This window comes from Acanthochromis polyacanthus, chromosome 8, assembly GCF_021347895.1.
Source record: "Acanthochromis polyacanthus isolate Apoly-LR-REF ecotype Palm Island chromosome 8, KAUST_Apoly_ChrSc, whole genome shotgun sequence".
Classification (NCBI taxonomy): domain Eukaryota; kingdom Metazoa; phylum Chordata; class Actinopteri; family Pomacentridae; genus Acanthochromis; species Acanthochromis polyacanthus.
Genome location: NC_067120.1, coordinates 28256761 through 28363589, shown reverse-complemented (window position 1 = coordinate 28363589; position 106829 = coordinate 28256761). Strand labels below are relative to the sequence as shown.

The window sequence follows — 106829 nt, the reverse complement described above, 5'->3', positions numbered from 1 at the left end:
CCAGTCCCTTGCTTTTGCTTTTAATTTTGTTTTCCACCTCTTACCCCACACACATTTTCCTTGCTTTTGTTTTTGCAAATAAAACTCCTTTCTTTAATCCACTGGTATCCTCATCATCATTGTTGTCTGTGTGTAGGAAGCCTATCTACTATCTGCAAGGAGTATAAAGCATAGGTGACTGGGATTAGAGACTCATAGAAACAAGCAGACCTGTATGAAAAAAAATAGACCTCTGACAAACAGGGAACTCAAATCTGTCCTCTCTTATGCTGGAACTGAGAACTGAGAACTCATCAGATACAGATAGTGTATAGCTAAACTAAACACAGTATATGAACACTAACCATGATAAAATTTCCATTTTGACACACAGACATGCATATGAACTTAAAGATTTGAGAGAAAATTGTTGCACAGAAGGCCACAGAAAGGATATTGACATAAATGTTCAGTGGCTATTTCTGTGAGCTAATGTAAAGAAAAGCTGAGTTCAGGAAAATATGATTGTCTTTAAGGTGTTGAATGATGTTTGGTGTGGTGTGGTGTGGTGTGCTTAAAGACAAAGGATCAGTTGCCAAGAGTGAGTTCCTTTGATGAGGCTGATCAAGATTTCGACCTCTACTTCCTTCAGGTTCAAAAGCTGGTCATGGTGGTTCTGGTAACCATTTGGTCCTTTATTTTCCTGATGGTGATGTGAGCCAGTTACTTGGTCAAAGTGTGACTCAATACACATTTTTGTGTCCTCATCTGAAAAATTTGGGGAATCCTCTGGAGGTCCACCTTCTCATGGTCTCTTGAGAACACAAACTTTACACCCATCCTGACAGATCTGGAAAGTTTCATTCTTGAGTCTCACATCTGGTGCACTGCTAATTTTTGTCTTTCCTCCTTTGATCACAGTGGACCTCATCTCCAATGTGAGGATTGTCTTTAATTGCAAAATTACATAAGTGGAGTGAAAATCTGCTCCAGTCAATTATGTCCTGTACACTTCTTATGAACAATTTAAAATAAATACTCTGGAAAGACTGTGTCAGATGTAAAAGGAGCAAGAAATGTGATTTCCAGTAGACCTAATTGTGTCAACTGCAAGATGAAACTTTGCTAAAGAATATAAGAAGTCCGGTACTATTGTTATCACATTGTTTGGTCATAGAAGATCAACAGATGGGGTACAGTAAAGAAATACAAACAAGCAAATTTGCTGTGAACCTGACACAGCATCAGACATTTTTTCCTTGCAGTGTGCGCTGGGCCAGTAAGGGCAACTGACAATAACAGCACTGTGAACCGCTAATGGGAAAATTTTTAAGAGTGAAGTGATAGATTTCATTTTCTGTTGTCAGTGTTGAGTGTTTATTGAGACAGCTGTTGTAGCAGCCATCTTGAGTTGTCACAGCCAGTCGAGGCTGATAATTCTGCCATTGGTATAGAAATTTGAATGTGTTTTTTGTTGTTATTGTTTTGTTTCTGTTTTTGTTGGTGGTGGTTTTCAGTATCCACATTTAAGGCATGCATAACACTGGGCAAGATCGCAATGAGGCAATTAGGGTGGTGCTCTTCACAAATGCATGTGTTTTCTCCAAGATGAGTTCCTCCTAGGTATGGTATTGTTATGATTTTAACGGTGCTGCTATTTTTTTAACGATACTGCCAGTACTTTAATAGTTTTCTTATCAGTACATTTAGATTTTTTTTGCTTGTTTAAAAAAAACCAAAAACAAATTAAGACCAGAATAAAAATTGTTTCATTTTCTCATATGTACTGTATTTAAAATAAAATTCATATAGACAATGATGTTGTGTTGATGGCAGTCATCAGAATACTATGGACAGTGTCACAAGTTTTACTCACAAAACAAAAAATTGTGTAGTGTGTCTTATTTTATGTCCAGCATTATACAGGGTGTCTCTGAAGTCTGGACACAGGAAGTCTCATTAACTATAATTTCTTTGCCGCCGCAGATTTAATATGAGTTGTCAAAAGAAGAAGGAGTTGAACTGGTACTTCTCAGTGGATGTAAAGGATGGACATATCGAAAGATAGAAGATGAATTTAATCTTTCCACAAAGCCATATTTAATATGTGGAGGCAAAAAAAAAATCTATATTTAATGAGATTTCCTATGTGTCCAGACTTTAGGGACACCCTGCACAAGAATTTAAATTTACACCTCGAACAGATTTTAAGTAAATATCACTACATTGTATTGATAAAACCTGTTTGACTCTTCATTTTTGATCATAAAATTAATATAAGACTTTGATAGTATTTTTACTATCAGATTTTTAATAGTGAAGACAATTAAGAAAACAGTTGAAATATTTGTTCTACCACTGATACACACGTGGACAAAATTGTTGGTACCCCTCAGTTAAAGAAGGAAAAACCCACAATTCTCACTGAAATCACTTGAAACTCACAAAAGTAACAATAAATAAAAATTTATTGAAAATTAAATAATCAAAATCAGCCATCACTTTTGAATTGTTGATCAACATAATTATTTAAAAAAACAAACTAATGAAATAGGGCTGGACAAAAATGATGGTACCCATAACTTAATATTTTGTTGCACAACCTTTTGAGGCAATCACTGCAATTAAACGATTTCTGTATTTGTCAATGAGCGTTCTGCAGCTGTCAACAGGTATTTTGGCCCACTCCTCATGAGCAAACAGCTCCAGTTGTCTCAGGTTTGATGGGTGTCTTCTCCAAATGGCATGTTTCAGCTCCTTCCACATATGTTCAATGGGATTCAGATCTGGGCTCATAGAAGGCCACTTTAGAATAGTCCAACGCTTTTCTCTCAGCCATTCTTGGGTGTTTTTGGCTGTGTGTTTTGGATGGTTGTCCTGTTGGAAGACCCATGACCTGCGACTGAGACCAAGCTTTCTGACACGAGGCAGCACATTTCTCTCCAGAATGCCTTGATAGTCTTCAGATTTCATCGTACCTTGCACACTTTCAAGACACCCTGTGCCAGATGCAGCAAAGCAGCCCCAAAACATTACTGAGCCTCCTCCATGTTTCACCGTAGGGACAGTGTTCTTTTCTTCGTATGCTTGGTTTTTGAGTCTATGAACATAGAGTTGATGTGCCTTACCAAAAAGCTCCAGTTTGGTCTCATCTGTCCAAAGGACATTCTCCCAGAAGCTTTGTGGCTTGTCAACATGCATTTTTGCAAATTCCAATCTGGCTTTTTTATGAGTTTTTTTCAGCAGTGGTGTCCTCCTTGGTCGTCTCCCATGAAGTCCACTTTGGCTCAAACAACGACGAATGGTGCGATCTGACACTGATGTACCTTGGCCTTGGAGTTCACCTTTAATTTCTTTGGAGGTTGCTCTGGGCTCTTTGGATACAATTCGAACCATCCGTCTCTTCAATTTGTCATCAATTTTCCTCTTGCGGCCACGTCCAGGGAGGTTGGCTACTGTCCCGTGGGTCTTGAACTTCTGAATAATATGAGCCACTGTTGTCACAGGAACTTCAAGCTGTTTAGAGATGGTCTTATAGCCTTTACCTTTAAGATGTTTGTCTATCATTTTTTTTCGGATGTCCTGGGACAATTCTCTCCTTCGCTTTCTGTTGTCCATGTTCAGTGTGGTACACACCTTTTCACCAAACAGCAGGGTGACTACTTGTCTCCCTTTAAATAGGCAGACTGACTGATTATGAGTTTGGAAACACCTGTGATGTCAATTAAATGACACACCTGAGTTAATCATGTCACTCTGGTCAAATAGTTTTCAATCTTTTATAGAGGTACCATCATTTTTGTCCAGGCCTGTTTCATTAGTTTGTTTTTTTAACTAATTATGTTAATCAACAATTCAAAACTAATGGCTGTTTTTGATTATTTAATTTTCAATAAATTTTTATTTATTGTTACTTTTGTGAGTTTCAAGTGATTTCAGTGAGAATTGTGGGTTTTTCCTTCTTTAACTGAGGGGTACCAACAATTTTGTCCACGTGTGTATTAAGCAGTCTTAAAGGTATGTCACAAAATATGAGGACAAGACTAACTCAGTTTAAAATTATTAATAGAGTATACTGGACACCATCTAAAATGTATCATTTAAAACTTAAAGATGACCCTTCATGCTGGAAATGCACAGAGAATGGTACACTAATTCATATGTTATGGTATTGTTCCAAAGTGCAAGATTTTTGGAATACTGTACATGAATCCATGAACTCCATTATTAAGTTTAACATTCCTTTCTCTGCTCATTTGTTCATTCTGGGAGACCTGTCAATGCTAAAGGGACTCATTTCTAAAAACAGCCTTGAATTTGTTCAGACTGCATTAATGGTTGGAAGAAAGTTGCTAGTACAACAGTGAAAATCTAAATTTACACCATCAATTTCAGACTGGTACAGCTCATTATCCATGGTTGCTGCCTATGAGCATATTTCTCCCCTCTACAGTGGAGGAAAACATAAATTGAAATGGGATGCCTTCCTACAGCATATATATGGAAACTAAATATGTAACCTTATATGATTTTTTTCCTTTCTTGTCTTGTCCCTTGTTTTTATGTTTTGTCATTTAATGTTGTAATGTATTGTTGTATTGTTTGTTGTTTCTGTTGTATTTATTTATTGTTGATTTAGGTTTTTTTTGAGCATGTATAAAACAAAAATAAAAAATTACAAGTAAAAAAAGATGTGTTCTTTAGTTTCTAATAAATTCTGTTTTTTTTTCTAAATAATATAGGACCACAATGAAAAACGAGGAAAATCCAACCTTTAATTCAAGTGCATTTATTCAGTGGGGAAAAAAAAATCACACATTAAGAAATAATTCTTTTACATCAAATCATGTGCCCCACAATTATTAGCACCCCTGATGTTAATAATTTGTACAATTCCCTTTTGCCAACAAAACAGCACCTTATATTCTCCTATAATACATTTTTCTACAATTTTCATTGTGAGAGTATGCTTCTGCAATAAAAATTGAATTTATAGCTGACCTACACCTTTCATGACAATACTGAAGGATTTATTAAGATATGGCGACCCATTTTGGACTATCTGGCTAATATGGACACATCTCAGCCCGGACCCTGTTTTACTAAGTCAACAGTATTCCCGTCAATTTTAGAATAATTGACACTTTGGTGGTGCAGAGGGGTGAACTTTTAGTGTGCTTGTTTGTGCTTTTATTTATATTATCATTGTTTTGTATTCATTTAATTACTTATTTATTTTCTGTCTGATACCTGCTGTATGTTCAGTTGTTCAGTAGTTTAAAAAAATGTGAGAATAATAATGAATGGAAAAATTTTGTGTTAAAAACTTTCTCACCATAAAAATAAAATTAAAAAAGGTGAAATATTTCTACTAAATTAATAGAGAAAATAAAATTTTATATTTTCCTTTTTTATTTTAATAAAATAGAAGAAATCTAGAAGTAAGGTACAAATACATCCAAACTAGAGTGACTGATTCAGTACTAGAGTGAATGTGTTCCACCACTATGGAGTCACTATCGTTTATTATTAATTATACTTTCATCTACATCAGAACAACTTCAAATTAAATTCATCTTTGTCACTTTACAAGTTCCTGTTGACACACATAAACATGAAGTGAATCTACTGTTTGCACACAAATACAAACAGTAATAAAACATATAACAGTCAAAAAAAACTGAATTTATTTTAAGGCTTTCAACACATCTTAACCAGGGGTGCCAATAATTATGGAGGCCGCTGTATGTGTATACAGGATGGATGAACTGAAATTATTTGAATTGAACTGAATTAAATTGCTGACAAGTACGTTGTTCAGCATACTTTGACACAGTTTATGCATTTTAATGTCACATGATTGTCCATTTTTATTGCGCTTCCTGCTGATATCACTCTATTTAGCTGTAGCATCGTTTGTATTCATGCTGGGTGTAATTGAAACTGAGTACTGTGCCTCCTGTCTGCATTTAATAACTGATGATGTTTGCTGGTAGTCTTGCTGATTAGTTGTGTAATTCACTTTGTGTTGTATTTTGTTTAGGAGATTTGCTGTAGACATTCATGCTCCCCAGAAAATTAATCTTAATAAATTTGTCAACGTACTTAAGATTTCCACTAGTTCCGCTTCAATACAGTAAATAATACTGGACTGACTGTGGTCAGATGTAATTCATTCATGCTTTGCAAGTGGATGACTTTTTTCATTTTGAACACTTCAAAAGCTTTACACAGCCATCTGGACACAATGCCAATTTTGGAATTTGTGGGATGATTTGCACACACAGTTTGAAATTTAATTTGCTAATCACACTGATTAACCTAGATAAATGAAGAATTTTAATGAGATTTTCCTAATTTCTAGGCAGTCCCCATCTCTCTCTATCAAAACATAAAACTCAACAGAAACTGTCACGATCAGACCTAGTCTTTGGAGTTGGCGATGTCATTATGCAAACTACAATCACTGGTTTGTGTACACTCCGCAAACCTCTCAGGTTGAACTTTAAAGCCTGGTTGAACCAGACTCATATAATACAGCGTACACTATATACTGACAACTGTAGGTATGTAGGTAAGCATTTAGGATCAGTGAAAAAGCACAGTCAAGTTCTTCTGTTTGAGTTCACATGCATGGTCAATAACGCTGATTGTGGTATACCACAATGTTGGAGCAATGAAAAATATGTATGTTACTGAAAAGAAGCTACATATTTTAAAACATGGATGATCAGACACAACTTCAACCCTGGAATCAACACAATTTAAAGGTGGATACCTAAGATTCATGTTACCAATTCAGTATCTAACCTAATGAAAATATAGTCACAATCTCCATTTCTATTCCCGAGTAACAGTAAATAAAGGCCAGAAAAGTGTTTTCGCAGAACATTATGGTGTCACAGTACAGTTGACCTTGGAGACATAATATTATCACTCTGTCAGTAATCCTGTTAGACATTTGTGTTAAATTTTGTAATAAATAGCCTATGCATTTTTTCAGTTATGGCCAAAATTGTGTTTTATAAGGTCACAGTGACCTTGACCTTTGGGTTTCAATAACCAAACTATAGTTAGTTCATCCATGAGTTGAGGTGGATGCCTATGCCAACTTAAATGAAATTTCCACCAGGTGTTTGAGATATTGCATTTACAACAATGGGCTGAACATGTGGTCATGATGACTTTGACCTTTGGCCTCTGACCACTGTCTATTCAGTTCCTCCTTGAGTCTCATTGCACATTTGTGCCAAATTTGAAGAAATTCCCAGGCATTTGCTGAAAAATAGGTAAATGAGGCAGAAAGTTAGGATATTATTTCACTTACAAAGTAAATGAGAATCAGAGCATTTTCTATTTGGTTAGGCTAGGCTCCAGTCATCCTGAACCATCTATTAGTTAAGTTGCTATCGGCCAAGACTTTTAGGCTTGTATTACTTTTACATGTGAGACATAGTCTTATATGTTTGTACCTGAGGGCAGCTGCTATTATTCCTGTTAGCTATTGAGCGCTAATAAAGTCACAGCAGCTTGCTATTATTTTTGAACTACTAATGATTACTTAAAATAATCTGCTGATTAGTTTCTCAATGAAATTACTAATGATCACTTCGTCTCTTATAAATGACAGAAGCAATTATCTGACGAATCAAGTAAGTAATTTTTAATCAGCATGCCACGTCTATTAGAGTGTTCCCTACATAAAGTTGTAAAATAATAAAATGGAAAATTTCTTTTTACATTGGAATTGGGCCACAGTCCATTATTTGATTAAAAGTGACTTGCTTAAATTTGACTTTTTTTGACAAATGAAATTACTCTGGAGGTTGCAGTTTGTGATGATGGACATGTAATTAATCTTCTGATGGAGTGACTGGAGCTGAATTGGGCTAACTGATTTCCTTGTATATAACAAAGATTTTACAGTAACTATGGGCAAGGTGTTCACCTACCAGTTGGCGCTACTTGAGGTTCACATGGAGGAGATTGAACTCCCAACCTTACAATTAATGAACAACCCAGACTGCTATCTTAACTATTGCTGCCCAGTATGAGCACCATAAATCACAGTGAATCCAATCATTTCAGTTCTGGTTTGGGTTCCTTCTCATATGTGGTACTAATCCATGCTGAATTCTTAAATCTTCATGTTTACTTATATATGTGTGTATGATGCATGTGTTGTTGTTATTCTAATGCGCATGCATGTCAATTGAGGACTAACAACCTCACACTAGAATCTGATATTGGCCGCATCTAAAAATAAATGTGAATAGACAAACAAAACATTTATTCCGAGCACTAAATCCAAAATAAAGGGAACCTCTGCAGACAGACGCTCTTAGTTAATTGAGTTATACCTGTGAAACATAGCTGGCTTTTAATAATGATGGCTTTTTAAAATTGTATTATTTTCCAGTGAGGTTCCATTTACTGATGAGGACCTACCAAATTTAACATTGGTATCACCCACACACTATAGCTCCTCCTTTGTGGCTACAGACTGCTTCTCTTCTTCCTGTTGTTTTCGTCTGTTGAAGAAGCCAACCTGACAAAAAAGCAGGCACAAATTTGAGGGTGAAAAAAAAGTTGATTGGGAAGTAGTAGGGATGACAGAAAAATCTATCTTCTGACTGAACAGCTTGTATTTATACCTTCCAAAGAGCCAGGACCAATAAGGCCAATAGTAGCAGGCCTCCCAGTGAGCTTCCCAGTATAATCCAGATGGGGATGGACTGATCCTCCTCCTTTCTCAGATCCAGGATTATCTGCAGATACAGCACAATAAACATCACATCATCTATGAACTAAAAACTATTTATTCTACTCTGATATTTTCACAATACAAAACTTTCGATGTGCAGGAATCAATTAATAGAGAAGGAGTAAATAAGTAATTTCATACAGTTCTGAACTAAAGTTTACATACACTCGTAAAGACCATGCATTATGCCAGTGTAAGCCCAAATTGTAGCCTGATTTAATCATTTCTTTAAGCCTTTTTATGTGTGTTTGTGCTCATTGTCTTGCTGGAAAGTCCAGTTGCATCCAAGATCCAATCTTCCGAGTGACGCTTTTAGGTATTTCTGAAGAAAGCATAGGTAATCCATATTTCTCATTATTCTATTACATTTTGCACAACTGTGTAGGATCCACCAGCCATTATCAGCAGTAGGGTCTTACTGGTCTTACCAATAGTGAGTTAACCATAGTTTGGGTTTTGTTTTTGTTGTTAGTCCTCCTTACCTCTGGAGGCGCTTAGGTTCTGTTTTCCTTCGTAACTTCTGGTTTGGATCGGCGGTTCCGGTTTTGGTATATGTGTTATCTTTAAGTTTGTAAATAAAGCATTCTGAAAGCTTTTCCTTCTGCTCTCTCATTTCCTGCTATTGAGCCTCCGGCACCCGCCGTAACAGTACAGTCCGGCCATTATGAGCTCAGCGGAAGATGAAATAGGGGTGGATGGTGCTGTGGGTATTACTATCAGTTCGGCTATTGCTAACCAGAATGCTGCCTTAGGACATCACGAGGAGCTGTTATGTAGCCTTATGATCAGTAATAGCGCTTTGTATAATCACTTGTCCACCTTAACTTAGTTACTCAATTGGCCCCTGGCTCTGGTAGTGGTGCCTGCTCCTGTTGTTAATCCGGTTTTACCAGCTAAAGAGCCTCACGTGCCTACTCCTGAGTTGTACTGCAGAGATTTTGGGTCTAGTTAGGCATTCTTGACCCAGGTATCCTTGGTTTTTGATTTACAGTCTCGATCCTATGTCTCTGATAAAGCCAAAATTGCATTCTTAATTAGCTTACTATCTGTCTGGTGCCGCTAGGGACTCGGAAATGGGGTTGTGGGAGCAGCAGAGACCTGTATGCACTTCTTATGTGTTACGATCCCACTCCAGCTCCTGCCCTTCTCTCTCCTTTTTCCACCATCACTCCCCATTTTCACCTCCCTATTTGTCTTATTCCTCTGGCTCCCTCTGTCTGATGTCTTCCCCTCCTGTCTCTCTCTCCCGGTCGCCCGCCCCCTGTCTGCTGCACACTGTTGACTAATTGCTGTCAGCTGCTGTAATCAGTTCAACTTCATTCACCTGGTACCCTCCTCTGCTACTTAAGCTCTGCCCTGTCCCTCAGTCTTTGCTGGTTCATTGTTGGATATTCATGTCGGCTCGGTTTCCGCTCCCCTACTTTCCTTACCCCACTGGACTGCATCAGTTTTAGACTTCTCAGTGTTTTCCCCCCTATAGATTTACCTTTTGGACTTTGTTATTTGGATGGACCTCAGTTTGCTTTCACCTACTGTTATTAGTTCCCCACGTGTGAGTACCTTCCCTCAGTTCAGTAGTTTTTTCAATTGTTTGGTTTTTGGCTTGCCCACCACAGTCCAGGTTTCAGTTTTGTTGTAGTTTGATCCTTATTTAATAAAACCCCTTTTCTTTAACTCCTGTTGCCTGCCTGTCATGTCTGTGCTTGGGTTCTAACCCCCCCCCCCCCCCCATTTCCTAACATTATGTGGCATTCACTACTGAAATGAAGAAGATTTTTGACCATCCCGTGCATGGCAGAGATGCATTGGATCGGCTGCTGTCCATTTCCCAGGGATCTCAAAGCGTGGCTGAGTATGTGGTGGATTTCCGCACCTTGGCTTCAGAGATTAACTGGAATGATGAAGCCCTGCAAAGAGTGTTTTACAAGGGGCTTCAGGAAACCCTGACAATATAAGTGACTCTACTGCGGCACTAAAGCAGCTTTACGGGGCTATACACAAAATTCAGCTTATTTCGACTTTAAGACAAAAAATAGCAAAAGGTTTAAAATGTAAACTTCATGTCAGATGTTTCTGCTGTTTTGTCCACTTTTTTGCACATGGTTAGTGAATGGTTAAAAGAAGCTTTGTTGCTTGAATAGCAATTTTGAAGCGCAACTAATTGTGATTATAGGTTCTGACAGCAGATGGCAGGACAGTTCTATATCAAGTACAGTTTATGTACATGACTCTACTGTGTCTTTTGGGAGGACAGGTAGTACATACTTGGTAAATAAAGTAAGTTTATAAAAAAATGATTAAGAAAGAAACCCTCTTAATATCCAAATCATTTAGTCAAATTCAATTTAAATAATCTGGATAGTTTGTTTTTTGGAGAATCAATATTAGCACTGACTGCAAATTTGAGATATTAACATATCTACTCAGTTAACAGATGATTCACATTTCACAAAAGATGTCAAGTTGTTATCAATTGTTTGGTTACAGCAGGTTGTATTTAGGTCTTGTGGTGTAGTTATGGGGCAACCCTAACCAATAGGTTTATTGGCTAAAACTAATTCAGTTTAATGCAGTCTTGTCATCATAGAATAGATTAAAAAAATAGATAACTTTATTGCCTGTTCCAAGTAAAAGCAGAAATTGTTCTTTTGTCACGGCTGTAAAATAAAAAAGCACATTCAAACATTTAAAACACCTTCACACATTAAAAACACAGTACAATAAATAAAAACAACATAAAGAGAAAAGGAAATTTGTAAAGAGAAAGGGAAACTGTTTGCAAGAGATGTTGATTATATAAATATGTAAAGGATAAATATGTAGGATTTTTGGAGGCTGCAGTTCGTGGTGTTGTTAATTTGTGTCTCTGTGTCAACAGATATTATCCAGCAATGAGATACACAGCAAGACATTCACTTACCTCATTCAGTAATCTATTAATTTACTGGTCAGTTAGTTAGTTATAGTTGAAAACAGAGTTTCACCTGTCTCACAGGTCTTTCTTCTTTGAGAAATATGGGACTGGACACTTCCAAATAGATAGAGGCAGCAGTCAGCAACTCGATAGACCTAAAGTTTACCTGAAAGTCATGTGGTTGTCAGTTAATTTCCAAGACATGGTGTCTTATTTCTCTGACATTTTTCTTAATTTTTGATCATTTAAAAACATAATCATAAAAACAAATATTGGAGTAACTCACAGCAAGCAGGGCAGGAAGCTGAAGTCTTCCTTTGAGTGTCACCTTTACTTCTCTGGAGGTCAACAGGCTTAGTCTGCACTGGATTGCCATGCTGACACTATTACTGTGGTTCTGTACACACGCACGCATGCACACACGCACACACGCACACACACGCACAAGGATGAAAAGAGAGCAAGAGAAAAGGACACTTTTCTTTAACAAAGGCTGATTCCTATGGTCTCCTCAGAAAAACTCCAGCCCTACCAGCTGTGACAGGTGAGACAGGTCCTCAGATGTAACAAGATTGGCTGTGGTATGAGGCAGCATGCAGAAGGACCCAGGTACCTCCTGAAAAGAAGAGGACAGTAATGTTTAGCTGTAATATATTGTTTCTGTATCAAGATTGTGTGTAATATCTAATATTGGAATTTCTTTGCATTTAAATAATTGCTACTTAAACAAATTATCCTGTCTCTCTTGCATCATCATCCTTGCACTTCCTAATTGCTAAAACTACCAGCAGGCATAAAACTATAAATCCAAAGGATTAGTTATCTTTTGTTTTTGAGGAGACTCTTGACGTTATTATTTTTATTTTTTATCATTTCTATTTTTCTTCCAATTTCCAGTTTTGGAAAGGAAGGAACAACTATTGTTATCACAGAAATGGGAAATTCTGTAACCGCTGCTACTCTTGGAATATGTTCTCATCCATCCTTAGGATATGGCACAAAAACTTAAATTCCAGGTTCTGAAGTGGGTGGTTAAGAATAAATACATCTCTGATGAATAAGGGCTAAAACATGAAATACAGAAAATGCACACTTTGCGTCCTCAGAGAGATGTGACACACAATGACCCCAAAGAACAAGCAATAATTCCACGCCCCTGTGTTAAAGTGAACCCAGTACAAAAATCTAGACAGATGAAGGTGTAGCCTAAAAATTGTTTTTGTATGGCATGGGATGTGTTGTGAGTTGCTTCTTACATAATGTAAGATATTTTAAAAGGAAAAAACAAACTCTGGTCGTGCCCTTCTACCTTTTTGACTGTTTTCATATCGAGGCACATTATGAGTAATAACTCTCCATGTTCTATAATTTATCTCTCTCTCTCTCTCTCTCTCTCTGACTCTCTCTCTCTCTCTCTCTCTCTCTATATATATATATATATATATATATACACACACATACATATAACAAATCACATGAGCATCTGGCTTTGCATTTTTTGGGGGGGGTTTTTTTTTTTTGCTTTGTTCGTTTCCCAACATGGATTAGGATATATTTATTACTTTTTAAATTATGTATATTATAATTCGAAGGTTTCCAGTGTTACCTGCTCGATGCTATAGTCTTCAATGTTCACCAGCTGGTTTCCATTCCTAGTCACAGCACAGACATCTGCCTTGAACAGAACATCCTGAACTGAGAAGATGCCCAGGTTCTGAATCTGCATAAGAAGTAAAAAGTAAGTGAATAACTAATTATTTGTCAACCAAGTGCTATCTAACACATCTGTGCAGTCATATTGTTATAATGTAAATAATTATTGTTTCTAACATTCTCTAGAATTCTGGTCAGTGGGTTTTGAGATATCCCACAACAGAATAATACACAATGCCTGTAAAAAGTATTCACCCCTCTTGGACACTTCTCCCTTTCATTGCTTTTCAACATTGAATTGTGGTCAGTATGTTTTGGCTTTTTTGACAAAAATTTACAAATAAAAGACTATTTTATCATCATCATCATATCAAAGTTAAAACAGATTTCTTCAAAGTAATGCAAACTATTACACAAGTATTCACTCTCTATAAAGTGACTCACCTACACCTCACGCATACACGGGTGCAGGCAAACAGTGTTAGAAGTCAAACAATTAGTGAAATTGAGATAATCTGAGAGCAGGACTGTGTGTCCCTAATTTTGCAGTATAAAGACACCTGTATCTGGAAGGTGCAATCCCTAGTGAATCAGTACTATAAGTACACCATGAAGACAAAAGAACACTTCAAGTAACTCAGTGAAAAGGTTTTTCAGAAGCTTATGTAATTAGAGCCGGGTTCTGCTCTAGATTTTTTCCCTGTTAAAAGTGTGTTTTCCTAGCCTAGCCGCACTAGACAACCCACGGCAACAAATTTAATTCTCTCCCAGGGTGGGTCTAGCTACCCTCCATAAGGCTCGAGGCTGGATGCTCCTAAAACTGGCCGGACGAATCACTATGAAGTGTAGAGTCAGAAGGCGGGCGTAACGAAGTGACGACAGAGGCGCGACGATTCTGACAGAAACAACCAGCGCACAATAAACAGTTATCTTTCGACTCGGCTTTGGCCACAGCCCTTAAAGATCTGAAACTAAAATTCAACTTGAAAGATAAACAAAGGACGGCACTGAAGTGTTTCATTGAGAAGAAAGACGTATTTGGACTTATGCCGACGGGATATGGCAAATCCTTAATATACCAGTTGGCTCCGCTGGTTGGGAAGCTAATGGGACTTAGCCACAATCCACCGGTGCTTGAGGAACTACGTCAGTCTATTCGTTGCGTTGATTGGTTGTATACCTACCCAATTGCTGCAGAGGGATTTGATAGACAACCTTTTAGCCCGCCTCCCTCCCTGTCGAGCTTCTCTAGACCCTTGTGCCGTCAGAAACATGGGTATAGCGTGGCTAGGCTAGTGTTTTCCTTGCCACTGTCGCCTTTGGGCTTGCTCTGGGGGTCAGGCATATGGGTTCTGTAAAGCGTCTTGAGACAATTTGATTGTAATTGACACTATATAAATAAAATTGAACTGAATTGAATTGAATTAAATTTCCAAGTCACCTAATATCCATCGGAGTTCAGAAAAATCTGTAATTCCGAAAAGGAAGGAGTATGGCACATGCATATTTCTGCCAAGAACAGGCCAACTTCAGCATCTATCTGTACACATCATTCCTACCGTTAAGCATGGTAGTCGCAGCATCATGACATGTGGAAACTACCTGGCAGCAAGCCATGGAAGGCTTGTAAATGCAAAGGGTTAAATGAATGTAGCAATGTGTTGGGAAATGCTATAGGACAAGTCAAAAGTATGCAACAGAACTGCTATTTGGGAGAAGATTTTTTTTTTCCTGCAAGACTCAAAGCATGCAGCTTAACCTATATAGAAATTGTTTAAGACACTAAGTGGCCAAGTCAAAGCCCAGAAGAAATGTAAAATAGCTGTGTCCAAATGTGCCAGGCTGATTGAGACCCAACCACACCGGCTCAATGCATTGACTAAATATTGATCTCTAGGGGATAAATGCTTATTTTATTCTCCTTCCTTTTATATTTATTTAATTGCCCTTTTTCACCCAGTGGGCTCTCCACTCGCAGGGCCAAAAATCAGAGTCACATGCTATGTACACTGGGCAGTAGGCAAGCTGGCACCTTGGCAGACCACCACCTCGTGGCGTAGACTACAATCTGTCAGAATCTGACAGATTCTGACAGATTCTGACAGATCTGTCAAACTGGTTACCTGATAAAAAAGGACACATCATCAAATGTCAGATGATGCTCTGAAGAAGACTGCAGATGCAGTTGAAACATGTCAGCAAGGTAAAACCATCCTTTCTTTACTGATTTGTGGGGTATAAAAAGCAACGTTATCCTATTCGTCCATATCTGTTGTCGAGGTTGCAGCGATAGTTATGAAGCTCCACAGTGGCAATTCTTGAGAACCATTGACAAATTCTTGACAAAAAAAGCCAAATTATGTTGACCTTCATTCACTGTCGAAAAGCAATTAAAACAGAAAAACTTCATAGGGGGTTAAATACCTTTTCCAGGCGCTATATTAAACAGACAACCCCCTTTGTCCTTGCAATGATACACCAAACCAGCTAATACAGCTATTATGACATCACTTCCACAAATGATGCTTGTTTTGATTTCCACAAATTACATGTAATAATTCTACACTGACATATTCAGACTGCTTTCTGTATGTTGAAGTTCGCCGTGCTGATAACTGCGCTGCAATATGTGCGTACTGTTCTACTATGTGTATGACCTATTTATCAACCATACTGCATTTTCCATAAATTTGCTGGATTCGATGGAAAAATGAATCTTTTACTTTAACTTGCATGATAAGTCAGGTTGAAGATGGGAGAGCTGCTGTTTGATTGGTCCCAGGATGATGACAAGGAGTCTGCTTTGATTTCAAAATGATGAAGGCTAGGGTCTCTGTCAGAGAACAAGAAGAATTTACATCTGCAATGAAAAATACTTCCATACTTTATATGCTATTAGGGTGTTCATCACTGAACTTCAGAAAACTAGAAACTGTTTATTGCTCCCAAACTGATCAGCAACTCATTTATTAAGAAGAAACACTTTCTACTACAGCAATTTACTTACTAAATAAAACAAAACATGGTATTTAAAAACCTTGATTCGTTTAGGAAATGCAGTTTTTGAAATTTACAATTGAAAATCTTCAAATATAATAAACGTCAGCTGTGACCAAGTAATAATCTTCACATGTTGCTCCTTTGCTATCTAAAGCATGGATATAAGAGCATGTTAATTTGCATAGTGTTTAGTAACTTTCTGTGTTACCCACCTGGTGAAGAGGAGGTCAGTTTGATATTTCAGAGGGAGGAAGATATCATTGATGTTATCATCTGGGTATCCCTCGTCTCCCTCACTGATTAACACACAAATGTACACACTTGAAATTACAATGCATTATCCATGCATCCATTCTCTATACACCGCTTTATCCTCACTAGGGTCGCGGGAGGTGCTGGAGCTTATCCCAGCTGACTCGGGCGAAGGCAGGGGACACCCTGGACAGGTCGCCAGTCTGTCTCAGGGCTACATATACAGACGAACAATCACAGTCACATTCACACCTCCGGACAATTTAGAGTAACCAATTAACCTCAGCATATTTTTGGACTGTGGGAGGAAGCTGGAGTGCCCGGAGAAAACCCACGCATGCACAGGGAGAACATGCAAACTCCATGCAGAAAGATCCCAGGCCCACTCTGGGATCTGAACCAGGGATATTCTTGCTGCAAGGCGAAAGTGCTAACCACTACATCACTGTGCATCCCACAATGCATTATACTTTTTTTTAATTATTTTGAGCAAAATGCCAGGAACACTAAAATGTAATGAGTTTTGAGAGACTCATTCCATTTTCAGGTTTAGCACCATTGCATTTTGTGGACACAACCTAACTGCTGTGACAAATTCGTGAGCCTCCTTTAACAATTTCATCTCAAAATTTACACTTAATACTTAGCTCTGAACCTCAACCTAGCGCTAGCCTTATCCCCACAGGACCAAGAGTCTCCTGCCATACTACCAGCCTTATCTTAAAATTGGAGAACGTGTCTGTTTCCCAAACCTAAATTGGGAGCTGATTCCTCAACCGACATGTTGCTGGTTTAGATTGAGCAATTACTGATGTTAACCCAGAGAGATATATAGCAGGTAAGTAGTCCACATATAAGCCTGATTCCACAGACACCTCCAGGGACACTGTACCTGACAATATAGCTGTGATTTTTTTTCCGACAGTCAAAATTTTGATTGCTAAGATCATGGAGTCCTCACCACTCAGTTTTAAAGGACCAGAAGGCTCCACAGAGCTGTGACTCTTTGTCAGCCTGGCTACAGTGCTGAAAAGAAACCTGGGCCTGCTCAGTTGTAGCTGCTCGGCGCAGACAAGCGATCAAATGAGGACTGACTGAAGCATTTGGAAAACAGATGAAGTCTGATTAGAGTTGTGTCTTTGGGACAGATGGATGCAGTGGGTGTCATTTCTGGAGTGACACCGATTTCTTTGAGATCCCTCAAGGGCTGATGGATAAGAGGTTCATGGTATAAAAGAGCTTTATAAAACTTTCAGGCAGCATGGCTAAATGATGGTGTGTGTAGCTCTATGCACAAGATGCAAGAACAAACAAGTGGGAAGGGCAGAGTGGTATGTATAGACATATGACAGGGAGGGAAGTGATAGAGGTGTGGCTCTACTCCTGAATTTCAGCTCAAGATTTTATCTCCATTCAGCAGAGTGTTGATAGATTTAAATATCCATATTTAAATCTCCGAAAGCTCTTTGAAGAAAGGAGAGCCTAACAAAATGTCCCCAACTACAAAATTTGTCCTACATCCTGCACCAGGCAACAATACAAGACTTGATTTTGTAAAATGTTTTAATCTTAAAATATATTCATTTTGTCACCAGTCCTCTTCTGATATCAGTAATAAACTTGGCACAGGCTAAACATTTGCTGTACATCAGTTTATTGGTAAACAGCACATTTTACTGATGTTCCCTAAACGCCTTACATGCTGGCTACAGTAGATACTGCCTGGCAGCGGCAGTGTAGCAGTTCTGACAAGTGTACAACCAAGTATTTGTTGGAAAACAGTGAAAAGAGCATTCTACCCAGATTTACTGAGTGTTTTTTAGCAGTATGTGCTGTTTTCTATCAGCAGAGGTTTCTCTGAGCAGACTTTTCTATGAATGATTTGCATTTTAAGTGTCAATACCAGAGTCAATCATGTTTCTCTTGTTAAAACTGTGATCGTTGTTAGAATTTGAGCCATCAAGACTGAATGTGGGGCTACCTTTTCTTCTTAGCTGGCTCAGTGGAGATCTCTCAGCCTGCACCTGAACACTTCTATCAGAGGTGTGTATCAGACCTCACCCTCTCCTCCAGTCTCTTTCTGTGTCCTCACTGTGTTTTAACATTGTCGTCTGCTAATCTTTTCATCACTGAAACATGGTAACAATGAAACTGAGTGTTTTGCATGTCAGACATGGAAAGACCAAGATAAACTGGAAATGATATAGCTATTTCCAACCACAATAACTTACACAGCAGCTACTTGTGCCGAGGGAAGGGCCACCAGATCATCCTGGTGATCATCATTGACTCATACAATGCGACCATGTGAAATTTCAACAGGGCATATGTTCAAATAAAGGTTGCAAATGTGACCCTTTCGGTTGCAGTCTGGAACATGCTCAGTATCCTGCTTGCTACACTGTTTATTTGAGCCTCTTACCAACCTGTGTGTAGTCATTACTGTCTGTTGTATCTGCTGACATGATCCTGTTGTCTAGCGTAGCAGCTAGTTTTGGTTATATGAAGTAGTCTTAGTTCATGCCTTTATCTATTAGTTTGTGATTTAGTTCCCTTTAGATTTCCACCCCTCTGTGTATTATTTATTCTTCAAATTGTCTGTAATAAATTCCTTTTACTGCAACTTTTACTGTCCACTCCATGTCTGCATCTGAGTTCTCAGATTCGCCGTGACAGTTTCCATGTTATTATACTGCTTTTCAGCAATTATTTCCATAACAAATAATTTTTTTCAGTAGCTTTCTGATCTTCTAAATGTCATTTCCCTACCTCTGTGCAAAATATCACATCTATCGACCTAGTGTTGCACTGTAAGTCAAAATTAAAACTAACACAAAATAAATTATCACATATTTCAAACAATCTAATCAATCTGCGGTTGTGCACCTAGCTGATATTAGATTCTTGTACATTCACACAGATAAAATCCTGCCTCAACATTCTGTGACAATGGAACATGCATAGCATTGTATTACAAATAACATCTCACCTGGTAGTCACCATGACAACTTGTACATGATCCAGGAACATGGAATGGCTGAACTCAAATTCCAGACAGAAAGTTACCTGGACAGGAGGATGGCAGATAGTTTCAAAGAATTGAAAAAATCTACCTTTTCTTTTATCTACAGACTCTGTGAGCTGACTGAAAGTGCATTTCATGTGCTCCCATACCTGTAGGTTTTGTTAAGAGCAAGCAGGCTCTTCGGAGCCTCAGAGTGAAGAGCAGTGATCATAATCATGTTTGTAGGTATAACCATAACAGTGACAAAACAGCCTTGTTTTAGAAACATCTACACAATAGTTGTTACTCTCTGTTTTCATTAATGGTCCTGCAACCAATTCTATTTATTTGTATTTATTTAATTTTGTGATATTTTTGTCAATCTGAAAATTGAATAAATCTTTTAATGATCAAACTCAATGACATATTCCAAATCAGAAAATGCTCCATTACCATGACACCTACCTTTGCCAACGACTTCATGAACGGAGCGGTAATGTTACAGTTCCTCTGACTGGCCAGTCTTTCCTCGGCGTAGCACTCGATCTGGATATCTGATTGGTCCTGGGTGGGGAAAGGGGGCCAAGCTATAAAGTCAACATAGACTTTGACTTGGTAACTGACAGCAATAGCAGGTTTAGGTACCTTGATTAAGAGGCTGGAAAAGAGCAGGTTGGGGGAATAGGAGATGTGGATGGCAGCTCTGTATGCATTCTCTCCTTGGTTCTCCAGCTGAGCAAACACGACCATCCTTCTTCGTCCAGACTCCACTATAAACACTGGGCTGTCAAACGACTCCTTATGAATGCAGAGTGAGCATGTAGCCCATTCCCTCATGCTGCAGAACTGCCTTGAGAGAAAACAAGAAATTTATGATCTGAGTTTCTCAATACTTCAGAATGATAAATATATTTGTTGAAGATGGCCAAATTACTCACTGAACATTCATGAGGTCAGTGTGACTATGGAGGATGAGATCAGGAACACAGGTATCTTCCTGCTCGCATCCATTCCAGAAGTGAAGCTATGGCAAGAAACCAGGATTCTTACCTTTTTCTTTGTTGAAGCAACTAAACAGTTTCAAAGAAACACATCGGTACAGTCTACTCCAGTGTACAACTTACAGACTGTATTAGAAAGATGGATGTAGCAAAAAAGTGAAGCCAACCTGCAAGTGTCAGGATCTGTAATACCACGAGTGCTGTCAGGGGCTGGCTCAAAAAAGCCCCAGCTCAAAAACCCATCAATTCAAATTACCATTGTGAGAGGTCAAGTAGAAACATTATTATTAAGTTATTAGGATTTTTTTCTGTTGATTTTCCTGGAGAATATTAGAAATGTGATGGTCCATTTGAAAATAATTATATAAATAATTAAATATAAGGCACCCAAATATTGTTTGACGGCATAGCGGTTTGATTGATAATTTGGTCTGGAATGATTGACAGATCATTTAGACGAGGCAGCCATGATACTCATGAACTCAGGTCTGATCCTCTTTTCCTTGTGATAAGTGTGTTATTATAAAGGATACAGAATAAGTGTATATATATGTGTGTGTGTGTATATATATATATATATATATATATATATATATATATATATATAATAAGATTTGTCAATACATACAAAGATCTAGTGCTGGAAATACAGACAAATCACGTGTTACAGGTCAAGCAGGTCTCACAATTGGATGTCTTTCTACATGTGACTTTTGCTACACTTCTGCCATGAGTGAATGACAGAGTTGTGAGATACACATTTACCAATAGTTTGGTAACAGTAACACCCCCATATAAAACGCTGACCAGAAGATGGCCTGAGGGCAAAGAGGATCGCAAAAGATATTAGCATTCATCCTGAGGGAAACATAAATGTTTTTTTTCTAATTCCACCACAATTAATCTAGTGACTGTTGAGACATGTCACCCAAAATTACATTTGTGAACTTCATCATGGTTTTGGAGAAAAGACAGGTAATCGCCAAATATTCATACGGGGTTCTGTGCAAAATTTGAAGACAATTCATCCCTTAGACATTAGAGTGATATTCAAGTGGTAGACCCACCATCCCTTTAGTTGTGTTACAAGGATGGCTAAAAAAGAAAAGAAGTTTTTTATGCCTAATTTCACGTCTTTTAGTGTCTCAGAAGCTCATATTCCTACCAGGAAAAAATCTACAAGAAACACCTCCATAGAATCATGAATTTAGATGCTGGCTCTTTTGACGATCTTGTTGAGTATGTTAGTAAGCTAACTGGTGTTATGCAAAATCTTCCCATTCAAGATATACACATTTAAAATTCAAGAAAGAAACAATCTTAGTGATACTGCTTGGATGTAAATACTCTTATGAACTCTCACCTCAGCCCTCAGCGTAGTTGGAAAGTCTGGGTCCAATACTGGACCCTCGTCTGGGCTCTGCAACCCTGTCTCCAGGACAACCACAATGGGACGCCCGTAATCTTTTGTCTCCTGTTTATATGAGTAAAATTTTCCGATTTAGAAATTAACACAGAAATTCACTTAACTTTGTAATTGCTGGTCTACAACAATTTGTGTTTATGTGTGTGTTGTTATTTTGGAAGGGTTCTGACCTGCACTGAGAAGCCAAGGTGTTCGCATTTTTGACCTCCAGTCTGCAGAAATAGAATTCTGGGCAGCTGACGGTCTAACTCATCTAGGACTGCCCGGGGAGGAAAACGCCTCTCATCTAACACCAGACTATACCAAACAGCTGAACAGAAGAGAAGCGAGAGGAGAATGGGGGCTTAAAAGATTCAAAACTGTCCAGTCATGTCCACTGTAAATACCAAGAAAACTGACTTAAAAGTCTTTAAATGGTTGTGAAAGAAAGAGAGATTACAACTAACTGCATTACTTTTGTTTCCAAATGTTACACAAAATTCAGTGGACCTGTGTGAAGGACTTAAGCCTATGTAATAATATTTATAACACTAGTCATAATTATATTTTCATTAGTGTTTGATCACCTGTAACCATGAATCATTGTGTTTGTCTTCTACACATGATGTAAATTCTCTTCTATGGGGTCCGCTTTGTTGTACTGCTATGTATTCACAACTTGAAGCCCAGAATGAACAGGCCGTCCACTGCCACTAGAGAGGGCTTTTCACAATTTTGTGTTAAACTGAGAGTGAGCTTAAGGTCTTGTACATGTTTGGAAAGAAATAGGTATTTTGATGGTTGCAGTCAGCAACCTCACTGCCAGATGAAACTGAATCCTACACATTAGCCCTTTAAAGTTGCCAAATTTGGCATAATAAAACATGAGTCAGTAGGTGTTTCCATCCATACAGCTATTGTTATCTGTATTTAAAATGATTTTGACAAGACAAAGCTGCCACGTACAGGTAACTGATGTACCTGTGGAAAATCATCAGATCCAAAATGTAGAACCACAAGCCCATAAATAAAGCAAATTTGTTTGAATTTGTGCAACATTAATGGGCTGCTGTGACAGCAAAACAATGTCAGAAGCTGGCGGAGAGCATGCCAAGATGCATGGCCGCAGTCATCATAAACAATAGTCATGCAATCAGGTACTAACTCTTGTGCATATCATGTGACTGAAACAGACAGAAAAGAGAACATGGAATGCCTAAAAGCACTGTGTTTGGCAGTGCAATGCTACAGCTACTGATGAAAGAACTTAAGTGATTTTGGTTACTAGCAAGAAAGCCATGGAAAATGGCTAAATACCAGCTCCTAAATGAAACTCTTATGAGCTATTTTTGTTATTATTATATTTCCAAATTTTATGGTCAAATGGTGAGTTGAGCTCATGTTTTATGGCAGGTGGTGCTGATTAGTGACAGGTGAACCACACCCTGGGGCAAGTGTCCTCACTCAGCTGATTATTCAATCGGAGCGAGACACACACACACACAGACACAGACACACACACACACACACACACACACACACACACACAGACACACACACACACACACACACACACACACACACACACACACACACACACACACACACACACACACACACAACCTTCAGTCATGCCCACATGAGTGGAAAGGTAAGAGCAAATAACAGAGAAGTGGACGGCATGACATATGAAGCAAAGCTGTCCTTTTTTGAAAGATGATATGGACTTGGTTTCAGCAAACAGACAACCTTTTTTGATTTGTGATCATCTGAAGTAGTCCATACTTTTTAGACTTGAGTTTTTGGGAACTGCTGCAGTGAACTGATTCAGACTGCTGCTGCTGCTGCTGCTGCTGCTTTTCTAAAACACACATTCACATGAAGGAAAGGGGAGCGGTGGAAGAGAGAGAGCTGCCAACGAAGCAGAGGCAGAGGTGGCAGTGATGAAATTGATCCAACTGCTCTACATGTTTTGAACTGGCCTATGGAGAAATACAGTTTTTTAATTGAATTTAACTTAATTGATTTGAAGACACAATTAAAAACTGGAGGGAAGATAACCTTGCAGCAGAACCTCATGGTATGTTTTTACTCATTGTCCATATAAATTGCAGTTCATTAACAAAAACTACCAGTTTACTCGGGAAAATAAATTGTTTTTCAGGTATTATGAAACAACATACAGTATCTCACAAAATTGAGTACACCCCTCACATTTCTGGAAATATTTAATTATGTCTTTTATGGAACGACACTAAAGAAATGACACTTTGATACAACGTAAAGTAGTCAGTGTACAGCTTGTATAACAGTGTAAATTTACTGTCTCCTCAAAATAACTCAGCACACACCCATTAATGCCACAAACACTGGCAACAAAAGTGAGTACACCCCAAGTGAAAATGTCCAAATTGGGCCCAATTGCCATTTTCCCTCCCTGGTTACATGTGACTTGCTAGTGCTACAAGGTCTCAGGTGTGAATGGGGAGCAGGTGCATTCAATTTGGTGTTATCATTCTCACACTCTCTCATATTGGACACTGGAGGTTCAACATGGCCTCTAATGGCAAAGAACTCTCTGAGGATTTGAAAAAAAGAATTGCTGCTCTACATAAAGATGTCGTAGGCCATAAGAAGATTGCCAGCATCCTGAAACTGAGCTGCAGCACGGTGGCCAAGACCATACAGCGGTTTAACAGGACAGGTCTCAGAACAGGCCTCGCCATGGTCGACCAAAGAAGTAGAGTGCACATGCTCAGCGTCATATCCAAGAGGTTGTCTTTGGAAAATAGACGTATGAGTGCTGACAGCATTGCTGCAGAGGTTGAAGAGGTAGGGGGTCAGCTTGTCAGTGGTCAGACCATACACCACACACTTCATCAAACTGGTCTGCATGGCTGTCATCCCAGAAGGAAGCCTCTTCTAAAGATAATGCATAAGAAAGCCCACAAACAGTTTGCTAAGGACAAGCAGACTAAGGACATAGATTACTGGAATGATGTCCTGTGGTCTGATGAGACCAAGACAAAATTATTTGGTTCAGATAGTGTCAAGCGTGTGTAGTGGCAACCAGGTGAGGATAACAAAGACAAGTGTGTCTTGCTTACAGTCAAGCATGGTGGTGGGCATGTCATAGTTTGGGGCTGTATGAGCACTGGGGAGCTGCAGTTCACTGTGGGGAAAATGAATGCCAACATGTACTGTGACATACTCTGGTGAACTCCATGCCCAGGTTAAGGCAGTGCTGGAAAGTAATGGTGGCCACACAAAATATTGACACTTTTGACCCAATTTGGACATTTTCACTTAACGGTGTACTCACTTTTGTTGCCAGTGGTTGTGACAATAATGGCTGTGTGTTGAGTTATTTTGAGGGGACGGCAAATTTACACTGTTATACAAGCTGTACACTGACAACTTTACATTGTATCAAAGTGTCATTTCATCATTGTTGTGCTATAAAAGACATAATTAAATATTTGCAGAAATGTGAGGGGTGTACTCACTTTTGTGAGATACTGGAGGTAGACACTTGTTAAAATGTATTTAGAATTTTAATATATTATTTATTATAGAAAAATAATTTTGATATGTTTATGAAACATTTTGCTGCACCTGTCATAAAACAAATGCACTTAGACATGACCTGATGGTAGTGCTTCTTGGGATTTTTCAAGAGCCAGTAAGAGTTATATAGTTTTCTGTATGAATTTAGTGTGTTGTTACAATTCTCCATCTTTAGTAAAGTCAAGGAAATATATATCAACAAAATATGACAGGAAATATATTTGTGGTGCTCTGGCTGAATTCATGTACCTGTAGAAGCAGAACTGTATATCGTGCATATACTGCTTTCCTATGCCAAAATGCTAATACATCATTTTTTAAATATTGCAAAAATTGTTTTCTCTGTTGTGTTCCTAATTACTCTTTCAATGGGTAATAATAACTCCTTCCTCTATTCCATTCATCAATGAAGTGACTTAGTTCATGCTTCCTTCTTCTGGCATGGTATTGCATACAGTTCAAGTACAGAGCTCATTCTTATCTGTTTAACAGTTGAAGTTGGGTTTTGATTTATAAGTGCACAGAGAGCTGAGGTAGGCTGCTTCAGTCCAGCATAGTTCATGTTAGAGACGCCACGTCTACACTTTCAGAAATGAACTCATGGTACAATCTTAAATTCTTATGTCAACCCTGGCTCCAATCCTCTATTGAATCATGTTTGTAGCACATTGCTGTCTGTGTGTGTGTGTGCGTTTGTGCGTGCATGTGTGTGATGTGTGTTTCTAATCCAGTCCAGATGATCATGGACTGATGTAGAGAAACAAGAGAGGACAGTGTGAGGTATGAGGATATGGTGGGAGGAGCAGCTGGCTGGTTTTAGCATGTTAGCAATGTTTCCATGCACCCTAACTGCATGGAAACCTGCACTCAGTTATATAGAGTCACTACAATGGTGCGGAGCACTGTGGGAAGACTCTGCAATTGAACGACTGGACAGCTGTTATAATGAACAAAATTAAACTTTTCCCTTCGTGTACTCTGCATTTAATGTTTTGTTATACAAACTTTAGTTGCCAGGTTTGTGAGGGAGCGTTAGAGCCTAGTCACACAATGATGGGGCATAGGATAAAGTTTCAATATAATATCATCAGAAAATGAGCTTATAAACTCTGACGTCGATTCGGGGGCAGTGACAACCCTGTGAGCGTTGTTCCATTGACACAAATTTGGTTTACTCACTGAAGTAATTTTATAAAAGTATAGGAACTTATCTCATGGCGCAAACATGGTACAAAATGACCTGCTTTTCCTAGATATGTATCCTGCCATCCAGAGTGATAATTCTGGAATTCCAGTTGAAAAGATAAGCTTTTTTCCAGAAGCCTGCTGAGAAGACAATAACTAGTACAGTGCTTTAGAGCATCAATGCTCACCAGCCAATTTATGACAGACCATTGTCTGACATAAATCTTTTCACTCAATTTTAAGATGTAATTTTGTGATGCATGTTTTAGTTATCTCAGATACCCTCCTATACAACTTGACTGCTTGTTTTTTGTCTGATGGCTATGCTTATTAGATGCTTTTACAGAGGATTTCATGTGCTTTTTACTATAGATTTCCCTGTTAAAAGGGTGTTTTCCTTGCCACTGTCGCCGTTGGGCTTGCTCTGGGGGTCAGGCATATGGGTTCTGTTAAGCGTCTTGAGACGATTTGACTGTAATTGATGCTATATAAATAAAATTGAATTGAATTGAACCTCTTTCCATAGACACTTGCATTGTTCACTCTCCTTTCCTCCACATACCCTAGTATCCAGACCAGTATCACATTGTTGAAGCAGTATATATATATATATATATATATATATATATATATATATATATATATATATATATATATATAAATTTTAACTTGTTCTTTTTACAATACTTTCAGTGGTATTACGGTACTGTTTTTTAGCAACATGGACACAAATTTGCCAAGCATGCACTGTTATTCTACTTTTTTTTACACTGGTTTCAACTGAAAAAGGAGAAAAAGACAGAGATTTTGAGGTGAGCCTGAGCAGTATGTTCGGAGGACATGTTACAAACCTGTCCTCCTCTCCATCATTATAACAAATCCATCCCTAACTACTGGATGAGTTAGTGGAGTTAGTGGCACCAGAAGGACCGATAGTCTCTCTGGTGCCAGGTCAGCTCTGGTGCAGATCCTGCAGATCCTGATGGCATTAGTTAAGGCTTTGTTAGTCCTATATACACTGGCTGTGCAGTAGGGTGGTCCTTTCAGAGGGGTAAATTTTCAAATTAATATTTTTTCAACTCCAACCCCCTAAATTTGTTGGAATAGCTGAAAAAACTCTCCTGGTATTTTTTTCCCATTTCCAACAACATTTACCCCTCCCTCAATGAGACTGAAGTTTAGCCTAATCTCGTCACGATCGCTGACAACAGGGCAATAACATATCGAACTGTGCTGAAGACTAAAATAGCTCTGTCAGCTCAAATTGAAGGGCTGAGAGATTTCCCTTTGGGGATTCTTGGTATTATCTCTTAACCCATCAATTCACCCTTTACTGACTACCCTCTCAGGAGCAAAGAATTGCAGCACTAGTGTACTTTTGCTTTTGTCAGGCTGACTGGCTGAGTTGTAATTTCTAAGTCATGGCTGCAGCAGCTGAGCTCCGGTATTTGATTGCTTCAATTGAAAATGTTCCTGGCTCTCAATTTCCCTCTGAAGAAGTACTGGGAGGCTATGGCTCAGGTGGTAGAGCGGGTCATCCAATGATTGAAGGGTCAGCGGTTCGATTCTCACCTAGTCATGTGCTTGGGCAAGACACTTTACCCGCCTTGCCTCCAGTGCTGCTCTACACTGTTGATGTATGAATGTTGGTGGTGGTCGGAGGGGCCGTAGGGGCGGATTGGCAGCCATGCTTGCCCCAGGGCAGCTGTGGCTACAAATGTAGCTTACCACCACCAGAGTGAGAATGTGTGAGTGAATCAATGATGGATTCATTGTACGCGCTTTGAGTATGCCTGAATAGAAAAGCACTATATAAATCTAATCCATCATGTTGATCTACCGAATTGAGCTGAACAAGAAGTCTGTGCGGGAGGCAGCAAACGATGTGTTGAAAATTGTGACTGAACTCTGGTCAAAGGCCAGGATTCCCTAACTCAGAATGAGGAGCAACTGCAGTTTCTCCTCCAAGTTGTTTCTCATCATTGCACAGAATTTCCAGACTCCAAAAAGAAGACAGTAGCTGCTGGTATGGTGCTTCGAGGAAGAAGACCGAGGAGAACTAAGCTGGGTGCCAATAGACAGCCTTAGCAGCCTTAAAGGGAACACTAACAGATATTTAAGACAGAATTGGATATGGAATATAAATATTGCTTTTTATTTATGGATTTTAGAACAAACAAGAATACAAGCAGTGATATAATGGATGTTTTGAATATTTACAATTTTTTCACTACTGATATAAATTCCTTTTTCATACATGTAGAATGTAGATTAAATTCCTTAATATCAGTTCTGATGTTAAAACTTTCATTTTCATTCCAATTTTAATTGCTATATCTTGTATTTATTCCCAGACGATGAGCACCCCAAGGGGCCGGAGGGGAAAAATTTCAAGGTCACTGAGAGAGGGGTATTGTCCAATGGAGACAAAAATTCAGGAGGAGAGTTTTCTCAGCTATTCCAACAAATTTCATGGGTTGGAGCTTAGAATTTCCAACTTTCATTTTTAAGGACCACCCTACTGTGCAGAATAGTTGAGCGTCCCTAACTCTCCTTTCAACATGAGAGGGAGAGTACCACAGCTGTGGAAAACATCATGCGTGGTACCAGTGCTGAAGACTCCTCATTCCACCGCCTTCAAAGGATGTCACAATTGATGAAGACCTTGGAGAAGCTGGTCCTTGTCCATCTATGCCCCCTGGTTAGCCCATGAATGCACTTGCTACTGTTCACCATCAACCTGGCACTGGGGTGAATGACACTGTGACCTACCTCCTTAACAGATTCTTCTATCACCTTGGAAAAGCTGGAAGCACTGTGAGAATATTGTTTGTTGATTTCTCAATTACTTTTAGTACAGTACAGCCGGTGTTTCTGAGAGGAAAAGCTGGAGCACCCGAAGGTGGACCATCACCTCAGCCTGGATTATAGACTACCTTACCAACCGTCAACAGTATTTGAGATTACAGGACTGCCAATCTGACATGGTTCTCTGCATAACAGGAGCACTGCCAGATGCAGTCCTTGCTCCCTTCCAGGACATTGAGGTTTAATCTGGTTTGTAAAAGAAAAGCAAGTTGCCCTTCATCACATTATAACAGGAACCTTCCCAGCAACAGCAATTTAACATTTATAAATCTGTATTCTTATTTTTTTGAAGCGGTATCAGCAGAAACATTTTGCCTTTATCCTTCCTGTCATCCTACAGGTCAAATTGATCCATTTTAAAGTTTTAAAAATTTGAAAAAATATATATATTTTCACAGTGAAAAATTCCACATTTTCAAAAATTTTTAGGAGTTGTTTGAACATTTTTTGGTGGAAAAAAACAAAATAAAAAATGTTTAAGAACATTCAGAAAACAAATCAACCAAAATCCAGCGAATTTCACTCTCAAATTTGGGGATTTTTTATTTTAAAAAATAAAATTTTTGAGGGAAACTTTTCAGGAATTTTCTTCCTGAAGATTTTGCAAGTTTTTAAAAACTGGGGGAAATTTTTTCTGAATTTTTGGACTTTTTTCAGACAAGGCAACAACATTTTTTGGTAAGGACAACACAAGGGTTATCAGGGAGCAGCATCAACAGTCAGTGTGTTGGAGACTAAAGCTCCTGTGTATGGGTCGCCTGCAACGATTGACAGCATGTATGAGCTTCAGCCTACATCAGTGATGCAGGTTGAAGCTCATATATGCTGTCATTCGTTGCGATCCGAAGAACGTTCCTCAGACGGACACATTCAACAATACTAAGTGGCCTGCAATCTATAGCTAACTACTTCGCTTGTCTTGTTGTTAGCTTCTCTTGTTTTAGTTTATTTCTATTTCTCTCACACGCTGCATTCAACCAGTCTGCTGAAGCCTCCTTCTGCTGTTAATTTGGGTGAGACGTGATGATGCCTATCCCAAGTACTGTGACCCATGGTTTGTCTGTTTATGTATTCAGAGCCTTTGAGCAACGTACTTTCATAACAATAATAACCATAACATTAATAACAATAAAAACTGCATTAACACGTGTTAAAATAATTGTCGCTTGTTTATAGTGCGTTAACAACAAGTTAACATGCCGAGCCCTAATTGCAACATTATCTTTGGGTCTTTCTCAAATATTCCATCACAGCACTTCCACTCATCGCTATTTTGAGTCAACATCAAAGCCACATCCTTTTATTTAGCTGCACCCAAGACAACTGTGATGGGTTTAGAGAATTAAAACAAGCCAGAGCATATATTTCCCCTATAGCAACTACACTGAACATATCATTGCTTGTATTTTTTGAATCTGTAGGTAATAAGCTAATAAAATCTCAAATTAATTGAGAAACAGATATGTTTGTGTGTTTCTTCCACCTACCAATATCTGTCCTGATCTTTGTCCTCGAGTGCAGACTCAGACAGACGGTAAGAGACATGCATGTGACCTCCTTTCCTCCTTGCTGACAGTCCTTGTTGAAGATGTTGACCTTCTGAGGTTCAAAGGTCAATTTGGCTTGAATCTGTACCACACTACGTGACCTGGTGGGACAGGACAGATTATCAGGGCAGTGCATCTGTGTGTGTGTGTGTGTGTGTGTGTGTGTGTGTGTGTGTGTGTGTACTTGTTTCTGCTATACCGGTGGGGACTTTGACCTGACTCTGTGCTATATAGGTGGGGACCTAAAATGAGGTCCTCACGGGTGGCAACAGCGTTTTCTTGGCCATGTTGTTGTTACTGAAAAAAGTAAAAGTGCAAAAACGTTTCTTTAGGGTTAGCCATTGTTTTGGTGAAGGTTAACCCCTTAAGCTTCAGTGTACTGCCGGCGGTACACCTACTAATTTGCATAGGAATTTCAAGAATGTCCGACGGCTGCAAACCCGATTATACAAACACTATACGCCGATGGAAAGCTTAGATTCTCATGAATCCGCCGGTATAAACCACTTTCAGATGCGATTACCACAGCGGGTGAGAAAAACACATTTGTCCGACAAAAACGAATATTCATCCATCCGTTCTCTATACACGGCTTCAACGTACACAGCGCGACTCACATTTCCGGGTTTATTATTACACACACAAAAAAAGATTCCACAAAAAACGGCCATAATCCAACCTTTTACATCCAGATGACACAAGCCAGTAAACTATTTTATCCAAAACATGTCCTGAAGTCAGTATAAAATCCCTGAATCGGTCATTTTCAAGGAAATGCACCTCGCGATGCCCGTCCAATATTCCCTGTATTTTTCGTAATTTTTTTTATTTAAAAATAGAATATTAGCGATTTTTTGTACTGAAAACGGCTGGAATTGACTGAAGCTTAAAGGGTTAAGGTTAGGGTAAGGGTTAGGGGTTAGATATGAATGGGAGTCAACGGTAAGTCCCCACCGGTATAGATAAACAAACATGTGTGTGTGTGTGCATGTGCGTGTGTGTGTTCACTTGTAGTACTGCAAGTGTGGGGAATCAGTTTTTGTCCACAAAAACATATTAATAATTAGCACATATAATTTGCTTACTTTTGCTTTTTGTGCTACAGACCAATGCATATGTTGTGGTAGCAAGGTTACCATGATTAATTTGAGGATAATGAATGCCTGTGCTATTTTTTCCATCAATCCAGTAGTTGTTCCAAAGTTTCAGTCTGGATCAAAGTGGTGGACAAATGTTTTATTTAGAACATATCTACAAAACAAGTTTGCTTGTGTACATGTGTGAAACATTCTAACCAGATGATGACAGCAGCTCCCAGTGCTCCCACTGCGAGGTCAACAAGCCCGTCTGCATTGACATCCAGAACACCATGGAGACTTTGACCAAAATACTGCAGACCTGCAGAAAAACTGGCTGCAGACAGACGCTGAAGAAGAGAAGTAAGAGACAATTAACACTCTGTTTTAATTAAGAAAGAGTGCAAAACTTATCCTGGTGCAGATGCATACTTTGCCAATAATATGTGTAGTTCACTTAAAACTTAAAAGCTCAAATAATCAAAAATGGAATTAAAACTAAATCTGGGACTTCTAAGAAGGAACAGTGACATCAAAAGTAAGTTCCAAGTTGAGATAAAAAAACAAACAAAAACGATATGGACTACTGCAAAACATCAGCAACATGGAACAACAATGGAACAACCTGAAGGACAGAAAAGGACATCCCCATACAAGAGAGAATAGGAGAAAAGAACAAAGAGCAGGAATAAAAAATTATAAAGAAGCTTATGAGCTACTTTATGCTCAGATTACAACAAATAAACAAATAAGCTAAAGAAAGGTAGCTTACAGAAAAATGCAAACGTATCAAAGAATTGCAGAGAAAAAACAACACCAAATGCATTCAAGATGAAACAAACTCCATGCAGAAAGAGCCTGGGAAAGCCAGGATTTGAACCAGGGATCTTCTTGCTGCAAAGCGAAAGTGCTAACCATTACGCCAATGTGCAGCCCTCTGTCCTACAATCATAGATGCAAACCTGATAATAAGAAGATGGTCAGAATACATAAGAGAACTATATTAAGACAGAGAATGGGGCAGCACTTTCCATGTAAACAACAGTAATGATGGAGCACCAATACTAAAAGCAGAAGTGGAACATGCAATGAAGAACATGCAAAAGGGAGAAGCAACTGGACCAGATAACATTCCAGTGAACATATATGAGGTAATTAAGGATTTTGGAACAGAGAAATAAACAACTCTTCAAAATACGATGTACAACAGCAGTAATTTTTCAAAAGGCCTTGTGAAGTCAGTGTTCATTCCACTCCCAAAGAAACTAGGAACAACAGAATGCGGGCAGTTCAGAACAATCAGCCTCACGAGCCACCACAAAATTATTATTCAGAATCATAAAGCTCAGAATAAGAACCAAAATTATTTTTTTATTTATTTACATTGTTTTCTACATTGTATATTAATACTGAAAATAAACACTTTTTTTGTTTACAACATAATTCCATGGTATTCTTTTATAATTTTGATGTCTTCTGTATTAATCTACGATGCACAAAATAATTTAATAAAATAACCACGGAATTAGAAGGTGTGTCTGAACTTTTTACTGGTAGTGTAGATGGAAAGGCTTTACAAATGATAAAAAAATCTCTATTGGCAACAAAGTGCAGCAGTGAGATTAAACAACAAAACTGGTGAATAACCAATAAAATGAGCACTCAGACAGGGATGTGTACTGTCACCTGACCTGTTCTCCTTTTACAGTGAAAACATAATGAGGAAAATACAAGGCTTACCGGGAGTGTCCATCGGAAGTTATAACTTAAATAACATACATTATGTAGATGACACAATGCTGATAGCAAACCGTAAAGAAAACTGACAAAACAAAGTATCCATAATAAATACAGAGAGTCAAAATTTCGGTCTGTCTTTAAGTAAAAAGAAAACACAAGTAATGGTAATTTGAAAGAAAATTATCATTCCAACCTGTAAAATGTAATTAGACCAAGAAATGCTGAAGCGGGTTCATCATTTCAAATATCTCGGTGCATGGATAACATCAGATGGGAGGTGTGAAACAGATATCACATGTAGAGTAGCAATGGCAAGAACAGCATTTATGAAAATGAAAAATATAGTGGCAAGTCAGAAAATAGCAATTAGCATCTATATGAGGACTCTCAAATGTTATAGTCTACCAGTTCTGATGTACGGAAGTGAATCTCAGAACATAAATAAGAAAATGTCAAACAAAATCACTGCAGCAAAGATATGGTCTTACAGACACATGCAACGCATATCTTATACAGACAGAATAAGCAATGAAGATGTTTTAAAGATACTACAGGGTGGGGAAGCAAAAATGCCCTATTGACAAATTTGAATGTCCTGCCCTAACGGTGAGGGTAATCAAAACAATAATTAAAATCAAAGTTCCTTACCTTTAACCAGGGGTGAAAGTAGTTTTAAATTATTGCCAGTACTATTACCAAAACCCTCATCTCGCTCTAACTTCATGCATTTTAAAATAGCAAAGTTAAAACGCAAACAAATAAAAACGCATAAACCTTTTACTGTAGGCCAATGGAATAGGTAGGGATTAACACTTGAAAATACGGTAAACTTTTTGCTTTAATTGAAACACTGATAAACATCCAGAATACAAGGGTCTAAGAACAGACAAGTGGTCACGAGCAAACACTCAGAATGGAACTAAACATCAAAACACATCACCTAAAAGATTTTCCACAGAGGCCTAAAGTAGTTATAGTAGTTAGTTTCTGATTTTCTGTGGTAACCCTTCTTCAGTGTCCATGTCTTTTCTTTTAATCAAAGAGGGTGTTTTCCTCTGCATTATTACTTTGACAAAAAAATCTTGACGTTTTTGTGGTGCTTCTCTCTGTTTTTATTTAAAATATGTATCTGTCGATGATAACCGCTCTAAATCCAGTTTAAAGTTTTTCAGCCAATCACAAGAACGTGTGAAATTGGAATCACGTGGGGATACTCGGGGAAATGGCAGCACTCTAGACCCACTCCCGATCCCTGACAATTATTTAAAGCAATTAAACCATGACAACTCTCCGTAACTAATTCTAATTACCCTAAATAAGTAGTGCTTTTATTTAGCCACGCAGAAGATCTGGATGCTGAGATGAGTCAACCTAAACAAAGTGTGCAGACTCGTCTGAAAACTACGGCCCCCGCGGATGCTAGCTCCGGAGCTAACCTGAAAAACAACATGGAAGACCTCTTCTCTGAGATTATGAAGCTTGGGGCAACTTTAAACCAAGTGGCGACTGATGTGACCATAATAAGGGCCGATACCACAGAGCTCAAGAACTCAGTAAGTGCGCTCCAAACACGAATGGATGAAGCCGAAACCCGCATTTCCAATGTGGCAGATAGCCATGCTAATATGGCTAATGCTAACACGCGGCTAACAGAACGTGTGGATCAACTATGGCAGAGAATTGAGAGCTATGAGAACCAAAGCAGACGAAATAATATCAGGTCGGTTGGACTGAAAGAAGGTAAAGAAGCTGGGAGTAATATGAATGATTATGTGAGGAAGATACTACGAGATGCTTTAAAACTGGATGGAGACGAATTCGAGATCGAAAGGAGCTACAGAAACGGCTGGATGACAATCGAGTGTCACATATTGTACTGGTGAAGTTTTTACGTTATACGGCCCGAGAAAAAGTTCTTGCAGCTGCAAAGAAAGCTAAAGGGCTAAAATGGGAAGACTGCACTCTCTCAATGTTCGAGGATCTGACTAAGGAGCGCTCCAACCTGCGGAGACAGTTCTCCCCCATCATGAGGGTGTTGTGGCAACACCAGGTAAAACACACACTGGCACACCCAGCGAACCTGAGATTCACATGGAAGGGGAAGAGATGGAGCTTCACCGACCCGAAAAAGGCTGAATGCTTTGTACAGGATAACATTGTGACCGTGGAACAAGAGGATTTAGTGATATAAGCGATATAGAGAGTAGAACTTAATTCTGAACAGACATCGGGGACGTGGACCGGTAAGAGCTGCCAAAATCAGGTGGCGAGGAGGAGCATGGCGGCGCCGCCTCGAAGACACGGACCAGAATCAGCAGAGGAGATGCTTACACTGTTCTTTTTTGAGACAGTTTTTTTTGAGTTGAGGATGTTTTTCTTTTTGATTCCTGTTTTGGTTGATGTTGCAGGACTAGAAACATGGTTACGTTTTAACATTTATCACTGCAGAGGCATGGCATGGATCCACTACACTGAAATATGGAACAGTATGGTTTTACTTTCAGAGAGAGGCAATTATTTTTTTTTAAGCTTTATGGGTCGTCGGCACATTAATATTGTTTCATGGAACATAAATGGTTGCAGTACTCCTGCCAAAAGGAAAACGATACTTACATATCTTAAATCTAAAGATACAGATATTGCTTTTATACAAGAAACACATTTTAAAAATCAAGAAGAAGCTCTGAAAATGAAACATGACTGGGTAGGGAAGGTATTTCACAATTCTGTGTCTAGTAAGAGTTGCAGAGTGGTTGTTCTGATTAACAAAAGGCTCAATTTTATACTTTCAAAAGAATTTAAGGACTCGGATGGACGCATTCTGTGCGTGGAAGCTAAAATCAATGGAGTAAAAGTCGCATTATATAATATTTACGCCTCTAATAAAGAAAGTCAAATTTTTATTCATAAAGTTTTTAAGATGCTGGGGGGCATGGATGGCCCAATTATTTTAGGAGGAGATTTTAATCAAGTAATGGATGATCATTTAGATCGCAGTAAGAGCAGACATGCCTTAACCACTAAAGACAGAACTGCCATACACAGCTTACAGGAAGATCTGAGTTTAATCGATATCTGGAGACTTGTTAATCCACGGGAAAGGGAGTATTCTTTTTACTCTCATTCCCACAAAACTTATTCACGAATAGATTTTTTTCTAATTTCTTACTCTCTGGTTAACAGGGTTATAGACAGTAATATAGGGGTTATAGCAATAACGGATGCTCTGGTGGAGCTACATCTAGATTTAAATGTTGATAAAATACAAGATGGAAGATGGAGAATAAACACAAGTTTATTTACAGGATGAACAATTTGCCAAAAAAATCGGGGAAGATATCTGCAAATTTCTAGAGTTGAATATTGGTTCAACAGAGAGACTAAGTACAGTGTGGGATGCTCTTAAAGCATTTATAAGAGATTAAAAATGTATTTCTCACAGTTCATGGAAAAAAAAGGAAAGTCAGAATAAGTTACAATCACTAGAGAAGGAAATAATTGATTTAGAAAAAAATCTTGCAGAACGGTTTGATGAGGAACAGTTTAGTAAAATTTGTCAGTTGAAATTTGATTTACATGAAATTTATGACAAAAAAACTGAATGTGCATTATTTAGGCTTAAAACTAATCTTGATGAAAATGGAGAGAAGACTGGACGATTATTAGCATTAACAAGATTTTAAAAAGTTTTTATGAGGAATTATATACATCTTCAAATACAACTAAGGAAGAGGATTTGGCCACTTTTTTTGAAAAAAATCACACTACCACAGGTTCCTCAGATAGAGAAAGATAATTTGGATATCCCCATATCAATTACAGAAGTAATTGATACCCACGCTATTACAGGCTATGAAATCTGGGACGTCACCAGGTGTGGACGGCTTCCCAGCCGAATTTTATAAGAAATATTTGGATGTGCTCTGCCCAGTGCTTACAAAGGTTCCGCAGGAAGCATTTGAATATGGATCATTATCTGACAGCTTTAATGAAGTCATTATATCTGTAATACCAAAAACAGACAAAGATTTAACAGACCCTACGAACTATAGACCTATAAGTTTAATTAATGTTGATTGCAAAATACTATCAAAAGTATTAGCTTTGAGATTAGACAAAGTCTTGCCAAAAATTATACATAAAGATCAAGTAGTTTTTTTTCCTGCAGTTTTAAAAGAACTAAAAGCTCTTTCTGCAGCTGCGAAGGAGCTTAAGGTTCTCCCTGCAGTTTTGGAGGGGCTAAGAGCTCCCCCTGCAGCATCTAAGGAGCCAAGAGCTGCCTTCGCAGCGTCTCAGGAGCTAAAGGCTCTCCCCATGGCTCTGAAGGAGCTAAAGGCTCCCCCTGCGGCTCTGAAGGAGCGAAAGGCTCCCGCTGCAGCTCTGGAGAAGCACCAGGCTCCCCCTGCAGCATCTAGAGAACAAGCAGCTCTCCATGCTGCGTCTAAGGAGCTCATGGCTCCGGCTGCAGTTTTAAGACGGCTTTCCGCCTCCACTGCAGCCTTCAGGAGGCGTCCCGCCTCCCCCGTGGCCTTGATGGGGCTTTCGGCCTCCCCAGCGGCCTTGGTGGGGCTTTCCGCCTCCCCTGCGTCCTTGTCGAGGCGTCCCGCCTCCCCCGCGGCCTTGTCGAGGCGTCCCGCCTCCTCCGCGTCCTTGTCGAGGCGTCCCGCCTCCCCCGCGGCCTTGTCGAGGCGTCCCGCCTCCTCCGCGTCCTTGTCGAGGCGTCTCGCCTCCTCCGCGTCCTTGTCGAGGCGTCTCGCCTCCTCCGCGTCCTTGTCGAGGCATCCCGCCTCCTCCGCGTCCTTGTTGAGGCGTTCTGCCTCCCCGGCGCCCTCTGAGAGGCGTAAAGCCTCCCTGGCGCCCTTGGAGGAGCTTAACGCTCCCCCCGCGGTCTTAGAGAAGCCAAGAGCTTCCCCCGCGGTGCTTAAGGAGGCAAAGGCTCCGTCTGCAGCCTTTAGGAGGCATTCCGCCTCCTCTGCAGTCTTAAGGAGACGTTCCGCCTCCTCTGTAGTCTTTAGGAGGTGTTCCGCCCCCTCTGCTGCTCGAGGGAGGCAACCCGCCTCCCTGGCAGCCTTAAGGAGGTGTCTCGCCTCCTCCGCGTCCTTGTCAAGGCGTCCCACCTCCCCCACGTCCTTGTCGAGGCGTCCCACCTCCCCCGCGGCCTTGGTGAGACATCCCACCTCCCCCGCGGCCTTGGTGAGGCGTCCCGCCTCCCCCGCGGCCTTGATGAGGCGTCCCGCCTTCCCCGCGGCCTTGGTGAGCCGTTCTGCCTTCCCCGCAGCTCAAGTTAGGCGAAACGTCTCCCCTATGACCCTGAGGCAAATCATCTCCCCAGAATCCTCGAAAGGACGTGACGCCTCCTCGGCAGCCTTGAGGGAGCTTGGCTCCTCTTCGGCAGCCTTGAGGAAGCGTAACATCTCCCCCGAGTCCTGAAGAGGCATACCGCCACCCCTGAACCCTTGAAGCGGCGTAGCGCCTCCTCGGCAGCCGCATGGGAGCGTAACTCCTCTTCGGCAGCCTTGAGGAGACGCAGCGCCTCCCCCCTAACCCAGAAGAGGCTCAACGCCTCCCTACCAGCCCCGAATGGGAGTCATGCCACTTTAACACCATGCAGCTCCCCTGCAGTGGCCACCTTAACTCCCAAGGGTCCACTTGCAGCAATAGCCTCCCCTGTCCGCTCTCCAGTTCCAGATCCTATTTCGTTCCCTGAAGAGCCCCCTGCCTTTTGTTTAGTTCAGTTTGGTTCCAATCCGGTTCAATTCAAGTCCAGTCCTGTTTCGTTCAGAACCCAGTCCCGGGTTCCCCTGCAGGAGTAGTCTCCTCAGTCTTATCCCTCCAGTCCTTTTTTGTCCTTTCAGCCCTTTCAGTCCCTCCTGTCCCTCCAGTCCTGTCAGTCCTTCCTGTTCCTCCAGTCCTGTCAGTCCCTCCTGTCCAGTCCTGTTTTAGGAGGGGCCTTCAGTTTTGTCCCTACCCTGGGAGGAACTTCCGGCTCCAGTCCTGCCCCTAGAGGGGACTCCAGCTCTGCCCCCGGAGGGGCCGCTGGTTCCAGCTCCACCCCCAGAGGGGCCGCCGGTTCCAGCTCCGCCCCCAGAGGGCCCGCCGGTTCCGGCTCCGCCCCCGGAGGGCCCGCCGGTTCCGCTCCCGGAGGAGCCACCGGCTTCAGCTCCGCCCCCGGAGGGGCCTCCGGCTCCGGCTCCACCCCCGGAGGGGCCTCCCGTCCCCTGCACTCCATTCACCTCCTCCTGCACGCCGCTTCCTGGACTCAAGCTTCCTGTTGGATTATATTACCTGTTTCCCCCCCCTCGCCACACCCTGGACACTCCGTGAGTCTTCCTTCCCCGTAACTTAGTTATATTTTATGTTCAGTTTAATTCGGCTTTTGGGTCCGCCCTTAGTTTAGTGTTATTTAATTTACCTTACTCCCTTCCGCTATTTCCCTCCGGCTTCCTTTATTCAGCGTTTTTGTTCATACATATTCTTATTGTTTTATTAAATCATTATTTAACCTCACCCACCCGTCTGTGCCTGCTGCTTGGGTTCTCTCCAACCGCAAATCGTGACAGATTTTGTATCTGTAAGAAATTGAAAAGTGAGTACTTATATATCAGTGTAAATATATGAACTATATATCACACACGCTATCAAACACCCATTGTCTCGGCTCTACTGTTGGACCCTCTCAGTTTTTCTTTTGGATAGTTTGTGGTGGACATTGCCTCCTGAAAAGCCTGCTTTTTGTTTTTGTTTTGTTTCATGTCTGTCTGTTTAAAAAAAAGTTAAGAAAACTCAATAAAATGTGAATTACAAAAAAAAGGAACGTGTGAAATTTCAGGTGTCATTTATTGCTTGTCCCAGCGCAAGTGGCACTTGTTGACGTCTATTGACTAGTTGTGGAAAATGTCTCAGTGCAATAAATCAAGCGCACCTATTTGCTATTGGTTGCTACTGGCCATAACAGTCGCTGTGTTACGGAAGTAGACACGCATGCACACTCGCGTACTGCTGAGTGAACGCCGGTCAATAGCAGGCAGCCGGGTGGCGTACCCATAGATACTAGTGGAACAGCGGCGTACCACCACCGGATCTTTTCCCGGTACTGCGTTCCACCACCAGATCTTTTGCCGGAACGCAGTACCGGACCGTTCTGGTTAACTTTCATCCCTGCCTTTAACCAATCTTTTTATTAGTATTTGTCAGACCTTGCTGCATTGTGAAGTGAGCAAGCAACAAGCAAAACACAATAAGGTTTGTGATCTCCTGGATGCCAAAATCCCTCAGAAGGACATTGCCAAGATTGTTGGCATCAGTGAGAGGACCATTTGCCACATCCAGCATGCCAGACAATCCAGTTTGGGCACCAAGAGATCTCCAGATGGTCCTGGGAGTCTTGGGCTCAGATGGCAATAAGATGCCCCCCTACTTCTTCAAGCCAGATCAGAAAATTGGGGCTGATGTGTACTACAAAGTTCTGAGATACACCGTTTTGTCCTGGCTGAAGGCCACCTACCCTGACAACAACTATGTGTGGCAGCAACATGGGGATCCTGCTCACACATCAATCAAGGTCCAAAAGTTCTGTGAGTAGAATATGGCAAAATTCCGGCCCAAAGGCATTTGACCCCCGAGCTCACCTGATCTAAACCCCCTGGATTTTTTCTGATGGGGCGCCATTGAGTTGAGGACTAATGCCACCCCTCATGCCAATATGAATTTACTTAATGCTGCATTCTCCAGGGAATGGGAGGCCTACCCCAAGGAGGATATCAGGAGGGCCTGTGCCTCTTTCAGAGGCTGTATCGAGGCCTTCATCATGGCTGATGGAGGACATATTGAATAAACATGTTCTGAAAGCTTTACATTTGTGTTCTTCAAGAAATCATTTCAAAATTCCAAAGAATAAAAAAGTTATACCCATTTATAGTTGTTTTTACCTGACAGAACATTTTTGCTTCCCCTCCCTGTAAACACAAATTAAATGCTATTGGACAAAATTAGGAAATGGAAGCAACATTTTTTGGGCACATCATGAGGAAAGAGACCCTGGAACATGTTGTCACAACTGGAAAAATTAATGGGAAGAGAGGTTGAGGCAAACACAGAATGAAAATGATAGACGGACTGTCATCATGATTACACACGGAATAGGCAACAGTCACAATTCAGAAAGATCAGATTAGGTGGAGAGAAATGATCGCCTACACTGAAAGGCATGTCTCTTGACTATTTTACATAAAGCTGTCAATGTTATTTCTGTCGCTGAATATTAGAATTCATCATTCGAACAGGACACAACCCTTTGATGATGCTCATAGTACTGATCAACACATTTTTAATCATGACATTCATCATGTTTGTCTTCACTGTTGTCATTAAATCTGGAACGTCAGAGAATCAAATTTGATTAGCTTGAAGGCGATCGTTGTTTTCACCTTGTTTATGTGGTAGTGTTAAGCCTGCTAATCAATAATCAGCATCAAATTGAAGCGAATATTTTAGTTATAACTCAGTTACTATCTTTTGCTAAACTGGTTACCTGTCTGTACTGTGGTTGGGTAGTTTTGTCCTGGCAATAAAAGATGTAGACTGCCCCCTGGTGATCATCCTCCAGTGGGGCTCCCACCGCAAGTTCCCGGAAGCCGTCTCCATTCATGTCAGGAATCTGGGCAAGTGCCGAACCCAGACGAGAGTTTTGACAGCAGTCAGACAACTCCAGCACCCCTTGCAGAACAAATGATGTCTGACGAGAAATAATAGTTTAGTTTGTTTACTTTAATTTAGCTTAAATTCATCATTTCATGAAACTAAACATGTAGCAATATTGTGTAGTAACTATGTTGTATTTGCCTGAACTGTTACAATAACAGTCACAGAAATACTGGATGCTTCTTTGGCTTGTTGTAAATAGTCTGTTTCCTAGAAAACTGATGCACTTGTATCTTTTACAAATAATTTGTGATTTACATTGCCAGATAGACTGAAGCTATTTGAATATGAAGTCCCTGAGCAGCTACTCAAGCTGTGAGGATCAACCTTGTAACAAAAGATGTGTATATACCTGAGGTGTAACAGAGTAGATATAAACTTTCCCTCTCTCCCAGCCGTGACTGTAGTACATGGGTGCTGCCACTAGGAGGCAATCAGTATGTCCATCATTGTCCACATCCATGGATAGCAACTGACTGCCAAAATATGACCCAATCTGGAAAAATACAGAACAAAGCAAGAAATGGCAGAAAGGACAGTGACAAAATTAGATTAAAAACTGTATATTAGATCAGTATAAAGAAGAGACAGATTTAGGAATGGCTTTGTGACAGAATTTATTTGTTGAGAGTCTAAGCAACAGTTTGTGCTCTTTGAGAGTTGTTTGCCAAAATGTTTGTTGCTAAAGTGCTAATTAAAGTTTAAGAGCACATACCACACTACATATTGCTGTAAATCAACCACACCAACCATAAAGGTTATCTTGGGTATTATTTCTACATCAGCAACAGATTTTTAGAAAAGCATAGTTATTTACAGTTTTCATTAGAAACTTGTTTCAGTTCTACATCAATTACTGTAAACAAATATGCAACACAGTATGTCACACACACCACACTGGTACATATAGAGAACACCCCAACAGAGAGGAGAACATTTTGGATCACTGTTACAGTGAACAGTGCCTACCTTTCAGTCACCTGCCCTGCACTGGGTCACTATGACCATGTCATGGTCCATCTGATTCCCACATAAAGGCTGTAACATCAATCATCAGCTTCTGCAAGGACTGCTGTGTACTATCACAGACATGAGTGTTCAAACAATGACAAACCCTAGTTTACAGTGAAACCCAGATGGTTAAGGTTCGAGAAGCAGAAGGCATTTTAAAGTAGAGACAGAGGCACATTTATCTAAGTAAAGTTCCGGTTTACCAAAGTGAAAAGTGAGTCTAAACACCTCTGTCTGGAAAGGGCTATCACTAATTATAATAATAATGTAATGGATTAGATTTCGCTTTTCTAGGCACTCAAACCGCTTCACAATGGATCCATTATTCATTCACTCACACATTCTCACTCTGGTGGTGGTAAGCTACATTTGTAACCACAGCTGCCCTGGGGTAGACTGACAGAAGCGTGACTGGCAATCCGCGCCTATGGCCCCTCTGACCACCACCAACATTCACACGCATTCATACACCAGTGTGAGAGCAGCACTGGAGGCAAGGCGGGTGAAGTGTCTTGCCCAAGGACACAACGGCACATGATTAGGTGAGAGCAGGAATCGAAACGCCGACCCTTCGATCATTGGATGACCTGCTCTACCACCTGAGCCACAACCGCCCCTGACCTGTACCTGGTCAGCGACCTTAACCCTTTACGCTTCAGTGCGTCGTAGGTGTACCGCCGGCGGTACACCTACTAATTTGCATAGGAATTTCAAGAATGTCCGACGGCTGCAAACCCAATTATACAAACACTATACGCCGATGGAAAGCTTAGATTCTCATGAATCCGCCGGTATAAACCACTTTCAGATGTGATTACCACTGTGGGTGAGAAAAACACATTTGTCCGACAAAAACAAATATTCATCCATCCGTTCTCTGTACACGGCTTCAACGCACACAGCGCGACTCACATTTCCGGGTTCATTATTACACACAGAAAAAAAGAATCCACAAAAAACGGCCATAATCCAACCTTTTACATCCAGACAACACAAGCCAGTAACTATTTTGTCCAAAACATGTCCTGAAGTCGGTATAAAATCCACGAATCGGTCGTTTTCAAGGAAATGCACCTCGCGATGTGCGTCCAATATTCCCTGTATTTTTCGTAATTTTTTTTTATTTAAAAATAGAATATTAGCGATTTTTTTGTACTGAAAACGGCTGGAATTGACTGATGCTTAAAGGGTTAATGAGTTCTACTATCGCTACATCCAGACTGTCAGCACTGGATCCCCCCAAGGTGAGAGAGAGAGAGAGAGAGAGGGAGGGCGAGAGAGATACCTGCTCTCCCAGCAGTGCTTGCAGGATGGTCAGGTTTCCAGTGTTCTTCAGGGTGAAGACAATCACCTTGCCAGTGTGGTTGAACCTTGGAGCTCCAGAGACATATAGCTGAGAGCCGCGGGATGAAATTAGTGAACCCACTGAGTAACCTGAAACAAGTGGAAACAGTTATGAATTGATAGGAGTCACACACCCAGTCTGTTTTCAATTGTTAGATTTTTTTCCTCTTGTTTTGTCTACTAACACAGTCGAAATCAGTTTGGCAGTCTATGTGTCCCTACTACTAATCATCAACTAAAGCATTAAGCTCAAGATCTTATGGGTCCATGGCTGTTGAATTTGCAATCATAGTTATGCTTCCTTTTTCAAGTTAATGACTGCATTTTTGTGGTGCTATCTAGACCAAAACCTCAGTGTTTTTTCTGTCCAAAACTATTGAATGAAGAAAATGTGCACTAACAACTACTACTAGACAGTATTTCAGATTCTGTAAATATTAGGTACATTAAAAGCGTTAAATCCAAAACAAAAGACACAAGGTGCAAAGATAGACACAAAGATGAAGAGAAAAAACACAGGCTCCACAATATTACATTTCACACTGTCATTACCTAGATATGCTGCGTGGTTCTTCAGCACCTCTGGAAATTCATCCTGGTAGGAGGATTTTGGTGGAACAACCTTCCCATGTTTCGTTTCTTTTAGAACTGCGCCATTCCAGTCATATGCACCTACAGCTCCAAGAAGAACTCCATCCTAAATGGAAAACAACAATTTACATGGAGGACACTGCTTGCTGTAAAAATACTGATAAGTAAAAATATTTGCTTGTTAATAGTATTAACTTCAATTTATACCCCTGACCACACTAAGCGTCGCTAATGTCTGGTGGGGTGTGGTCTAAAGCTGAAAATAATAGTAAATGCAATATTACATCATCACGTCAATCTTATCTATTGCACACTGCAAACGGTTACAATTTTCAGGAGTAATGCACTTTCTTTACACACAAGTGTAACCATGACTATGTATGATTAACCGTAGAGTAATATGATGAAATGAATTGGTTGCTGAGGTTGTTTTGCAGATTTTATAGTAACTAAATAACATAAAATATGGATAAGGACATAAATGATGATACAACTAATTATTTAAAACATGTTTATCTACAAGGTTTATTATTCTTTAATCTAATTGTGTTGTGATAAGATGATGAAGCGAAAGCATTGATGGAAAGCACTAAAGGGGTTGAGTGGAAAAAGTTGCCTGAGATAAAAAGGAAGCATTTGAGTTGAAAAAGGGGATTAGATGAATTATTCTGCAAAAAGCTTGTTCTTGATCCAGTGGCTTAAGCATTTAGTACATGACCTAAGAATTTACCCAAAATACATGTTTTCAGATGTTTTCAGTCATGCACATCATGAACCTAACTACACCATTTGTTGCTTCATCCAGTCCATTTGGTAACTGCAAAAGATCTAATGGAGGGTGTCCATGTAGTCAAAATAAATGCAATATAAAACCCAAGGTTTTACTGAAGCAGGCTCTACCTATTTCTTTTTAATACCCCAAATGTATTCTATTGGATTCAAGTCACTCATATACTTGGCCTCACCCTCAATTTTGCTAATTATGCTATATTAGAATAAACAAAGATATATTGATATCATGTTGGTGATAATGGCACCAGAATGAGGAAATTAGAGATCACTGAAATTTATTTTGAGTTGATGTGTAACTTTGCAAAAACTAGATATGACTCTTTAGTTTTCTCTGGACACCTGCCAGATCTGATAAGTTATGACATACAGCTGCATGTCATAATTCAACTGCCGGATGATAAGGTGGTGTCCAGCAAACAATGTGGACTACATAGCCAACTGAAAAGCTTTCTGAAGAAAACCTGCTTTGATTAGGACAGACAGTATTCGACCCACTTCAGACAGTGCAACTCTAATTTCTATGAATAGGGCAGAGTTTATAAGCAACCTAAAACCTTGACAATCCAGGGGTCATTCCAGGAGCAGACTGCCACAACCTGCTGCACTTCAGCCTGTCATACTAACCTTATGTACAATGGCAGCTGGCTGTGACCAGCACTGTGAGGAGATAGTCTAATGATGGAAATACTTTGTGATGCTCATTGGGACAACACTGGTATTCTCACTCACTGTGCTACAGATTACATCAACTTATTATGCATTATGTGTGGATAAAGCGATGTCCACCAGGACAGTACAGTGTTTCTCCAACAGTCTTCTTCTTCTTCTTTTCCTTTCGGCTTTTCCCTTCAGGGGTCACCACAGCGAATCAATTGCCTCCATCTAACCCTGTCTGCTGCATCTTCTTCTCTCACACCAACTACCTTCATGTCCTCTTTAACCACATCCATAAACCTCCTCTTTGGTCTTCCTCTAGGCCTCCTGCCTGACAGTGGGAAACTCAGCATCCTTCTACCAATATATTCACTCTCTCTCCTCTGGACATGTCCGAACCATCTCAGTCTGGCCTCTCTGACTTTATCTCCAAAGCCTCTAACATGTGCTGTCCCTCTGATGTACTCATTCCTGATCCTATCCATCCTGGTCACTCCCAAAGAGAACCTCAGCATCTTCAGTTCTGCTACCTCCAGCTCTGCCTCCTGTCTTTTCCTCAGGGACACTGTCCCCAGACCAAACAACATGGCTGGTCTCACCACAGTTTTGTAAACCTTTCCTTTCATTTTAGCTGAAACTCTTCTATCACACATCACACCTGACACTTTTCTCCAGCCGTTCCAGCCTGCCTGTACACGCTTCTTCACCTCTTTTCCACACTCTCCATTGCTCTTTACTGTTGACCCTAAGTACTTAAAATCCTCCACCTTCTTGATCACTTCTCTCTGTAACCTCACTCTTCCACTTGGGTCCCTCTCATTCACACACAGATACTCCGTCTTGCTGCGGCTAACCTTCATTCCTCTCCTTTCCAGGGCAAACCTCCATGCCTCTAGCTTCTCCTCCACCTCGTCCCTGCTCTCACTACAGATCACAATGTCATCTGCAAACATCATAGTCCGTGGAGACTCCTGTCTAATCTCATCTGTCATCCTGTCCATCACCATAGCAAACAAGAAGGGGCTCAGAGCTGATCCCTGATGTAGTCCCACCTCCACCTTGAACTCTTCTGTCACACCTACAGCACACCTCACCACTGTCTTACAGTCCTCATACATGTCCTGCACCACTCTAACATACTTCTCTGCCACTCCAGACTTCCTCATACAAAACCACAGTTCCTCTCTGTGTACCCTGTCATAAGCTTTCTCCAGATCTACAAAGACACAATGCAGCTCCTTCTGACCTTCTCTGTACTTCTCTATCAACATCCTCAAAGCAAATATTGCATCTGAGATCTGCCAAAGGTGGGGGGTCACTTGGGACCGCTGACCGAGATGGCCGCCTGAAGCAGAACCTCCCGACAAATTCCCTAAGATTTCGCGAGTGAGACCATATTCCTACTACAAGTCAGACATCTCACGAGGTGGCTGAGCTGTTGCAACTGTTTTTTTTTTTTGAAATACAACATAATGTCAACTTCAAGGAGACACGGAGCGAGGCAGGCGGCGGCTAATGCTAACGCGGCTAACAGTGAGATGCTAGCTAGCTCAGCCACCGAGGATGAGCGGAGGCCGGATGCGGGTCATTCTAAGCCCGTGGCAATGGACGCTATTGCAGAACTACAGTCTACTTTAGAAAAGGCTATGCGTGAAATGGCCCAGGTGAGCAGTATCTTACAAGACTTACAGGCAGATGTTTCAGCAGTGAAAGCTACTCAGGCTAAAATGGGGACGGATGTCTCAACGCTTTGTGATAGATTGGAACAAGCTGATGCACGCATCATGGATCTGGAAAGAGATAATGAACGGCTTGATAAGGCAGCCAAGGAACAAACTTGTCAGTATGAGGAACTTAAGAGAAATGTGCAAGACATGGAAAATCACAACAGACGAGTGAATCTGCGCTTGGTGGGGGTTAAAGAGAAGGCAGAGAACAGTAAAACGAGGGAGCTGGTGAGAGCTATCATCTCAGAGGTACTTGGCATTGATTTGTCGGAGACGGAGCTTCAGAGAGTACACCGCATCTCGGGTCCGCTACCGAACGAGGGCCAGCCACCAAGACCTCTGGTTATGTGTTTTCATAACTATCTGGAGAAGGAGAGGGTTTTGGTGGCCGCAAGGCAACACTCTCGCAGCGGAGGTGGGATTCAGTGGAACGGCAGCCAAATCTCCTTCTTCCCTGATTTTACCAGAGATGTGGTGGAGAAGAGGAAAAGGTTTACTGAAGTCAGAAGAAAGCTTCACGAGTTGGATGTGAGATTCACGCTGGCATAACCCGCCGTTCTCTGTTTCACGTGGGACAATGAAAGGAAGAGTTTTGAGGACCCCCGCAGAGCGATGGAGTTTATTGACAATGTAAGACAGTAACTCAAGTGAGTGAAACTGCTCTTCAATGGACACATGGCTGAATCTTTTTCGTTTTTATTTTCCTGTGTGTGTTCATCATCTAATTCTGACTGTATATTAATAATGCCTGGAGTCAGATTTAGGCAACAGGTATCTTTTGTATGGGTGAGTTTATTATTTCCATTGTCATAATTTTCAGTTTATATCCTGTTTCGAACTCCAGGGCATTGTGGTGTATTGTTTGTAGGACGGTAGACAAGGGCAGATTAAGACAGTAGAAAGTTTTATTTCAATTGTGGGGATTTGGGAGGGATTTGTGGAGGTGACCCGTGGTTGCGCCTCACGGACCATAAAGAGTGGGAGTGGATGAGATGGTTGTTGGTTCTTATATTTTATGTGTTGGGGGCTATGGGTGGGGGTTTTGACCATCTCAGTTTATCCACACAGTTTTATTTTTATTTTTCTATGTTCTTAAGGTGTTCACGGCTTAGGGTTTGGGTGGTTTGCACAGACTTAAGATCTAATACAGCATTCTATACTTTCGGGACTCTTAAAGATTATATTGTAACTCTCGTACTTGTTAACATTCAGGTGATAAAGAATATGTGGTATGATGGCTAAAAACATCAGAGTAATCACCTGAAATGTAAATGGATTGTCAAGCCCTGTCAAAAGAAAGAAATGTCTCACTTATCTCAACTCTCAAAAGACAGATATAGCCTATCTTCAGGAAGTGCATTTGACAGATAAAGAAATAGCTAAACTTAAAGTCATGTGGGTGGGCCATGTATGTTACAGCTGCTTTAACAGCCAGAAACGAGGGGTTGTAATATTAGTACATAAGAGGCTAAATTTTGAAATATTAAATCAGCATAAGGATGAAGAAGGGAGGCTCATATGCGTTGAAGCTAAGCTCAATGGGAGTAGAGTTAATCTATGTAACATATATGTACCTAACACTGAAGATCCAAACTTTTTTCATAAAATCAATAGTATTTTGGGAGCCTTGGGAGAGGGGAAAATATTATTAGGAGGGGACTTTAATCAGGTTCAAGACGGGGTTTTGGATAAATCTACTTATGTAAAACGTGTTCCCAGGGATACACACGCAATACATCAATTAGCAGAGGACCTCGGGTTGGTGGATATATGGAGGCTTATTAACCCCAGAGAAAAGCAATTTACTTTCTATTCTCACAAACACAGATCAGCTTCGAGAATTGATTATTTCTTAACTTCTAATAGTTTGAGTGGTGCTTGTGCCAATTGCAAGATTGGAGCTATTGCACTTACTGACCATGCAACTGTATTACTGGATATGATGATTGGGGAAGAGCCAATTAAGAGTAGTAGATGGAGGCTTAATACATCTTTATTCCAAAACCCAGAATTTGCAGAAATGCTGAAGGAAAATGTTAAATCCTTTTTCCAGATTAATACTGGATCCACCGATAAATTTAGCACAGTTTGGGATGCGTCTAAAGCTTTTATTCGTGGCGAAGTTATTACATACTCAAGCAGGAAGAAAAAGGTTGAAAAAGCAAAATTGGCAAACCTTGAATCTCTGTTAAAAGATAAAGAAAAACAATTATCCATCAACTATACGGAGTCATTATTAAAAGAAGTCTGCAAATTAAAATTAGATTTGAATGAAATTTATAATAAGAAGGCCGAATATGCACTTTTCAGAACAAGGGCTAATTTCTTTGAGAATGGGGAAAAAGCAAGTAAGCTCCTCGTGAGACAGCTGAAGCAACAGGAGGCATCTTTCATAATTCCAGGAATCAGAAATGAAAAGGAAGAATTGTTAACAAAGACAAGTGAAATTAATAATGCATTTCAGAAGTTTTATTCAAACCTCTACTCTTCAGATACACAAATAGATTTGCAAAAAGTGAAACATTTTTTGGCTGAGCTGGACTTGCCTCAGCTCTCTTCACAACAAGCTGAAGCAATAGACACACCAATAACTGAAGCGGAAGTTAGGGCAGCAGTTCTAGCCATGAAAGTAGGAAAGTCTCCGGGAATCAATGGATTTCCGCTAGAATATTATAAGTATAATTTGGACCTTTTGGCGCCTATTTTAACAGAACTCTATAGTGAGGCAATACTGCTCGGATGTCTCCCTGAAACTTTTCATGAGGCCCTCATATCAATAATTCTTAAGAAAGATAAGGATCCACTAGATCCTGGTAGTTTCCGTCCGGTCAGCTTAGTTAATGTAGACTCTAAAATTCTTACAAAAATCCTGTCACTGAGATTGGAAAAAGTTTTACCCTCGATAATTCACTCTGATCAGGTTGGCTTTGTTAAAGGGAGGTCCTCCTCAGACAACCTAAGGAGGCTTTTTCATTTGATTTGGCAAACCCATGGGAAAGATGGTGATGCTTTCTCCCTTAACGCAGAGAAAGCGTTTGATCGAGTCGAGTGGAGCTTTTTAACGCGTGTTTTGGAAAAATTTGGATTCGGGAAGGAATTTTTGAGATGGATTGGGATAATTTATGCTAAACCAAGTGCAGCTGTGGTAACAAATGGTCTGATTTCCCCCTTTTGTAGGCTGTTTAGGGGCACAAAACAGGGGGACCCCATGTCCCCAATCTTGTTCACATTGGTGATTGAGCCATTAGCGGCTGCAATAAGGAAAGAGGCTAGTATTAAAGGGGTAGTAGCAGGTGGGAGAGAGCACAAACTTTTTCTTTATGCCGACGATATCCTCTGCTTGGTGTCAGATCCAGCGTCCTCTACCCAGGCTCTTCTTGATAAAGTTAACTTGTTCTGTAAAATTTCTGGTTATAAGGTTAATTGGCATAAATCAGAGGCCATGGCTGTGTCTAAAGTATGTCATCCAGCAATGTTCAGCGCAGGCACTTTCAGGTAGCTCTCATCTGGTATGAAGTATCTAGGTGTAAAATTATGTGCTGACTTATCAGACATAATGCAGCTTAATATGACTCCTCTCCTGTCTAAAATCAGGAACAGCCTGGACAAGTGGAAAAAGTTGAATCTGACTCTGTGGGGAAAGATAAATACAGTGAAAATGGTTATTGCACCACAATTCAACTATCTATCAATGATGCTCCCGCTTTCAATAACAAGAGAATATTTTAATCAGTGTAATCAAATGGTAAAAGATTATCTGTGGAATGGCAAAAAACCAAGCCCTACTCTCAGTCCTAGACTCTTGGTGTTCCTCTTCTCTCTCTTCCTACGAACACACTTCCTCCCCTTCTTCTTCGACCAACAGTAGTCCATTTTCCACCGGCACCCTGTAGGTCGACAGCACCGATGGCGGTCGCTGGTAACCCGGGCCTCGACCGATCCGGTATGGAAGTCATACATTTGATTCGCATGTTTGATTTGGCCAAAGTTTTACGTCGGATGCCCTTCCTGCCACAACCCTCTGTATTTATCCGGGCTTGGGACCGGCACAATAAGACACTGGCTTGTGTACCCTTGCGGCTACATTAGTGTTTCTCCAACAGTAAACCCTGGATTACCCTGGACATAAAGACCCTTCCTAAGGAGAAGAGGAGACTAACAAAGAACCCTAGCGTTTGGGAGAGAAGAAGGCAGGGAAATTACGTGAATGTTGTCCTTTCAGTCGTCCGACACTCCCCCTCCTCTTCAAACCCGATTTTCTGCAGATTGGACTCTTTTTGGGCTTTCAGACTCATGTCCTTCCTCCTTCCTACCACCCTGTACTGCTGATACTCAGGCCTTCTGCCTCAACTAGTCCCTCTCAACAGACAAATGAGAAGAACCAGCTCATAAACATAAATTTCAGAAAGACTGTAGATCCTGGTGACACCAGCATGAGGCTTCTGAAGTCCTGTGCCGGGCAATTTTACAGTATAATTAAGCATGCTGAGAGCACCACAGCTGTGAAAAACATCCTGCTTGGTACCAGTGCACAAGACCCCACACCCCAATGACTGATGGATCACCACCTCACAGCTTGGATCATAGACTATCTCACAAAATAACCACAATATGTGAGGTCACGGGGCTGTGAATTTGATTTGGTTGTCTGCAGCTCAGAGGCACCACAGGGAACAGTCCTGGATCCGTTTGTAAAGATTCTACAACCAACACAACAAATTCAACAAGAAGGTGGTACTCACAGACACAGCAGCTCAACACGCTGCTTTTTTGAGATAAATCTTACTTTTAGTTGTGCGTATTACATCTACAGCCAACAAAATCTTTTGATTATAGGTCTACAGTATAATCAGGCCATTATGAGTGAAATTCTGCACTTGCGCGATATACAAGAGGGCATAACCAAGTGACCAGGTGACCAGCACCAGCGCAGAAGATGGGGAAACACAGCAAGCACATGCCAATCCAGTCTATTTACAAGGCTGAGGAATTAACCATACAAACCTTCGCTACCAAGCATCTTTCTCACAGACGCCAGATTTATCACCACCAAAATGGGACTGTTGTATTCTGCTTATAATGGAGACTTACTGCTTCTGACATATTATGTGTTTCTGTCTGGAATTACCTACTTAGCCTGCTGCCACCATGACAGCAAAAGAAAATAGGATAGCAGATTGACCTACCATCCTGGCTCCAAGTATATGAAGCCAGTAGCAGTTTGATCATTATCTGAGGGTGCAGTGTTCAGGTACAGTTTATTTTATGCATCAGTTTGATTAAGTTCTACAACATAACACTAAAAATTAGACTTGTATAAATTTGACTTGTTGTCAAGTCCCATAAAAGTCATATGCATTCAGAATACACGTGGCCTAAGTGCTTTTTGTTTCCACACAACTAAGTAATTGCCAAGCAGCAAAAGCACACATGCTCTGCTCAGCTGACTGCATCAATCCCCACCTTGCTGACTGACTTTTGTGCAAATTTAATTTATGTGAAAACAATCTTTGTTGGTGCTCAAAACATAACCTTGCAAGCTCCGTCATTTAAAAAAAAAAAAATCACACTCCGTACAGTGGTTATGTACCTGTGTGTAATTACCACCTCATTTGTTGAGCAAAATTAATATATATTTATCATTGCAAACCATCTTAGTGTAAAAATGTATTGATTTAGTAAATATAAGACAACATTAAAATGAAATGGCCCATTCCTGGCAAAACAATTAGATGGTAATAAAAGTGTATTTAGATTAGGAAAATCTAATTATGTTGTCTGACAGCAGATGGCGCAGCACTTTCTTGATCTCTAATCTTTTAAGGCGATCCTTCCTGGTGTTTAAACTTCACCAGAATTCAAGCAACACTTTACACAACAGCTGTAGTTGAGTAAACTAAACAGGTTAGATGTGAAATCATCCTCAAACTGTTACACTTTGGGCTTACAAAGGTCTCACAGCTCATCAAAGTTTTGATCAAGTCACTTTCACTTCTTTTGTATTTCATTCAGTGTTAATTCATCAGTGCTGACTCCTTCACTTTAAGGAAAGAATGACTAAAAAATGTAGTATTTGGTCAGGATCATTTCTCAGTACTACTTTGACTAGGTCTAGTTGGATTTCAATGACAAAGCCTTTTGACTGAGTTGAAGTGCAAGTTTTTAGCTGCAAACCTGTAGAATTCCCAGTAAATAAAACCTGTCAGTAATTTTGGATCAGAAATAGCTCTTGGCTCATCTTTATTTTTAGGTGATCTGTCTTGTAAATCATAAGCGGTCAGTTACACACTCAGATGAGCTCTGGCAGTCATAAAGTCAAGATACGAAAACTATTAGGTTGTTGAGTCATTGTTTCTATGGGCCAGTGTATTGATGACTATAGTAAATGTTCAAATCCTTGGCAACAGCATTATCAAGAAATGCCTTGCTATAAGAGTTTCGCACTGTCTCTGGATAATCAAATTAACAATTAATTGTCAAAATTTCACTTTTGTAAACATGTAGAGAGGAAACACAGAGAGGACTGTTTTTCTGCATGATGACTTGGTCAGAAATGATACTGTGTCATCTGGTTTCCACATTAGTCTGCCCCATGGCCTGAATTCACATTTTTACCTTTTAATCCTGAAATATGTTATATATATCTGCAGTTGTTAATAAATGCACATGTGCTTGTGGTTGTGTGTGTGCATGTAAGTCTGGTTCCCAGTGAGTTCCTCTTTGTATGAATGTTTTGTCGGCAGCTTTATGTGCATGAAAACCATCTGCTTTGTGTTACACAGACAGTTTCCACCACCTGATTTTGAGTTTGCAATGCTTCAGTCAAGTCAAATGTTATTTTCCTTGGATGAGAAACAACAGAAATAGCTGCACAAGCTTCTTGTTCTGTAGCTTCAGACAGTTGTCAGTACAAAAACAGACACAAACTGAACATTTGTTTGATTGATATCAATACCAGTATATAAGTTTCTATGCTGTTGCTGGTTTCAGAATTTAAAAAGATCACCACTCTCCTCTGGTCTTCTTAGTATTTTAGGTATTTGTGCTTTACATTAGAGGAAAAACTTGAGAAATTTTCAAGAATTGTTACTCTGCTACTTTTATCTACACCTGCAATGCCCCTAATGTTTATTTCAAAAATTATTTTCTGTTACCCAGACAGATCTTTGAAAGGTAATCCCTGCATGGAACATGGCACAAAAGCCTCAGCAATAGAATTTAATTTCCCATTACTTTAAAATCTAGTCTCACTATGATCACTGGTAAGGAATCTCCTTGAAATGATTAACTCATTGACTGCCAGCCGTTTTCGGAGCAAAGAGCCCCCTACTGCCAGAGTTTTTAAGAATTTTGACAGATTTTTCAAGATCTACAGAATATCAAGTTTTAAGACTACATAAACATTGAAACTATCGAAAGAAAGTGTAGATTCTCTTCTTTCATCAGGAAAAAAAATCTTGTTTCTAGCATTTTCGGTTCTAAAGTTATTGGCAGCAGAACAGAGGGTAGTTTCAGCAAAAACACCTGTTTTTGACCAAAAAACAGAGATAAAGAGCTTTTTCTGCAGAGAGGCACATCAATCACTTTGATGCCAATATTTTTTGGTTTAGTGACATCCCACACAACTGAACAGTTGTTTACTTATATGAAACAACAAAAACAACTCGGAAAAAGCATTTTGAGGTCAACTTTTTAACCTTTTGTTAGCTAAATCATTTATTTACAAACAAACAACACAAGTCAACATTTTGGTTCAGAACAATATATCTTACAAAATATAAACAAAATATTTTTAGGTCTGTGTGTGTTTGTGTTTGTGTGTGTGTCTGTGTGTGTATGTGTGCTCGCTCTAAACTCATCTGACTCGGCTTCGTCAGATGAGCTCAAGAGAGCGGTGGTGGCGAAACAGAAACCGAAACCTAGCGCGGCTTTGATCGCCAGCGGCTGTTGGCAACGACACTTTTTGCTGTCGCCCCACCATGGTCACTGTCTTTGTCATTCTTTTGGCCCACCGCAACACTCTCACGTTCCAAAACTCCAGGATTTTCACCGACAAGCTCCGACAGACTGTCCTGCAGCCCCCCCCAGTCAAAAAAACATGATTGACGTCTATAGACGTCATTGGCAGCGAACGTTCGGATTTCAATTGACGTCTATGGACGTCAATGGCAGCGAATGATTTAATCTAACAAAATATTGCTGATATTTAGCTACTGGCATATTAAGACAGCATCAGATTTCTGTTCCATATTTGCACAAGCTCAAATATGCACATGTGCACTGGACCAGTGTTGTGTGGATCAGTCCAAGCCACTTCATATTTCTCATTTGTAGAGCCATGCTTGTGTACAGACACTGGAAGTTTTTGTGCAGTGCACAAAAAGCTAATTGACAGTGAGGAAATACTCACTGAATGTTCTCAGTTAATAAAGAGAAATCACCAACTACTGACACCAACATATATCTGTGGGATGTAAAATGTAGTCTTCAGGAGTGTAAAGTCTAATAACAGACAACAAAAGTACTTTTTACTTTGACTCACTTTGACTAAATGTGAGGAGAAACCAGCCTGAGCCATCTGCAGATTGTAACCTCGACCCTGATTACTGGTTCCTGCAAAACAGTTAAACAATTGAGTTGAATGAATAAAACTGTTGTACATTCTCAACACTATTGCTAGTTCTTACTAATAGACATCAAAAAATGGCAGCAAACTGATGCATTATAAACAGCTACTGTTCTGACACACTTCTTAAGCATGCTCTGAGACCCATCCCTCTAGCACCTGAACCATCAACCACCATCCTCTATTCTGCGCGGCAAGGTGACTTACTACTTCCTGTTTTCCTGTCTGTAGCTGATTGTGTGCTAGTGTTGCAGCAGTTCATGTCTCTTCTAAATTCTGCCTACTACCACTAAAAACTGCCTGTACAAAAAATTTTATCAAAATTAAATTACTACACATCCTGCTCCTAAAGTGCTTGTGTGCATAATTGCTTCATGTCTTTATATATATATATATATGTATGTATGTATGTATGTATACATAACTTGGTGTTTCGGATCCACAAGCCTAGCAGCTAACAGGCTAGACATGGCTTCTGTCTCTCCCTCCGCTTCTCTGTCTCTCTCTCTTTCTCTCTCTCTCTCCTGCTCAGTCTGTCATTTGTTTAGCTACTCACCTGCCTTTTTTAGAAATAATGGTATATATAATAAATGTGTTTTGTTTCAGCTCTGGATGTAAAGTGAGGCCAATTAGGCACAGCTCCATACCGTGTTAAACAACCTAGTAGCTGTAGCAACTAGCCAGCTCCCTGAGCTGGTACAGAGTGACCGAGCATAGTTCCTGTCAGCTGACCCCTGGCAGTTCCCGGGCTGCTGGGTGACTGTCAGTAGGAAGCATATAGTCCCAAGCAGAAGCATGTGATTCACCACCAACCCCACTGATGTCTCTAATCATTTTTCTCCCACTCAGCAACAAACCTGCTGATAATCACACTCTGGTAATTGGCAACTCCATAGGCAGAAACATCATATTTGGGACACCAGCGATCACAGTTAAATGCATTCCTGGGGCCAGAGCGCATGACGCTGAACCCTATATAACTGCTGGAGAAGGCTAAACATAAATATGATAAGACTGTAATTCACCTTGGCAGCAATGATATCTGGTTCAGGCAATCGGAGGCCACAAAAATTAATGTGGAATTGGTGTGGAAATTTGCTTCTGTAGTTTTCTCTGTATCCCTGTCCAGTCTGATCAGTAATGCCCTGTACATCCACGTTATCATTCACCCGCTGGCTGTCGAGGTGGTGTTCGGAAATTTATGTGGGCTTAATAGACAATTGGAAAAGTTTCTGGGGAAAACCTGGTCTCATTAGGAGAGACGGCACACATTCTACTTTAGGTAGTACAGCTCTCTTATCTGGACAAATTTATTAGAAAATCAAACTTCTGATAATCCAGAGGTGAGACCAGAAAGCAGAATGGCAGTCTTACATGCTACTCTGCTGCTTCCTTATGACTGCCACCATCTCATTATCCCATAGAGACTGTGTCTGCCCCCCGGCCATCCAGATTATATAAGGCTAAAATTAACAATAGAAGGGCTGTCCTTAACAACCTTATTCAAATTATTACGACTTCATCAGAAACAAATAAAACAGGACAAATAAAAGCAGTTTATTAAATATTACATCTTTTTAATCTTCTTTATTTAATGATCTGATATCCGATCATCATATTGATGTAGTGTGTCTGACTGAAATGTGCAGCATAAAGAACATCCATCCATCCATTCTCTATACACCGCTTCATCCTCACTAGGGTCGCGGGGGGTGCTGGAGCCTATCTCAGCTGACTTGGGCTGTCACGCCCTCCCTCTCCTGTGATCAGACTCATCTGGTTAACGATGAGCGGCATATAAGCCCGACTCCCCTCACAACTCACTGCCGGTTCATTGCACCATCATCCATGCCACGACGCACTCAGCTGTCCCCTCTACTCCATTCACCTCCTCTTGCACGCCGCTTCCTGGACTCAAGCTTCCTGTTGGACTATATTACCTGTTTCCCTGCCCTCGCCACATCTCTCCATCTGCTCCCTCCATTCTGCCCGCTTCTGCCTTCCACACCCTGGACACTCCATGAGTCTTCCTTCCCCGTAACTTAGTTATATTTTATGTTTAGTTTAATTCGGCCTTTGGGTCCGCCCTCAGTTTAGTGTTATTTAATTTACCTTACTCGCCTCCGCTATTTCCCTCCGGCTTCCTTTATTCAGCGTTTTTGTTCATACATATTCTTATTGTTTTATTAAATCATTATTTAACCTCACCCACCCGTCTGTGCCTGCTGCTTGGGTACTCTCCAACCGCAAATCATGACATGGGCGAAGACAGGGGACCCCCTGGACAGGTCGCCAGTCTGTCGCAGGGCTCATAAAGAACATGTCACTCTAAATGAATCATCTCCCCCAGTTACATCAATTTTCATAAACTCAGAAGTACAGGCAGCGGAGGAGGAGTGGCAGCAATCTTCCACTCAAACTTAATATTCAACCAGAGACCAAAACTTAGCTAGAATTTGTTTGAAAGCTTTAGTCTTAGTCTCACACACTTGAATCGGAAAATAGAAACAACTGTTTTGTTAGTTGTTGTATACTGACCACCTGTCCCTTTCTCTGTGTTCTCTCACTTTCTCCCCCAGTCTCCAAAAACATGCTGAGGTTAATTGGGGATCCTAAATTGTCCATAGGTGTGAATGCAAGTATGCTTGGTTCTCTCTCTATGTGTAGCCCTGTGATAGACTAGTGATCTGTCCAGGGTATCCCCCTGCTTTCAGCCTAAGTCAGCTGGGATAGACTCCAGCCCCCTGCAGCCCTAATGAGGATTAAGTGGATGAATGCACTGAACCTATTCTGCCTTTCTAGCAGACAGGCAAAACCAATTTCAAAGTCAGGAAAACAGGTAGAGCACCGCTGACTATTGCATTGCCATAGAAACAGGTGATTTAATGTTTAAGTAACAGCTGACCAATTAACAATATTTCAGATATAGAAGTTCAGCTAGCCATTCTAATTAAATATTAACTTGTTCACTGTTTTTTAAAGAAAATATGAAGAACATAGTTATTTCTATTTTGACATGCTAAATGTTAACTTACCTTCCAGAGAAAAAATCCTCTCTCCTAGAGCATCCACAATGTCCTTCAGTGCTGACTCATCTGTCACTTTAAAGAAATGCTTCTCATCAGGGTCACTGGCAATGAATTTGATTTCCTTCAAAAAGGCTTCAGGGTTTATTCCCCGGCGATTATAGTAACCCAAAACCTGGATAGAAAGCAAAGAAAACAGAATGACAGTCACAGGTTTTGTGATGTCCAGAGACAAATAACTGTAATCGGGCTTTGCTGATTTGGCAAAACAGAGAGTAAGATATCAGGTCTAGGTTAAAGAAAAAAATCTCTCAAGAGCAGAAGGGTGAATCAGGATCAGACAGCAAATCAGGTTGGGTCTGAAAGGTATTTGGGGTTAAGGGTAAAGGGAGACAGACTCACAGCAATGGCATACATGGTGATGTTGGCTCTCTTGCTGTCAGTGACAGCCTGCACCAGCTCTGGACTGTCATGAGATTCGCCATCAGTAATCACAATCATCACCTTATGAGCTCCTGGTCGGCCTCCGCGCTTGAATGCCTCTGACCTGTTTGACAAGACCAGATGATGTTCAGGAGATGTAGATGTAATTCATTCTTTTTTTCAGTAAAGCACTCAACTCCCTGGTATTTGACATGTATTTTCTTTGGTGTCAGAATCTCAACAGAAAAAGCGAAAAACATTTTGTAATAGTTCAATCTAAATAATGTATAGGAAAAGCATTATATCCATCGATCAACCACAGCATTATGACCACTGACAGGTGACGTGAATAACGTTGATCATCTTGTTACAATGCAATGTTCCGCTGTGAAGCCTTGAATCCTGACATTCATTTATATGTTTGACATGTACCACCTATCTAAACATTGCAGTTCAAGCAAGGACTGGCTGGTCAAACTCCCATGACCACCTCAGTAGCTCTGCAAGGGTAAAGAGCTGGTCCACTATTAAATGACTAGGAAGGAATCCACATTGAATTTAAGGTTTGACAGTTGGTCAGAGCCTGGCTTCCAGTGCCTGTTTAGTTAACAGAATACAGGGAGTTACACTACACTATTAAAGTAAAAATTGTGAATTATGACAAAGGGATTGTGAAATATGCTGGCTTTTCAGAAACTATCCTTCTCATGGCTTCCCCTATGCTAGATTATCAAAACAAAATCTCTCTGATGGTCAGAGAAGCTCACCAAATAGTACATCTTTCAATCTTTTCTGACGCACATACTGATGGACAAACCATCCCAGTAACAGAGCTCAGTGAGCAGCTCAAGGTTTTTCTTTCTCTCCTTCTGTGTTCTTTGGTGTTTCTATTTAAATAATTTTTTGAAAGAAGTATAAATTTTATCTCTTCCAACTCTGTCGAGACAGCAGCAGCTTTTCAACTATTGTCTGTTTCAGGCTCTGCTGGTAATTGACTGCACCTTTGGCATCCTTTAATCCAGGTTCTGCATGTGCCACCAGATGATGAGGCAACAACAAAACAATGTAGAAGTGTGTGTCAAAACAACAAGCATCCTCCACAACCTGCTGAGCTCAACAAGGCAGAATCTCCATCTTTTGAAGATGCATAGTTTGAAAAGACAAGAGGCTTGTACTTTGAAAAAGCTTTTTTTTTTTTTTATCAAGGTAACTTCAGGTTTAATTGTAGGTCTTTAGTACTGCTGCTGCAGCTATGTTTATTTTAGTCTGTATTGTGTGTTTAAAGTCTTTCTTAGTACAGGCCCGAGGTGTCTGGGACCCCACAAATAACCAGAGTAGTAATGCAGCAGAGAGAGCTCTGAAGTACCACAGCAGTATTCAATGGTGTGATGACATTCCTTTTCACAACCAAAAATGAACTCACCAAATAACATACTATTCAATAATCCATCACAAAGAATGCAAAATAATTTGTATATAAAATGTATACGGCAGATTACATTTATTATTGTTTGTTTGTACCTATCCTATTACATCTATTGCTCAATGAGTGATGGTCACATCTATTTATGTTTCTTGTCAATGATAGAAAAAAAATCCTCAAAGTATGGCAGGTATACTGATCAGGCAGGTAAAGTATAACTAAATAAGTGTGTAGAAAGAGGTAGTATTAGATGTCTGCTATGCATTGTTAATAGCCCCACCAAATACAGATTTTTCCCTCTGAACTCATTTCATTTCAGTAAATTTTCCATTGATCCATTATCTCAGCAAAAAATCAAACGTTTGAGAACAACTAAAAACAAATTTGTGGGTCAGAACTTTTCTATCGGAACATTTTCCTGCTAATACTTATGCAACTATACCAAGAACTTTCATTGTAGAACCTTAACTTGTAGTTAAATGGTTTTACAATAATGTTATAGTCCTTTTATGCACGTAAAGGATCTAAACATTTGTTCAACCAGTGATTACTACGTCATGAATATTTTTTTAAGTGGAAAGTTCAAAGGCATATTTAGCTGACATGGGTACTTGTTATAATGTTAGCCAGTCTGTAATTTACAGTGTATAGTGGTTCATACATCTTTTAGCAAAATTTACAAAACTAGTTCCAAACTTAACCCTTTAGGTGTCAGTTTTTTCAAGAAAATATTCAGTTTTGATATCACTTTTTCAAAAGGTTGTAACTTGAAAATGATTACAGATAAAGGCATACTGTAAATGACAAAAGTCATCAGTATGACCCAAAGTTTGTGATGGAAGTAAATTCACTCATCTAATTTGCGTATTATGACATCACCAGGTGGTGGTCATATTGGATTACATAACTTTTACAGATTTTTACTTTTTTTTTTTTTTTTTTACATTTTTTAAAGTTTTTTTTGGCCTTTGTGGCTTATTGGATAGATCAGGGGTCGGCAACCTTTAACACACAAAGAGCCATTTCGACCCGTTTCCAAGAGAAAAGAAAACACCGGGAGCCGCAAAATCCTTTTGGCATTTAAAATGAAGACAACACTGCATATATCGCTTTTTTTACCTCTATGCCCTTGTTAATCAGTCGTGATTAATTAATTACAAAGCCTCTAATTAGATAGATTCATTTTTTAATTGTGTCCTACCATTAATATTTATCTTACTTGGTTAATGTCATTTTTGCTCCTGGACCTCATATATTACCTAATATTAGCTGGAAATCAATATTTTGCGAATGTCTATTTAACTTGTAAAATCTATTTATCTTAAGCTAATAATTTTTCTCCAGTAAGTCGCTGCCCTATTTTCCAAGACGACACTCCTCTGACTCTCTGGCCTGCTGCCTGGATGCTGGACGTGACATCGATCCATGTTCTCGTGAGTAACGTGGTATTACCCTATCAAAGAGTAGATACTGATCAAGACAATTATCCATAGTTTACCCTAGTACTCATGAGTACTTTTGACTCAAAGGCAAGACGTGTCTTTCTTGGAGTGAAGCTTTAATATACAGGCCTGCCATTCTTGAGTACAAAACGATGTGAAACTACAGGCGTTGTTTGTCCAGGAGTAAAACAAAAAAAAAGGCATGAAACGTGTGGGAATCGGAAGCTCCGTGTTGTCTCTCTGCATCAACTTTGCGCTCTCATGTCCCAGGGGAAAATCCCAGCAGCACATCCGGTGGAGTGACACGTCAAAATAAGAGCGGTAATTTCACAATAAAACTCTATATTAAAATGCATTGAAACGCGCCTGAAAGGCAGAACAATTTATTTTCCAAAGTTACAGGGTCCCACAACAGAGGGCTGAAAGAGCCCCACGCGGCTCCGGAGCCACGGGTTGCCGACCCCGGGATAGATTAATGAAGACGAACCCAGGCCGCTGCATCGGGAACTATAACCAGTTGAGCTATACGGGGCCCAACTTTTACAGATGTGTATCTATCAAGATGGCATTGCTTGTAGTGCTTCAGTGTGTGATATCTTTCATTGCAAGGCACAGCACACAGACCCACTCCACACTGACTGCACCTGAACTGTGTTTGGTGACGGCCTTTTGAGTGGGTACGATCTGAACACACAACGCAATCTGGACGATCGTTCGTATTACGGAACCAGTGTCGTTCAGTGAGCCTCTGTGGCACTTCTCCCTGCTGCACTGAAGGCTTTCCTCCTTTTTTGCCTTCCTTCTTGGAGTAGCCCTCAAGTGACGATGTTATGTTTTGAATGAAGACCTTCAGTGGTTTCTGCCCTTACACAGGTGGCGCGCTTACAGCGCAGCAGCCGGAGCTGCCATTGGCAGGGCAGCTCAAATGTAATTTCGTTGTATACTAAAGTGTGCAATGACAATAAATTCTCTGATTCTGATTCTGATTCTGATTTTGTTGACCAAGACGACACCTGGTATAAATGATGTGGGCATTGACTACACTGATGCTTAGAACTGCATTGAAAATGCGATTATACCATTTTCTTGATCTGTGTGGAAAAAGGTACATTTTCATTTGTTAAACAGCTGTATCTATTCCTCCCATAAATGTGTTGTCAATGCACACTGGTTTCAACTACACAAGCCTTGAGTAGGATGTCTTCTGGTTCTCCAGGGGAATCCTCGATGGAAAATTGCCTGGATAAGGTGTCGGGCTTGATGTTGTGGGACCCAGGGTGATAGGTGAGGGAAAACTTGAAGCGCACAAAAAATAAAGTCCACCAAGTTTTACAGGAGTTGAGCTTCTGTGCAGTTCGAAAATATTCTAGGTTTTTGTGATCAGTCCATACCACAAAGGGTTGGTCGTAGCCCTCCAACCAGTGTTGCCACTACTCAAAGGCAAGTTAGACTATGAGCAGTTCACAGTTACCAATGTCATGGTTCTGCTTTGCGAGAATGAGGGGAGCTTGTTATCTGTGAGGGACCATTAGGAGAGCATGGCTCCTATGCTGTTTTCCAATTCATCCCCTTCCATGACAAACTGCTGGCTGGTATCAGGCTGCATGAGGATTAGGTCGGAAACAAAGCAGAATTTCAGGTTTAGGAAGGCTGCAGTGGCTTCAAGTGTCCAGCAAAAGGTCTAGGAGGGGGAGGTCAGGGCAGTCAGTAGAGCAGCAATCTTGCTGTAATCATGAATAAACCTCCTGTGAAAGTTAGCATATGCAAGGAGCTGTTCTTTGAAGCTGTTTCTAGTTTTCAGGCTGGGACCACACCTGAACTGCAGACACTTTTGGCAGGATCCATTTGTACCTCCCCCATGGAAACAATGTATTCCAGAAATGAAACTGTGGAGGCATGGAACTCACAATTCTTTGCTTTCACAAACAGGCAATTTTTCAAGAGCCGCTCCAGGGCTTGGCGTACATGTTGGTTGTGTTCATCGGGGTCACTGGAGTAGATCAGAATATCATCAAGGTATAGAAACACAAACCTGTTGATCATGTCACATAGGATGTCATTGATGAGATTCTGAAACACATCAGGGGCTTTGATAAGTCTGAAATGCATGATCATGTACTCAAAGTGTCCCAGTGAAGGTGGTCTTCCATTCCTCACCTCATGGATTCAGATCATGTGGTAAGCATTGCTGAAGTCCAGTTTTGTACAAATGGTGGCACCATGTAGAGTGGTGAAAACAGAGCTGATCAGAGGTAGAGGATACTTGTTTTGATGGTAATGTTGTTGAGGCCCTGAAAATCAATGCAGGGATGCAAGGATCCATCCTTCTTGTCCACAAAGAAGAACCCCGCCCTAGTGAGAGGAGGATCGGATGATCCTAGCAACCAGTGAATCTCCACTGTAGGTCTCCATGACAGCTTGTTCAGGTTTGGATAAATTGTAGTGCCGACTGCTGGGCAAGAACGCTCCTGGGAGGAGGTCAATTGCACAATCGTAGGGTCAGTGAGGAGATAGTGTGAAGGCATGATCCTTTCTGTATACTTGGACCAGATCATGGTATTTCTTGGGCACTTGGGACAGGCTGATGCATTCAGGCAGGGACAAAACTAATGCGACTGCAAGGGTCAGGGCTGAGCGGAGGCAATTCACATGGCAATCAGAACTCCACGAAGGAATCTTCTTAAGGGACCAGTCAATATTTGAGTTATGCTTCAAAAGCCAGCGATATCCGAGAACCAGTGGGGAGTTGGAATTGTTAATGAGACGGAAGGAGAATGTTTTCTGATGATTAGTGGCTAAGACCAAGGAGACAGGAGCAGTCTTAATGATAACTTGGACCAGGCATAATCCTTGGGCTTCCACTGGGGAAGACAGGGATTCCGTAGGAATGTCCGTTTAGCCAAGTTATGATCCATAAAATGGTCCTCTGTTCCAGAGTCAATTAGAGCAGAGACCAGTAATGCGTGGCTCTACCAGCAGAGGGAGACAGAGATCAGGAGATGCTGGAGGGAAACTGTAGCAATTTGGCTCACCATTACTTTTACAGTCAAAGGTGAGGTGGCCCTTTTCTGGGGCAGGTTCAGGCCCGGACTGGCAATCGGGAGAGGCGGGACTTTTCCTGGTGGCCTGTCTCCTTATAGGCCTGCCTGGACAGGCCAGCCACGGACTGGCAGGCCAATGAAAGAAAGTTGATCGGCTTTTTGGCAGACAGGCCAGAGACAGCAGCGCTAGAAGCCTTACAGAGTACACGCCCACCCTCCTGTCACTCACACAAAGCAAGTGCTCTGAGCTCTAAATCAGAAGGATAGGGATTGGTCAAAGTGACATTTTTTTAGAAGAAACGTGCCATGATTGGTTAGTTGCTTTATGGCCCGCCCCTTCATAGCGAGAACGGGGAAGCATGCACTGCAGAGTGGTGAGGCGAGAGTGAGGCCAGAGAGTGGAAGGAGCGAAGATTATGGAGCACCCTGAGAAAGCTGGCGGCAAAAAACGAGCAAAGACGAAGAGAAAAGGTGGGCATGAGAGGAAGATGGAGAAGAAAAAAAGGTTGCTCGAGGAGGAAGGGGCAAAGTGTTATAAAATAACACGTTTCATCAACCCCCGCCCAGGTCCAGCAGTGTACAGTTGAAAATAAAGGATGCTGCTACTTCAAGTAAGTTTACAAACGGTCGGTTCTTCTCACAAATGCATCATCAGACTTCAAAGCCCAAAATATAGTAAAAAATGTCTGGCCCAAATAAGCTCCACAGGTGTCAGGTGGGTTGCAGGAAGCCTGAAAACGTTTGAGACCCCCTCTTCAGGTAGGATAGGCAGTTGCATGAGACTAGGCCGTCAGCGGGGTTGGTTGAACAGGACCTGTAGAGCAGGTTTCAAGTTGGGTGGTCCAGAGAGTTTGTTCTCTATGATACTCTCTCAGATGGTTGTCCAGGCGTATGGCTAGGGAGATCAACCAGTCCAGGGTGGTGGTATCGTCCTAGGTGGCTAGTTGGTCCTTGACAGAATCCTGAAGTCCTTTGTAAAATACTCCTTGAGGGCTTCACCATTCTAGCCACTCTTGGAATTGGACTGCATTGTCTGCCACGCTGCTGTTCCCATGTCAGGTGGACATGAGGCACTTACTGGCATCTTTTCCCCCCACAAGTTGATCAAAGACCTTACACATTTCACTGGTGAAGACCAGTGAACTCCATATAGAAGTTGTACACCTCAGACCGGTTCTCCCACACAGCTGTTCCCCAATCCCTAGCAGGCCCTTTTAGTGGGCTAACTAAATAAGCTATTCTGGTGCGATCTGAGGTGTATGAGAGGAGTTGCATGTCGAACACCAGGAAAACCTGAGCAAGAAACACCTGACATGAGCCTAAATCCCCAGCAAAGCACTCGGGGACAGGTACAAAAGGGTCTTTAAGAAACAGGGCCACCACAGCGACTGAGCTGACATGGCTGAAATGACTGAGCTGGAGAGCCAAAGTATGTACAGGAATCAGGGCTATCTGAGTGGTGAGGCCAGCAACTTTATTTGTTAACTGAATTACTTGGACCAGTAGAGTCTGATTATTTACAATGAGGCCCCTTAACATCTGTTCATGCTGACCAAGCAAAGCTCCCTGGCTAGCAAAAGCATGCTGAACTGACATAACCTTCCGTGCAGTCTGACCGCTGGACTCGCTGTCTGCTGAGTACATTCATAGCTGGACTGTACTGTCACAGAGTGGGTCAGAGACTCAGCTGCAGACAGCAACACAACAGATGACAGTACAATAAAAATGATTTGTTAAAAGAAATAGAATAATACAGGAAACAACAAGGAACTGACATCACCTGGAGTAAATGCAAGTCTACACTGTAGTAGTACAAGATATGCTACAAATCTCGGGAATATGTGAGCAGGACATACACTGTATTGCCAAAAGTATTCCCTCACCTGTCTTGACTCACATATGAACATAAGTGACATCCCATTCCTAATCCATAGGGTTCAATATGATGTCGGTCCACTCTTTGCAGCTATGACAGCTTCAACTCTTCTGGGAAGGCTGTGCACAAGGTTTAGGAATGTGTTTATGGGAATTTTTGACCATTCTTCCAGAAGCGCATTTGTGAGGTCACACACTGATGTTGGATGAGAAGGCCTGGCTTTCAGTCTCCGCTCTAATTCATCCCAAAGGTGTTCTGTGAGGTTGAGGTCAGGACTCTGTGCAGGCCAGTCAAGTTCATCCACACCAGACTCTGTCATCCATGTCTTTAAGGACTTTGTTTTGTGCAGTGGTGCACAGTCATGTTGGAAGAGGAAGGGGCCAGCTCCAAACTGTTCCCACAAAGTTGGGAGCATCGAGTTGTCCAAAATGTCCTGGTATGCTGAAGCATCCAGAGTTCCTTTCACTGGAAGTAAGGGGCCAAGCCCAGCTCCTGAAAAACAACTCCACACCATGATCCCTCCTCCACCAAACTTTACACTTGGCACAATGCAGTCCGACAAGTATCATTCTCCTGGCAACCGCCAAACCCAGGCTCGACCATTAGATTTCCAGATGGAGAAGCCTGACTGGTCACTCCAAACAATGCGTCTCCACTGCTCTCGAGTCCAGTGGCGGCGTGCTTTACACCACTGCATCCGATGCTTTGTATTGCATTGGGTGATGTATGGCTTGGATGCAGCTGCTCGGCCATGGAAACCCATTCCATGAAGCTCTCTGCGTGCACACTTTTCTTGATCTAATCTGAAGACTTGGTAACACCAAGCTAAGAAAGGCTGAATCCATGTGAAGTTAGATAAAAGCGCCCATGCAGCAGTAACAGAATACACACACATTATAATTATATTATTGTCCACATGGTGAAAACACTCCATTGGACTATGCGTGGAAAACATCCAGCAGTCACACAAGCACAATAAATACTGACCTATGGGGTGAATCACTTAATGAGATCACTAACAAACTAGATTTATCTCGCAGGCAGTGTGAGGAAGAGTGGCAGAGGAAATGCAGCTGCCAGAGCACAGTGGTGTGGCTTGAATGGACAGGATGGCAGGTGTGGAAGGCAAAGGAGGGGGAAATTCGGAGTGGTGGGGATTGCAGGTGAAACCAGTTGGAAATCGCTCAGTCCAGAGATGGATGGCGATGGCAGAAGAGAATGCAAGGTAGCAACACAAACAGAATGTAAGACATGAATGCTGGCCTCGTTAAATGACGGGAGTAGTACAACAGTCCGGTGTCAAGTGGTGGTTTGAGCTCATCTTTTAGTGTTAGGAGGATGATCACTTGGAGGTGAGCAACTCCCCACCGCAGATATTCGTGATCAGGTAATTATCCATTGAGCACTGATTGTCCACATTCCATCACTAACGTCACTCACACCCACCTGAAGAAAAAAGGAAAGGAGGAAGAGGAAAAAAGGGGAGAGAAAGGCTACCACTAAACAGCAGAGGTGGAGAGCATGACAGCCTCACAGAGAAACAGACAACCAAGCATACTCACATTCACACCGATGGACAATTTATAATCCCATTTATACATAGTGAAAAGCATTTTTTTTGCACTGAACACAAGGGGGCATGGTCTGTATATCACAGACATGAAGCAAAGCTATGTGGAAATGAGGTGAAATAGTTCCAGAACAATGACCAGGTCAATTTACAAGTTAGTATATGTGTGACCACAGTTAGTTATCAGTTACGGTTTATCATAATTAAGCATTGTACCTTGCCACATTAATGCCCAGTGCTGTCCTTGTCTCCTCTCCACCCCGCTGATTGATGTTCCTGGCAGCTTCCACCACATCCACCACTGTCTGGAATTCATCCAAGCTGAACTCATGGACCACTGTGGAGGCATACTGAACAACACCAACCTACAGCAGAAACACAGCTCCGTTCAAATATAAAATACTGCAACTGACTGCATCATTACATCATTGCTGTAACATCTAATGAAGCCAATGCCTCATTGAGAATCCTCCTTTCTTCCTGACTTTAATTCAAGCTCCAGCGAAACAAGTCTGTTAAAGGTGGCCTGTCTTCTTTGTCAACTGATGGTTTCTGGTTCTTTGCTAATAGGCATGACAGAGGCAATTTCTTTGAAGGTTGGAGGACTCTTCTTTCCAAGATGTCTAAACCCTATGACGATAGCTTCACCCACTATTTTGCATGTTTTTGCAGGTTTACCAGTTCTTACTTGCATGCTGGGATTTAACCTACCGTATTTTCCGCACTATAAGGCGCACTTAAAAGCCTTTAATTTTCTCAAAAATTGATGGTGTCCCTTTTAACCCGGTGCGTCTTACAGTGGGTACAGAAAGTATTCAGACCCCTTGAAATTTTTCACTCTGGAGTCCAGCTGTGTTTAATTAAACTGATTGGACTTGATTAGGAAAGGCACACACCTGTCTATATAAGACCTTACAGCTCACAGTGCATGTCAGAGCAAATGAGAATCATGAGGTCGAAGGAACTGCCCAAGGAGCTCAGAGACAGAATTGTGGCAAGGCACAGATCTGGCCAAGGATACAAAAGAATTTCTGCAGCACTCAAGGTTCCTAAGAGCACAGTGCCCTTCATAATCCTCAAATGGAAGAAGTTTGGGACGACCACAACTCTTCCTAGACCTGGCCGTCCAGCCAAACTGAGCAATAGTGGGAGCAGAGCCTTGGTGAGAGAGGTAAAGAAGAACCCAAAGATCACTGTGGCTGAGCTCCAGAGATGCAGTCGGGAGATAGGAGAAAGTTCCACAAAGTCAACTATCACTGCAGCCCTCCACCAGTCGGGGCTTTATGGCAGAGTGGCCCGATGGAAGCCTCTCCTCAGTGCAAGACACATGAAAGCCTGCATAGAGTTTGCCAAAAAACACATGAAGGACTCCCAGACTATGAGAAATAAGATTCTCTGGTTTGATGAGACCAAGATTGAACTTTTTGGCGTTAATTCTAAGCGGTATGTGTGGAGAAAAGCAGGCACTGCTCATCACCTGCCCAATACAATCCCTACAGTGAAACAGGGTGGTGGGAGCATCATGTTGTGGGGGTGTTTTTCAGCTGCAGGGACAGGACGACTGGTTGCAACTGAAGGAAGGACGAATGCGGCCAAGTACAGAGATATCCTGGAGGAAAACCTCTTCCAGAGTGCTCAGGACCTCAGACTGGGCCGAAGGTTCACCTTTCAACAGGACAATGACCCTAAGCACACAGCTAAAATAACAAAGGTGTGGCTTCAGAACAATTCTGTGACCGTTCTTGACTGGCCCAGCCAGAGCCCTGACCTAAACCCAATTGAGCATCTCTGGAGAGACCTCAAAATGGCTGTCCACCAACGTTCACCATCCAACCTGACAGAACTGGAGAGGATCTGCAAGGGAGAATGGCAGAGGATCCCCAAATCCAGGTGTGAAAAACTTGTTGCGTCATTCCCAAGAAGACTCATGGCTGTACTAGCTGAAAAGGGTGCTTCTACTCAATACTGAGCACAGGGTCTGAATACTTATGAACATGTGATAGTTAAGTTTTTCTTTTTTAATAAATTTGCAAACATTTCTACATTTCTGTTTTTTTCTGTCAAGATGGGGTGCTGAGTATACATTAATGAGAAATAAAATGAACATTTTTGATTTTGGCAAATGGCTGCAATGACACAGAGGGTGAAAAATTTCAAGGGGTCTGAATACTTTCCATACCCACTGTATGTGTGCACTGAGTTCCAAAATCTGACTGTCAGACCAATTCCCGCCGACATAGGGACGTAATACGTACACTACACACGCTGGCAGCAATAAACCTATTAGAGAACATTACATAAAGCTACGTACAGGACTGACTATTGTCCGAGCTTTCACGGAAGCCGGCCTCATTGCTGGCATCATCCCGCTCAGGCGGTGGTCAACTCTCTGGACAACACGGTCATTTCTCCAAGCCACAGCGTCTGTCCGTTCACCCCAGCACAGCCACGCATCGCGGCCTCAGTCCCGACCAGGCGCCACCACACAGCTCTACACTCGGGCGTGCGCCGCACGCTCGTCCCGTCTGGGCTACCTGGTTGATCCTGCCAGAAGCATATGTTTGTCTCATAGATTAAGCCATGCAAGTCTAAGTACACACGGCCGGTACAGTGAAACTGCGAATGGCTAATTCAATCAGTTATGGTTCCTTCGGCATCATTGCCGGCATCAGCCACCCGGCAACGAGACTGACTCCGACAATGACGAGAGTGGACCCGGCATGTTTGATGTCGAAATTGCCCAGCTATTCAATCCAGATACAGAAGATGAGGACTTATATATGGCTTAAGTACAGAAATAAACCCCGTAATCGAGACTGCGCCTTACAATTCGATGCGCCTTATGGTGCGGAAAATACGGTAACTTGAAAATCCTAGCTATACGACCTTGTGAGCTCACTGTAAATTTAAAGTTCAGTCAAGAAAGCATGGCAAATGGGTCATGGAAATGTTTAATTGCATTCCGACATAAAAACCTGATAAAAAAAATTACCATACTTTTGCAAACATTTACCAAATTTTTAACAGTAAAAGTTAATACTTTTATGCCTGCCCATAGAGAATTTTACCATTTTTGTGTTTTGTTGGCCGATTTTTAAAGAAAAGAAAAGAAAAGAAAAGAAAAAAACTCAAATATTGGTTCTTTTGGGCTTAATTCAAACATGCCTCTTGTACAGTTATTTCAGAACGAATTTACTATTACCCTGATGAATTCCTGCCCTCTCTGCTAGAACTTATCAGATTTTTTGGTGAACTCTTTGATTACACCGTAAATTTTGGCAAAAGCAAGTTACTGTCTATTAAAGTAGACTTGAGCCCAAGCTTCCTTAAAACCTTGCCTTTCCACATAACTACAGAAAACATTGAATACTTAGGAGTTGTTCTCCCTAGAGACCCTAAACTGATCTATAAGTTGAATCTTCTGAACATGATAGAAAAACTCAAGTCGAATATTGAGGTGTGGAGACTGTCACCTATATCTATGATAGGTTATGTCAATGCAATCACAACGGTGGCACTCCCAAGGCTTCTTTACCTCTTTAAAAACCTACCCATATGTATACCATTTGCCTTTTTCAAATTATTCTATGCTTCTACTTTTCATATGGTGCTTCAAGGCGCAAAGATCTTTGGTTCCTTCCACTGGTCGCAGAATGCTAGCTCATAGGGAATCTAAAGGCAACCCTGGATTTTTGGGTTCTCTTTTCTTTCCTTAAAATTTGTAGGGTTACCTTACCAAGTTAAGCACTGTGAGGTGACATACACCCCCTGTCAAAAGTTTTAGGACACTTTCTCATTCAAATATAGTAGAACCTGTCCTACAACTTTTGACAGGGGGTGTATCTACCAAATTTGGTACACATATGCAGTACATCCGGCTGAACAAAAAAGTCAGTGACAGCCAGATTCCAAACCCAACAGGAAGTGAGCTATTTTGCGTTGAATGTCAGCTTTTGCCCATTTTTCATTTTTTTCTCGAGCGAACTCCTCCAAGGAAGAAACTCCAATTCACCACAAATTCAACCAGTGCATACAGGAGGCCTTAATGATCCAAAGTTATTCAAATCTTTTTCCAAAGTCAAAGTGCGTGTCCGTGGCGGCCTCTGGAATTTTGATCCTTTGCCATGAAATTTCAAATGCTGTGTAAATGCCCTGAACATGCTCCAATCTGCCTGCAACTTTACATGTATGATCAGAGTCCTGTCCTGATCACATCCATATGATGAAATACACCCCCTGTCAAAAGTTGTAGGACAGGTTCTACTTTATTTGAATGAGAAAGTGTCCAAAGTTTTGACAGGGGGTGTATGTTGTGGATTCACACTACATAAATAAAACTGAACTGAATTGAACGGAGCTGCACAGTGGCGTGGTGGTTAGCACTTTCACCTTTCAGCAAGAAGATCCTGGTTCGAATCCCGGGGTGGGCCTAGGCCTAGGATTTCCTTCCTGCATGGAGTTTGCATGTTCTCCCTGTGCATGCATGGGTTTTCTCCAGGCACTCCGGCTTCCTCCCACAGTCCAAAAATATGCTGAGGTTAATTGACTATTCTAAATTGCCTGTAGGTGTGAATGCGAGAGTGACTGTTTGTCTGTATATGTAGCCTTGCGACAGACTGGCGACCTGTCCAGGGTGTCCCCTGCCTTCACCCGAGTCAGCTGGGATAGGCTCCAGCACCCCCCCGACCCTAGTGAGGATAAAGCGGTGTATAGAGAATGGATGGATTGATGAATTGAACGGCCTAAAGGAGTGCTTGTCAGGGCCCCCTCCTCCTCCTCGGCCCCCACCTGACATCCCTCCTCCTGCTCCCTCTCTCTCTCTCTCTCTCTCCCTCTCCCAGTGCTGTTGAAATGGCTGTTTACCTGGCAATTGTGCTCATTTCTGCAGTGGATCACTGTGGAGAGAAAGCCCTTTCATAAGGGTCCTGGTGGTTATGAACCTCCTACAACCTGCGCTCCTGGAAACACTCAGAGCTTTAAAAATGATTAGAAATTACTATACATAACTTAATAATGTTTAAAGTAAAAAAAAATATATATGTATTTGACCACAATTTGTAGTGCCACAGAAAATTGTCTGAATACTTATAATTGTTTGTATACTAGATTTCAGTTTTACATTTTTGAAAAGTGGAAAAAAAAAATCCAAAAACATATTTTCACTTTGTTGTTGTTGTTGAATTATTGGATTTTAGATCGATGCTTATTTTGCAAGTTTCACAATAAATTAGCAATTTAATAAACAACACACAAAGTATGTGCAGCTGGTTTTGACACAGAGAAAAGAGAATCAATCCATTGTCAGCTGTGGCTGCTCAGATACAAATCAGGCATGCCATTGCATTATGAAGGAAAACAACCAGATCTGGTCCAACAGTTTTCTCACTGCAGAAGCAGAGGCTGCAGTGGTAGCTTTTCTTCCCGAGTGTTGCACTGAAGCTATTGTATATCTGAACTTCTAAACAAAGAAATAAACACATCTGCCAGAGAATCATCACAAGTTCAAACAGTAGCAGTCGGACAAATCCATAGCACCACAGACCGAACCACATCAGCAAACAAAATCAAAGCACTAACCGTATATCCAACCACAGCCTGATTGACACAGTAGTAAGACCAGCTCCAACAATGCTCACAATCAGCAGCTGAATATTGTTGGAAAGCAGCCTTTTAAAAATGAATATTGAGCAATACATGCATCCAGGGTCACATCATCTCTTCTTTCTATAGTATCTGCAGAGAGTTTCCCTAAACAGGTAGTGCATATTATCTGGACTGGATCATCAACTGTCCATATTGACCAGAAGGAATGTAACGCATATTGTAAAGGAAAGCCATGTGCATGTTAAATAATATCCCTATGGGACTAAAAAAAATCCACTGAAAGCACAGTTCCTTTAGAATTTAATACAACAACTACCTATTAAAATAATTGATCTCCAAAGGTTGTTAAGAGAATCCCCCATTACTTGGTCTGGTGTTAATGAGCAACAAACGAACCTGAGTTTGACCTGGACCAATGTAGAACTTATGCAAGATGTTTATGAGGAAGTCCTGAACCTCATACCAAGGATAAATGGAGTTAGAACCATCCAGAACAATCACAATGTCCATTAACGTCTCACACCCTACAAAATAAAGAAATAAAAAGTAAATAAAAAAAATAAGTTAGATACAGCACAAATGGATGGATGGATGGATGGATGGATGGATGGATGGATGGATGGAACATTATGTGCAGATTACTCTGTAGGGCAGGTGCAATAGTGTGCGAGAGTCTGAAATTTCGGTTGACTCTGGAGCAGATTCCTGTGCTGTACAGGGAGCTTCCACATTCGTGAGACCAGAGTGGACCACAGGTCTGAGGACATATTTACACAGAGGAGAGACACAAAGTGAAAAAAATACAACAGCAAAGAAAAATAAAACAGGTGGAATAATTTGGCTTCATATACAAATGCATGTGAATATTATGGAAAACAAGATACATTCCAAATATGGAAAACATATTCTCATCATCTCATCTTTGTGATTAGCTGACAATCTCTAGCCATGTTCACTAGAATTTTATCTAAATACAATCCAATCTGAAGCCAATAATTCTTTATGTAATTATTTTTTATGAAACAATCACACAAATCTTCAAGTATGACAAACAACAGTTATTAAATGGATGAAAGCTCAAATTGCTGTCATTCCAGCCATTTAATAATTTTAAGTTAAGATAATCTTATGTGGCTGTAACATCTGTAGGTTCATCACTCACCACAAAGCTGCTGTCTTTAGGGTTGGATGTCAGCGTCATTCCCAGCCTCATCTTGTCTTTTCTCTCAAATATATTGTCCAGAGAAAGTATTCCTGAATACAATCAAACAGAAACTTTCTGAGGTCATCATTAAATGTTTGTTGTTGTCTTTATCTTTTGTCTTTCAACATAATTTTTCATTCTGTTTACGCAACCCTTTTCATGGTTCCTACAAGTCTCGCCCCATGTTTGTCATACCTCTAAAAAATGTAGTTACATCATATTCTTATATTCCATTTAATAACAGAAGTAGTTCTTTGACAAAGTCTAGTAAACTATAATGAAATCTCGCTTTAAAGGAAAAGTCTTCATTTAAACACTAAATTTCTGCACAATATATTGCCACATTTTCCAAGAAAATGTAACCTTTAACCACAAGGAAAAAACATTCTCACACAAAAACTGAAATATTACTTCAAAAATTCTAAAAATGTATGTTTTCATGACAAGATCTGCAACCTGTCTTTCTTTGTCTGCAGATGTGATATATCTTGTTCACTTTGATTTCTGTAAAAGTTTACATCCCTTCTTCAGCTTTACGTAAAAAAACACCTCATGACTTTGATAAATGCATAATATATCTGCATTGTTGCTCACCCAGATTCAGTCGACTGCAATTTACAGAGTTTCTGGTATCCAGTGGACATCTGTACACATCACCAGTCTGCTGATTTCCTGTGGATTCAAAGGGAGCTCCAACCAGCAACCTGGAATCATACACATAGTAATACACACGTGGACAAAATTGTTGGTACCCCTCAGTTAAAGAAGGAAAAACCCACAATTCTCACTGAAATCACTTGAAACTCACAAAAGTAACAATAAATAAAAATTAATTGAAAATGAAATAATCAAAAACAGCCCTTACTTTTGAATTGTTGATTAACATAATTATTTAAAAAAACAAACTAATGAAACAGGCCTGGACAAAAATGATGGTACCTCTATAAAAGATTGAAAACTATTTGACCAGAGTGACATGATTAACTCAGGTGTGTCATTTAATTGACATCACAGGTGTTTCCAAACTCATAATCAGTCAGTCTGCCTATTTAAAGGGAGACAAGTAGTCACCCTGCTGTTTGGTGAAAAGGTGTGTACCACAATGAACATGGACAACAGAAAGCGAAGGAGAGAATTGTCCCAGGACATCCGAAAAAAAAATGATAGACAAACATCTTAAAGGTAAAGGCTATAAGACCATCTCTAAACAGCTTGAAGTTCCTGTGACAACAGTGGCTCATATTATTCAGAAGTTCAAGACCCACGGGACAGTAGCCAACCTCCCTGGACGTGGCCGCAAGAGGAAAATTGATGACAAATTGAAGAGACGGATCGTTGGAATTGTATCCAAAGAGCCCAGAGCAACCTCCAAAGAAATTAAAGGTGAACTCCAAGGCCAAGGTACATCAGTGTCAGATCGCACCATTCGTCGTTGTTTGAGCCAAAGTGGACTTCATGGGAGACGACCAAGGAGGACACCACTGCTGAAAAAAACTCATAAAAAAGCCAGACTGGAATTTGCAAAAATGCATGTTGACAAGCCACAAAGCTTCAGGGAGAATGTCCTTTGGACAGATGAGACCAAACTGGAGCTTTTTGGTAAGGCACATCAACTCTATGTTCATAGACTCAAAAACCAAGCATACGAAGAAAAGAACACTGTCCCTACGGTGAAACATGGAGGAGGCTCAGTAATGTTTTGGGGCTGCTTTGCTGCATCTGGCACAGGGTGTCTTGAAAGTGTGCAAGGTACGATGAAATCTGAAGACTATCAAGGCATTCTGGAGAGAAATGTGCTGCCTAGTGTCAGAAAGCTTGGTCTCAGTCGCAGGTCATGGGTCTTCCAACAGGACAACGATCCAAAATACACAGCCAAAAACACCCAAGAATGGCTGAGAGAAAAGCGTTGGACTATTCTAAAGTGGCCTTCTATGAGCTCAGATCTGAATCCCATTGAACATATGTGGAAGGAGCTGAAACATGCCATTTGGAGAAGACACCCATCAAACCTGAGACAACTGGAGCTGTTTGCTCATGAGGAGTGGGCCAAAATACCTGTTGACAGCTGCAGAACGCTCATTGACAAATACAGAAATCGTTTAATTGCAGTGATTGCCTCAAAAGGTTGTGCAACAAAATATTAAGTTATGGGTACCATCATTTTTGTCCAGCCCTATTTCATTAGTTTGTTTTTTTAAATAATTATGTTAATCAACAATTCAAAAGTGATGGCTGATTTTGATTATTTAATTTTCAATAAATTTTTATTTATTGTTACTTTTGTGAGTTTCAAGTGATTTCAGTGAGAATTGTGGGTTTTTCCTTCTTTAACTGAGGGGTACCAACAATTTTGTCCACGTGTGTAGGTTTGCCTTTCACCCACACTAAGACCTGCTGGGCTTCAAGTGAGACACCTGATGATGATTTAAGAGAAAAATTGGTATAAATGTCTGTCTGGTGTTGGTACTATCAGTCCTTGATTTAGATCTAAGTTGAATGACAAAATAAAGGGAAATGTGTGTGACATGGTTCACTGAAAATTGAAAATGCACAGAGTAAAAAAACATTTGAGATAATACTGTTGATAAATATGTTAAATATATATGCAACATGTAGCTAAGTAATTGCATCAGGGTGATTTTTAAATAGCATTCATTAAAATTATATATAAATATAGTTAAAAGTATACCTAAAATATACACACTCTCTGGCCACTTCATTAGGCACGACTTGCTAGCAAAAGGTTGGACCAACTTCAGAACTGCCTTAATTCTTCATGGCATACTTTCAACAAAGTGTTTGAAATATTCCTCAGAGATATTGGTCCATATTGACCAAGACCAAATTTTCTATAAAATTAAAAACTAACAAAAGGATGAAACTAAATCAAAACCTACTCAGAATTAAACAAACCGCTAAAGCCAAAAGTGAATACTACAAAAAAACAAGGCAAGACAAACAACTGGGCTAGTTGATATCATTTTTTTCACAGCAAAGATCAGGAATATCAAACTCACAGAGTGTGTGCAGTATGTCCAGGGACCACATAAAGCCCAATCTGATCTCCAGTGGGCCCCACCAGTAAAATCACAGCATAATAACCTAGAAATAACCACAACTTCAACTTTCCCCCTTTGTTTTAGTTTAAAAAAAATATTCTGAAAAAGTTCACATTTAATGAACTATCTTTTTACAAAATGTTATGAACCTGGAATTTCTTCAGAAAAACAAATTCCATTTCAACAGTAGCCTATTATGCCTCAGTTCATCATTTACACATGCATTGTAACTGCCAGATCACAGTTTATCTACAAAAAACACAAAATATTCTGTCACAGCCATCTGGAACTGAACAATCTAGTATTTTACTTTATGATCAAAGCAACTTGTCAAGGTCTAGAAATTATTTTGAATTTACAGTTTTACAAATTTACAATTTACAGTTAAAGTCGTTGTAATTTTTATCCTTTGTGAAGTCGTTCCGCGGGCCGAAATGGACTGTCCGGCAGGCCGATGTTGGCCCGCGGGTCATAGGGTTGACATCGCTGGTAAAAATAATCGGAGTAGTTGAGCCGAGTACTTTACATGATCAAGTACGCCGGTGTTCCAACTGCACACTAACGATGCGTTCTGCCGTACTCGGGAGTCCGTATTTCCGAGTCCAAACGGCTAGCGCATATACAGTCTATGGGCCAGTGCAATTTCAAAATTGTTGTGCACCGCAAAAAACAGACTGACGTTGAACAACTGCATTATAACAAGATGATCGATGTGATTCACTTCCCCTGTCAGTTGTCATAATGTTGTGGCTTATTGGTGTATATGTCTTTCCTCCTAATTTCGTGTATGCTAAAATTATAACACTTTCGATTTATAATAGAAAAAAATACAGGCCCCACAGTTTAAAAAAAAATAAAACATTTTTTCAATGCTTCATACAGCCACCTTTTTTGTGATTGACAGACTCAATACTCCATGGCTAAAAGTACACCAAAATTCTGGAGAGATGTTCTGCCATTCTTCAGAAACAATTTTGTTTTTGTTGAAGGGGTTGTGTTGCTCGCCTTTTCTCTTTAACATGCCCTAAATGTGTTCTCGTCGAGACTGTGCAAGTAGTACATTGTCCATGGCATCAATTTAGGAGGATAGTCACTGTAGCTATTATTAGTAGTACTATGGCTCATTCAGTCACTCACGATTACTGTTGCAACTGTTTTGAATGATTTTCAGTTGTAACTCTTCATCTTCATGAAGTCTGAAATTTTATTATTAATATGACTCTTACAGCACCACATGTGAAAGAATTACAAGGGGAACTACACCAGTCATGCAGACAAATGTGAAAAACAGTGTTCTGGTATTCACTGGTCATTTTACAACCACTACAACATTCTAATAGACAACACAGCCATTCTAAAATCATTATTTAGGCAGTGTAGAGCAGAATGTTGAAAAGTGGTTTGTATGGGACAACTAATTACCATGTTTTCTTATTGGCCATGTTTCAGCCACTATTTTATACTTTTTCTATTGTCTGACAGCAGAAACAGTAGTGATCAGGTTAAATGCAGATTCTGCTGCCACAGTGTCACACAGCAAGCAGGGAGTTATTAACCAGAGTAAACACCACCACATGTGGTCTAGATTTTGGTTCTGGGAAATGGTCTGACTCACATACCAGACGAAATGCTATAGAGTGCTAACCTGCAGTCTGCTAATGTGTCTCCTGTCTACATCAAACAAACAACTCTGTGTGTGTGTGTGTGTGTGTGTGTGTGTGTGTGTGTGTGTGTGTGTGTGTGTGTGTGTGTGTGTGTGTGTGTGTGTGTCTATGTCTGTGTGTGTGTGTGTGTTCAGCAGTAAGTAACACTGCTTTCTAGTCCTCCACAGTGAAATGCTGGTATACCTTAACTCCTCAGATGTTCCCACATCAGAGAAGTGGTTCAAAGATATGACTGAGGCCAGTGCTACACAGCCTGTTGATTGGACTTTATCTGACTGAAGTCTTTTCTTTAGTTTTCTTTATTTAGCCATTCTGTATCTGTGGTACAGCTGCTTCTCTGTCTTGGTATAGTGAGTATGGTTTTCTAATAGTGCAATCACTTTTGGTCCACCTGATATTACCATTTAAACACCTGTAAAATGTTTTGCAAAAATTTTAGATTATATTTGCTCAGTGAATAAAAAACATAATTCCTGCACAATCATTTTAACTGGACCCACAGAAAGTGTTGGCTAACAAGATTACACATCACCGATATTCACAATCTGACGATGGGAACACGGCAATAGTACAAACTGACAGAAAGACCCTAATACTATCATACACAGAGAGAGAGAAAGAGAAAGAGAGCAGAGTGATGAGTTTTCCAGATAGAGCCTGGGAATTTAGAAACCGCAACACATAGTTTCCAAGTCACTATGCCTCGAGAGAGAGAAGCTGGTTGTAAAACAGATGCAAATACTTTCCACTTATTTACGTGAGACTTGAAAGGAAGAGAGATATTTTGTAATCCTGGAGGATTGCAGGGTATTCATAATAGCTTAAAGGTTTCTAGATTTAAAAGCAAAGTTAAAAAACAAAACAACACAGAGAACTGGGGATGTTGCATAGTGTTACCTGCAACCACCTGCAACCACAGACTGACATAAGAATGAAACCAAATACATAACTAAGTTATGAATTTGTTACTAAGATATGTGTCTTTAATGTACCCTGTCAAAATGTTTCCCTGTGCTTCTACCCACTTGTCAATTAATAAAACCCAATTAAACCCCTTTTGACAGATCAGGATAATTCAGTGTGATTTATTGTTCTAAGTGCAACTATTTAAACTTCCAACTCTTTATGATTAACTGATTTTAATGCAGCACACGGTGTCTGTTCAATAATGTTTGTTGCCTTTGTGATTTGCTTTACAAGTCTTGTATTTCTTTGATTTTTCTATCAACAGAAGTCAATGTTGGCATCAGAGCAAACTTTCAAGAGGGGCATGTGGCTCATAGTAGTGTGGCAACAAAGTACTGGCAAGGGGCACCACTGCTGTGCACAGTGATAGTGAAGCCATTAAGAGAACTGCTCCTTGGAAAAATATTTTAGAAAAGAGCATCCATCCATCCATTCTCTATACACTGCTTTATCCTCAATAGGGTAGCGGAGGGTGCTGGAGCCTATCCCAGCTGACTCGGGTGAAGGCAGGGGACACCCTGGACAGGTCGCCAGTCTGTCACAGGGCTACATATACAGACAAACAATCACACTCACATTCACACCTATGGGCAATTTAGAACAATCAATTAACCTCAGCATATTATTGGACTGTGGGAGGAAGCCGAAGTGCCTGGAGAAAACCCATGCATGCACAGGGAGAACATGCAAACTCCATGCAGAAAGATCCCAGGCCCACTCCGGGATTTGAACCGGGGATCTTCTTGCTGCAAGGCGAAAGTGCTAACCACTATGACACTGTGCAGCCCAATAAATAAGTATTAAAAATATTTTTAAAAAGTTTGTATTGTGTCTCTGCTCTCCATCCCTTACCACATTTATATATTATGTTTCATAACAGGACATTGGACATTGGACCAATGAGGTCAGTGGAGTCTGTGTTAGTGGGCTTGAGTATGGTTTACCAGTCCAGTCCTAGAAGTACACACTCGGGGGCAGTATAGGAAGGAAGCTTTGTAGTTTTTTTGTTGTCTAGCTGTGATAATAAAATTCCATGAGTACAAATCTATGAAAGAATCAAATGCATGATTGTGTTTTGTGACAAAGTCTCCTGAATTTCAATGAATCTATCATAAAAAAAAAACCCTCAGAGTTATATGAGTAATTGGAAACTCAAGACTGTCATGATATACATAGTCTTTATAAATCTATGTAAAGTTTTTTTTAAAACTGTATCTCTCACTCAACATTCCATTTTGATCCTTTTTCTCAAGTTAAATCATTTCTAAAATGTTTATGTCTATATAGTTTTATCTAATTGATCTTAAATTTCCCTACTTGGTTGTATCTTGTCATATCTCAACATGTCTCATTGAGAGTTCAACAGTTTGTTGAAAACATAAAGATGAAAGATGAGAGACCATACAAACATTCTATGCAGAATGATGGAGTACCAATGAGTGTTTCCATGGAAAAATAGAGTAATGGTCTAAAATACCATAGGAGCACAGCTACATTACCAATCCTATATATAACAGAATGGACTATAAATATTGCCCAGTTGCTCCATACAAATGTTATCAGACATACTGAACAAAACTGCGCCATCTTAATATGATTTGATATCTCAACATGGAGATAAGAAGTCCAAGTTCCATGATGATTCCATGGTTGCCATACTGGCCATTCATCCATGGATGCATGGCCAGTAGGGCAACCAGTTTTCTCGAAACTTGGACTTTTCCAAGTTAAAACTTTTTCAGCTCACTTGTCCAGAACATACAAACTTGCAACCTTTTATAGGCTACAGTGTCCAATAAATCCTTCAACAATTATAATCTTTAATCAGACATGCAGAGAACCAGACCGTCTTCACCTGAATGTACTCTGAAATATTGTTACCTGGAGCTGCTAAATGCTGTGCAAAACTTCAATTTGAATTTCTATTAAATCCTTGATATTAATTTTGTTTAATTTGGTCATTAAGTGTGAGATCTATTTTCTTATTCAAATTTACCTTATACTAACACAGCATGCAATTATCTCACACAGTGGTCAAATGGAATCTCCATATTCAAAGCATTTTAGATAGCTATGCATCTCAACTAAAACACATAAAAAACCCTGAAGTTCGCATGTTCTTTACCCCAGGTGGCCACCCATTTGCTTTAAACTACTTTTTTCAGCTTGATTAAAATAACTTCACTTCAATTTGAGCAGCGTTTTTTCAGCTTATTGTTTTTTACTTTTTAAAATTTATCATTGAATACAAATACAACTTGAACATGAGACAACTCTAAGTGGCTTATTTTTTGGCTGTTTCGAATATTGTTGGTGGTCTCTGTAACATAACCAAAATGGTACAGACCAGTCTCTGGACCTGGTGCAAGATTACTGAACTGGGATTCTTACCACTGGCGTCCTCCTGCTTCATGCTGCTGAACTGTGTATCCAAACTGGGCTTCCTTAGAACCAAAGAAGACTTTGAAGTTCTTCATGTCAAAGTTGAAACAGAGCTGAAGATCTGAAGCACAGAAGATTTGTTGTTATTCACTTTTCTTTGCAAGGTAAGATTGACAATATTCCAGTGCACAGTTAACCCTGTCTCCCAAAAATTGTGTTCGTACCACTTGATTAGTCAAATATGCCAGAATTGGCCCGGATTCTTCACACTGAGCAGTCATTAATCTACATGTTCTGTACTTGTGGCTCAATGATGAGAGAAGCTGAAACTTTTGTTTCTGGCCAAACCTTTGCTATAGAGAACATAGAATTTTGGGTAACCAGTGTTGTGAGAGGTGAGCAAGTCCAGGGTCTAAAAGAAGTAAAGATTGCTGCATGTCGCTGCAGCCACAGTGTGTCATGCCCTTCACCTCCTCTGCTTATGGTCAGCCTTCTCTCTCCCTATTCCCTCTCCTTTTCCTTCTCCATCCTTTCCCTTTTTCCACAGGTGTGAATGAAGTGTGTGTGTGTTCAGATATTGCTCATTGGACAATGATCAGGGACACCTGCCGCTGGGAGTGCTCACTTGCAACTCATCATCTCCTGACAGTAAAAGATGAGCTCAGACCAACACTTAGCGCCAGACTGTTGATGCCAAGGTCGATCAAACCACCAACCTTGCAATTAGCTATCAAAACTAGCTTGCACTATCAAAATAGTTGTCCTGAAATGTTGCAAAAGGCTTACCTGGGACTCTAAAATATGCTAGGTTTTCAAAAAAAAAACAACAACACACTGCCTCATGTCTTCCCACTGTGCTTCACAGTCCAACTCAAATCACTCTGATGTCAAAGGTACATACCAGACATTACTTCTTTCTGTCTCCTTCTCATGCACATTTGTTAATGCACAAGCCATCTGCATCTTTGTGTTCACTTTCATTTGAAACTGTTTCATACGTTTGTTAGTGTGTATGCTATGGTTGCTTTCTCTTCCCTCTGTGCTTTCCTCTTGTGCTACTTGTTTCTTTTTCACAACAGGTAATTGAGCACAGCTGTCTCCACCTTGCGCATCACATCTTGTTAGTAGTAGTTTGTAATATGTAGTTAATAGTTCATTATTCACTGGACAATGGATCTCTGATGACGGCTTTCTGATAGTCTGTAGGTAGTGATTTTTGAAACACTGCAGTGACAGTTCCTCAGTCCTGTTTAATTTACTTAGAGTTATCTGTGACTTGCAGGACGTATAATGTAGTGGGAGACTCTCACTTCTGAAGTCAGACACAGGACTTTCACCCAGGAAACTATCCCATAGGATTATTACTATTAGACTTAAGTAATATTTTCACTTACTATTTGGTTAGGTTTTAGCCACCAATAGTGTTCTGTCATAGGAAAATATGGTTAGGGTAACCCAACCATAATCTTGTTTATTGTGTCTCCTCATTCTCTGGGATAATTCAACAGAGTGACAAGTTCTGCCACATGTAATACGTGATCACAAGAAAGAACAGCGGTTAAGATGTGTCACAATCAGTCATAATTCAGAAGAAAATACATTTTCCTCAAAATGTGACTGAGAATAGAATTCAGAATCATAGTAATTTTGGGGAGATAGGACTTGTCCAGTACACACGTGGACAAAATTGTTGGTACCCCTCAGTTAAAGAAGGAAAAACCCACAATTCTCACTGAAATCACTTGAAACTCACAAAAGTAACAATAAATAAAAATTTATTGAAAATTAAATAATCAAAAACAGCCATTACTTTTGAATTGTTGATTAACATAATTATTTAAAAAAACAAACTAATGAAACAGGGCTGGACAAAAATGATGGTACCTCTATAAAAGATTGAAAACTATTTGACCAGAGTGACATGATTAACTCAGGTGTGTCATTTAATTGACATCACAGGTGTTTCCAAACTCATAATCAGTCAGTCTGCCTATTTAAAGGGAGACAAGTAGTCACCCTGCTGTTTGGTGAAAAGGTGTGTACCACACTGAACATGGACAACAGAAAGCGAAGGAGAGAATTGTCCCAGGACATCCGAAAAAAATGATAGACAAACATCTTAAAGGTAAAGGCTATAAGACCATCTCTAAACAGCTTGAAGTTCCTGTGACAACAGTGGCTCATATTATTCAGAAGTTTAAGACCCACGGGACAGTAGCCAACCTCCCTGGACGTGGCCGCAAGAGGAAAATTGATGACAAATTGAAGAGACGGATCGTTGGAATTGTATCCAAAGAGCCCAGAGCAACCTCCAAAGAAATTAAAGGTGAACTCCAAGGCCAAGGTACATCAGTGTCAGATCGCACCATTCGTCGTTGTTTGAGCCAAAGTGGACTTCATGGGAGACGACCAAGGAGGACACCACTGCTGAAAAAAACTCATAAAAAAGCGTGACTGGAATTTGCAAAAATGCATGTTGACAAGCCACAAAGCTTCTGGGAGAATGTCCTTTGGACAGATGAGACCAAACTGGAGCTTTTTGGTAAGGCACATCAACTCTATGTTCATAGACTCAAAAACCAAGCATACGAAGAAAAGAACACCGTCCCTACGGTGAAACATGGAGGAGGCTCAGTAATGTTTTGGGGCTGCTTTGCTGCATCTGGCACAGGGTGTCTTGAAAGTGTGCAAGGTACGATGAAATCTGAAGACTATCAAGGCATTCTGGAGAGAAATGTGCTGCCTAGTGTCAGAAAGCTTGGTCTCAGTCGCAGGTCATGGGTCTTCCAACAGGACAACGATCCAAAACACACAGCCAAAAACACCCAAGAATGGCTGAGAGAAAAGTGTTGGACTATTCTAAAGTGGCCTTCTATGAGCCCAGATCTGAATCCCATTGAACATATGTGGAAGGAGCTGAAACATGCCATTTGGAGAAGACACCCATCAAACCTGAGACAACTGGAGCTGTTTGCTCATGAGGAGTGGGCCAAAATACCTGTTGACAGCTGCAGAATGCTCATTGACAAATACAGAAATCGTTTAATTGCAGTGATTGCCTCAAAAGGTTGTGCAACAAAATATTAAGTTATGGGTACCATCATTTTTGTCCAGCCCTATTTCATTAGTTTGTTTTTTTAAATAATTATGTTAATCAACAATTCAAAAGTGATGGCTGATTTTGATTATTTAATTTTCAATAAATTTTTATTTATTGTTACTTTTGTGAGTTTCAAGTGATTTCAGTGAGAATTGTGGGTTTTTCCTTCTTTAACTGAGGGGTACCAACAATTTTGTCCACGTGTGTACAACCAGTCCACACAATTTGTGAGTAATTTCTCCAGTCACATGAGCAGGAAAGATGCCAAAAATCAAATACAGCAACAACACAGATTAGGTCACTTCTTTGCAAACTGTTATTCCATTATCACTCTATTACTAGATTATCCACCTACAAATGGAACCCACTGCTAATTGGAAAGGGTTTTCTTCCACAAAATGTAAATTACACTTTATGAACTAATGATATCCTGAAATAAAAGGACTCCTGGCCTGCAAGAGGGAATGCAAATTCCATTTCTCCTCCACTTTCTCAATGAAAAGAAAAATGAAAATATTGAAATTAAAGTAATGAAGTTGCTGTCCCATTTGGCATTGGCTGCAGTTCCCACTTACTGCATTCTTCAACAGCTTCAGCCTTGAGTTCTTAGTTTGATATACTTTAAACCTATAGTAATTCCATTAAAAACATACACTGACACTAGTAGTCAAACTAACTTATCTCATGTGAGAAGCATGGAGGTGCTGAAAGCAAACTTTTTTTTAAAACTTCACAGAGGACAGAGCCTCCTCACTGTTTACAGCAAACCCTCAATCCGTGAGGTGCAACAAATTATCAATAAATCAACTACAGTCTATGACCAAATTGGAAAAGAATTTAATTGTCAGTTACTTGGTGATGTCACTACATGTAATTTTGGTGCAGAATGGAAATGTTGCTTCAGTAAAGTGCGTCAACACCTGGCGTGAGTAGTTTCCCAATGTGATTATATTTTCCAGGATTGGTTGTCCCCCAAAATTCAGCTCAAAAGCATAAAGCTGAATGGAAAAGCAAGTCTCTGAGACAGATTTCTCTAAAACCAGAAATTTTATTATAATGTGTTCAGGACAGATGAATCTGAGGTAGTTGTTTGGCCACAGTAACAGTAATCATGTTTAGCAGAGACAAAAGAACCTCATACCACCTGTGAAGCAAGGTGGTAAGATTGTTAAGGTTTAGTGTTAAACAGGAAGTAGACCTTTTACCATAATAACTATCCTAAGTGCACTTGTAAATCTTCAAAGGGATGGCTCAAAAATAAAAATTGAAAAATCAAGAAGAGCAGACAAAGGCTTTTTTATTTTTGCAGATCTGTGTGCTCTGTTTTTGTTTTTTTGTTTTTTTGAAGTTATGACTTAGTGATCACTAAGGAAAGTACAAGTCTGTCTTCTTTCTATTCTGAATATGTCCTTGGATCCAAAGAGCATTTTCTCCAATTTCAGTTGCCCAATTTTATTTCTTTTTTTTTAGCTTGACTAATTTATTTTGAGTCAGTTTCCAGTGAGTCATTATCCTACCTAACTTCCTTTTGTCTCATTTGACATAAGCCAGTCTCAACTCATGTAATCTAATTTTGTGTCTAAGTTTTCTGTGTCCTCGAGTCAGTTCAGGTCAAGTTATTAATTACAATTAATTTTCTGACATCCAATGCAATCTAATGTAGGGGTGATAAAATTTGAACTAGCACAAAGGCCATAGAGATTAAAATGTGAATAAAATGTCTGTCTTGATAGCTCTTGTTACCCTTTGACCTCAACATGATCTTTTGACCTTGTAGTTTTGCCTGTGCTCAAGCATTTCCTCTGTGTGTTCCAGTTTGTCCTTTCCAGCTGTGTAAAGCGGCAGAGAGCTCGGAAAATCCAGCAGGCTGTGTGCAATTGTATGCCAGCAAAGGCAGCACTGAGGAATTTGGCTGCTGAGGACAAAAACAAAAGACACTGGAAAAAGAAAGGAATTGTCTGTCTTTAGATGTGTTTGTTTCCTTACAAGTAAGAGTAATCGGCTCCTGCCAGAGCTTAGCCAACAAGCAGCTCAATTTATCAGAGATGCTGGCAATAAACAGTCAGATACGTGCCAGAGCAGTGATATAAGATCCAGGCCCAGGTCTGACAGTCTGCTTTTGCAGCCACTGAACGATTTACTTGATCTGGATCCTCACTGGCAATGATAACACATTTTTGAGTTAATTTGAGTGGCATATATCTCATTTCCTCTCAAAATTGAAAACAGATTAGCATCCAGCTGCAGCAACAGGGAGGATATTTTTGTCAAAGCTGAAGCAAAGTTTTGTGAGCTTTTTTGCAAAATTTACAGTGTTCAGATGAGATGTAGCAGTCAGAAAAAGTCTCATCAGGTCAAGAGAGAGAGTGATTTAAGGAGCAGAGGTCATCACACAGCTTGTTGCCAAATGGCGTCTGTGTCACTTCCTTAATGTGTCAGGCAGATGGCTCCAAAAGGCTTGGAATCACTGCAGTCTGATACTGGCAACTGCCACGTAATCCTTCATCCTTCAGCACAACTCACAAGTCACAACCCTCACAGACTGTATAATATTGTCTCACCTCTCAGTTTTGCATATGACAAATTTCTTTAGAAAAACTGGCGAGTCATAATTGTCTTACTTATTACCTACACTACCGGTCAAAAGTTTGGACATACCTTCTCCTTCAGTGCTTTTTATTTATGTGTGTTATTTTCTATTTGATATCGCAGATCAGCATTTGTAAAAAACAATTAAATAAAAATCATTGAATGAGAAGATGTGTCCAGATTTTTAACTGGTAGTTTAGGTTCTAGCTATTCCCAATTGTATATCATTTCTTTGCCATGTGCAATGTTTATTTGTGATATGATGTGATATTCAAGCTTTAGCACCTTTAAATAGACCACGTGGGGAGAATGTTTTGCAAAAAAAATGCTTTTCTAATGAGGTCAAACTATTTTTAGATACAATGTTGTGTACAGATACCCAAGAAAACACAAATGTAGTTTCTGTAGATGATTTCATTTATTGATGAAAAACTGCTGTCCAGTCCATCTTGCCCTATGTGAAAAAGTAATTGTGCCCTTTGTTACCAACCCATCAAATTACTAAATTCATTCAGCAACTGGGTTTGGTTTCACCAGCCACAGCCACATCTGGTCACAGCCAGGCTTGTTGCATCTAAACATCACCAAATAGAACCTGTCTGGCATTGTGAAGTAACTAGAGGGTCTCAAAAAGCAGCACATGATGCCACGTTCTAAAGAGATTCACAAACAGATGTGAAGCAAAGGCAATGACATTTGTCAGTCTGGAAAGAATAGAGTAGAATAGAATGGTTTTATTGTCATCATACATGGTATAACGCAACTATAAACAGCTTCCACTGGACGGTGCACGAAAACAGCAAAAAGAGATAAAATGTCAACATTAAATAATAAAATCAAATGTGCCTATATTAAATATATTAATATATTAATATTAAAAATAACAACTGCAGAGGAGGCCAGATATATACAATATGAGTGGTAAATGAGATGGAATAAGAGTCAGTAAATAGAATAAATATGTCTGGAAATTGCACATATGGGAAATTGCATGAAAGCAGCAGAGTGATATTGTGCATTCAGGTAGACAGGTGTTTGGAGTTTAGGAGTCTGGGAAGAAACTGTTCCTAAGCCTGTTTGTCCTGCATTTTGAGGATCTCAGTCTCTTCCCTGATGGCAGCAGGCTAAACAGCTTCTGGCCAGGGTGTGTGCTGTATGCCCAGATCTTTTTTGCTCTGTTGATGCAGCGGGAGGTTGTGATGTTCTCCAGAGGGGGCAGAGGGCAGCCGATGATTTTCTCTGCTGTCCTGATAACCCTCTGCAGAACGTTCCTGTCTGCAGCGGAGCAGGCTGCAAACCAGACAGTCACACAGTAGGTCAGCACAGACTCTATGGTGACCCGATAGAAGGACACCTGCAGTCTCTCCTTCAGGTGGTTCCTCTTCAGCACTCTGAGGAAGTGAAGTCTCTGCTGTGACTTTTTAACTAGTGCTGCTGTTTTGACTGTCCAGGTGAGGTTCTCAGATAAATGAGTCCCCAGGAACTTGAAGGAGGCCACTCTCTCCACACAAACCCTGTTGATAGATAGTGGTGCATGGACATTATGCCTCCTGAAATCAATAACTATCTCTTTGGTCTTCTTGGTGTTCAGCTACAGGTTGTTTCTGAAACACCACCCTGCCAGCTCCTGTATTTCCTCCCTGTACGCCGTTTCATCACCCCCCGAGATGAGGTCAACCACAGTGGTGTCATCAGCGAACTTAATGATGGTGTTCAAGGGGGGGAATGGGTGTACAGTCAAACGTGTAGAGGGCGTACAGGAGGCGGCTCAGCACACAGCCCTGGGGGGAACCAGTGCTGAATGTCAGGGTGGATGAGTAGAGCTGACCCACCTTCACAACCTGTGGTTGGTTAGTCAAGAAGTTCTTGATCCAGGAGCACATCAAGGGGTCCAAGTCCAGGTCCGCAAGCTTCTCCACCACCGTGTCAGGGCTGATGGTGTTGAACGCTGAGCTGCAGTCGACAAACAGCATCCTGACGATGGTTCCTGGGAGCTCTACAGGGCTCCAGACTGCGACTAAATGGTCGCATTTTGCAACCAAAATTTGAGCGAGTGCGAGTAAATTTTTCATCTACTCGCGCACGTGCGACCAGTAAATTTGCCGATTTTTTAAATTACTATTGAATATTTTTTGTTGCCGACAAACTTCTGCTCCACACTTCAGCCCAGTACACAGTCATGTGTAAATGAGCTGGTTTACCAACCAATATTAACACCAACAGAAGAAGAAGAAAGGAGACGAACACCAATGAAGAAGAAGGTGGGCCAATGTGTGTGAGAGCAGGGGGCGAATGACGGTGAAGCTCCTGATGTTTCACAAAGCCTTTATTTACGTTCAGCCTTATTTTGAACACAAATTCACCTTTCTGTCCTTCCCTCCTTTCTTGTCTCCATTCCAGCTGCTTCTAAGTTTAGACACATCCTTTGCTAGACAGCAAAAGCGTGGAACCGTTTTCTTTCATCTTTACATGGATTTTCGGACTTTTCTGCAGCGTTTTTGTCATGTCAAGAAACCTCTTCTTAGAGAAACACTTCCTGTGCCACTGAAATGGTCACAACATAAAAGTCTGTTGGATTAAAAATACGCCTTCAAAATAAAAGCTTGAAGGAACGGTTATTTTAACACTAGCAAAACAAAGGCTTGCCAAAATTTATGAATTTACAGGTGATTCGGTATAAATACATAACGTGCACATGCATAACACATGCCTGTACTCAGCAAAAGGTCATTTTTATTACAGATTTCATCCGTTGGAAATTATACATCAACTGAGCAGCCTTGGTGGAGTACTGCGCTCTCTAAGTGCTTTTCTTGTTATGTTGTGTCAACTGCTGCACAATACATTGTGAATTGAAAACAGTTTCTGCATTTATTGTGCAAGTATTTATCAGTAATACAGTGAAAATGAGAGGAAATGTGAATATTTACTTTGCAAGTCGATTTTGGTGTGCACCCCTAAATTTTCTGCTTGCGCTCCTAAAATTTTAAGTTAGGGGCCACTGTGCTCCTAGAAAAAAAAGTTAGTCTGGAGCCCTACTCTAGGTGGCTCAGGGCTGTGTGAAGAGCTGTGGTGATGACATCCTCCATGGACCGGTTTGTCCTATAGGCAAACTGATGTGGGTCTAAGGTCCAGGGGAGACAGGCTTTAAGGTGCTGGAGAACAAGCCTTTCAAAGCACTTCATCACCACAGATGTCAGTGCCACTGGTCTGTAGTCATTGAGGTCTTTAATGGCTGTGGTCTTGAGCACTGGGATGATAGTAGCTTTAGACAGGGCGGTACTTCAGCCAGTGACAGGGATGAGTTGAAGATCCCTGTCAGAACTCCTGCTAGCTGGTCTGCACAGGCACGAAGCACAATTCCAAAAATGCCGTCAGGTCCGACAGCTTTCCTTGAATATACTGCCTTCAGAGCATGCCTCACCTGATGTTCCTGGAGGGCAAGAGACTGGGGGCTGGAGGGTCGACAAGGCACCAGCGGAGTGGCTGATCTTGGTGTCTCGAAGCGGGCAAAGAAGCTGTTAAGTTCATCCCCTAATGAGGCCTTTGTGTTGGCCGCTGCCAGGGACTTGCCTTTGTACTTCGTCAGCTGCTGGATCCCTTGCCACATCCGCCGTAAGTCACTGTTTTCGAGGCCTGATTCCACCTTCCTCTTGTACTCCTCCTTCGCCACTCTGATGCCTCTCCTGAGGTCAGATCTAGCTGTGCTGTACAGAGCCCTGTCCCCTGATTTAAAGGCAGAGTTCCGTGCTCTCAGAAGCTTTCTCACCTCAGATGTCATCCAGAGCTTTTGGTTTTGAATAGGCCCTGATCCGCTTATCCACAGTAACAGCTCTCGGGGCAAATAAAAGGGTCTACACATGACTGAAATGGCCTCCAAGTCCAGGCAACAGTGGAGGTATATGATTCTGCTGTTTGTGTACCAGGGTTACAGGATTTGGTTCAAGAACCCTTGCTGTGCTTGGAGGTGAGCCCAACTATATCTAGCTAGAAACGCTCCACCTCATGAACCAGCTCAGGTTCCTTCCCGCCTGTCAGGTGACAGTTCCCAACCGAGCCGAGTTAGATGTAACTCTACACCTTTTCCTCCACTACAATGTGAATATTTGCATAATCCCAGCCTCTCTACGATCACCTCCAGTTTCCTGCAGCTTGAGCACACCAGCTTTCCTATGACTCTACTCAAATAGTGTAAAACATCTTTACACTACACTGTAATATAGCTGTAATGTAGGTGTATATCAGTCACACATGTTGGAACCAGAAACCAATTATGAAGAATACTGATACAGAAAGCAACTTGACAGGATTGGTTCCTTAAGCTTGCTACATGTTTAAATACTGGCTTCATTGGGACACTGCAGTGTCAAGTTGTGAAGCAATGGCTCTGACTGCTTATTTTGGCTAATGTAGTAACTTCTATCATATGAAACCTATCATATAAACATTCAACAAATCACACTGCACTTTTATTTAAATTTTTTTTAAAGGGGATTTAATCTGCCAAGACACATCTGTTTCCAGATACAGTGGTACCTCCACTTATGAACGTCTCTACATATGGAATTTTCAGGTTACGACACGCCTCAACGGGAAAATATTGCCTCTTGTTACGAAAGAAATTTCAGGATACGGAAGGCAAAAATACAGTACGCGCTGCTACTCGCAGCTCCCAGAGTTTACCGAACGTAAACATACTTGTAGCTGCTCTGCCACTGGCTATCGCCTAGCATCTTCCTGGCATCCCATCGGCTAGGAGAGACCTCTATGTGTATGTGTGTATCCCAGCATCCTCTTCGTTTTCCCATCGGGCCACGAAGTGTTCGGACAGTTTTACGTGTGTGTATTAATTTTTATTCTTTACTTTATTCTTTGTTTTTTACATTATGTACAACTCTCATTTTATGTTTATTGTGCAGTAATCTAATTGTAACATGTATTTGTTACATGTTTTGATGCATTTTTATGATTTATAAAAAATTTATGTCCGAATTTTGGGGGGCTTGGAACGGATTAGGGCATTTACATGGAAAACGCATCTCTACTTACGGAATTTTCAGGTTACGAAACTACTTCCAGAACCAATTAATTTTGTAAGTAGAGGTACCACTCTATAATTATAACCTTACCCTAGCATGTTTGCAACAGGTATGAAAATGCAAACTTTCACTAGAAAAAGTATTGGAAAGAGTCCTTAAACAAACTTGTGTGTTTGGGGCCGTCGTGGTACTCAAAGCTTAACAATATGCTTCTCATTTACACACCAATATTTCTGAGAGGATCAGGAGCATCTTCAGGTTCAGTGTCTTGCCCAAGGACACTTTGACATGTGGAGGGATGACGCAAACCACAGCATCTGGTAATGCTTCAACTTCCTCTAGCACCACTATCAAGCAAAAATGCACATATTTACTCAAGAAATACTGTTATCTAAACTTTGGGTTTGAGTTTGAAAATAAATAATGAAAAGGATGTCTGGAAAAATAATCTATGTAACTGCATTATGAATCTTTATCCACCTGATTTAATCATCTTGAATTTTCATGATACTGATCCAATTTCTCAAAAACTAAAATTTCAAATAATTCAATGTAAAAATCATTGTAGTTTGTTTTTTTCTGCCCCGTGATATGCTGTTTTGTGAGGAAGCAGAGAGTGTGAAATTAGCATAACCTATATAGAACCACAATAGATACAGTAATGGAAAATAGAACATAGCAATGTGGCTCAAAGTGTTGCTTGAACATTATAATTTTAGTAAAATATAGCAAAAAATATATATAATGTGATAATTACTTGCTGAGCTAAGTGTACTTTTCTGGCTTACTGCTGTGTTGGTTAAGTGACAACAGGTTTATATTCAGAAATCATGTTCAGATTTGTTGTCAAACAGCAAAAACATTCTATAGATTGGGTACCACAAAATTTTTTCACCTGAAAAATGTCTGAATAATTCTTGATTGTAACTGTTCTAAACAACCATACATTTAGTAGGACAATCTGATCAACAATGTTTATTTGTGATGTGGGCTGTTGGGTTTCTTTCAGGCAATTGTACTGGCACTAACTTCAAACAGTGATGCGATAGCTCAGCTAAAAAAAAATTGAAACTAAAGCAACATTTACTTTAGACATAGTGGTATGATTACCCTGCCTTGTTTAAGCTCACTACAATACGAACATTATTTATAAATTACAACATATTGAGAGAAAAGCGTATTGTTCTGTAGAAGATTAGAGGAGAGGGTAAGTAAAATTTTGGACAGGTCACTAGTTCATTACAGGATTATCACAAAGAGACAAACAACTACAAATGCTTACACTCAGGCCTATAGTCAATTTAGAATCACCAATCAACCTGCTGTGTATGTATATATTTGGAAGGTGGGAGAAAGCTGCAACACTCACTCATGGCCCCAACTAGCCAGTTCCCTTGAACCCAGACATGTCTTGCTGTGAGACCATAGTGCTGACAACATTTGAAATCCACATTTAACCAACAGTCTATCAACAGCATCTGTCTGACAAGAACAGAACAATCTTTTTATCTCTCTGTCTCTGACTTGTGCTGTGCCAAGTGTTGCTCGCTCACATACCTGGCAGAAGGCTGCAGGTCCACAGCAGTAGAAGGAGCTGATAATCCATTTGAAGTGAAAGTAGTGAAATATACAGTTTGAGTGTGAGTGTGTGACTGGGAGGTTTACTCCAAGTTCTGCTGCTCTGTTTTGCAATGGGAGAGAGAGGGGAGGGTGGAGGTGGGGGGAGAGAGAGAGAAAGGGAGTGAGAGAGAGACAGACAGCTTGGGGAGGGGGTTATGCACCTCCCTCTACCTTGTGTGTCTTCTCTACACACAGATCTCTGACCTTCCCTCTCCAAACACCATTCCCAGGTGCTATAAAAACAGGAAATAACTCAGTTTGTGTCTGTGATTCAAAACACTGTACTTAAGACCAAATGTTAAGGACAGACCAATATTATTGAGGTGGAGGTTACTTAGAAGTACTAGGTATACAGTTAATCAGAGGTGGGTAGAGTAGTCAAAAATTGTACTCAAGTAAGAGTAGCGTTGCTTCAAAATAGTATCACTCAAGTTGGAGTAAAAAGTAGTCATCCAAAAAATGACTCAAGTCAGAGCAAAAAAGTATTTGGTGAAAAGACTACTGAAGTAATGAAAGTACTGAGTAGCTGTTTGATTGTAATGTCCGATTTTATTTTATTTTTTTAGAAATGATGTGATCAGACTTACAAAAATGTAAAATAATGTAAAAAATTATGGTATTTCCAAATAATAAAATAAAAAATAGCAAAAATAAATAACATCTTTACAAAATGACAAGTTAAGGCAAAATAAACACAAATTTCCAAATCTCAGCTTTTCACAACATTAAGTTTTAGAAACAATTACCTGAAGTAAGGTAACGTTCTTTTATGTTTGAACAGTGCAAACTACTTCCAGTGACAAGATATACTGCATTTCACTTCCCTCCAAATGGCACAGGCTCAGCAGATAGAAAATAACATTACAGGACTGGACCTGAATATCCGAATATTCCACCTCCTCCCCCGCTATATCACTCCGGGCTGCCAAGCGTGACGTGACACTTCATTTCGGCCGTGCTAGTAAAAAGAAGACAAAAGCCGAAGATATCCATGCTAATGCTATACTAATGTTGTAGGACTCCGAAGCAACATCGAACATCTCAAATGCCTCCGTTTTTTTCATTCCTGTCTGCTATGTGTGTAGAGTTTGTGCCACTATGCCACTACAATTTGCATGTGGTCATGTGACCGCAGGGCAACGTCTGGTGAAACAGGGTCATGTGGTAAATCCACTGGGGGCGTCTCTCTGGCAAAATAAAACATATCTAATGCGGTAAACAAACAAGTAACAAGTAAGTCGCGTGTAGCTCAGTGTAACCAAGTAAGAGTAGCATTTCTTCATCATAAATCTACTCAAGTAAAAGTGAAAAGTATTGCAGAGAAAAACTACTCTCAGTAGTACATTTTTTTCAAAAAGTTACTTAAGTAAATGTAACGGACTAAATGTAACTCATTACTACCCACCTCTGCAGTTAATATATGCACAGTTAGATACAATGCTGTGCACAGATAGTGTACACAGTGCTGTGTAGTTAGAAATGTACTGTATATATACATTTAAAGTGTGTAATGTCCATTGATATGTTTTTCAAGGATTGGTAAGGGTTTATAAATTGTTTCAAAGTGAGAGAGGCCACTGCTTTTCATTAAGTTTGGAATCCCACTTCAAGTTTTTATTATTTACATGTGTTAGTATCTCAGTTTTGTCTTGACTAACCAAATATCTCTACACAAATGGAGATGGACAAAAAGAACAGAGGTTAAAGGTATGAATTACTGGTTGAATGTGATTAAATCAATCTGAATTGATTTGAAGAAATTACATAGAACATAACCACAGTTAAATGTACCCTAGTGGCTGCTCAGGAAGTGGTGTTACAGTTTCTCTGATGTCTGTGATGTGCAGGTGAAGGAGAAACGTCTGTGACACTGACTTTCTTTATAAATTTTTTATTAAAAGAAAGAACAGCATCAATACAGACAGAAGATGCCTGGAAGGAGCCCGCCAATTGATTCCTCCTCGAACAATGGGCTAGGGATCAGCTGTATACCCTTCTGGTAAGGATAGAATTACAACATCTGGTTCATGTTTGAAGACCCCTTACTCAAAAACAAGACCACCCTTGAATAGAACCCCTCGGTTCTGCAATCCCAAAGGACCACATCCATCTTCTAGCTAGACATAGGTGCCACCAAAAACAACAGTTCATCTGGTTCCTGAGACTGAAAAACACATTCCAATGACATGGGTAAAATTAGTAACACATGTAGTTCAGGTTCCATCTGTGGTCAGACGACACCCACAAGGAACCACACCAGAGCAGACACTACATATAACAAGCAACTCATATCAGATACCAGAACAAACAAAACCGATTCCACTCTACCAACTTATTAAGGAATGCATCTCTCAGATCAGATACTACAGTGATAAATGCATAATTATAGCTTTAAGATGATGATTCTGAAATGTTTTTCATTAGTTCTTTATTCACTGCTTGCAAAGAAGGACTGTAAATGTGACCCTTAAAAGTTGTTGGCTCACATCTCCAGGGCTGTGGGTCAGGCGGATTACAATTCTGTAATGTTCTTATAGTTTGCTGTTCTTTTATTTTGCTGTCTTCTGTGCTAATACATTACCACAACGGAAGGACAGCTATCAGTTGGCTTTTCATTTTCAGCTAGGCACAACAACTCCAACGCATGGTCTCAACTCTCGGTGTCGCAATAAAAAAGGTCGTACCAGAAACAACAAGAAATCGTAACTAATATCTGGGACACTGAGCATTGCAAAGAGGAAACACAAAACAATAAGTTATCAAATAATTCAAATAATCTATGAAAGAAGATTCAAGAGACCACATAAATAAACACCAAAATAATAAACAAATTAAGTAAATGTAAATGAACATAATCATGCAAAAATCCAATGCTACAGTTCTCCTTTGCCACAATGAAATACCTCAAAGTTGTGCAAAAAGGCACAACATGACAGGCATAAACAGGTAAACAGGTTTTTTTATAACCTTGTAAACAATATAATGTTCATTGTTTCCTTACAGTCAAGTACAATTTTTTTGTCTGTTTGTTTTTCAGTTCTCACAGTTTCTGTTTAGGTTTGTAGAACATCATTAACCTGAAAACACATAGAAAACAGTGCCATATCAGTGCTGTACAATAAACAACGAGCACAAGGTATCCACATCCTCAGCATGAAACACATCATGTGACAAATTCCCTGTACTTGTGTGGGCGACAAATCCTGCGTCCAGAGCGGGACACAACAGGATGGGCAACTGAGGACGCAGGTGGAGACACACTGAGCTGGGATACAGTGGGAGAAGAGGGTGGTGCCCTATGAGGAGCTGTCTCAACTACAGCTGCTGAAGTGCATTGCTCAGTCCATGGTGGCACATATGGAGGGGTAGGTGGGCAAAAAGGCAAAGCCCCTGACAAAGCAGTAACAGGAGTTGCTGCTGAGGGGGTATTGTCCAGTCTGGGTGAAAATGTGTCTTTTGGGATATTTTCCAAAGTCCCTTTGTACTCTTTGAGTCTGTTATGGTGTACAATCCATGTCCGTGAATGTGCTTTCCTAAGATCTGTAATCTCATAGGTAACTCTTTGTACTCTTTGAGTCTGTTATGGTGTACAATCCATGTCCGTGAATGTGCTTTCCTAAGATCTGTAATCTCATAGGTAACACCAAGATGTCCATCTTTTGTCATGCGTTTCAAAATGACAAAAGGCTCTTTCCATCTTGGAGCCAGTTTGTTCATTTTCTGAGCTGGATCATCCAGGAGGACAAGGTCCCCTGGGTTGTGTGGGTGAAAAACAACCTTCTTGTTGTACTGTGACTTTTGACACAACTTACTAAGGGCTGAGCTTTGAGCTGCATCTGCAAATGCATGTGTCAGGTGTCAATTTAAGTAAGCAGCATGAACTGCAGGTGTACCTGGTGTAGGTGAGGTCACTGTTGGGCTACAGTTCAATGTAACATTCAGTGGCAAGTTAGGTTCCCTGCCATGTACCAAGAAGAATGGGGAAAACCCTATGCTGGAATGTACACTAGAGTTATATGCAAGTTCTACTTGTGGAAGAAACTGATCCCATTCACCACCAGTTTTTGATATTTACTTAGCCAGTTGGTCTTTCAGAGTCCTGTTCAGTCTCTCCACCATGCCATCTGATTGTGTATGGTATGGGGTGGTGCGTGTCTTGGTTATCCCCAGCAACTGACACAGATGTTTGACAAGGTCCGATTCAAACTGTCTACCCTGGTCTGTGTGAAATGACTCGGGCACACCATGTTGTCTGACATAGTCCTCAAAAATGATTTTTGCTACTGTAATGGCACACTGGTCTTTCATTGGAAACAGGTTTGCATAGCATGTGAAATAGTCTGTACTGACTAAAGCATACATATTTCCCTGAGATGTAACAGCTAACTTGGCAATTTTAGCAGCAACTTTCTGAAAGGGTCTGTCTGCTTGGATAGGCTGAAGCGGGGCACGATCATGGGATACAGGAGATCCTCGTTTTTGACAAGGGAGGCACTTGGTACAAAAAGTGTGCATGTCACGAGCAATGTAAGGCCAGTAACAGATACATCTGGCCCTCTGAAGTGTGCATTCTGCATTTAATTGTCCACTTAACTGATTCCCATGTAAAACAGCTAAAGCTGTGGGGACAAGTACTTTTGGCAAAACAACTTGGAAGTTCATAGGCGAGTGGGGACTCCGTTTAGTCTTTCTACAGAGAATTACATGTCTAGTGGTAAGGTTGGGATACTCGTGCCACAGTTTTCTCAACGAAAGGGAGATTTCCTCAGTTTACCAATAGGGGGCCTACTTTCACTGTCCTTTACCCACGAAATGACTGTACCAAGACACTCATCATTCTGTTGCTGTTATTTTAAGTGTTCAGTGTCAATAGACAGTGTACTGCTGATGTCCCGAGTTAGACTGTCATGTGTGTCTGTGTCTGCAGCAGTATGTGTGTCAGTCACAGCCACAGTAACATGCTGTTCATCCATCCATTCTCTATACACCGCTTTATCCTCACTCGAGTCGCGGGGGGTGCTGGAGCCTATCCCAGCTGACTCGGGCGAAGGCAGGGGACACCCTGGACAGGTCGCCAGTCTGTCGCAGGGCTACATATACAGACAAACAATCACACTCACATTTGCGCCTACGGGAAATTTAGAATAATCAATTAACCTCAGCATATTTTTGGACTGTGGGAGGAAGCCGGAGTACCCGGAGAAAACCCATGCATGCACAGGGAGAACATGCAAACTCCATGCAGAAAGATCCCAGGTCCAGGCCAGGATTTGAACCGGGTATCTTCTTGCTGCAAGGCGAAAGTGCTAACCACTACACCACTGTGCAGCCCGGACACACTGTTCAGTTCTGTTAATATTGTCTGTACTGGGACGTCTGGACAAGGCATCAGTGTTAGCATGCTGTCTACCTTTCCGATGTCTGATAGTGTACTCATAGACATCCAGTTCCAAGATCCATCGACTGTGTCTGTCTGTGGGGTCATTGTCCACTGGGGTTTTCTTTAGACTCAGTAGAGGTTTGTCATCTGTGATCACAACGAAGGAACTGGCTGAAAGAAAATTTTTTAAGTGTCTCACAGACCATCCATCCATCCATTCTCTATATACCGCTTTATCCTCACTAGGGTCGCGGAGGGTGTTGGAGCCTATCCCAGCTGACTCAGGTGAAGGCAGGGGACACCCTGGACAGGTCGCCAGTCTGTCTCAGGGCTCTCACAGACCAAACAACTGCAAACAGTTCACGATCAAAAGTTGACCATTTTCTTTCTGAGGGACTTAGGGTGTGGCTCGTATAGGCAATAGCATGTTCTTTATTGTCCTGTCTCTAGGTTAACACTTCCCCGATGCCCTCTAGTGACGCATCAGTGTATAGTAAAAAAGGTTGAGAAAAGATAGGATGTGCCACAATGGGTGGGTTAGTAAGAGCATGGTTTAGTGACTGAAAAGCATCCTCACACTCAGCTGTCCATCTAGAAGTAGCACCTTTGTGAGTCAGTGAGTGAAGTGGAGCTGGGATGATAGAAAAGTTTTTAACAAACCTACGATAGAAGGAGCACAGTCCGACAAATGCTCTCACTTCTGTGACAGTCCTGGGAGTTGGCCACTTGTGTACTTTTTCCAGGTTCTTCACATCTGGCTGGAGACAACATATTCAAGAAAAGTCATTTCAATCTGGGCCAGTGACATTGCTTTTAGTTTAAGACCAGCTGATCTGAACCGGTCAAAAACTTCACCAAAGGTCTTGAGGTGGTCGCTGAAGATTCGGCTAAAGACAAGCACATCATCCAAACAGATTAGGCAGTCCTTCCAATGCAAGCCATGAAGGACTAATTCCATTAGTCTCTGGAATGTCGGGGGAGCATTTGTCAGTCCCATGGGCATAACTTTGAACTGATAAAGACCGCTCCCAGTGTTGAACGCTGTCTTCTCCTTGTCCTGCGGCTCAAGCTCAACCTGCCAATATCCATTTGACAAGTCCATGGTGCTGAACCAACAGGAGCCTGATAGACTGTCGAGTGCCTCTGCTGGATGTGACAGGGGGTATGAATCTTTGATAGTGACTGCATTTAGCTTTCTATGACCAATGCAGAATCGGTAGGTACCGTCCTTCTTACATACCTAAACAACCGGGGAGGACCATGGGCTATAGCTTTCCTCGATGACGTCCTGTTCCAGGAGCTGTTGGCCTTGCCTGTTGATCTCCGCTCGAATGTTTGGGGAGGCCCAGTATGCTCTCTGCTTGACTGGGGGAGTGTCACCAGTCCTGATGCTGTGCATAACTGTGTCCGTTCGTCCATAGTCATGGTCATGTACACTAAACACGTCACAGTAAGACAAAAGTAAAGGCTTGAGCTTTTGTCTCTGCTCAGTTGTTAAAGCAGAGTCATTTAGGTAATAGCCGAATATTCAGATACCAAAATTAATATCCGGATACCGCCGTAGCAAATGAATATTCGGATATTCGGGATATTCTGGTCCAGCCCTAAATGGCACTGCAACTTAAAAGGGCTGTTTCTGTAGCACGCAATAGTGGAAGACCGGCACAGTTACCCACTTTGAGAACACCTTCTTTCAGATCTAAGACAGCAAAATGTGCAAGTAAAAAGTCCCCGCCTAATATGACAGGCTGTGTAACATTCCTGACAGCTTGTACTGTGTGTGAAAGCATCTCACTGCCTAGCCTTACATTCATAGGGAGAGTGCCTAGGTTGTCTAGGTTGTTGTGGGCAGCATGGCTCAGTGGGTAGAGTGGCCGTCTTGCAACCAAAGGGTTGCCGGTTCGATCCTCGCCCCGTCGTGCTCGAGGTGTCCCTGAGCAAGACACCTAACCCCGAATTGCTCCTGATGGGGTCGTGGTTAGCGCCTTGCATGGCAGCTTCCGCCATCAGTGTGTGAATGTGTGGGTGAATGGGTGAATGTGATGTATCATGTAAAGCGCTTTGGGTACCTTGCAGGTATAGTAAAGCGCTATATAAATACAGACCATTTACCATTTGTCTAAGTAGTCACAGGTGTAGGGACAACTTGAGGTTGCTATAGTATTTTAGTTCTCAGAGAGGGGATGGACAATCTAAAGGATTCAATAATCAGAGAGATGTCTTAGCCTAAATCTATGTACACTTTTGTAGCAACATTTTCAATAATGGCCAGTACATTGTGTGTGAATGCCCTACATTTGGATTGCTGCACTGATTTGGTCTGGGCCTCATCACTAAAAGCAGACACTTGGCCCTCGGCGCCTGCTACCATTCGTTTCCCTGTTTGTAGTGGTCTTCCCTAAATGTCACATGCTGATCTCTGTCATACTGTCTTTGTCTATCCCTGCTTGAGCGTGCAGGGGGCGACCAGTGTCTACCTGAGTCATAAGTACAGCCATGGCCATAAGTTTGGACACAGCATGGCTTATGTCTGTTTTGATGTCTATTACAGAACATAACTAATATTTTTTGACAGCACCAGTTTAATTAGTCAACAAATCAACAAGGGATATAATATTATCAATAAATTCCAACAATTGGAACAACTTTGTTCCCAAAACATAATATTAGAAGAAAATAACAAAAAAATGCAGTACTTTCACAACCGAATTTGGTAAGAATAACAAAATGACACCAAACTCTTTTGATGTTTTTTTAAATATGAAACTTAATATAGTTCTCAGGAGTTGTGTATTATCACCCAAACACTTCAGTATTTTGTGGACATCCCCTTTGCAGCACACAGATCTGCTACCCTAGTCGGCATGCTAGATACCAATGTGTGACACCTCTCTTGAGATATATTGGACCATTCTTCCATCAGGACTGTCTTCAGCATTTGTTTTGTGGTTGGTTTGCGCTCAGCTACAGCCACTATCAAAGCCTTCCATAAGTTTTCGATGGGATTCATGTCCAATGACTGAGGTGGCCAATCCATGACGTCTACTCTGTTCTGTGTGAACCATGCCTTGGTTGACTTCGAAGTGTGGCATGGAGCATTATCTTGTTAGAACACATATTTCCGACATCTACCAAAGAGTTGGCGAGCTGAAGGGAGCATATGACTGGTCAGAACACTTTGATATGCCTCGGAGTTAACAGTGCCCTCAATGACCTTCATCTGGCCAACTCCATCATATGACATGCATCCCCAAATCATAACCGATCCGCCTCCATGTTTCACTGTTGGAACAATCATTCCTGTATTGTTCTCCAGGTCTTCGGCGAACTCGGATATTTCCAGGTGTATGAAATAGGTTGAAAGATGATTCATCCGACCACAGAACTTTCCGCCACTGATGATCAGTCCAAGTCTTGTGAGTCCTGGCCCATGTCAGTCTCTTCTTTCTCTGTGTAGGAGTGATTAGAGGTTTCCTGCGTGTCTTACAAGACTTCAGTCCACTTTGACAAAGCCGGCGTCGTACTGTTCTGAGGGACACCTTTGAACCGGAAGAGTTCTGCCAATCCTGCCTAAGGTCAGTAGCGGTCTTCCTACGATCCCGTAAGCTCATTCTCGCCAAGTGGCGGTCGTCTCTGGCTGATGTGAGTCTGGGTCGTCCAGTTCGCCGTCACTCATCATAAGACTTCATCTGTTTGATGGTACGTCGTGCTTTAGCGGCGCCAGAGTAAGAAATCTGGAGACGGTCAGCAATCTGGCGGCAAGTCAATCCCTCCTGGTGCAGAATGTGGATCTGTGCTCTCTTCATGGGTCCATAATTCCTGGTCTTGGCCATTTTGCTGCAGACAATTGTCTGTTCAGCCCTCAGAATGAAGTACACCCCAAGAAAACAAATGCTAATGGTGTTCTTATATGAAAAACTTTCGTCAGTCAATGACAAAATTTGTGCAACAATTTGCAGTTAATATTCCAATGTCAATATTTGCTGTCAAACATCAAATTTATGCACTGGAAATATCTGTA

The 106829-nt window shown here is 40.8% G+C and overlaps 1 protein-coding gene across 1 annotated transcript; it reads right to left on the bottom strand.

The window, feature by feature from the left end:
- Positions 1-4752: 4752 nt before the first annotated feature.
- Positions 4753-92742, bottom strand: itga11b (integrin, alpha 11b). The gene is made up of 31 exons (XM_051952154.1): positions 92505-92742; positions 85090-85201; positions 77604-77713; positions 76968-77059; positions 76448-76562; positions 76202-76329; positions 70418-70566; positions 60829-60973; positions 60436-60601; positions 57317-57387; positions 45563-45707; positions 44952-45100; positions 43008-43151; positions 42486-42689; positions 32435-32565; positions 31080-31240; positions 22164-22303; positions 21931-22041; positions 20505-20590; positions 20212-20416; positions 20032-20130; positions 19552-19628; positions 16523-16606; positions 16044-16143; positions 13264-13377; positions 12190-12273; positions 11944-12054; positions 11728-11823; positions 8634-8747; positions 8428-8527; positions 4753-7257 (listed from the first exon to the last, which is right to left on the bottom strand). The coding sequence occupies exons 1-30, from the start codon at positions 92740-92742 to the stop codon at positions 8456-8458; spliced, it is 3753 nt and encodes a 1250-aa protein (XP_051808114.1). The 3' UTR covers positions 4753-7257; positions 8428-8455.
- Between the last annotated feature and the right edge of the window lie 14087 nt (positions 92743-106829).

Excerpts from the sequence above, each read along its gene's own strand:
- itga11b (XM_051952154.1), bottom strand. The coding sequence starts at position 92,742 with ATGCTGTTTGTCGACTGCAGCTCAGCGTTCAACACCATCAGCCCTGAC. Across the intron at positions 16,607-19,551 it reads GTTGTCATGGTGACTACCAG|TGAGGGAGACGAGGGATACC; the intron begins GTGAGATGTTAT and ends TGTGTTAATCAG. Across the intron at positions 12,055-12,189 it reads TGTCTCACCTGTCACAGCTG|AACCACAGTAATAGTGTCAG; the intron begins GTAGGGCTGGAG and ends GCGTGTGTACAG.